The sequence below is a fragment of the Bubalus bubalis genome, chromosome 6 (assembly GCF_019923935.1).
Source record: "Bubalus bubalis isolate 160015118507 breed Murrah chromosome 6, NDDB_SH_1, whole genome shotgun sequence".
Taxonomy (NCBI): Eukaryota; Metazoa; Chordata; class Mammalia; order Artiodactyla; family Bovidae; genus Bubalus; species Bubalus bubalis.
The window spans coordinates 31,873,387-32,002,044 of NC_059162.1; the positions used below are offsets into that span (position 1 = coordinate 31,873,387).

The window sequence follows — 128,658 nt, forward strand, 5'->3', positions numbered from 1 at the left end:
CATACTCTTTTAAGAGAATAATACAGTTTAGAGAAAGATGTAAGTAAACAAAGTTATCTAATTTAAAGAAGTGCTTTTTTTTTCATATTTCTTTCACTGTTATCATTACTTAGTTTACCTACAATTTTCCCTCTGTCTCGAGTGTAAAACAGCTTTTTTTTTAAATTGAAATATAGTTGATTTGTAATAATCTGTTAATTTCTGCTACACAGCAAAGTAATTCAGTTACACATACATATAAACTTTCTTTTAAAAATATTCTTTTCCATTATGATTTATTATAAAATACTGAGGATAGTTCCCTTTGGTATACAGAGGGACCTTGTTATTTATCCATTCCGTACACAGTAGTTTGCATCTGCGGACCCCAAACTTCCACTCCATCCCTCTCCCGTATCCCCTGCCCCTTCACAACCCCAAGTCTCTTCTGTATGTCTGAGTCTGTTTCTGTTTCATAAAAGTTCATTTGTGTCATATTTTAGATTCCACATATAAGTAATATATGGTATTTGTCTTTCTCTTTCTGACTTACTTCACTTGGCATGATCCTCTCTAGGTCCATCGATGTTGCTGCAAATGGAATTATTTTGTTCTTTTTTATGGCTAAAGAGTATTCCATTGTCTATACGTATATCATCTTCTTTATCCATTCATCCGTCAGTGGACGTACAGCTTGTCTCTATGTTTTGGCTGTTGTGTGTGGCGCTACTGTGAACATAGGGCTGCATGTGTCTTTCTGAATTACAGTTGTGTTTGGGTATGTGCCCGGGAGAGAGATTGTTGGATCATATGGTCACTATTTTTAATTTTTTGAGGAACCTCTATATCGTAAAACAACTTTTCATTCACTTATTTTTAGACTTGAAGGCTCAGTCTTCAAGTGAACAAAGAAATGAGCCGATTTGTTCATTCATTCATTCTACTAATATATATAACAGCCTAAGCCAAATAATACATGGTCCTTACTTTCTTGGAGCATACATTCTAGGACAAGACATATATATATAGACATATATATATATATAAACCAGCAATGAAATAGAGGTGATAGAGGTGTGCATAGGATCTCTTGTAGAATAGAGGAGCAGCAGCTAATCAGGGAGTTAAGGAAGGCTTAGAAGAGGAAGAGATGCTCAAGAAGGATGTGCAGCAGTTAGCTGGACCAAAGAGGAGAGGCTAGGAGAGCACTGAGGAGGAGACTGGGGGTATAAATCATCCTGCGTGTAAGTGTGATCAGAAAAAGAAAGTAGTAGAGTACATGGCTGAATAAGAGTCAGAGGCACACCATGAGGGATTAGGAGTTAAAGTGGTTTTGCTTTTATTTTGGTTTGCCACACCTCACAGCATGCAAGATCTTAGTGCCCTGACCAGGGATGGAACCTGTGCCCCTTCAGTGAAAGCATGGAGTCTTAACCACTAGACTTCCAGGGAAGTACCAGGGTGTTTTAATTTTATCTTGAAAGCTACTGGGGAACCATCTAATTAATTTAAGCAGGGAAATAACATGATCTGATTTGTATTTTGGGAAGATTATTCTAGCAGACTGAAGAAGAAGCAATTAGCAGACCACTATAGTGAAGCAAGTGACAGATGACAAAAGTGTCATTAAAGTAGATGCATTGGAAATGGATCAACAAATGGTAGGAGGCAGACTCTAGAAGCCTAAGTAACTGATCAGATGTGCAGCTGAGGGAGGGATGAGTCCAAGGCCATGGCCTCACTTCTGGCTTGACAACTCTGGGGCTGGTGATGCTTGTCACTGAGGCAGGAGGAAAAAGAAGTTTATGGGAGAAAATGATGCGTTTAACTGAAATCTTTTATCACCAATGTGGGGAGAAGTTTGAGTTGAATGCATTTAGCACAGATGTGGGACTGAGGGTCCTACGTGGAAGCTGAATCAGTGTATTTGATGGAAGACCACCCAAGAAATGTCATAAGTAGACCAGGAGAGCAAAAGGCTGAAGACAGAGCCTCCTTCTGTCTGATCAAAGAATAAAGCAGAGTAAGACTAAAGTATGAAAAAGGAGGAGAAAATGGTGTCATGAAAACCAAAAGAGAAGAAATGTCAAGGAGGGAGGTTCTGTGCTAATAAGGACTAATGAGAGGTAAGGTCAGATACTGTTGGCCACATGGCAGTCACTGGTGACCCTAAAGAACAATTTTATTGGTATAAGAAGGATGATTTCCAGATTTCAGATTACAGTAGCCTTTCAAATGAATAGGAGATGAAAGTGGAGACAATAATAAGTAGACTGTACAAATTTGGCTTTGAAGGGAAGAGAAAGGGCTAGCATTAGGAGAGAGGAGCAGTGTGTGGATGAGTAAAAGTTGTTTTTAAAGAGAAGAGATGAAAATATTTACACGCTGTCAGGAAAGATCAAGTGAAAGGGAAGCTTAGAGTAAGGGAGATAGAGGGGATGATTAATAGAGTAAGAGTTTCCTGAGGAGGAGGCAGAGATCAGATGAAGGGATTAGCCTTGAACTGGAGAAAGAGTCATTCTGAAACAGGAGGAACAGATAGAATTAGAATTTTTAGCTTTTAGGTGCTGGGGAGGGAGCTCAGGGAGTTCCAACCTGATGGCTTTTGATTTTCTGGTAGGGTGGAAATGAAGATGATTTGCTGAAATCCTGAGGGTTTGGGAGAAAGTAAGGAAAGGGTGAAAGAGAAGAGTGGCAGATTAAATAGGTAGAATGTTAGAGAATGGCTGATATTCACGGACCAAGAAGCAGAGATCTGGGAGGAGAATGCTGGAGAAGATAAGGCAAGGCCACTGGTACTGAGGAGTCAAGGGCATGTAAGATCATGTGACAGAAGTATTCCACATGAAAATCAGAGTTTCACAGTTTTATGGCATAAGAGGTGGTGGAGAGAAAATAAGAATGTGAACCAGATTCCAAGTCCTAGGTGAAGCTTCAATACTTTGGTCACCTGATGCAAAGAGCTGACTCATTGGAGAAGACCCCGATGCTGGGAAAGATTGAAGCCAAAAGGAGAAGGGGGCAGCAGAGGATGAGAAGGTGTCATAGCATCACCAACTCATTGGACATGAATTTGAGTAAACTCTGCGAGATAGTGAAGGACAGGCAAGCTTGGCATGCCGCAGTCCATGGGTCGCAAAGAGTCTGACACGACTTAGCAACTGAAAAGCAACAACAGGCGAAGGTTGGGAGATTCATGATTCCAGCCAGTGTGATTCAGAGAAACATTATTATAAATTATCATATTTGCTTTGATCTTAAAGTTTTTGTTGATTTAACACAGTAACAAGGTTTCAGCTTCTTAAATACAATATATAACTTTTAATGACAGATTTCAAGCAAACATATTTTAAGTACAAAGAATAATATATTTGGTAGTAATTTGCCAGCACATAAAAAACAATCTCAAAGGAGGCAGGGAGTGAGGTGCCTTTTCGGCATTCCCAATTAGCTACTGTCTGTTCACTCCTTTTCCTTCAACAACCAAACAATATTTATTGAACATTTACTATGTTTCAGATCCCCATCACTGAGATGTACAGGATATATCTCAAATCATCAGTTCCAAAACACACATCTCCTGCCCTCCTCCCAGTTTTTTAATATCTCTGAAATCCACTGGGATGCTTCTTACACTGATGTCAGCCAGGCTTCAGTCATGATGGAGTCGTCATGGTCTGCCCAGGCTTAAATTTACTCATAGCTGTCCATGTGGTCATTTTTTCAATTGAGTTAAGTACATTGTTGGTAATAACATGTTGAGCTTGGTTGCCATTTAAATGACCAAAATTACACTTTTGTTTATTGTTGAAATGAAAAGTGATTTAAAAAAAAAGAAAGAAAAGTGATTGCATTTGCAGAAGGCATGAAAATAGCAGGGCACGAAACTGACATTATCAAAGCAGATATTTATCGCTGGAGAAATTACCACAATTCCATGCGTTATTGCAAAAAATAAGAACCAAGTGTTTTATGGGACCCATGAAAGAAAAAATACCTATAAACAAATAAAACTGTGCTATGTTTTGTTATTGGTATAGACACAAAATAATTGCCTAGGATAAGCCAAGCAATACAGTTGAAGGCAGGGAGAATTGTTCCATATTGCAAAGTCATGAGAGGCTGGTGTGACAGATTCCTGGTCAAAGAGTTGTGGTTAAGGCATCATGTCACAGTTTAGTTGGCAGGATTTTTTTTTTTTCTTAGTGAAACATAAAATGATGATGTGTCTTAAATGTGGTTTTAGAATGGATGTCCTAGAGCTAAGTATTTTGTTTTAGAGAAACAGAATGTCAGATCTGGAAGAACAAATTCCTTTCTTTCCAAATTGAGGAAACTGAGTCCCAGGATGTAAGAGGCTGGCCCAGGATTGCACCACACAGCTTGTCAGAGGCAGAGGAAATTTATTTACTGTAGAGATATTATTGAGCCTTCTGGCAAAGAAGCAAGAAAAGATAAAATTTACATAAAGGCTTAATGGCCCAGACCTCTGTTAAAAACCCTGTGTTTTTTTTTTTCCTATTGGAAAGGTGATAAACAGGTTTAGTAACTACTAATCAATAACCTCAGATATGCAGATGACACCACCCTTATGGCGGAAAGTGAAGAGGAACTATAAAGCCTCTTGATGAAAGTGAAAGAGGAGAGTGAAAAAGTTGGCTTAAAGCTCAACATTCAGAAAACGAAGATCATGGCATCTGGTCCCATTACTTCATGGGAAATAGATGGGGAACCAGTGGAAACAGTGTCCGATTTTATTTTTTTGTGCTCCAAAATCACTGTAGATGGTGATTGCAGCCATGAAATTAAAAGACGCTTGCTCCTTGGAAGGAAAGTTATGACCAACCTAGATAGCATATTCAAAAGCAGAGATATTACTTTGCCAACAAAGGTCCGTCTAGTCAAGGCTATGGTTTTTCCAGTAGTCATGTAAGGATGTGAGAGTTGGACTGTGAAGAAAGCTGAGCGCCGAAGAATTGACACTTTTGAACTGTGGTGCTGGAAAAGACTCCTGAGAGTCCCTTGGACTGCAAGGAGATCCAACCAGTCCATCCTAAAGGAGATCAGTCCTGGATATTCTTTGGAAGAACTGATGCTAAAGTTAAAACTCCAATACTTTGGCCACCTCATGCGAAGGGTTGACTCATTGGAAAAGAGTCTGATGCTGGGAGGGATTGGGGGCAGGAGGAGAAGGGGACGACAGAGGATGAGATGGCTGGATGGCATCACCGACTCGATGGACATGGGTTTGGGTGAACTCCGGGAGTTGGTGATGGACACGGAGGCCTGGCGTGCTGCAATTCATGGGGTCGCAAAGAGTCGGACACGACTGAGCGACTGAACTGAACTGAACTGAATCTTTGACAACATGCTTCTGATTTATGCCATCATCTATATCAATTTGACCCCCTTAACCACTGTCTTCCCTGGCTTTATGGCTTAACTATTTCATAGAGTACTTTTTCTCAAGAAAATTTCAAGGTATATAAGGCAATTTTAAAATCGATTTAGATAGCAAGCTATTATTTGCTGTGACATATTTTTTGAATACTTAAGAAAACTAAGTTTCTTACTGTCAGTCTTCCCCTGGAACTGGGATAGTTAAGGACAGCAGGTGTACAAACTCGAGAGGCACAATTAAACCAAGGACAGTGGTGGTATCCTGTCCTGTCCAACTGATGAAAGCATCATGGAGTAATTAGAGAATTATCACTTCCTTCCCCTTCCTTTGGCTCCATGCTGTCAAAGAAGCCAGCTCTTTGTTTACCATCCACAGCTCCTAATATTGGTAAGGAAATACAGCACAGAGTGTGAAAATAAAGATAAGAGGTACTTAATTTTCTAGTCGTGCAGTGGAAGGCTCCCGACACTTGTGGTAAGAATTTCATGGCCAGCAGTTGGAATACTTTAACCAAATACGATTCTCAAAAAAAATTTATGCCTGTTTTGGTTTTAATAGCTGCTATTGTTTTATTTTTACTAAATAATGGTATTCTGGTCATCAGTCATACCAGGCAGTTATAAATTATTACTATTTATAAATGAATTGCTCTAAGGGCCTTAGGAGGATTCAGAGACCCTATTTTTCTCTTCTCCCCTCTTTGAGGCTCCTATTATGTCTAAGTGTTTCCAGTGCAGAAGAGGTTTGCCCTTTTTTTCATAGTAAAACTGATCCCTAGTGTATCTTCTTATTCATCCTTCTGATCTTTCTTTTTTGTAAATAAAAACCTTACAAGTTGTAAGCAACTAATAGCCAGTCACATTTTTTAGAAAACTAGATTAGATTAATTCATTAATGGTGGCTTCCAGTTTTTCCTCATTAGCTCCAGAAAATTCACCCGCCTTTGGTCCCTTTTAAACAGCTGGGAGATTGGCATGTATTTGACTTTATACTCTGAAGCAACATCCTGGCAGTCACCCACAGCTATGTCAAGTTCAAAGGACATTGCATTGGAGTACTTCTTACAGAGGAAATAAAGGGCAGGCTTGATCAGTTTGCAAGGCCCACACCACGTGGCTAACTCATCTTCTTTGAGTTTATCTCCTGCATGTGGAAGACTTCCTGAAAATCATACTTTCTCTTCATCTGCTTTCCCACTTTGACTGTGGGGTCTGACAAGGAACTATAAGAAATAATGGAGGTGGATTCAAAACATTGGACCAAGCTTCCCAATCCTTTCTCTATGCATATTTTTCTCAGTTAAAACATCAGTTGAAATCAGCTGTGCAGAAACTCCCTGGTAGTCCAGTCGTCGTGACTCTGTGCTTTCACTGCTGAGGGCTGGCGTTCAATCGCTGGTTGGGGAGATAGGATCACACGAGGAGTAGTGCAACCAAAACATATATATATATATAGTGTGTATGGTTGTGTATTCATTATTAGGTAGCATTTTATTATGTTACTAATACTCTTAAGAACAATTATTAATAGCTGCATAATATTTCACTGGGAATATAACATACCTTTTTTCAAAAACCTATTCTGTGATTTAGATTTAAGGTGTTTTCAGGATTTTGCAATTGTAAATAATGCGGCAATGAACATCTTTATGTATTCATCTTTTTCTGTGAGAAATAAGATTAACTTCTTTCAGGCTAGCTGGGTATTTTTTTTTAATATACTGGATTGGTAATTAGTGAATGAATTAGCAGCCTAAAAGTAATAAATGTGTTTAAATTGACTATATTTAAAGAGGAACTTTTTTTCTCTTTGGGAGTATGTACATTTACTTATCATCATCAAGGCTGGACTCCTTGTCCCAGAGAATAATTGAGTATGTGTTCAGCAGCCTGGGATGAACACTGCCCTTTTTCCCTTTTCCAGAGTGGGGAAAGACATGGGGGGTGAGTGAGAGAGGGGGAGTTTAGAGGGCTAGCAGTGATTCTGTGCCTCAAAACTTCTGCTCTGTGACCAGAAAATAGTCGAATACTGAAAAATATTTTGCTAGTATCACTTTTTCCTGCATTTCCAATTAAATGGTACATCCCATGAAAACTGAGTGAACCCCAGACCTCTATGCACCCTTTATCCCCTTGCAGTCATTACAGGACTATACAATCGTAGGATCCAGAAACCCAACACCATCAGGATCTGGGCCAGGAGACTGGGTTCTGGCCTGGGTGGGAGTAATCCCCTAGCTTGGCACCTAGTAGCTTCAAAGGATGATTTGATCCGAAAGCCCTTAGGTCGCACTTTTTAACACAGCTGCTAGAACACACACCCTATAAACAGGAAATGCCTTAGGAAGTACGACTGAAGATTTATTTTTATTTTTTAAGAAACTGCTAAAAAGCCTGAGCTGAGGATGACATTTATCTGACATTACAGTTAACAAGCTAGAAATGCTTCCCCGAAAGCCTTGGTTTTATGTTTTGGGCAATTGTGTGCCCACTGCTGTTCAGTAGGTACTAAAATTCTTCCGATTAATCTCTCACTCATTTTGCCTTGTAAAATGAGTATGTCTAGTCAGGGGATTTGTAAGTTGCATAGTTCATTTTTCCTGTCATAGAAAACAAAAAGATTTACTAAACCCTAAACCAATATTTAGATACCACTGTGCTTGGAGTAAGGACAATTTAGCACCAAAAAAAAGGAAAGCCCTATAAAACCGAGAATGAGGAGGCTGTAGCTGGTTGAATAGCATCAGGAAAGATTAAAATTAAGAACTGCCTACTTCTAGAAATGAATTGCCTGTGTGGTGACATCACTTCTCATCACCCCTGCGCCAGCTTCCTCTCCTGCGCTGGCTGTGTTCCGTTTGTTTCAGTCAAACAGCCTCATCATCTAGGCTGTTTCACACCACAGGGCCTTTACACATGCTTCACAGCACCTGGAGTGCCACTGTTCCTCTCTTCTCCTCTCTTTATTGAAGTCCTGCTCATCCTTTTTCTTTAAAAAAAAATTTATTGGAGTACAGTTACTTTAAAAAGTTGAATTAGTTTCTGTTATGCAGCAAAGTGAGTCAGATATACATATACATATGTCCCCTCCTTTTTGGATTTCCTTCCCATTTAGGTCACCATAGATTACTGAGTAATGTTCCCAGTGCTATACAATGGGTTCTCATTAGTTATCTATTTTGTATATAGAATAAATAGTGTATATATTTTAATCCCAATCTCCTGATTCATCCCACTCACCCCCACCTTTCCTCCTTGGTATCCACACATTTGTTCTCTACATCTGTGCCTGTAATTTCTGCTTTGTAAATAAGATTGTCTATACCAGTTTTTTCAGATTTCACATATATTTGTTAATTACAGTATTTGTTTTTCTCTCTCTGACTTACTTCACTCTGTATGACAGTCTCTAGGTCCATCCATGACTCTACAAATGAGCCAATTCCATTCCTTTCCACCATGGGCTTCTCAAGTGGTAAGGTGGTAAAAAATCTGCCTGCCAATGCAGGAGACACAAGAGATGCAGGTTCAATCCCTGGGTCGGGAAGATCCCCTGGAGTAGGAAATGCCAACCCACTCCAATATTCTTGCCTAGAAAATTCCATGGACAGAGGACTCTGGAGGGCTACAGTCCATAGTGTTGCAAAGAGCTGAACATGACTGAACTTAGAATGCACACAATATTCTGTCATATATTAATATTCATACACATATTCTTTATCCATTCCTCTGTTGATGGATATTTAGGTTGTTACCATGTAAACACAATCAAAATATGGGTGGAAAACCTAGATAGACATTTCTCCAAAGAAGACATACAGATGGCCAAAAAGCACACGAAAAGATGCTCAACATCACAAGTTACTAGAGAAATGCAAATAAAAGTACAATGAGATATCACCTCACACCGGTCAGAATGGCGATTATCACAAACTCTACAAACAAGAAATTCTGGAGAGTGTGTGGAGAAAAGAGAACCCTCTTGCACTGCTGGAGAGAATGTAAATTGATACAGCCACTATGGAAAACAGTATGGAGGTTCCTTTAAAAGCTAAAAACAGGACTACCATGTGACCTAGCATCCCCACTACTGGGCATATACCCAGAGAAAACCATAATTAAATAGATACATCTACTTCAATGTTCATTGCAGTCCTGCTCATCCTCAAAGGCTAAGATGTCAGTTGATTTTGTTATAGCATAAAGACAGCATAGAACGAGAGATGCATGTATGCATGCTAAGTCGCTTCAATTGTGTCTAACTCTTTGAAACCCTGTGAATTGTAGCCTACCAGGCTCCTGTATCCGTGGGATTCTCAAGGCAAGAATACTGGAGTGGGTTGCCATGCCCTCCTCCAGGGGATCTTCCCCACCCAGGGGTTGAAACTGCGTCTCTTGTAGCTCCTGCACTGTAGCCAGATTCTTTACTGCTGAGCCACTGGGGAAGCCCTAGAGTGAGACATAACTGGATTTAAATCTTGGTACTCTTTTTAACTAGATGGATGATCTTAGGCAAGTTAACTTGAGTCTGTTTCCTCCTTAGTTAATAGACTTAATAACTTGCTCACTGAAGTGTAGTAAATATTAAGTCATAATATATACAGTGCTTGGCATACAGTAGAGACTCAGTAAACGTCAGTGTCCTTTTGCCATGCCTATCTTCCAAGCCTTCCTTGATTCTCTAGGCAGCATCATTTTATTCAAAGCTTAGAGTATGAGCTTGTGTCTTATCTCTGAGTTTCCAGAGATACACTGTATTCAAATTCTTCATGACCCATTTAAGTCATAGGTCTTCCAGGTGGAATTTTTAATTCATTTATTTATTCAATAAATATTTGTTTGAGGATATCAGATGGCAGTTCCTACCACTGTGCTCTTAATATGTTTTTTCTTCCTTTAGACTAGGGCTTCTCAACTTTGATGCTATTGAGACTTGGGCCAGATAATTCTTAGTTGTGGGGGGCTATCCCATGCAATGTGGGATGTTGAGAAGCCTCTGTGGCCTCTATCAGCTAGAAGCTGGTACCAACTCCCCAACCCAGGTATGACAACCCCAAACATCTCCAGACATTGACTGCTCTTGGTTGAGAAAAACTGTTCTGGAAAGTTGCTCCCCTGGCTATTCTCTCTCTCTCTCTCTCAGTTCAGTTCCGTTCAGTTCAGCTCAGTTGCTCAGTCGTGTCTGACTCTTTGTGACCCCATGGATTACAGCACGCCAGGCCTCCCTGTCCGTCGTCAACTTCCAGAGCTTGCTCAAACTCATGTCCATTGAGTCAATGATGCCATCCAACCATCTCATCCTCTGTCGTGTCCCTTCTCCTCCTGCCTCCAATCTTTCCCAGCATCAGGGTCTTTTCAAATGAGTCAGTTCTTTGCATCAGGTGGCCAAAGTATTGGAGCTTCAACTTCAGCATCAGTCATTCCAGTGAATATTTGGGACTGATTTCCTTTAAGATGGACTGGCTGGATCTCCTTGCTGTCCAAGGGACTCTCAAGAGTCTTCTCTAACACCACAGTTCAAAAGCATCAATTCTTCAGTGTTCAGCTTTCTTTTTGGTCCAACTCTCACATCCATACATGACTACTGGAAAAACCATAGCTTTGACTATATAGACCTTTGTCGATCAAGTAGTGTCCCCACTTTTTAATATTCTGTGTAGGTTGCTCATAGCTTTTCTTTCAGGGAGCAAGCGTCTTTTAATTTCATGGCTGCGGTCACCATCTATAGTAATTTTGGAGCCCAAGAAAATAAAGTCTGTCACTGTTTCCATTGTTTTTCCATCTATTTGCCATGAAGTGATGGGACTGGATGCCATGATCTTAGTTTTTTGAATGTTGAGTTTTAAGCCAGCTTTTTCACTCTCTTCTTTCACTTTCATCAAGAGGCTCTTTAGTTCCTCTTCACTTTCTGCCATTAAGAGTGGTGTCATCTGCTTATCTGAGGTTATTGATATTTCTCCCTGAATCTTGATTCCAGCTTATACTTCATCCAGCCTAGCATTTTGCATGATGTACTCTGCATATAAGTTAAATAAACAGGGTGACAATATACAGCCTTAACGTACTCCTTTCTCAATTTTGAACCAGCTCATTGTTCCATGCCCGGTTCTAACTGTTGCTTCCTGACCTGCATAAAGATTTTTCAGGAGGCAGGTAAGGTGGTCTGGTATTCCCATCTGTTTAATAATTTTCCACAGTTTGTTGTGATCCACATAGTCAAAGGCTTTAGAATAGTCATGAAGCAGGGTAGATGTTTTTCTGGAATTCTCTTGCTTTTTCCTCCCTTGTGGGCTTCCCTTGTGGCTCAGCTGGTAAAGAATCTGCCTGTGATGCTCATTGGAAAGATCCCCTGCAGAAGGGAAAGGCTACCCACTCCAGTATTCTGGCCTGAAGAATTCCATAGACTGTATAGTGCATGGGGTCCCAAAGAGCTGGACATGACTGAGACTTTCATTTTCACTTGCTTTTTCTATGATCCAATGGATGTTGGCAATTTGATCTCTGGTTCCTCTGCCTTCTCTGAATTCAGCTTGAACATCTGGAATTTCTCAGTTCATGTACTGTTGAAGCCTAAATTGGAGAATTTTGAGCATTACTTTGCTAGTGTATGAAATGAATGCAATTTTGTGGTAGTTTGAACATTTTTTAACATTGCCTTTCTTTGGGATTGGAATGAAAACTGACCTTTTCCAGTCCCATGGCCACTGCTGAGTTTTCCAAATTTCCTGCTATATGGAGTATAGCACTTTAATAGCATCATCTTCAGCCTCTTGGCACCTTTCTTTCATGAAAATATACTATATTTTCTAGTCTTTCAAAACAAAACTAGTCAATCAAACCAGAAGCCCTCTCCCTTCACTGTCAAGCTCTTCAAAAGCATAGCCTGAACTTGTGGTCCCTTTCCACCCATTCTTCCACCTGCTGCCATCAGGCTCCTCCAACCCCTTCGTGAGATGCTCCTACTGAAGTTCCTACTGATAAATGGCTAAATTCTGTCTCCTCTTTCCACTGCTCACCTTACTTAACTTCCCTGACATTTGATGCTTCAGAAATTCCAGGATGTCTTTCTTTCCTGTTCTTTGACTCTGTTTCACAAACCCAAGCGGGGTCTCCTTTGTGCTATCTTTTAAATTCTGTCATTCCCCAGGCCTCTATTCTTCATCTTCTCTCTTCTCTCTCCCTGGCACATGTTCACTCATTTTCAAGGCTTTAATTCTCAATGAAGCATCAATAGCACAATGCTTAGTTCCAGCCCCGTTTCTCTGCTGTGGAACTCACAGACTTCTTAAAGAGAACTTTTTTTCTCATCTCCTCATCCTAAAGTTGTCTCTCCTCCCATCTTCCCATGCCCCATCTCTTCTGCCCAATGGATTACAGTATGCCTTTCTGGCCCTGGTGATGCAGACCCTAGATGGGCACTTCAGCAAAGACATTCATCTTAGGTAACTCAGTCATGCAAGACTGAATTGGTTCCTTGGTGGCCCTCCTCACAACCCTCTGGCTGTAGCCAGTATGGAGCAGTGAACCTTAGTATTATATTAAATGATTTCCAGAAAGCCCTTGGAACACAGTGGATACTGAGTACATGTTAATTTCCTTTCCTGTTATTTTCTTCTGGAAGACACACTCCAGAACATTAAGAGTTGCATATGGGTAGTTAGATTATATGGGGTGTTTTTTTTATGTTCTCTAATACTTTTCCCATTGAAAAGAAATTATTTTTGCAACTAAAGAAAAATGTTTTGTTAAAATGCTCTTAGACAACTGATCATGCTACTTGCCTTTATTGGCTGTTCATTGTCCCTTGGTGAAGTCCAAAGCTCTAAGAATGTCTTACAAGATGACTTGTGATTTGGCCTTGATCTAGTTATGTAAACTTATTTCATGCTCTACCACTGCCCCACCACTCATCACACACTCTGGCAACTCCAAACCTCTTCCAGATCCCTGAGCTGTCACCTATTTCTGCAGAAGGTTCTTCCTCTGCCTGATGACTGACCCATGTCCTCCAACCCTTCCCTTCCATTCCACATCACAAGTCCACACTTAGAATACTCTCAGACACCTGACCTACTCTCTTTTCTTAAAACTCAGTTCAAACACATCCTTGTTGGACCCTTTTTCTTTTTCATTCTGTCTTTTTCTCTCTCTCTTTTTTTTTTTTCTTTTTAAGCATATATCCTTCTCAGCTTTATTATATCTGGGTTCAGGAGTGATTTTGCCTGCTAAACAAAATTAGTTCTATTTCTTAATTTTCAATAGTGGTTCAGGGCCTTCCTGCCTATGATGGTAGATCACATTGATGTCTGTTGAGTTCCACACAGTCAACCTCTCTAGGATTTCTGATGTGGCCAGTTGGACACTCCAATCCCTTCCTTTATTTTCATTTAAGAGAGGAGATTGGACTTAGACCCTCTTTTCCACGGGGCTACAACAGATGCTGGTGCACAAGCTTGTCCCTGAAGGTCTGGGCCAGCTTGATTTAGTTCTTGATCTGCATAGGTTGTTAACAAAAAGTGTAATGGGTCCACAAACACAGTTTTTGTGGTAGTGGTGTGTGCAGTGAGCATAAATCATTAGTTTGTCCTGGATCACTGGGACTGTCTGTGGCTTCTGGCGGAGTCCAGGCATAGGCACAGCCAAGACTCTAGGGCTGATCAGATGCTTATAAAGGAGAAAGAGTCAGTCGTCTAAGTTACTGGTTTATTAACATCCAGGTGGAAGAGATTCATACAGCAAAGTGTGGGGGACCCTCTCTCCAGGAGTGCTCCTCTCCCCAAATCTCCACTCATTCACCACCCAGAAGCTTCTGAACCCTGTTCCTATCTCCTAAGTCTCTAAGCTGAAAGTAAACATGCTCTGCTTTGTTGCTCTTTGTCCATTTAGAAATTTGTCAGGGCACCTAGGGTACTTGATTATATTTATTTGTCCTCTGTCTCCCTCTAAGAGACAGTATTACTCCTTAAGGGCAAGGACTGTGTCTCTTGTTTGGCAAACAGAAGATGTTTATTTAGATTTTATCTCACTGAGAAGCACTGGGGTAGATTTTAGGGTTGGAAGAGAGAAAGAAAATAAGCCACAGCCCCTACTGCCTTTATGGGGCTTGCAATGGGATCATGGAAATGAATGTGATTAACTGGGGTAAAGAAAGAAGAAATCATATAAAAAGCTAACACTTTAGGACTTTACTGGTGGCTCAGTGGTAAAGAATCTGCCTGTCAATGCAGAAGGCACGGGTTAGACCCTTGATCTGGGAAGATCCAACATGCTGTGGAACAATAGCTCAGCCTGCACCACAATTAGTGAGACTGTGTTCTAGAGACTGGGAGCTGCAACTGCTGAAGCCAGTGCGCCCTAGAGCCCATGCTCTGTAACAAAGAAGCCACCCCCATGAGAAGCATGCCCACCGTAACTAGAGTAGCCCCCTCACTGCAATAGAGAAAAGCCCGCACAGCAATGAAGACCCCATACAGCCAAAAATAAATAAATACATACAAATTAAAAAGTTAACATTTTATATTTTTTATCTCTCAGTTAACTCATGATCTACTTGGTAATAAGTACTATTATTCCAGGATGTCTGGCTCTTGAGAGTCCCTTGGACGGCAAGGAGATCTGACCAGTCAATCCTAAAGGAAATCAGTCCTGAATATTCATTGGAAGTTCTGATACTGAAGCTGAAACTGCAATACTTTGGCCACCTGATGCGAAGAACTGACTCATTTGAAAAGACCCTGATGCTGGGAAAGATTGAAGGCAGGAGGAGAAGGGGACGACAGAGGAGGAGATGGTTGGATGGCATCACCGACTCAATGGACATGAGTTTGAGTGAGCTCCGGGAGTTGGTGATGGACAGGGAGGCCTGCTGTGCCACAGTTAGTGGGGTCACAAAGAGTTGGACACGACTGAGCGACTGAACTGAGCTGAAGTACTATTATTTTGTAAATACGAAGAATTGAGAGTTTAATGAATCAAGTGACTTGACCAAGTAGCTGGTAAACGTCCAAAATCCAATGTCTTAATCTAAATACAATAGTGTATTTGATTTTCAGTTTGAAGTCCTCAAAAATCTATTTGGGGAAAATTACCATCAGGGGTCATTTTGATCACTTACTCTGCAAGAAACCTGGATTCCAGCAAAAGAATACCCAGACTGATAAACAATTAATCAGTTGATTAACCAGAGTTTCCAGGGGCTGAGATCTCTACTGCTCCACTCTGCCATCTCCAACTCTAGAAAATCATTAAAAACAGAAGTTTCCCCCCAAGTTGCTGGATCCACCTCTGCTTGCCCTACGGAAACTCTTGGGTCTCAGGGGCCCTCAGAAGACAAGGAAAATCTGACCTGCGTATGGTCAGGCAACTGGAAGCGATTACTTCTTGGGGGACAGTTAGAGCACTAAGCCATGGTGATACAGATCTGGGGGCTCTACTAAAGATGTTCATCTTAGGTTACTGAGTAACCCAAGGCTGAGTCTGTCCTTCCTCCTCCCCAGGCCCTCTTCCTAAAGCTCTTGCTGTGGGCTCACGTGGAGACTTACCTTCTGATAGCTTTGCTAATGACTTTAAAGTCTGATTGAGATCAGGTAGCCTCCAAGCTGGCACCAACACCCATTATACTCTCCAAAGATAAGGAAACCAAACATTAGCTAGCTGGTGGCAAACAGTGCCATAAAAGCGTCCACGCCTTCCTCCCCTCAAGGGAGCAGCAAAATGCCACTCCTGGCCTTATTTGGATAGGGAAACACAGAACTGGATATGACCTCAAGTAGATGGTTTAAGGTGACTTTAGTCCCGAGAGGTTCTCCTACAGGGATAGCTTTCATTTACCCTGGAATCAAGTGCCTTTCTTCTTTCCTTCCTTCAAGAATTCTCCAGATAACTTCACCTGCTCGAGCAGCTTCACTCTCCAACCCTGGATTATACATTCACTTACATAGCACTGAGAACTCTAATCATTATACATAGATATAGGATGCAGCTTAGAGAGTATTTCTTAGTATTTCCTTGATGTGTTTTGTTTTGTGTCTTGGGTATCCAAATAGTTTATATCCCCTTGTGGCCTTGGCTTGCAGTTACTGGAAGCAGGATTTTGGTTCCCCACCAGAGATTGAAGTCAGGTCGTGGCAGTGAGACTGCTGAATTCTAGCCACTAGACCACCAGGGAGAGCTACCCTGGTGGCTCAGATAGTAAAGAATCTGCCTGCAACGCAGGAGACCTGGGTTTGATCCCTGGGTCAGGAAGATCCCCTGGAGAAGGGAATGGCAACCCACTCCAGTATTCTTGCCTGGAAAATCCCAGAGACAGAGGAGCCAGGCAGGCTACAGTCTATGGGACTGCAAAGAGTTGGACACTTCTGAGCTACTAACACACACAGACCACCCGTAGTCAGTGACAAGGCCCTGGCGCATTGGCTTTGTACAAATGAATTCCCACAAAGACAGAAAGTAGTGAAACAAGTAAAATGTTTATTAGGCGGAAAAAGGGTTCGTGTGAATAGACTCACATGGGCGGGCTTAGAGAGAGAGTTTCGCTCTTGTTGTGGTTTGAATGATTTATTCCGGACATCTCTTCCAGGTTTCCTCCGGCCGATAATCTTGGTTTGCCTGGTTGTGAGTCTGTATTTGGTTTATCTCGGGTCCTCCCCCGTGTGTGCCTGTCTCTTGGCCAAGATGAAGTCTAGCAAAGAGGCCTATGGTTAGGCTGAAATCATTTGCTATGGGGTGACGCTCCCTTCCCTTTTGACTTTCGAGGAAACATTCTTGGCATGTGTAGTCAGGAATGTCTCCCTGACCTTGAGAATGAGAAATATGTTGTCTCTTTATCTCATATCTGGGCAGGGCTAAGCTCCTCTCTTGTGCCTGTCCCTCACTTCTGACCCACCTCCCCAGGGGACAAACTCCAGCTGCTCAGCCTGGGGCCCATCTAGCTCTTACCTCACTTGGGATCAAACAACCAGCTTCTTCAGTGTTGCCTGGTATGGTCCTCTGACTGGAAGCCTGAGAATCACTCCACCCTTATTAGAAATGCAGACTTGCTGGCCCCACACCCATCCCACTAAATCAGAATAAGATCCTCATTTTAACAAGATCCTCAGGTGATCCTCAGGTGCACCTTAACGCCTGAGAGGCTCTGGGCTAGAGTGTTGTTTACTGACACATAGACTCTTCTGTGAGGCCAGCATGGTGGTCAGTATGCAGGGCAAGGGCAGTTTTCTACGTCCACCGCTCCAAGATTCACCAGTGTGGACAACAATTCCACCGATCCTTTCTGTATGGTTTTGTACATACTAAATAATTTTCAGTGCCCTGTGCAGATATTTTTATTAATGGTAAATACTGATAATCATAAGAACAAGAAATGTTACTGAGCATTCGTATGCTAGGTGATTTATGTGTGTTATTCTTTTAATCATTATCGTATTAGTTTGCTGGGGTTGCTGTAACAAAGGACCACAGACTGAGTGGCTTAAACAACAGAAGTTAACTTTCCCACAGTTCTGGAGACTAGAAGTCCAAGACTGAGGTGCCGGCAGGTTTGGTTTCTACTAAGACTTCTGTCCTTGGCTGTCTCTTTGCTGTGTCCTCACATGATCTTTCCCCTGCATGCGCCTGTCTGGTGTCTCTCTCAGTGTGTTCAAACTTCCTCTTCTTGTAAATCAGATTGGATTAGGGCCTCTGCTAAAGGCTTCCTTTTAACTTAATTACCTCTTTAAAGACCTTGTCTCCAAATAAAGTTATCTTCTGAGGTACTGGAAGTTAGGACTTTAACATATGAATTTTGAAGGGGTATAATTGAACCCATAAAACTGTAAAGTGGCTGATAATTATAATCCCCATTTTACAGATGAAAAAACAGAGGCTTTAAAAAGTTGATTAACTTGATTAATGCCACATGTCTAGTAATGATAGAGCCAGAACTGGACCTTTTCTGTTTACACATTTATTTACCAAACATTTATTGGATATCTGCTATGTGTATGCATTGGGTTAAGAGATAGGGATACAGAAGTCATAGTGCCTGCTCTCATAAACCTTATATTTTTGTGGATTATTTTTTATTCTGGAGTCCCTGTGCTTGCCCTCTCAAATGCTATAGAGATTCATTTTGTATAACTCCATAAAATATTTATTGCCAAATCCAAGAAAACAGTATAACAATCTTAAATACGAGACCCTGAATCTAGCCTCATAAACGTCTATCTGAGACTGAGACTATATTTGTTTCAGATCAGTCCTGGCCATTTCCTCCAGTGACCAACTCATCATAGTTTGCCTGGAACTGTGGTCTTGGACTTCCTTGTTTTTTTTCCCCTGGCTTTAGAACTTGGACTTCCATGGTTTTAGCACTGAAAGTCCTGTGTCCCAGGAACTTCAGCTCCAGGCAAAACATCAGAGTCGGTTTCCCTAATATTTCCTGATTTGTGCCTTGCTAGGATAGGAAGCAGCAGGAAACAGGAGACATCACATAAATAAAGAGCCAGATTTCAGATGCGAAATGGATTAACAGGACAACAAAACTTCAGCCTCACCCAGGCCTTTCTCTACTGCTGAGCCAGAAATTGTATGTCAGCCTTTTGCCCCCACAGATTGGAACTGAATCAGGGGTAATGGACTGTCTCCAGCTTCCACTATTCTTGATGTAAATATGAATACTGCGAGTGAACAAGGTATCATCTCTTGAGGTTCCTTAGCTGAAGGTTCAGGAATTCCTGAGTAACAAATATCCAACTGCCCTTCCTTAGATAATCCCCATTTCAGGTAACAACAGGTGATGGACTCTAACCGGCCACCATGGTGGCCCAGGCAAGCGTCTCGGACCAGCTATCTTGGGGAGTGTGAGCACACTATACTTTGTGACACGAGAGCCCTCGGAATGTGCAGAAAGGAGCTCCTGAACAGCAGCCAAATCCTCCTGCGTAATGGATGACCATGGCTGGGCCCTGCTGACCTGCTCTGGTACTTTCCTAGTGCTGATGCATTTCCACTGCCCACTGCCTCTGAGATGCAGCTACTCACTAGCCTATGGAAACGACAGGCTTCTCAGCAGCAGAGGTGCCAAGTGCACTGCATTCCAGCCTCTGCTTTTTGTTATCCTATTAGAGCTCAAGGCTTCAACGAATGGGTCAGAGAATAAGGAATAGTCAGGGAGCCTCAAAATGAATTAAATCTCTGCATGCATGGGTGCTAAGTCACTTCAGTCCTGTCTGACTCTTTCCAACCCTATGGACTGTAGTCCGCCAGGCTCCTCTGTCCATAGGATTCTCCTATGGACAGCCAGAATACTGGAGTGGGTTGCCATGCCCCCCTCCAGGATATCTTCCCGACCCAGGGATCAAAACCAAGTCTTCTGTGGCTCCTGCACAGAGCCACAGAATTCTTTACTGCTAAGCCACCAGGGAAACCCCAGTTAAATCTATGGAAACTCCTAAATAAGGGATTTAGTTTTTTAACAACAGCAGAAAAAAAATAGCCAAAATGTATGTTGTTTTATCTGTTCTCTCACCAAATTCAAGTGGATGTAAGGCAGCGTACATTCTCCTGGCAGAATGGCCTGTCACAAACACAAGGGCCCTTTGAATGTTCTGACTTCAGGGAAAGGGGGTTTCTTAGCCGTATTTACTTCCTTATTTCCATTTATTATGCTTTTTCTATTTCAAGTTAGTCAAGAAGTTAACTGACACTTGTTTCACTAAGAACATGTATGTAATTGTGGTCTAATAAAAAATATATGTTTAGTCTCTGTCTCAGATTCTTGGCATAGAGCTCCTAAAGCCCTTGAAATTTCCTAATATGAGCATCTTCTGTTATTTATAAAGAGCCTCTTTTGATCACAACCTGAGTTTTTGCTAATGACCTGACCCAGGGTGGGACCTCTAGACAGCTTCAAGATGGAGGTTGGTCACTATAAAGATCAAACTTTCAGCCTCACTCTCTGACGCCAGGGAGAGGAGGGGTCTGGAGATGGGTTACAGAAACAGGGGGACCCAGGGAGTTTCCAGGCTGGTGAACACAGTAATGTGCTGGAAGGGTGTGTACCCAGAAAGGACGTAAAGACTCCATGTACTCCCCCACCCCCACCTCACACTTGCCTTATGTATTTCTTCCACGTGGCTGTTCCTGAATGTCTCTTATAATAAACTGGTAAACAGAGTGTTTTCCTGAATTCTATGAGTCATTCTGGCCAATTATGGAACCTGAGGGGGGTGGTTGTGGAAACCCTCAAATTTGCAGTTAGCCAAGCAGCGTAGCTTGGCACCTCATTTGTGTCTTGTGTCTGAAGTGGAGGCAGGCGTGTGGGACATGAACTTCAGGAGTTAGTTTCAGAACTGAACTAAACCAAATTGTTGGTGTTGGAGAACTGGAGCATTGATGTAAAAAACTCCCAAACCACTGATGTCAGAGGCAGAGTTAAAAAACGTAATTTGCAATGAACATACTAAATATCAAGGAAGAGACATAAAAATAATAGGTGGTCATTCAGAGCTTACAATCATTTGGGAATTTGGATGCATATGAAAAAATTCGTAATTCAAAGTCATTTTGGTAAGTGCCCAACAAGTGAATGGCTGTAACTTGTCCTTGAATTCTCTTTCAACTTCAGTATAATTTCAATTTGTATATATTCTAAGGTGGGGACTTCACTGGTGGCTCAGTGGTAAAGAATCCACCTGCAATGCAGGAGCCACAGGAGACTCAAGTTTGATCCCTGGGTTAGGAAGATCCCCCGGAGGAGGGCATGGCAACCTACTCCAATATTCTTGCTGGAGGATCCTATGGACTGAGGAGCCTGGCGGGCTGCAGTCCATAGGGTATCAGAATTGAACATGACTGAAGTGACTTAGCATGCATGCATATTCTAAGGTGAACAGATTGTGATTTATAAGAAGAGATGTTTCCTGCCTCCACATGACCTCAGAGACCCTGGGTTTCAGACCCTGCCACTTTGACTAGCTGCAACTCTGGCACATTGGCTCATACAGTGTTTGAATATCCAAGCCGAAATGAAGGTTAGATTGGCAAACTTTTGCACGTCCTTTGGGAAATTAAGACACTTCCTTGCACCACACGCTCAGGGCACTGCACTCAGCAATTTCTTCCCTGACATTTTATGCTTTGTTTTTTTTTTCTTCAAGTGGAAGTTACACTGCAGAGACTCCTCCTATATCTGGGCAAAGACTTTTTCTATTTCTTGCTAATCAGAACCTTCCAGGGAAACCTCTGAACTCCCACATCCCACAAATACATTGTGACTTCAAAAGTGCTGAAAAGCAGGAGACTCTGAGACTTCTGAGTAGATAGCAGAATTGCCTGTGCACCCAAGGGTGATTTGATGACCGCTGGGAAGTTCTCCTGGCCAGAAGTGGGCTTCCCTGTTGGCTCAGACGGTAAAGAATCCGCCTGCAGTGCAGGAGACCTGGGTTCAATCCCTGGGTTCGGAAGATCCCCTGGAGAAGGGCATGGCAACCCACTCCAGCATTATTGCCTGGGAAATCCCATAGACAGAGTAACCTGGTGGGCTACAGTCCAAGGGGTTGCAAAGAGTTGGACATGCCTGTGCAACTAAGCACACACGCATGGGGAGTTCTTCTGGCCAGAAGGATTCCTTCCTGTGGGACCTGGAGGCATTTCCATACTCAGAGGCCCTTGAAAGTGACCATAGCTTACGGTCCTAGAATCACTGAGGCAGAAGGGAGCTTAGGGATGACTTAGCCCACCTCCTCATTTCACAGTTCAGACAGGACTTGATTTGTCTGGGGTCTTATACCCAGGACAGTGGCAAAGCCAGGCTCTTTCTAAATATTACCAGGACTATAAGATAAAAATAAAATAAAATTAAAAATAATGGTAACTTCCCTCACAGTCCAGTTAAAACCAGTTAAGACTTCATGCTTCCACTGCAGGGGGTATGGGTTTGCCCATTGGTAAGGAAACTAAATCCCACATACTGCTCAGTGCAGCCAAAATAAAATAAAATAAAAAGAAATAAACACTACCAGGACTCATTCAGCAATATTAGTCTACCTTCTTAATCTGCAAGAATCATTTGCTAACTATGAACTTGACCCTTGGGACGATGACTCTACCCCCTGGAGGGACTAAGTTGTCAGGAAGAAGGAGGAGGCCCCAAGCAGATGAGGGGACACCAGCCACGGTTCCTGCAACTCCCCTGGAAAGACAGAGGGAGGCGAGCACTGCCCCACTGCTCCTGGCTCTTCTGCTTCGGGGCAGGTGTAGTGAGAAAATGACCGAGTTGCTCTGGAGGTTTGTCTTGTCTGCTCAGTTACCACTGCCTGGGAGGCTTAAGTCACAGAAACTTATTTTCTCCCAGTTCTGGAGGTTATGAGTCCAAGAACAAGGTGTCACAAAACTTGGTTTCTGGTGAGGCCTCTCTTCCTGGTTTGCTGGGGACAGAGGGAGGGAGAGAGGAAGGGGGAGAGAGAGAGATAGACATCTATCTACTTATCTCCAGTGTCTCTTCCTCTTCTTATAAGGCTTCCCAGGCAGCACTAATGGTAAAGAACCCGCCTGCCAATAGAGGAGACATAGGAGATGCGAGTTCGAACCCTGGGTGGGGAAGATTCTCTGAAGGAGGGTATGGCAACCCACTCCAGTATTCTTGCCTGGATAATCCCATGGACAGAGAAACCTGGTGGGCTACAGTCCATAGGGTCACAAAGAGTTGGACACAACTGAAGCAACTTAGTACTCACCTCATCTTACAAGGATACCAGTCCTATTGTGTCAGGGCCCCACCCTTTTGACCTCATTTAACTTAATTACCTCCTTAAAGGCCCTACCTATCTCCAAAGACAGTCAAAAGGAGGCGTAGGGCTTCAAGATAGGAATTTTGACAGGACACAGTTCAGTTTCCAGCAGGGCTGTCATTTTACCCTGGGGAGGATCTCAGTCTTAGTAAGACATTTATCTTGACCATGATGAGACTGCCAGAACTAGGTTTGCCATTCTAGGCTCTTCTGCTTTCAGTGGACAGATTTTGCAGCTTCATGGTACACAAAATGTTACGCACCCCGCTCAGGGGGCCTCCCCAGCCACCCTGCCCACAGGTGAGCCAGGCGCTCCTCTTTCTGCCCCCACAACACCCGAGGAGAGAGCTCTTAGCTTTGCATTCCTGACGTAGCTCTATGGTGGCCTGTTTTCTATCTCCTTCACTTAATGGTGGACTTCTTGAGGGCAGGGCCTCTGTCTCATCCCGTTCATGTGTCTATCAGTGTCTTTAACCTTTAGATATTTGATAAATATTTCAGGGATGAATGAAATACCTCCTAAAACTATTGGAACAGAGCTAGACATATGGTGAAACTAATAAAGCTTAAGGATCAGGGCCCCTCATTTACATGAAGACTGATCTAGCAATTTCAAAGTCACAATTTGGTATTCTTTTCCTTAAAGAGATTGCCAATTCCCATCCCCTCCAAAATAAACAAACAAACAAAACACTACATAAATTCTGGCTCAATAAAACCTGGGTATGCCCCTGCATTGTTAATGTTGGGTGTGGCTCTCTGCTGTCTTTAATATCTCTTCCTTACACAGCTTGCTCGTGGAGGGGAGGGAAATACCTCAAATACATTTTTCTTTCCTCAGGCTATTTTTGATAGGCTAATCTTGTTGCTAAGCCATCTATCTTATTAGTATTTTAATTTTTACTGGAGTGTGTTTGATTTACAATGTGTGTTAGTTTCAGGTGTACAGCAAAGTGAATCAGTTATCAGATCAGATCAGATCAGTCACTCAGTCGTGTCCGACTCTTTGCGACCCCATGAATCGCAGCACGCCAGGCCTCCCTGTCCAACACCAACTCCCGGAGTTCACTCAGACTCATGTCCATCGAGTCAGCAATGCCATCCAGCCATCGCATCCTCTGTTGTCCCCTTCTCCTCCTGCCCCCAATCCCTCCCAGCATCACAGTCTTTTCCAATGAGTCAACTCTTCGCATGAGGTGGCCAACGTACTGGAGTTTCAGCTTTAGCATCATTCCTTCCAAAGAAATCCCAGGACTGATCTCCTTCAGAATGGACTGGTTGGATCTCCTTAAAGTCCAAGGGACTCTCAAGAGTCTTCTCCAACACCACAGTTCAAAAGCATCAATTCTTCAGCTCTCAGCTTTCTTCACAGTCCAACTCTCACATCCATACATGACCACAGGAAAAACCATAGCCTTGACTAGACGAACCTTTGTTGGCAAAGTAATGTCTCTGCTTTTGAATATGCTATCTAGGTTGGTCATAACTTTCCTTCCAAGGAGTAAGCGTCTTTTAATTTCAATATCCATAATTTTATTTTCTATTCCCATATAGGCCATTATGTAGTATTGAATAGAGTTCCCTGTGCTAGTCAGTAGGTTCTTATTAGTTATATCTATAGTAGTTACAGTAGTGTGTATATGTCAATCCAATCTCCCAGTTTATCCGCTCCCCCCCCCCCCCCCCATGGAGAGAGTACATCATGAGAAACGCTGGACTGGAAGAAGCACAAGCTGGAATCAAGATTGTGGGGAGAAATATCAATAACCTCAGATATGCAGATGACACCACCCTAATGGCAGAAAGTGAAGAGGAACTAAAGAGCCTCTTGATGAAAGTAAAAGAGAAGAGTGAGAAAGTTGGCTTAAAGCTCAACATTCAGAAAACTAAGATCATGGCGTCCAGTCCCACCACTTCATGGGAAATAGATGGGGAAACAGTGTCAGACTTTATTATTGGGGGCTCTAAAATTCCTGCAGATGGTGACTGCAGCCATGAAATTAAAAGACACTTACTCCTTGGAAGGAAAGTTATGACCAACCCAGATAGCATATTGAAAAGCAGAGACATTACTTTGCCAACAAAGGTCCGTTTAGTCAAGGCTATGGTTTTTCCTGTGGTCATGTATGGATGTAAGAGTTGGACTGTGAAGAAGGCTGAGCACCGAAGAATTGATGCCTTTGAACTGTGGTGTTGGAGAAGACTCTTGAGAGTCCCTTGGACTTTAAGGAGATCCAACCAGTCCATTCTGAAGGAGATCAGCCCTGGGATTTCTTTGGAGAGAATGATGCTGAAGCTGAAACTCCAGTACTTTGGCCACCTCATGCGAAGAGTTGACTCATTGGAAAAGATTGTGATGCTGGGAGGGATTGGGGGCAGGAGGAGAAGGGGACGACAGAGGATGAGATGGCTGGATGGCATCGCTGACTCGATGGACATGAGTCTGAGTGAACTCCGGGAGTTGGTGTTGGACAGGGAGGCCTGGCGTGCTGCGATTCATGGGGTCACAAAGAGTCGGACATGACTGAGCGACTGAACTGAACTGAATTGAACTGAACCATAAGTTTGTTTTCTGTGACTCTGCTTCTGTTTTGTAAATAAATTCATTTGTATCCTTTTCTTAGATTCCACATATAAGCAAATCATATGATACTTGCCCTTCTGTGTCTGAATTAGTTCACTCAATATGACAATCTCTAGGTTCATCAATGTTGCTGCTGCTGCTGCTGCTAAGTCGCTTCAGTCATGTCTGACTCTGTGCAACCCCATAGACGGCAGCCCACCAGGCTCCCCCATCCCTGGGATTCTCCAGGCAAGAACCCTGGAGCGGGTTGCCATTTCCTTCTCCAATGCATGAAAGTGAAAAGTGAAAGCAAAGTCGCTCAGTGGTGTCCCACTCTTCGCGACCCCAGGACTGCAGCCCACCAGGCTCCTCCATCCATGGGATTTTCCAGGCAAGAGTACTGGAGTGGGATGCCATTGCCTTCTCCACAATGTTGCTGTAAATAGCATTATTTTGCTCTTTTTATGGCTGAGTAATCTTCCACTATAAATATGTATGACATCTCCTTTACCCATTCTTCTGTTGAAGACTGTTTAGGTTGCTTCCATGTCCTAGCTATTGTAAATAGTGATACAAGGAATACTGGAGTGAATGTATCTTTTCAAATTATGGTTTTCTCTGGGTATATGCCTAGGAGTGGGATTGCTGGGTCATATGGTTCTTCTATTTTTAGTTTTTTAAGGAACCTCCATACTGTTTCTCCACAGTGGCTGTACCAATTTACACCCACAGTGTAGGAGGGTTCCCTTTTCTCCGCATCCTCTCTAGCATTTATTGTTTGTAGATTTTTGATGATGGTCATTCTGACACTTGTGATACCTCAGCGTAGTTTTGACTGTATTTCTCTAATAATTAGTGATATTGAGCATCCTTTCATGTGCTTTTTGACCTTCTGTATGTCTTCTTTGATTGTTTGTTTCTTTGATATTGATCTTCATGAACTGTATATTTTGGAAATTATTTCTTTGTCAGTTTCTTTGTTTGCAAATATTTTGTCCCATTCTGAGGGTTGTCATTTGTTTTGTTTATGGCTTCCTTTACTATGCAAAAGATTTAAAGTATTATTATTATTTAAATTTTTATACATTTTTAAAGGTTACACTCCATTTACAATTATTACAAAAGATTAGCTATATTTCCCATATTCACCCTTGTAGCCTCTCTTACACCCAATAGTTTGTATCTTCCAGTCTCCCACTCCTATATTTCCCCTCCCCTTCCTCTGCCCACTGGTAACCACTAGTCTGTTCTCTGTATCTGTGAGTCTATTAAGCCATCTTTTGATCAAAGGAAATGAAAATACTGGAGCTGTGTGCCTGGCATCATGGAATACACTGACTTCTAAAATATGGTGTGTGTGTTTGCTCAGTCATGTCCGACTCTTTTCGACCCCATGGACTGCAGCCTGCCAGACTCCTCTGTCCATGGAATTCTCCAGGCAAGAATACTGGAGTGGGTTGCCATTTCCTTCTCCAAAGTATTAAGGACTGGATAAAATGCCCAAGTGTAATTCCAGGAGGATTTCCTTCCCACCAACTATTACTCAGTGCCTTTCCAGAAAGGGGAAGCCCAGCATGTGGGGCAGCCCTCACATTCTGAATCCGTTTAGGAGTTTACTCGTCTGCCTGGACATGGCTTCAGAGGGCAGGAATCTTCATACCCACTCAGTCGAAAGTCTAGCCAATCTGAACTCTCATTACTGCTTCGTGTTAGCCCACTTCTCTTTGTCTCCGCTGTCACTGTCTTGCTCCCTTGCCTGGTTATTGCACTAACTTCCCTTCCTCCTTCAGCCCTTGCCGTCTTTAATTCATCCTTCACACAATCGCCAGAGAGACCTTTTCAACAATTCCAAGCTGATCTTGTAGCTCTCCTGCTTGAATCCCTTGGTGACTTTCTATTATGCTCAAGATAAAGCTCAGATTCCGCAGCGTTAGATACAGAGCTCTCAGGTGCTGGGTGCTGTCTGCCTTTCCCTCCTGTCTCCCTGCTGCCTCCCTGGCATTTCAGGGCTCACCTCATGAGTTACGTGTAGTCCCTGGAAGGTGCTGAGCTCACTCCACTATCTGTGCTTTGGCACACAGAGCCTGCTCTGCCTAGAGGCTTCCCGTCTTTGCCCTGACTCGTTTTCGCTTTCAGTTTAGGTTAGTGCTATCTGCAGAAAGATTACAGGAGCCACACAATTTCTAGGAGCCATGTTTTTAGAAGTAAAAAAGCACATGAGCACCACAGCCTAACAATAATATCTTACATGATGCAACGGCAAAGGAATGTAGTCCTACCAAAACAATAAAGTTGTGTTTAATAGAAAAATATTCCACACTGTTTCAACTTTTAAATTTCAACTTATTAAAATTACAAGTCCCGCTCCTATTCTTCATTCATACCAGTCACATTTCAAGTGCTTAATCACCCCACATGGTCACCGTACGGACATCAGAGGTTTAGTCGTCACTCTCTCTGACACACCCAGCCAGCACTGGGTCCCCTCCCAAATATTACTACAGTATTTTGTGGTTAACTCAAGCACAGTGCTTATCACCCTGTGATACAGTGGCATGCTTACTTGTCTCTGTTTTTCATTACAACCTTCTTGACAGTAGGACTTTGTCTTACAAAGTTATCTTGATATTTTCAGCAGCCAACAATCCTGGCTAAGATAGCCGCTCAGTTTGTTGGAATGATGTTGAGTGCCTGAACAGCAGCAATCTCCTCAGAGCCTTTAAGGCACTGCAGAATCTGGTCCCTGACCTGCTGCTCTCCTACCACCCTTCCTTGTTCACTGTGGCAGCCACACTGGCTCCTTATCATTCCTTGAATGGTCTGTGTATGTGCTAACCTCAGGCCTGTAGCACAACGTTCTCTGTCCCCAGAAAGCCCTTTTCCCTCACTGAATATATCTTTTCAACTTTTTTCATTTATTTATTTTGGCTGTGTCGGGTCTTAGTTGTAGCACTCAAGATCTTTGACGCGTTATGTGGGATCTTTTCCTTGTAGTACACAGACTCTCTAATTGTGGTGCACACGCTCCAAAGCACATGGGCTCTGGATTCGGGCTTAGTCCCTGTGGCATGTGAGATCTTAGTTCCCCAACCAGGGTTCAAACCTATGTCCCCTGCATTGGAGGGAAGATTCTTAATCACTGGATCACCAGGGAAGTGCAAATGTCTTTAAAGTGGCCTGTCTGCCAGCCATTTTCTAACCCCTTAACTTTATTTTTCACCACGTTGCCCATCACCACCTGACTCTTCCTACCAGAATTAATTATTTATTTATAGTCGACTCCTTTATATTTACTTGCATTATTTACTTATAATTATTGATCACTGCTAGAACAAGGGATCACTGTCTCCCCTGGTGGCTCAACCGGGAAAGAAACCGCCTGCAATGCAGGAGACCCAGGTTTAATCCCTGGGTTGGGAAGATCCCCTGGAGAAGGGAATGGCAACCCACTCCAGTATTCTTGCCTGGAGAATCCCATGGACAGAGGAGCCTGGCAGGCTACAGTCCATGGGGTCACAAAGAGTTAGACACAAGTGAGTGACTAACACTTTCACTTTTTCACTAGAACACAAGTTTCATGAGAGGAGGCACTTTTCTGTGATGTTCAATGCTGTCTTTCCAGAACCTAGAACTGTTCATGGCACCTAACAGGTGCTTATTAAACATTTATTGATTGCAAGTTTAGACTATCCAACTGAGGGGAGCTTAGGGAAATGGAAAAGGCACTCAGAAGCAGAGTTCCAGAAATTTCAGTATTTCTTCCCTTTAAATTTTAAAAAGTCCAAATGGCTTGAAAGTTATTCAACTTTCTGATTTTCTTTGGCTTATGGTGTAAAAGTTGCTGCAGGAGAAAAAGGATAATTGTGAGTTTTAAGAGGTAAAGTCTTTATGAGTAAGTCCTGTTTTTTGCCCCTAGAACAAGGGAACCCCTGATCCTCTAACGGCAAAAGGGTTGGATGGGTAGAATGTGGCTGTTGGAAGCTTTCACGGCAGTTGGTAAGGGACACCAGCTGGACCGATGCAGGGACTCCAGCAGGTTGCTTGGGAGCGAAAGGGACAAGGTAGGAAAAGCAGTCAGAGCGACACTGGTCCTGAGTGGCAGTAAGACAGAGCAGAAATATGAGCTAGAGGCAAAGATCTCTGTCTGTGTCAGCACACTGATCACTTTGAAACACGACTCGGTGATGTGAGGTAAACTACTCAATCAATGCTTCGTCCTCACTTGTGAATAGAGATAATTTGTATTTCACAGGGTTGTTGTGAAGATGACATCACATGATATATATGAAAGTGCTCTGTAAGCAGAGAAATACAAGTTTTTAGCACTGTAGGCATTTTCCCATGAGTTCTCTTGTCTGCCTGGACGACACATTCAATCATTGAATTTCTTTATTGTTTATAACTCAGGGTTCTTATAAACTTTTATTTTGTTATAAAACTCAGCCCTTTCCTCTTGAATGTCCCTCAGGGTTCAGAGAAATATCAGTCTGGCTTGGAGAACCATCATAATTTGTGACTTAATGGACTACACTTTGGCATTTCACTGGATACTGTTTTTCATTGATTTCATATGTGAATTTCTTCTACCCCCAGATAGACCATAGCTGTTTGGTGCTGAGGACCCAGACTTACTGAGGACATTTACTCCTGGGTTTAAATTTTGGTTTTGCTACTTACTTGCTCTGTAGGACTCTGGTGGGATTACTTAATCTCTTAAATCATTATTCTTTTCATCCACAATATTGATATTATAATAATATCATTTGTACTGTGAAGTGTTGTTGTGAGAATTCAGAGACAGAATGCATCTAAAGTTGTTAACCCAATACCTAGTATGTGGTAAGAGCCCAGTCAACATTCTGCACAGGAGTTGCCAGCAAAACCCTTGGCTCATACTAGTGCTGGGTTTTCCCAAAATACTAAACTGAGAACTGGAAGTGAAGAAAAGAAAGCAAACAATAATTCAAAGCAAGTTTTGGTTTTAATCTTCCAGCCTATCAATAGAAACTGAAAGCATTATGGCTTCCTGACACAGGTAGAGACTTAAACAATAATATTAAGGCAATTTATTTTCTTGGGTTGACAACTGATAAATCTCACTTGAAATACAGCAGTAGGTTTGGGCAGAAGGGGATATTGGCTATATTAGTACTGAGATGTTGATGGATATACATAGTAGGTAGCATATTTTCAAGGTATTTTCCTATTACAAATCTTTCTGCCCCATTTCCAGACCATGCATATTGATTCTTGTTCAGAAATTTTGATGGATACAAATGTAGATATTATTGTACATCACCAAAAGTATGATTAGCATTTTGTTTGTTTGTCTGGCTATTTGTTTAATTTATCCACACAATAAACAGTTTTTGAACTACTGAGCTCCATAGTAGGTTTTAGCTGTCAAAGACAAGGCACAGATTTTGACCTTGTATTCTGATGCACGGAGAAGGCAATGGCACCCCACTCCAGTACTCTTGCCTGGAAAATTCCATGGATGGAGGAGCCTGGTAGGCTGTAGTCCATGGGGTCACTAAGAGTCGGACACAACTGAGCGACTTCCCTTTCAGTTTTCACTTTCATGCATTGGAGAAGGAAATGGCAACCCACTCCAGTGTTCTTGCCTGGAGAATCCCAGGGACAGGGGAGCCTGGTGGGCTTCCGTCTATGGGGTCGCACAGAGTCGGACACGACTGAAGCGACTTAGCAGCAGCAGCAGCATTCTGATGCAGGAGACAGACACATAACCAATGGAATTAAAATACTGCACAAAATTACATGGGGTATATTTTCTACTTATTTCTGTAAATTATAAAAAATTAGTACATTTCTTTGTTGTTTAGTCACTAAGTTGTGTCCTACTCTTTGTGACCCCATGCACTGCAGCATGCCAGGCTTCCCTGTCCTGGACTATCTCCCAGAGTTTGCTCAAACTCCTGTCCCTTGAGTCAGTGATATCATCCAACCATCTTATCCTCTGTTACCCTCTTCTCCTTCTGCCCTCAATCTTCGCCATCATCAGGGTCTTTTCCAATGAATCAGTTCTTTTGAATCAGGTGGCCAGATTATTGGAACTTCAGCTTCAGCATCAGTCCTTCCAATGAATATTCAGGGTTGATTTCCTTTAGGATTGACTGGTTTGATCTCCTTGCAGTCTGAGGGACTCTAAAGAGTCTTCTCCAGCACGACAGTTCAAAAGCATCAATTCTTCGGCGTTCAGTCTTCTTTATGTCCAACTCTCACATCTGTACATGACTACTGGAAAAAACATAGCTTTGATGGTATGGATGTTTGTCAGCAAAGTGATGTCTCTGCTTTTTAATATGCTGTCTAGGTTTATCATAACTTTTCTTCCAAGGAGCAAGCATCTTTTAATTTCATGGCTGCAGTCACCATCTGAACTGATTTTTAGGTAGAGTTATTTTTCATCTCAGATTTTGGAAAATTTTATACTTCTCCATTATGGCTTCCATAGTGGTGTTGAGAAATCAGTTGTCAATCTTAATATCATTCCTCTGTGCTGCTGCTGCTGCTAAGTCACTTCAGCTGTGTCCGACTCTGTGTGACCCCATAGACGGCAGCCCACCAAGCTACCCCATCCCTGGGATTCTCCAGGCAAGAACACTGGAGTGGGTTGCCATTTCCTTCTCAAATGCATGAAAGTGAAAAGTGAAAGTGAAGTCGCTCAGTCCTGTCTGACTCTTAGCGACCCCATGGACTACAGCCTACCAGCCTCCTCCATCCATGGGGTTTTCCAGGCAAGAGTACTGGAGTGGGGTGCCATATCTTTTTGCTTTGACAGGTCTTAACATGGTCTCTTTGTTAGTCTGTGGTTTCACTCCAACATACCTAGACATGTATTTATTTTTGGATCAGATCAGATCAGTCGCTCAGTCGTGTCGGACTCTTTGCAACCCCATGAATCACAGCACACCAGGCCTCCCTGTCCATCACCAACTCCCGGAGTTCACCCAGACTCACGTCCATCGAGTCAGTGATGCCATCCAGCCATCTCATCCTCTGTTGTCCCCTTCTCCTACTGCCCCCAATCCCTCCCAGCATCACAGTCTTTTCCAATGAGTCAACTCTTCTCATGAGACAGCCAAAGTACTGGAGTTTCAGCTTTAGCATCATTCCTTCCAAAGAAATCCCAGGGCTGATCTCCTTCAGAATGGACTGGTTGGATCTCCTTGCAGTCCAAGGGACTCTCAAGAGTCTTTTCCAACACCACAGTTCAAAAGCATCAATTCTTCAGCGCTCAGCCTTCTTCACAGTCCAACTCTCACATCCATACATGACCACAGGAAAAACCATAGCCTTGACTAGACAAAACTTTGTTGGCAAAGTAATGTCTCTGCTTTTGAATATGCTATCTAGGTTGGTCATAACTTCCCTTCCAAGGAGTAAGCATCTTTTAATTTCATGGCTACAGTCACCATCTGCAGTGATTTTGGAGCCCAGAAAAATAAAGTCTGACACTGTTTCCACTGTTTCCCCACCTATTTCCCAGGAAGTGGTGGGACTGGATGCCATGATCTTCGTTTTCTGAATGTTGAGCTTTAAGCCAACTTTTTCACTCTCCACTTTCACTTTCATCAAGATGCTCTTGAGTTCCTCTTCACTTTCTGCCATAAGGGTGGTGTCATCTGCATATCTGAGGTTATTGATATTTCTCCCTGCAATCTTGATTCCAGCTTGTGTTTCTTCCAGTCCAGCCTTTCTCATGATGGACTCTGCATAGAAGTTAAATAAACAGGGTGACAATATACAGCCTTGACGTACTCCTTTTCCTATGTGGAACCAGTCTGTTGTTCCATGTCCAGTTCTAACTGTTGCTTCCTGACCTGCATACAAATTTCTCAAGAGGCAGATCAGGTGGTCTGGTATTCCCATCTCTTTCAGAATTTTCCACAGTTTATTGTGATCCACACAGTCAAAGGCTTTGGCATAGTCAATAAAGCAGAAATAGATGTTTTTCTGGAACTCTCTTGCTTTTTCCATGATCCAGCGGATGTTGGTAATTTGATCTCTGGTTCCTCTGCCTTTTCGAAAACCAGCTTGAACATCAGGAAGTTCACAGTTCACATATTGCTGAAGCCTGGCTTGGAGAATTTTGAGCATTACTTTACTAGCGTGTGAGATGAGTGCAATTGTACGGTAGTTGGAGCATTCTTTGGCATTGCCTTTCTTTGGGATTGGAATGAAAACTGACCTTTTCCAGTCCTGTGGCCACTGCTGAGTTTTCCAAATTTGCTGGCATATTGAGTGCAGCACTTTCACAGCATCATCTTTCAGGATTTGGAATAGCTCAACTGGAATTCCATCACCTCCACTAGCTTTGTTCGTAGTGATGCTTTCTAAGGCCCGCTTGACTTCACATTCCAGGATGTCTGGCTCTAGGTCAGTGATCACACCATTGTGATTATATGGGTCGTGAAGATCTTTTTTGTAAAGTTCTTCTGTGTATTCTTGCCATCTCTTCTTAATATGTTCTGCTTCTGTTAGGTCCATACCATTTCTGTTCTTTATCGAGCTCATCTTTGCATGAAATGTTCCTTTGGTATTTATTTTACTAGGGATTAATTGTGATTTCTTAAGTTTAACATCCCTGTCTTTTTATTGGTTCTGAAAAATTATCAGCCATTATCCTTCTTTAAGTTGAAAAAAATTGTGGTAATCTATACAGAACAAAATTTACTGTTTTAACCATTTCTAAGTGTACAATTCAGCAGCATTAAGTACATTCATTGTTGTACAACCATTACCACCATCTGTCTCTGGAACATTTTTTCGTCTTCTAAAACTTTAATTCTGTACTCATTAAACACTAACCCTCTCTTAGCCCAACCCCTGACAGTCACCATTCTACTTCTTGTCTCTGTGAATTTGACTACAGTATTCTAGGGCTCTTATGTAACTGGAATCAAACAGTATTTTTCCTTTCATAACTGTGTTATTTCACTCAAGATAATTTCCTCTATGTTCATTAGTATTATCGTGTGTGCCTTTCCTTTCTAAGACTGATTTTATTGTATTTCATTTCATTGTATGAATCTACCACATTTTGTTTATTTATTCACCCAGGTTAGACTGTATTTCCATCTTTGGGCCATTGTGAAGAATGCTGCTATGGGTAAACCAATATCTGAGTCCCTACTTTCAATTCTTTTGGCTGTATAACCAGAAGTATCACATAATAATCCCATTTTTAATCTTTTCGAACCACCATACTATTTTCCACAGTGACTGTACTGTATTACATTTCTCTGAGCAGTGTACAAAGTTTCCCATTTCTCCCCATCATCTATACTTGTTATTTTCCGCCTGATGTGGTTCCGTTTTTGTTTTCTTTTTTGATAATAGTCATCCTAATGGGTGTGAAGTGGTTTCTTATTGTGGTTTTGATTTGCATTTCCCTAATGATTAATGATATTGAGCATCTTCTCATGTGCTTATTGATCATTTGTGTATTTTCTTTGGAGAAATATCTGTTCAAGCCCTTTGCCCATTTTTTTTTTTTTTGGTGTTGTTGAATTGTTAAGAGTTCCTTATCTAGTCTAGATATTAGTTCCTTATTAGATATATGACTTGCAAATATTTTCCCCCATTCTATGAGTTGCCTTTTTACTTTGCTAATAGTATCTTTTGATACTCAAAAATTTAAAGTTCTGATATGGTCCAATTTTTTTTTCTTTTGTTACCTACGTCTTTTTTAATTATTTTGGCCAGACCTTGTGGGATCTTTGTTCCCCAACCAGAGATCAAACCTGTGTCCCCTGCAATGGAAGACTAACCCTGGAGTCCTAACCACTGGACTGCTAGAGAATTTTCTGTTACTGACATTTTTGCTGTCATACCTAAGAAATCATTGCCCAATCCAATGACTGAAAATCTTGCTCTATGTTTTCTTCTAAGAGTTTTATAATTTTAGTGCTTCCATTTAGATTTTTATCTGTTTTAAGTTAATTTTGATATACAGTATAAAACTTCATTTTTTTTTTTGCATATGAATATCCAGTTTTCCCAACACTATTTGTTGAGAAGACCATTGTCTCTTTAAATATTGCCTCTCCATTTTTCATTTCTAGTCCCTCCTCTGGAAAGCTACATAGACACAGATTCACTTCATCTTCCTTGTTTCTTATTACTTAATCTCAATTTCCTTTATTTTTGTAATACTAATTCTGTTTAACTTCTTCTACTTTGTTTTTCAATTTTAATAATTCTTCGGGTTAGTCTACTATTTAACCTGTCCACTCAGTTTTAAATTCAATTATTTCATTTTTTAAAAAATTTCTAGAAGTTCTATTTAGTTCTTTCCCAAATATGTCTTGTCATTTTTGACAGTCTCTTATCCTTTGCTCATATTTTTAATTAATTCTCATACTTTTAAAACATATTATACATATTTATTAAATATTCTGTAACCATTAATACTCATACTTAAAATTCATGCACAGAATTTTGCATACTCATCTATTTTGTGATTTTTCATTGTGAGCTAACATCCTTTGGAGCTTTGTGGGAACTCTGAGAGAACTGAGTGGAGAGAACTTGTGTCTGCTTTTACTAGAAGCTAGGGTACTACCACCGAGAAGGCAATGGCACCCCACTCCAGTACTCTTGCCTGGAAAATCCCATGGATGGCGGAGCCTGGTGGGCTACAGTCCATGGGGTTGCTAAGAGTCGGACGCGACTGAGCGACTTCACTTTCACTTTTCACTTTCATGCATTGGAGAAGGAAATGGCAACCCACTCCAGTGTTCTTGCCTGGAGAATCCCAGGGACGGGGGAGCCTGGTGGGCTGCCATCTATGGGGTCACACAGAGTTGGACACGACTGAAGCGACTTAGCAGCAGCAGCAGCAGGGTACTACCAATCTGGGACTGCTTTGAACTAAATTTTTTATTTGGTGTTTTTTTTTTTTTTTTTGGAACATGAAGGAAATCTGAATTCAGGCCCCAATCTTATTTGAGATTTCACATGTGCTTAAAACTTTGCAAAGTTGGCTTTAGACCTTATACCAAATGCCACAATTTATATATATATATATATATATATATATACATACACACACACACACACACACACACACACAGAGAAGGCAATGGCACCCCACTCCAGTACTCTTGCCTGGAAAAACCCCATGGATGGAGGAGCCTGGAAGGCTGCAGTCCATGGGGTCTCAAAGAGTCAGACACGACTGAGTGACTTCACTTTCACCTTTCACTTTCATGCATTGGAGAAGGAAATGGCAACCCACTCCAGTGTTCTTGCCTAGAGAATCCCAGGGACGGGGTAGCCTGGTGGGCTGCTGTCTATGGGGTCGCACAGAGTTGGACCCGCCTGAAGTGACTTAGCAGCAGCAGCACACACACACACACACATATTAAACTGTATTCCTTTGACTGGTATGTGTGTGTTTCTCTTAATTATTTACTTTGCGAACAGATAGTCCTTTTCAACTCTTAGATAATGTTTGGGTCTCTTCTGTTACTCTAGAAATTATGTGGACTTGAGACTTACTGTGCTGCCTCCAAGTGGCCTTTAAAAACAAATGCTCTAGATTATCATGAATCAGCGAACGCTCTAGAACAGCCCCCCAGCTTTAGCATTCACCCTCCTACGGTTTCATTTTTGACTTTTGAATATTTTTAAAATTTTCTTTCTAAACAGATGTTTACATTTTGTCTGGTGGTTATGAGAAACTTATAGTAGAAAAGCTTTTCAAATGTGAAAATCCTCATTTATAGGTTCTCATAGCTCTGAATCCTGGGTTTTTAACTTGATCTTTGGTGTGCTTTAACTATGTTCTTATTACCTTTGGTGTATGGTGTATTATTTTAATTCTTAAAACAGGTTTGTGAGGTAGGTGTTATTATTGTCATCGTTCTCATTTTTAAAATGATGAAACTGAGACATAGGAATATATGTTCAAACACCCAGGCTCATGAAGCAGAAACTCTTCTTAAAGAAGAAATGAGCAATTCAGTTAGACAGGTATAAGGAGCCTGAAAGTCAGATTAAAAAAAAAAAAAATTGGATATAAGAGGTAGAACTTAGGTTTAAGGAGAGCACCCTGATAATAGCATACTAGATGGAAGTTATAAAAAAAACATGTGGGTCTGACATTTTACTCTAGTTGTAAGCCAAAAAAGTTAGCCTGCTGCATGGATGCGGGCAGAAGACACAAGGCTCCTGAGTCAGAGACAAAGGATTAAATTATTTGTGGCACAGTAAGAAGCATGAGTTTCAGTTTCACATTCTTTCTCCTTGTTCCCAGAGTTTCACAGAAGTGATATATTGATAGACTTAATGCTCTATATGCCAGTGGTTTGTACCACAGCTGAGGAACCTCAGGCCTAATGAACCCAAATCTTTTATAATGGGCTACAAGAAGACCTGCCTGATTTCTTCCTGGAGAGAGACATAATTTTTGTTATATTAGACAACGAACAAACCTGTTCTCTGTGCTAAAGAGAGACAGTCTAAAAGTAAGGCCATCTGTGCCTCTGCTTGCAAGATGGAAGCAACACGAGAAGCCCATGAAAAATTGTATCCCAGCAGAAGGAATCTGAAAAATAGCAATATGACCATGAATTATTTGCAACATTGTATGTCAGCTCTGTGAGACCAGGGATTTTACCTGTTGCTGTAGACTGAACGTCTGTGTCCCCACCAAATTCGTATTTTGTAGTTCTAGTGCCCAGCGTGATGATACCTGGGAGGCAGGGCCTTTGGGAGGTAATTAGGTCATAATCATGCATGGACTAGAGCCCTTATAAGAAAAGACAACAGAAAGATATCTCCCTCTCTGTCTGCCATGTGAGGACACAGCAAGAAGGAAGCCATCTGAAAACCAAGAAAAGGGCCCTCCACAGACACTGTATCTGCTAACACCTTGATCTTGGGCTTCCCAGCCTCCAGAATTGTGAGAAATAAATGGTTATTATTTAAGTCACCCAATCTATGGTAGTTTGTTATAGCAACCCAGGCTGAGACATCTGTTGTCAGACTCATTCACTGTAATAGTCTTAGAGACCAGTATATACCAGCCCATCAATAAATATTTGCTGAATACATTTAGTGTGTACCAATTTTTTAATGTTTATCATTTGCTAGACCCAGCACTAATCACTTGACAAGTGTTAACTCATTTAATCCTCATAACAATAGGTACCCCATTTAACAGAGGGTAGAGTTGAAGCATACAAAGTTTTTTTTAACACTATATGTTTAAATTAATTAATTTTATTTGGCTGCATCAGGTCTTAATTGTGGCATGCAGGATCTTCATTGCATCATGTGGGATCTTTTGTTGTGGTGCAAGGGCTCCAGAGCTTGTGGGCTCAGTAGTTGCTCTGTGGCATTCAGTTCAGTTGCTCAGTCATGTCTGACTCTTGGTGACCCCATGGACTGCAGCATGTCAGGCCTCCCTGTCCATCACCAACTCCCAGAGCTTTCTCAAACTCACTCCATTGAGTCAGTGATGCCATCCAACCATCTCATCCTCTGTCATCTCTTTCTCCTCCTGTCTTCAATCTTTCCAGCATCAGGGTCTTTTCCAATGAGTCAGTTCTTCGCATCAGGTGGCCAAAGTATTGGAGTTTCAGCTTTAGCATCAGTCCTTCCAAAGAATATTCAGGACTGATTTCCTTTGGGTTCTGTGGCATATGGGATCTTAATTCCTTGACCAGGGGTCAAACCCATGTCCTTTGCACTTGGATTCTAAACCACTGGACCACCAGGGAAGTCCTGAGGCATAGAAAGTTTTAATTAACTTACTCCAGATCATGTATGTACAAAGTGGTAGAGCTGAGATTCAAACACCAACATGTGATTCCAGAATCTGCTTTTAGTTACTATGGTAAACTACCTTTCAGTGCCTGTCTGGTGGTGGTGCTGACTGGGAAAAACAGATAAAAAAGGAGTTTTAAAGGAAGAGTAGACTGGTTTCAGCGATTTCTTGGATTAGGGGATAAATAAAAAGGGATGAGTTTTGATTGTAGTGACAAGGGTGAAGTGGGATACTTCAAAAGTCCACCCCTCCATAAAAGCTACTAAAAATCTGCCCCAAACTGTCAGAATAAACTGTTTTCAGAACTCTGGAAAACAGATGCTTGCAGGAATTCAAGGAGCACATGTTCCAGGGGAAAAAAAGCTGGATTTTTGGGAAGAACAACTAATTTTGTGGCATTTTAACTTGCCCTAGTCCCATCTGCAGGTCCCCAGCTTAGTGGTGGCCTTGAAAATAGCAGCCTGCATTCTGGTGGTAACACCAGATGGAGTACTCTGTGTATATGCTCAGTCATGTCTGGCTCTTTGGGATCCCACAGATGGTAGCCCCCCAGGCTCCTTTGTCCATGGAACTTTCCAGCCAAGAACACTGGAGTGGGTTGCCATTTCCTACTCCAAAGGGTCTTCCTGAGCCAAGGATCCAACCCACATCTCTTGTGTCTTCTTCATTGGCAGGTGGATTTTTTTACCATTGTGGTGCAGTGGTAAAGAATCCACCTGCCAATGCAGGAGACCCAGTATCCATCCCTGGTCATGAAGATCTCCTGGAGAAGGAAATGGCAACCTACTCCAATATTCTTGCCTGGGAAATCCCATGGACAGAAGAGCCTAGAGGACTATAGTCCTTGGAGTCACAAAAGAGTTGGACACGACTGAGTGACTAAACAACAACAAATTATAGTAGAAATACTGGAAGGAGTAGAATAAATATCATTTGGAAATATTTGCCTTTGGTTAGTCTGTCTGGTGAAGACCAGCTCAAAAGGCATGTTTTATCTCACTTAAAGCAGAACTTGCTCAGCCTTGAAGCCACTGCCTGGGATCATTTATTGAATACAGAGGCAAACATTTTAGCCTTTGCTACTAAGGCAAGGGATAACGGTTGGGCAAACAATAGATTAATCAAATACCTGGAAAGGAAAGGCTAGGGAATGAAATGCATTTAGAGAATAAGGGCTTTGAAAAGTTCTAACACATTTCTGGAAATTTACAAAGCTGTTCTCATGCTCAAGAAAGACCAAAGAAGTTCTTGAGGTCTGACCTCTGGTTGGTCTGAACAAGCAGAAAGTGAAGGCCAAGGCGCAGTTGTTATTGCCTTGCTGAATATGGAAGGCATGCCCCAATAAGCACACAGAATCTCTGTGCAAAGACCAGGAGTACTTTTGGTGCTGGTGTTCCAGGTGTTTAAGAAAATTTCTGTACAATCATTAACTGTCTACTAAATGAACAGATCAGAAATTGCAGTGGCTGCTCATGATGAAGAATACGGCCTTCACAAAACTGGCTCAGAGAAGCCAATTAAGAAACAATGGCTACAGCAACAAAGCCTGTGGAGGGAGTAGACTCTGTTTTTAGAGTTGCCAAACTGTAACAACCAAAATTTCCAGTTTTCAATAAAAAATTATAAGGCATGCCCTGAAACAAAAGGTTATGGCCCATTCATAGGAAAAAAAACAATCGATAGAAAGTGTTCCTGAGGAAGCCCCAGGTATTAGACTTCCTAGTCAAAAACTTGACATTAGCCATTTTAATATGCTCAAAGATCTAAAGGAAACCATATCTAAAGCATTAAACATGAGTATGAAAACAATGCCTCATCAAATATCAATAAAGAGGGAGACACAAAGATAAACCAAACAGAAATTCTGAAGTTGAAGAGTACAATAACTTAAGTGAAAAGTCACTAACAGGGCTCAGCAAACAGGTCTGAGGAAGCAGAAGAAAGAATCAACAACCTGAAGACAGGTCACTGAAATTATACAGAATCAGGAACAGAAAGAAGAAAGAATGAAGAAAAATGGCAGCACCTAAGAAATTTGTGTGACACCATTCAGTGACCTAACACATGTATAATGGGAAATTCCAGGAGGAAAGGAGGGAGAAAAGAGCGGGAAAAATGACTGAAGAAATAATGTCCACAATTTCTCAGATTTTCTGAAAAAATATGAATGTATACTTCCACAGAGCTCAATGAACTTCATGAAGGATGAACGCAAAGAGATTCACACTGAGATAAATCACAATCTTTTTGTCTTGAGCTTTCAAGACAAAAGGATACTCTTGGAAGCAACAAGAAGAAATTTGCCACATTAAACTAATTTCTCATCAGAAAACATGGAGGCCAGAAGCTGGCAGGGAGATATATTTAAGCACTGAGGAAAAAATTTGTCAACCCCAAATTCCACATTCAGCAGAAATATCCTTCAGAAATGGAGGAGAAATCAAGATATTCTCAGATAAACAAAAACTGAGGGAGTTTTTTCCTAGCAAAGCTGCCCAACAAGAGATGCTAAAGGCAATCATTTAGACAAAAATGAAAGGATACTAGACTGTAATTCAAACTCATTGGTAATGGTAACACATGGATGAATACAAAAGACAGTATTAACAGATTTTTACTCTTTTTTCCTATCTGATTTAAAAGATGATGAAAACAATAATTATAAATCCATATTGATGGCCAAGCAATGTATAAGGATGTAATTTGTGACAATGATAGAAGAAAGTGAGGGAGAGACTGAGATATATGAAGCAAAATTCTGTACAATATTGAAATTGATTGATGCATTAAACTCTCAATTAGAAGAGAGATTGGCAGAATGGCAATTCCACACAAACAATAATCATAAGAGAGCTGGAGTAGCTGTTCTAATATCAAACAAGATATCAGACTTTAGGACAAAAATTGTCTCCAGAGACAAAGGATATTTTATAATGATAAAGGGATCAACCCTTCAATCAGATACAAGAGTTATAAACACATATGCATTTAACAACAGAACTGATATAAGCTCACAGTATTGATGGGAGAAATAGACAATTATATAGTAATAGCTGGAAACTTTAATATCCCACTTTCAATAATGTATAAAACAAAAAGACTAAAGTCCCTCAAAGATGTAAAAGACTTTACAACACTATAAACCAACTATACCTAACAGATACCTATAGAACTCTACCTAATAACAGCAGAATCAACATTCTTCTCAAGCGCACAAGGAACATTCTCTATATTAGACTATATGCTAGGCCACAAGCAAATTCCAATAGATTTTAAAAGATTGCAATCATACAAAATATGCTCTCTTACCACAATAAAGAGAAATTAGAAATCAAAAACAGAAGCAAATCTAGATAATTGATGAAAATTTAAAAATGTACTCAATCAATGGGTGAAAGAATAAAACACAAGGGAAATTAGAAAATACTTTGAGATAAATGAAAATAAAAAGACAACATAGTAAAACTTATGGAATATAGAGAATGTTAGAGAAATGCTCAGAGGGAAATTCATGTTGTAAACACCTTACCTTCAGTAAGAAAGAAGAAAGACCTCAAGTTAATAACAATCTTCCATCTTAGGAAATTAGAGAAGAGCAAACTACACCTAAATCAAGAAGAAGGAAGGAAATAATAAAGACCAGAGTGGAAATAAATGAAATAGAGAATAGAAAAAAATAATAGAGGAAATCATCAAAACCAAAAGTTTGTACTTTAAAAAGAGCAAGAAAATTGCAAACCTTTATCTAGGCTAACCAGATAAATAGGGACAAGGCTCAAATTACTAAAATCAGGAATAAAAGTAAGCACCTTATCACTGACCTTAGAGATATGAGAATTATAAGAGAATTCTACGAACAACTGTATGCCAACAAAGTAGACAACCTAGGTGAAATGGAGAGATTTATAGAAGCATGTCAACTACCAAAACTGACTGAAGAAGAAATGGAAAATCTGTAAAAAGTAAGGAGATTGAGTTAGTAATCAAAAAACTTCCAATAAAGAAAAACCCAGTATCAGATGGCTTCACTAGTTACTTCTATCAAGTGCTCAAAGAATTAGCACCAATCCAACACAGATACTTTGAAAAAAGTAAATAAAGTGCAGCAATACTTCCTAACTTGTTTAACAGGACAATATTACCATGATACCAAAACCAGATAAAAACATCAGAAGAAAAAACTACATATCAATATTCCTCTCAAACATAGATGTAAAAATTCTCAGTAGAATACTAGAAAACTGAACTCAACAGCATATGACAATATCATAAAATGTGACCAAGTAGGATTTATCCCAGAAATGAAAAATTGGTTTAATATATAGAAATCAATGCAGTAAAAACAAGATAATTTTTTTATGAAACATAGAAAAAATATTTGACAAAATCCAATATTCTTTCACCATAAAAACACTTAACAAAATCAGAAATAGAAGGGAAATTCCTCAGTCTGATAAAGCTAACATCAAACTTAAACGGTGAAAGGCTGAAATCTTTCCCCTTAAAATAGGGAAAAAAGACAAAAATGATCACCCTCAACACTCTATTGGAAGTTCTAGACAGGGCATTTTGGAACCAAAAGAAATAGAAGGCATTGAATTTGGAAAGAAAGAAATATTACTAAAACTATATTTATTCACAGCTGATATGATCTGGGTACAAATTAAACATAAAAAACCTTTTAGGTTTTCTTTAAAATGTGCACATGTGCACACACGCACACACACATGCACACACACAATTAGAGCTGGTAGACGAGCAGCAAAGTTGAAAGATATAAAATTAACATAGAAAAGTTGTGTTTCTATACACTAACAGTAAACAATCCAAAAATCAGATTAAGAAAACAATTTCATTTATAATGCCATCAGAATAAAATAATCAGGAATAAATCATTGTTAAGGTGGCATTATTCCACTTCAAACCCCTCATTAGTGTGACTACTAGCAAAAAAGATAACTAAAACAAAAACATGGAAAATAAGTGTTAGTGGAGATATAGAAAAACTGGATCTCTTGTGCACTGCTGGTGGGAATGTAAAATTGTTCAACCGCTATGGAAAATGACACAGTGGTTCCCCCCAAAATTAAAAAGTAGAATTATCATATGATCTAGCTTCTGGATATACAGCCAAAGGAATTGAAAGTAGGAACTCAGATAGGGATTTGTATACCCACATTCATAGCATTATTCACAATAGCCCAAAGGTAAAAGCAACTCAAGTGCCCATTGACAGATAAACAGATTAATAATGTATGGTATATGCACACAATGAAATATTGTATGTATACATGTCTTTAAAGGAAGGAAATCCTGATACAACAGGGTGAATTTTAAAGACATTAGGCTGTGTGAAATAAGGCAGTCATGAAAGTGTAAATTCTGTATGGTTTCACTTACTTGAGGTACCTGCTGCTGCTGCTGCTGCTGAGTCACTTCAGTTGTGTCCAACTCTGTGCGACCCCATAGATGGCAGCCCACCAGGCTCCCCCGTCCCTGGGATTCTCCAGGCAAGAACACTGGAGTGGTACCTAGAACAGTCAAATCCATAGAGCCTAAAAGTAGCATGGTGGTTGCCAGAGACTGGGGGGGGAAGAAGAATGGGGAATTATTGTTTAGTGGATATGAAATTTCAGGTTTAGAAGGTGAAAAAAGTTCTGGAGATGGATAGTGGTGATGGTCAGAACAATAGAAATAAAGAAAATGTGGTATATCCACATAATGGAATATTGTTCAGTCATAAAAAAGGAAATGAAGTACTGCTTCAATGTGGATGAACCTTGAAAACAATGCTCAGTGAAATAATTAATATACAGAAGGTCACATATTCTATCATTTCATTTATAGAAATGTTCAGAATTGTCAAATCCATGGAGACAGAATGTAGATTACTAGTTTCCCCATTAGGGAATGGTAGGGGAAGAGGGTATTGAAAAGTATGGGGTTTCTTTTTAGGGAGATGGAAATGTTCTGGAATTAGTGGTAATGGGTATATTCAGTATAGTGAATATACTGAAAATTACTGAGTTATACACTTGAAAACTGGGAAAATGAATTTTATGTCATGTCCATTTGATTGCAATTTTTTAGAAGGAATGAATCAAAGGTGAGTGACTCCCTGAAGTGAAGTGAAAGTGAAACTTCAGGTTTCAAGTCTGGGTAATTAAGAGAATAATATATTTAATAGAGATGAATAAGTTAGAAAAGGAGACTTAGTTTCAAGGACAAATGGCAAATTTGACTTTAAACATGTTGGCTTCAAATTCGAGACTCAACTTGGGTTGGAGACTGTGACCTCTGAGAGATATCTAATGAGAGTTCGGGGCCAAACATTAGATTAAGCAATCTTCAGTGTAGGATGTAGTAGATGTTGAGAGAATGAAGCCCTCTCCAAGAAAAGGGCACTTCCCTTGCAGATCATAGCCTACTTTTTCTGTCTCTGTCTTTCTGTCTGAGAAGGCCAGATGCTTTAAAACAAACACAACCCCAGCAACTCCAAAAATGGCTCACTGTAGGTTAGCAAGATAAATACAGCAATAGGTTAATTCTATTTTAATATGAAGTTTTCCAATTTGTGCTACAACTTTTCCCTTGCTCTTCTTCAAGGTAAGGACTGGTCTTTCAAAGAAGGAAAATTACTTTTAATTTCCTCAAAGCATTGACACATTGAGAAATGATTGTGCTAACATTTTTGGGGAACACTCTCCAGTGTGAGTTTGAAGTAGAAGAGTAATGTTATCCGATTATGTTTCTGAGATCACTTCAGTTGCTGTGAGTTGAATGGATGGGAGACCATAAACAGGGAGACCAAACACAGAATTTTTCCCTCTAAGCAGTGACTCTCCTTAGAAATGAAATTCTTCAGTTTTTCTTTCAAAATCAAGTTCTCTGATTGTAAGTTTAATAATATACATACACCTGAGTTCACACAGAACAACTTTAGTTTGCTCTTTTTTGGTTCATCAGTAAAAATACCCATAAAAACTCCATTTCACAGTTGGGTTACCAAAAAATTCTTAACCCTATGCTGTGTGTGTGTGTGTGTGTGTGTGTGTATTTAGCGAAAAGAATTTCTTTAGAGTTGTTCCAGATATTATAATACAACAGAAGAAATCTGCAAATAGACTTTTGATTTCAGTTTCCCGACACATTCCAAATTATACTTCTTATGTTTTCTTTTATCAGGAGGAAACTGAGTTTGTGAAGGAACAGACATACGCAGTTACTCATCTGGCACTTCAGCAGGGCTGGTTGCAGGTCTCCTAGAACAAGTGAAATAAACAGACATCTGCAAGTAATACTTTGGTAAGATACTGTGGGAGTCAATACTGTTGAATCAATGCAGGTCTGGTTAGTTTTTCTGTGTGAGTGTTCAGAGAATTAGGAATTTCAAATGATGCTTTCAGAGATTTTAGAGACCAGGAAGATTCTCTTTTGTTCTTTCATTATCCATAGTTACTGAAAAAGAAAACCACTCATAATAAATCTTGAATCTAGGAACTGGTCTGGATATGGTCGAACATTCCCAGTATTGTGAAGTCGAGCATAAGAGAAACGCTTCCTTCACACTGTAAACTGCAGACGAAAGGACATTGATATGGCTGTGCTGCGTGAAGTCTGCACTTTTTTAGATTAAATTTGCCCATGCCCAGGGGACTGTTTCCTAACTTTGCTTCTCCCTTCAAACTCTCCACACTTCCTCTCTCAATGACTGTGCCTGGCACTTCATCAAATAAATAGAGGTCACCAGGCAGCTCCCTGGGGCTGCTGCCTCTACCCTGGCACAGTCCTCTCCACTCCTGTGGGAGGAAGGAGCTGCACAGCCACTTCTCCCGTATCTAACTTCTGCATGGTCCCCAGGTTAAACAAGTATTTAAAAAAGGGAATGCTGCAATGTTCACTACAGCACTATTCACAATAGCCAAGACATGGAGGCAACCTAAATGTCCATTGACAGAGGAATGGATAAAAAAGTTGTGTGAGAGAGAGAGAGAGAGAGAGAGAGAGAGAGAGAGATATACACACACACACACAATGTAATAATACTCAGCCATAAAAAGAATGAGATAATGTCATTTGCAGCAACATGGGAGAAACTAGAGGCTGTGAAAACAAAATATCATATGATATCACCTATATGTGAAACCTAAAATATGACACAAATGAAACAGAAACAGACTCAGGTATAGAAAACAAACTTGTGGTTGCAGAGGGAAGGGGAGGGATGGAAGTGGGGAGTTGAAATTAGCATAAGTAAACTATTATATGAGGACTTCCCTGGTGGCTCAGACGGTCAAGTGTCTTTCTACAATGCAGGAGACCTGGGTTCGATCCCTGGGTCGATAAGATCCCCTGGAGAAGGAAATGGCAACCCAATCCAGTACTATTGCCTGGAAAATCCCGTGGACGGAGGAGCCTGGTAGGCTACTATACAATGGATAAACAACAAGGTCCTACTGTATAGCACAGGGAGCTATATTCAATATCCCATGATAAACCATAATGGAAAAGAATATGAAAAAAGTATATATACATACTATACATATGTATATATATATACTATATATGTATATATACATACATATATGTATAATTGAATCATTTTGCTGTACAGCAGAAATTAACATAGCATTATAAATCAACTATACTTCAATAAACTAGATTTAAAAATATAAAGACAGGAATGCTGACAGAATGACCATACTCTGGTGACCACGTGCGTGCATGCTAAGTTGCTTCAGTCATGTCCAACTCTTTGCGACCCTGTGGATTATAGTCCACCAGGCTCCTCTGTCCATGGGATTCTTCAGGCAAGACTACTGAATTGGGTTGCTATGCCCTCCTCCAGGGTATCTTCCCCACCCAGCAAGGAACCTATGTCTCTTTATGTCTCCTGCATTGGCAAGTGGATTCTATACGACTAGCGCTACCTGGGAAGCCCTGCTCTGGGACTAGACTTCATAAAATTTCACATCTTGCTTTTCCTCATTAAGTGTTTCTTTTGAAGGCATTGGCCTTGTTCCTGTCTATTTCAAGTCTGATTTAACCAAATTCTCCAGCTCAGTTGACCCAGGTTTGCTGCAGTCACTCCCAGCATCTTGATAGATCCATTTCCTCAGCCTCTGTGAGACTGTTCTTTTCTTGCAGTCTTACACCTCTTAGGCTCTTTCCTGGGTGCTCATCTCCCCAGCTGAGGCCAGCATCCAGTCCTGCAGTTGCTCCGCCTCCTCCTGGATCTTCCTTCAGCTGTTTTGACTGCTCAGTCAGGTGAATGTTTAGCGCCAGGACAAAGGGTGCCAGCTCCTTCTGAGCTCCCAGATAAGAGCTAATGTGCATGAGCTCCAGCAGTGCCTCCTGCACCAACCCTTTGTGCATCCAAACATTATGGCTCTGCTTCCCCTCCACCTTCCAACGCTTGCACAACATGTGCCCATGGGCTACCCTAACCAGAAACACGCAGGGAAGAGAGTCCTGGGAAATAGTTATTCTAACCAACTTACCAAATTACAAACCACCACAATCACATTCCCAATTATCAAATTTTTCTTTCAAATATTTCAAGTTCTAATTAAATTATATTACATTTTAATTTTTCTAATTAAATTATATTTTCTATTTTTCTGTGTATGCAGTCTTAAATAATGGTGCCCTAGTCAGTAAATTCCTGAAACTGGGTACTTGGATGTCTTCCTCTCCATCCTCGTCACTGGTCATTCATCAGCTCTTGCTCACTCTTCAGGTCCTAAGTATATTTCTAATATGTCTGTTTTTCTTCAGCAGTTAACTAGCACTTCCCTAGTTCAAGCTTTCCTTATCTTTTGCTTTATTTCACTACCTAACCTCTCTCTCTGCCTTTCATTTTGTCCTGCTTAAAGCTATCCTCCTTTCTACCGTTGGAGGAAAGTACCTCAGACTCAAACTGAAACACTTCGTGTATTCTCCCATTCACTACTCAAGTGTTATATTTCGTACTGGAGATAGGGAATATTGTGTAAGGTTATGAGTAACTATTTTTTTAAAAAGAGATATGGCTGATTTTTACATTTTTGTTTATTTATTTTTGGCTGCACTGGGTCTTCACTGAGGCACACAGGCTTTCTCTAGTTGCAGCGAGCAGGGGCTGCTCTTTGTCGTGGTGCATGGGCTTCTCATTGTGGTGGCTTTTCTTGCTGCAGAGCATGGGCTCAGCAGTTTGGGTGCACGGGCTTAGTTGCCCCATGGCATGTGGAATCTTCCCGGACCAAGAATCGAACCCATGTCTCCTGCATTGGCAGGTGGAATCTTAACTATTAGACCGCCACAGAAGTCCATGAGTAGCTTTCTTGCTTTTCTGTGTTTCTAGGGGCTTTTTATGAGGTAAAGGTTAGATAAAATTTACTATATTACCCACTTTTAGTATGAAGTTCAGTAATACACTTACATTGTTGTGAAACTCTAAACACCATCCATGTCCACATTTTTTTCATCTTTCCAAATTGAAACTCCATATCCATTCAACACCAACTCCCTGTTCCTCCCTCTGCCTACCTCCTGGCAACCTCCATTCTACTTTCTGTTTCTATGAATTTGACTATTGATTACTCTTGGTATTTCACATCGGTGAAACTATATAATATTTGTCTTTTTGTGACTGCCTATTTCACTCAGCATAATATCCTCAAGGTTCAGCCAAATTGCAGCATGCATCAGAATCTCCTTTTTAAGGGCTAAATAATATTCCATCATATGCACACCATTTGTTTGTTGAGGGACCTTTGGGTTGCTTCTATCTTTTGGCTAATGTAAGTAATGTTGCTATGAACATGAGTGTACAAATATTTGCCTGAATCTTTGCTTTCAATTCTTTTGGGGGGATATACCCAGAAGTGGAATTTCTGGATGATAATGGTAATTCTATTTTTAATCTTTTGAGGAACCATCATACTTTTTTTCACAATCCTAGCAGCGATGCACAAGGGTTCTAATTTCTCTGTATCCTCACCAACATTTGTTATTTTCTGATTTCTTCATTTGTTTGCTTGTTTTGTTTTGGTAATAGACATCTTACTGGATATGAAGTTTATCTTACTGTGGTTTTAACTTGCATTTCCCTAATGATTAGTGGTGTTAAGCATCTTTGTATGTGCTTATTGGCCATTTGCATATCTTTTTGGAGAAATGTTTTCAATTCAATTTACTCATTTTTTAATTTGGTTGTTTGTTTTTATGTTGCCGAGTTGTAGGAATTCTTTATATATTTATGTATTAACCTCCTATCAGATATATAATTTGCAAAAATTCTCTCCAGTTTCATGGGTTGCCTTTTTACTCTGACAGTGTCCTTTGATGCACAAAAGTTTTAAATTTGATGTAGTACAATTTAGCCATTTTTTACTTTATTGCCTATGCTTTTGTGTCATATTCAAGAAATCATTGCCAAATCCAATGTCACGAAGCTTTTCCCTATGTTTTCTTCTAAGAGTTTCATAGTTTTAGTTTTATGTTTGAATCTTTGATCCATTTTGAATTAGTATTATAGTGTAAGGTAAGTGTGTGTGTGTTCAGTCATTCAGTCATGTCCGACTCTTTGCGGCCCCATGGATTGTAGCCCACCAGGCTCCCCGTCCATGGAATTTTCCAGGCAAGAATACTGGAGTGGGTTGCCATTTCCTACCCCAGGGGATCTTTCTGACCCAGGGATCAAAGCTGGGTCTCTTGCGTCTCCTGCATTGGTAGGCAGATTATTTACTGGTTTTTCCATCACCATTTGCTAACAATACTGTCCTTTGTATTGAATGGTCTCCACAGCCTTTCACTTGACCCTATATGTGAGGGTTTATTGCTAGACTTTCTGTTCCATCCCCTTGACCTATATGTCTGTTTTTATGCCAGTACTTCAATGTTTTGATAACTATAGCTTTGTATTAAGTTTGGAAATCAAGAAATGTGACACCTCCAAAATTTTAATTTTTTTCATGATTACTTTGTCTATTTGGAGTTTTTGTTCCTAGTTTTTTTTTTTAATAATGAATACTAATTTTATTGACAATAAAACATTAAAAGATAAATTTAAAAATACTGTTTAATCAAACAACACCCTATATAAACAAAACAAAACTCACCAATGGGTACCCATTATGTACTGGATAAGTCTGAACTCTTTAACAGGGCATCCAAGGTTCTCCATATCCTCTCTTCTGTAAATTATCCCTCCCTTTTGTCTCATCTCTGTCCCAATCTTCCATTTTGTAGTTATTTTATAACTTCTCAACTAATGCCTAACTATGTGTGTGTCTTATCACAGCCCATTCTCTTTATACTGCTGTCCTCCGCTTATACTCTTTACTCTGCCGAGAACACCCTTTCATGATTGGCACCCCCTAATTCTTCCTTTAAGAATATCAGCTTATATGTCATCTTCTCCAAGAAGTAACTCCCAAAGCCTCATGTCGGGTTAGGATTCTCTCGGAGTTCCAATGCCCTCCACCCACAGTGCTCTGTATTGTTTGGTTAAGACATATATTGTACAGCAATTGTTTATAAGCTCTTCAAGTTCAGAGACCAGATCGTCTTCTTTTGTTTAACTTCCAGTGGCTAAATACAATTTTTGGCACATGGATAACATCTGTTAAAATTAATTTAACAGAACTGAAGGGAATTTTGTGTTTGAAGGGCAAGGGCCTGCTGCTGAGAGCGGGCTTGCACTGTCACTGCCAAAGAGAGCCTCGCGTGGGAGGAACCCTTCACTGGTCTTGAGGATCAGGCCCACTAGGGTGCAGAACATAGGGACTCTTGCAAAGGAATTTGATTATCACATGACTTCTGTACCATAGACTGGGAAAATGCTCCTGTTGCCAGGTCATCGTGCAGGGCATCTATTTGAAAAGAATATAAATTTCAGGTCATTCCAAAGGCAAATAGGCAAAAATCCAATTCCTCTGTGGTGTGGTAGTCCTTTCCTGGAGGAAAGCCAGAGGTCCTGGGAAGTTTTCTTTTTTTAATTCTCCAGTGCATTTGGATGAAAAAAATGTTTAAAAAAAATTTTTTTTTTATTAAGCTTCAGTTCTTTAACTCTTGAGGTTTCTCCAAATGCATTTCAAAGACTGTAGATGCTGCAATTATTTTATAGATTGTTGTTCAGTCACTAAGTTGTGTCCAGCTCTTTGTGACTTCATGGACTGCAGCATGCCAGGCTTCCCTGTCCTTCACTATCTCTGGGAGTTTGCTCAAACTCATGTCCTTTGAGTTGGACCATCTTGTGCTTTGTCGCCACCTTCATCTCCTGCTCTCGATCTTTCCCAGCATCAGAGCCTTTTCAAATGAGATGGCTCTTCACACAGGGTGGCCAAAGTAGTGGAGCTTCAGCTTCAGCATTATTTGTAGATAGTATAGTTCCAATAGAGGAAAACAACAGAATGGGAAAGACTAGGGATCTCTTCAAGAAAATCAGAGATACCAAAGGAACATTTCATGCAAAGATGAGCTCAATAAAGGACAGAAATGGTATGGACCTAACAGAAGCAGAACATATTAAGAAGAGATACACAGAATACACAGAAGAACTGTACAAAAAAGATCTTCACAACCCAGATAATCACAATGGTGTGATCACTGACCTAGAGCCAGACATCCTGGAATGTGAAGTCAAGTGGGCCTTAGAAAGCATCACTACGAACAGGGCTAGTGGAGGTGATGGAATTCCAGTTGAGCTATTTCAAATCCTGAAAGATGATGCTGTGAAAGTGCTGCAATCAATATGCCAGCAAATTTGGAAAACTCAGCAGTGGCCACAGGACTGGAAAAGGTCAGTTTTCATTCCAATCCCAAAGAAAGGCAATGCCAAAGAATGCTCAAACTACCGCACAATTGCACTCATCTCACACGCTAGTAAAGGAATGCTCAAAATTCTCCAAGCCAGTCTTCAGCAATATGTGAACTGTGAACTTCCTGATGTTCAAGCTGGTTTTCGAAAAGGCAGAGGAACCAGAGATCAAATTGCCAACATGCGCTGGATCATGGAAAAAGCAAGAGAGTTCCAGAAAAACATCTATTTCTGCTTTATTGACTATGCCAAAGCCTTTGACTGTGTGGATCACAATAAACTGTGGAAAATTCTGAAAGAGATGGGAATACCAGACCACCTGATCTGCCTCTTGAGAAATTTGTATGCAGGTCAGGAAGCAACAGTTAGAACTGGACATGGACCAGCAGACTGGTTCCACATAGGAAAAGGAGTACGTCAGGGCTGTATATTGTCACCCTGTTTATTTAACTTCTATGCAGAGTACATCATGAGAAATGCTGGACTGGAAGAAACACAAGCTGGAATCAAGATTGCGGGGAGAAATATCAATAACCTCAGATATGCAGATGACATCACCCTTATGGCAGAAAGTGAAGAGGAACTCAAAAGCCTCTCGATGAAAGTGAAAGTGGAGAGTGAAAAAGTTGGCTTAAAGCTCAACATTCAGAAAACGAAGATCATGGCATCCAGTCCCACCACTTCATGGGAAATAGATGGGGAAACAGTGGAAACAGTGTCAGACTTTATTTTTCTGGGCTCCAAAATCACTGCAGATGGTGACTGCAGCCATGAAATTAAAAGACGCTTACTCCTTGGAAGGAAAGTTATGACCAACCTAGATAGCATATTCAAAAGCAGAGACATTACTTTGCCAACAAAGGTTCGTCTAGTCAAGGCTATGGTTTTTCCTGTGGTCATGTATGGATGTGAGAGTTGGACTGTGAAGAAGGCTGAGCGCCAAAGAACTGATGCTTTTGAACTGTGGTGTTGGAGAAGACTCTTGAGAGTCCCTTGGACTGCAAGGAGATCCAACCAGTGCATTCTGAAGGAGATCAGCCCTGGGATTTCTTTGGAAGGAATGATGCTAAAGCTGAAACTCCAGTACTTTGGCCACCTCATGCGAAGAGTTGACTCATTGGAAAAGACTCTGATGCTGGGAGGGATTGGGGGCAGGAGGAGAAGGGGATGACAGAGAATGAGATGGCTGGATGGCATCACTGACTCGATGGACGTGAGTCTGAGTGAGCTCCGGGGGTTGGTGATGGACAGGGAGGCCTGGCGTGCTGCGATTCATGGGGTCGCAAAGAGTTGGACATGACTGAGCAACTGATCTGATCTGATCTGATCTGATAGTTCCAAACCCGAAGGAGACCCAGTGAGCTTGGTTCCTGGGATCAGAAATGAGCCAGGGCATTTAGAACAAATATGAAGTAGCAGTAGGTGCTGCCCTCTAGGCAGGGCTGCCCACTAGGCAGGGCCAGGTGCTGGGAGCAGGCTAATCCAGCAGTCCCAGTGAAAGAAAGACATCCTCACTGAGAACCTCCTTCTCAGCCTTCTCAGAGTCAGTCACACACAGACTTGAGGTGGATCCAAACAATGAGCCTGGTAATGGAAAGACCTTGCCATTTCTGTAGATGCATGAAGGGTGTGAGTAATGAACTTCCCAACTCAAATCCTCCTTCTGAATTTGATCAACCTGACAGCAAGGAGTTGCTCAGGTACTGCTTGGTTTTCTGCACAGCATCTTGTCCATAAATATGTATTTGATCATGTCTGATACAAGAAGTATTAGAGAAGAACAAATTAAATTTTCCAGTGACATTGCTCTAGTCTTCTGCTTATCATGGGAAGTGTATTTTTAATGGCTGGCATCATCCATGGTATCATCCTGATATGCTAAATTTTCTGATTCAATCATTCTCTTAAACACTGTGAAAGGATTTCCTTGGTGGCACAGTGGATAAGAATCTACTTGTAAATGCTGGAGACACCCATTCAATACCTAGTCCGGGAAGATCCCACATACCACAGAGCAACTAAATCGTGTGCCACAACTACAGAGCCTGAGCTCTAGAGCCCCAGAGCCACAACTACCAAGCCCATGCACCGCACCTACAGAAGCCTGTGTGCCTAGAGCCCGTGCTCTGCAACAAGAGAAGCCACCACAAGGAGAAGCCCGTGCATTTAGGACAATGTGAAGCAGAGGTAGACTACCACAATGAAGAGTAGCCCTCGCTCACGACAAGTAGAGAAAGCCCATGCACAGCAATGAAGACCCAGTGCAGCCAAAAATAAACTTTAAAAAATTGTGAAAATGCTGTATGAGCTGACCAACAGCAAACAAGTCATTGATAATTTTAAATGCTTAGGTATTTAAGGAAAGTAAAGAAAATAGCAAGAGGGCCATTCTGGTAGTAAGGGCATGGGGATAACATCTTGAATAATAAACACCCTCTTGAGTAAATATATAGCTATTAAAGGGGTTCAGTGAAAAAGATCACATCTATTCTCATCCAAGTTATCATAGCCCTCATGTTGTCTCATGTTGCTAACTATATTGTTTTACTTTTTCTTAAAATGTAGTAATTTCAAATTAAATATGTCTTTCTTAGACTTGATGAAGAGAGATTGTTTCCTTTGGAAACATAATATTTTTATTCCTTAGCATTAATGAGTGAGTTCAGACTCCCATCTTTTTAACTCTTTAAAATAATACGTCAAAAAGGGAACCTTCCCCTTGAAAGGATAACTCTCCCGTGTCCCAAAACAGCTTGTCCTGGGAACAGTTTTAAAAATGCTGCTTGAACTTTGAGCCTCTTTGGCCCCGGTTACCCCAAAAGGGAAGTTTCCCTTTAAACAACAATGCTGTTACGAACATAGTTTCGATGTCATAATTGCCATTTACATCCCTGCCTGAATCACTGGGTGTTGAGGTCTGACGTCAGGTTACCTTCAAGTGCTCAGCAAGTCTTCACTGAGCACCTGCAGTGAACTCAGTGCTGCTCTAGGAGCTATTCCTTCATTGTATTCACGGCATTTATTGAGCACCTTTGCTCTGCTGGACACTGGAACAGGATATCAAAAGGATGGGCCCTGTGTTCAAAGAGCCCAGCGTCCAGGTAAGGAGATAGCTGAGGAACAAATTACCGTGCGGCAATCTGAGAAGTCTTGTACTAGAGGTGAGTGCCCAGGGAGGTCTAAGAGAGAGTAATTGCTGTGATGCTGGGGAAGAGGAACTTTTCAGAGAGCAGATGATGCTTGACCACAGGTCTGGAACAATGAGTGAAATTTTGCTAAAGAAAACAAGAGTTAGGTGAGAATGAAGGGGAAATAAATTTGGGTAGATAAGGTGATTGTAGGAAGATTTGAAAACCAGTGGGGAGAATTTGGACCTGAATTGATTGACAATAGGAAGCAAGCAACTGTAGGTTGAGGAGCAGAAAGATGACTTAACAAGTGACTGTTTAAGGAAAATTTGGAAAATTCACCAGATTTGATGTTCTGGAGACAGAGGGTGGCCTGGAGGTAGCCGGGTAGTTCTTGCAAATGCCAGTCAATTGGAAGGTGGAAAAACCTGGAATGGGGTGATAACAGAAGGAACAGAGAGAAAAAGAAGGTGTGCCAGTGGAAAGGGACAGTGCTGGGCTCAAGGTAGATGACAAATGTCCACTGAAACAAAGATGGAATATTTAATGAATAACTATGACTCTAAAAATTTGAACCAAAGGGACAAAAAGAGTGATTTATTATTTTATTGACAGGAATGAGATAGAGAGGAAGTGAATTCAAAGAAAAGGAGATTTTAAAAAATTTATTTATTTTTTAATTGAAGGATAATTGCTTTACAGAATTTTTTTGTTTTCTGTAAAACCATTAACTCCTGCAGGGTAGACTTTTGCCTCCTCCTGAACACAGGACTCAGTATGTAACAATTTACCAATAAGTGTTGACGGGAAGTTAGTAATGCAAGTAAATGGGGGGCACGAGGGCGTGGCTTTCAGCATCTCCCGTGTCCTAAGATGGCTTGTCTGGGAGCTACTGCTCCAAGTGCTGCCCGGGTTGTTAACCTCATTGGCCTCAGTTTCCTCCTCTGAAGAACGTGGGACTTGACTGGTAGCTAACACCCTTCCAGTGTTAAGAATCAGTGACTGTTCTTTTTGCTGGTATATTTTTTCTCAGAAAGCAATTCAAAAAATGAACCCCAACTCATCAGATCCACCCCTTCTCTCTGAAGTGAGCAGAGGAAACTGGTGTAAGAGGTACAGAATCGAAAGGGCCAGCGAGCTGAAGGGCTGTTTCTCACTGTTTGAAGGATCCCATTGCCAAAAATGGAAGTGGCGTTTCGAGTGTGTTTTTGCCATGTCCCCTGGACTTAAATGGAACTAAATTCTCTTGCAAAGATGGAAAGGAGAGGGGAGAAAAGGAGGGGGTGCCTGGGCCGGGAGCTGGCTGCTAAGCTATGCACTGGAGGTCCAAGTTCAAAAATGCTTGCAGGAAAGCTCCAGTTCAATTTTTTTTCTCCGTACACAATGACACCGTTGTGTGTCCAGAAGCTGGGAGGAGGCAGCTGGGTTTCTAGAGCTCAGTGGCCAGCATCCTTTTTTATTCTTTTTTGATTCTCCTCTTTTAAAGACACCCCACAGGACACGTTGATCTGGAGAGAAAATGCTAGTCAGTCCCATATCCTAAAGTCTAGAAAACAAGAAACATATCCTGAGCGGGACCTGCCAGCTCTCATTAGCATGAGGCTTCAGTGAATATGTGAATAATGACTTTCAGTAAAACAAGGAACATGAAACACTCTACCTTCACCTGAACATGTGCCCTGCCTCTGATGACCACTTTAGGTGGGTGAGCTCCTGCAGTGCTGGGTCCTTCTGCTGTGTTAGCTTAATTTTGTAAACTACCCTGTACAGGAATGTGTTGAATAAATGCCCATCTGATTTCAAAAGTCCAGAGGTATTTCTGTGCCTACTGCTTTATAGGATCTAATCAGATGTTTCCTGAAATGGGATCTGACCCTTTCTTTGGCGAAAAATTTCTAAAATGATAAATTATTTATTCTGCTAAACCTTTGTAGTTTTTATGTGATTTCTCTTCAAATAGATGAACTTTAAGGAATTCACATTATAGGAAATTGGGGCTTAGAGATGAGGGTAGTAGAATACAATGACACGCAGGATAATAATAGTTGACATTCCATGCTGTGCCAGGCACTGGTGTGGGTCTTTACAAATTTAATTCATTTAATCCTTGAAATGATTCTATAAAATAGATATTATTATCTTTGTCACTTTTAAAAATGAGGAAGCCATGACACAGAAAGGTTAAATCATGAAGCTGATAGGTAACTGAGCCAGGCTCCCAAACGCAGTCCTTAGAGCTGGAAGTGAAAGTGAAAGTCGCTCGGTCGTGTCCGACTCTGTGACCCCATGGACTATATAGTCCATGGGATTTTCCAGGCCGGAATACTGGAGTGGGTAGCCTTTCTCTTCTCCAAGGGGATCTTCCCAACCCAGGGATTTAACCCAGGTCTCCCACATTGCAGGCGGATTCTTTACCAGCTGAGCCACAAGGGAAGCCCCCTTAGAGCTGGACATTACACTGATTTCCTGTGAGCAGTGTGTTTCCCTAATGTACATGCCTCTTGGTTTCCTGACAGCTATGTTGTATTTTTGTTCTAGTTACAGGGCTAGACTACTCATTGTCTTTATACTCTGGTTCCCCAACATAAGATGAACAGAAAATCATGGGAGAGTAAATAGGGGTGGAGAGGAAGGGAAGAAGTCATGGTATCAAGGCTACACATGCTGTTACACACACACACATACTCACAAACACACACATACACACTCGCAATAAAGTTTATTTATTTTATCCTCACATCACTCATGTGCTCTCAAATGCTCCCTTCCTGCCAGGTTTTACATAGCATTTCCCTGAGGGCTCAGTCCTTCCCACTCCAGGTCATGGGGAGGGGTGGGAAGGAGATGACTTCCTTTCTAAGGGTCTGCCACAGACACACTTCTAAGATTTGATCAATAAGAATAGCAACTGTGAAAGCCAAACCTCTCTGAGTGAGAGAGTGCCATCACCAGCTCTCTGATCACAGAAGGAAGCCAGCCCTGCCATTGAGGAACTCAGCATTGACAAAAGCAAACCTCAGTTCTGATATGTCATCCCCACACCCCAAGACTGTCATCTTGGGACATATTCTGTGGAATGTGGTTGTATACTCTATAGGTTTGTTTTTTTTTTTTATTGGAAGAGAATTGCTTTACAATGCTGTGCTGGTTTCTGCCATACATCATCATGAGTCAGCCACAGGTATACATATGTCTCCTCCCTCTTGAAACACCCCTCATCTCCTTCGCCACCCCACCCCTCTAGGTTGTCACAGAACCCAGGGTTGAACTCCCTGTGTCGCACAGCAAACTCCCACTTGCTATCTGTTTTACATATGGAAATATATACGTTTCCATGCTATTCTCTCTTGTACCCTGGATTTAAAAACAACTTCAACTCTTGCAACCATTCTGTGGGACAATATGCTGTCATTACAACAAATGAGATTGTATTAATACTGAAAGTTACTCTTGGTGTGTTCAGTAGGTGAAATAAGCTTGCAGGACAATATGCATGGTATACTCTATGTAACAAAGATAAAAACATACACATAATAACAATAATAAAAATGCTTATTATACACAAGGCATTGTTCAAAGTGCTTTACATTTATTAACTTAATCTTTCAAATATTCCTATAAAATGGATACTAATATTAGCTCAATTTTATATGAAGAAATCTAAGTATGGAGAAGTTAAGTAACTTGTTCAAGGTTGCTCAGCTAAGTGTCAAAGTCAGAATTCAAACCCAGGCATCCTGGCTCCAGAGTGTCTACTGTTAACCAGAATGCAATACTCTAAATGCCTTGGAAACAGAGAACATTTCTAGACAAATACATAGCAAAGTGTTAACAATGGTTAGCAAAGATGTGGAAATCTGGGGTTGGATGAGGGACAGGAGAGGAAATTTTATTTTTATAATACACACAGCTGTACTTTGGGGCATTACTCTTACACTGTCCAATTAATTACAGTTTAAAAAACCTCTAAGAGCTGCAGACAACCACTGAATTTGAAGTAGCCTAGTCAAGAGAAAGCGGGCTTCCCTGGTAGCTCAGTGGTGAAGAATCTGCCTGCAGCGTAGGAGGGGCACGTTTGATTCCTGGGTCTGCAAGATCCCATAGAGAAAGAAATGGCAACCCATTCCAGTGTTTTGGCCTGGGAAATCCCCTAGACAGAGGAGCCTGGTGGGCTACAGTCCATGGAGTTGCAAAGAGTTGGACATGACTTAACAACTAAACAACAACAATATCGAGAGAAGAGATTAAGAAGATTCTGTTTTTAGAGGAGAGAATGGGAACTGCACTGGATTTATAAGTAAAAAGGAAAGAGTATGGATGTGACTTAAAGAGAAGGGGGGATGTGAGATACATGGAGAAGTCAAGTTTGTAGAGACAGAAAGTGTTGTGGTGGTCACCAGGGGCTAAGGGGAGAGGGAATCAGGAGCTGTTGCTTAGCAGGTATAGAGTTTCCATCTTACAAGATGAAAAGTTCTGGAGATGGGTGATGGCATGGTTGCCCAGCAATGTGAATGTATTTAACACTATTGACCTGTGCACTTGAAAACGGTAATGCACTTAAGATGGTAAATTTTATGTTAAGAGTATTTTACTACAGTAAAAAATATTTAAGAGCAGAAAAGAGAAAAAAGGGAGAAAGATGACTGGGGAGCCAGTAGAAGCAACAAAGAAGGCAAGGAGTTGAGATCGGTGCATGGAGGTGTGATGAGAACCCTGTTGACTAATGAGCCACACTTATATATAAGGCCTCAACAGAGGGGAAAACCTGTCATCTCCATGTACAGAAATGAAATATTTTACACATTTTTTAAGTTAACCAGTAATTGTCCTTTTGGTGGATGGCTGGAGAGTCCCGTGGAGAATTCCAACACATAACACAGTTGTTTCTACCCTGAGATCGAGTGTTGTGGTTTAAAGGAAAGATTGCTGTTTTAAAGCAGGAGTGGGCTCTCAGTCTCTGAAAAATTCGAAAACAGACTGATCCAAAAACAGACGGATAAACAGGGCCGCCTGCAACCACGGCAGCCTGAGAGGGATGGGATCAGGTTTCAGCTGCTGGGACACCTTGCTGGCCTGGAGACAAGCCTCTGTGAGGTGGCCGTGTTCCAACAGATCCCAGCAGCTCCTTTGCCAGGCCTGCTATTAGCTCCTCCACGTTTTCTCTTGAGCTCAAGCCAAGGTCTCTGGAGGAAGAAGCATGCAGTTGCCTTTCATATCAGGCCTTCATGATACACAGTGGACAGGTGGTGCTCAGCCCTGAGTGACTCCCAGGGCCGGGTGTTGGGAGCACTTTTGTGTCTGCAAAAGCTACCCTCTAAAGAACTGGGCTTCCCTGGTGGCTCAGAGGTAATGACCTGCCTGCCAATGCAGGAGATGCAGGTTCGATCCTGTGTTGGGAAGATCCCCTGGAGAAGGAAATGGCAAGCCACTCCAATATTCTTGCCTGGAAAATCCCATGGACAGAAGAGCCCGGCAGGCTACAGTCCATGGGGTTGCAAAACACCTGGACACGACTTAGGGACTAAACAACAACAAAGAACTCTTCAGTCAAAGCCAAAATAGCCATTCTCACTTGAGAATTTGAGATGCTGATGTTTCTGACAATTTTGGAGTACAGTACATGAGACTTTGTTTCTTTTTTTCCCCTCCTAAAAAAAGTGTTTAGGACTGGATTGGATGGATTCCATCTTAGAGTATGACATATACTCTTTCATCGTGACAAGTAAGAAGAGGTCCCACCTTTCTATCTTCTTCCTATGATCATTGTTTCATCCTCAGATAGCTAGCATAACTTGAATTATAGCTATATTTACTAAGTGAATATGATGTGCCAGAAATCATACTTGAACATTTCTCACAACAAAATGCTGCAATAGAGAGTATTGCATCATTTTACAAGTGGCTGCAACTGATCTTCAGAGACGTTAGGAGTCTTACTGGGAAGCCACTCAGTTGTGGCAGAGGTGGGATTTGAACCTAGATCTGTTCAACTCCAAAGATGGTAACCTCATATATTAACCATACACGTTATACAATATGCTAGATTGCCCTTTCACATGCAAATAGGAACTATGTGTTTCCTTTTTTTAATAGGAGGATAATTACTTTGCAATGTTTGTTTCTGCTGTACAGCAATGTGAATTGGCTGTTAAGTATATATATATTCCCTCCCTCTTAAGCTTCCCTCCCCGCCCCATCCCACCCCTCTAGGTCATCACAGAGCACTGAGTAGACGTAGAAAACGGACTTGTGCACACAGCAGGGGAAGGAAAGGGTGGGATGAACTGAGAGAGTTCACTAACATATGTATATAACATATATATAACACTAACATATATATACCACCACGTGTAAAATAGCTAGTTTCTGGGAAGCTGCGGTTATACACGGGAACTATATTTTTAATCAAGTAGCTCCTTAATAAATAAGTGGTCAGAGCTGCAGCATAAATGCAGAGTTGTACCTTGCCTGACACCTCAGATTCTCCTCTGCCTTACTATGTGGGAATGGCACTTGCACATGGAAACTTTGGAAGCTATATTTACTCAGCTACTAAATACCCTGAGGCCCTAGAAGAGGATATCCCCGTGTATCCCCGTGCATGCATGCGTGCTCATGCTCATTCGTGTCTGTTTGCGACCCCCATGGACTATAGCCCACTCTGTCCTTGGAATTCTCCAGGCAAGAATACTGAAGTGGGTAGCCCCTTTTCCAGGGGATCTTCCCAACCCAGGGATTGAACTTGGGTCTCCTGCATTGCAGGAAGATTCTTTAAGATCTGAGCCACCAGGGAAGTACATGATCTTAATGATTATTTATGCTACTTGAATTCAGGTTTTCAATCTTTACGCAAGCTACTGAGTGCCTTTACAAAGGCAACTTGGGAGCATTCTGTTAAAGAGGTGATTTTCTAAAGCTGGTTGACCTTTATAAGACCAAACTCTGCAATGGATGGAATTTTTATTATGTATGGAAATATGTTTTCAAAGATAGCATTTTTATACTTCCCCCACCCCACAACCCATATAAAAATACATAATAGACTTTTGATCACAGACAAGATGGAGTGAAAGGAAGCAGATTTAGCTTCCTGCCAGAAATGAGTAATAAATCAAACAAAATATATGAAACAACAATATCTGAACACTGGATATCAAGCTGTGAAGACAGTGGTCCCTGAGAGAAGGAAAATGAATGAAGTTAGCTCCACAGTTACTCCCAGCTTACTTCTGGGAGAGTGTCTAGGTTTCAAAGCAGGGAGGAGAAATCCAGGCAGAGCCTGACAATTGAGGAGACAGAGGTGGAGAGCCTAGGGAGGACAAGGTGGCTAGAATCTGCAGAAGAGAGCCGGGAGGGAACCAGAGAGAGCTTCACAGAGAGAAGCCCCTGCTCACTGCAACTAGAGAAAAGCCTATGCAAAGCAATGAAGACACAGTGAAGCCAAAAATGCTTTTGTTCAATAGTTCAGTCATATCTGACTCTTTGCAAACCCATGGACTGCAGCATGCCAGGCTTCCCTGTCCTTCACCGTCTCCTGGAGCTTGCTCAAACTCATGTCCATCGAGTCGGTGATGCCATCCAACCATCTCATCCTCTGTCATCCCCTTCTCCTCCTGCCCTCAAGCTTCCCCAGCATCAGGATCTTCCAATGAGTCAGCTCTTCACAGCAGGTGGCCAAAGTATTGTAGCTTCAACTTCAGCATCAGTCCTTCCAAAGAATATTCAGGGCTTATTTCCTTTAGGAAAATAAAGCAGACTGGTTTAGTCTCTAGGAGACTTCAAGGAGACTGTTTTGATCTCCTTGGAGTCCAAGGGACTCCCAAGAGTCTTTTCCAACACCACAATTCAAAAGCATCAATTCTCTGGTGCTCATCTTTCTTTATGGTCCAACTCTCACATCCATACATGACTACTGGAAAAACCATAGCTTTGACTAGACAGACCTTTGTCGGCAAAGTGATGTCTCTGCTCTTTATACACTGTTTAGGTTTGTCATAGCTTTTCTTCCAAGGAGCAAGCGTCTTTTAATTTCATGGCTGCAGTCACTGTCCAAAGTGTTTTTGGAGCCCAAGAAAATAAAGTCTGTCACTGCTTCCACTGTTTCCCCATCTATTTGTCATGAAGTTATAGCAAAAAGCCAAAAATAAAGTAAATGAAAAAATATTAAAAACAAAAAAGATAAATACACTGGATGAGATTAACGGATTAGATACCACAGTATAAAAGAGCAATAAACCTGAAGGTCTAGCAATAGAAATGATGCCAAATGAATCAGAGAGAAAGAAATTTAAAAAAATTTAAGAACATCAGTAAGTTGTACAACTTCAAGCAGCCCAATATACATGTAAATAGAGACTGTGAAGGAGAGAAGAGAGATAAACAGCAAAAACATTTAAAAAGTCATGGTTGAAAATTTCCAAACTTGCTGAATACTATAATGCCACAGGACCAAGAAGTTTAATGAACCCCATGCAAAACAATCATAAGTAATTACAGCAAAAAACAAATTGCTCAAAACCAGAGATAAAGATAAAATCTTAAAAGCTGCCAGAAAGGGAAAAAAAGAAGACACATTACATATTGAGCAACAAAGAATGAAAGAAGATGAATGTCAGGAACAATAAGACACAAGACCACGGAGCAAAATCTTTGAAATGCAGGAAAAAAAATCTGTCAAAACCGTGTAAAAATGTTTTTAAAAAATAACTTGCAGATAATTCAAAAATAGCTTTTCCAGACATACAAAAACTGAAGGAATTCACAATCAGCAGACCTGCACAACCAGAAATGTTAAAGGAATTTCCACAGGGAGAAGAATGATACAAGACAGAAATCAAAGGAACAAAGGGTGGTAGAAATGGTAAATATAGATATAAAAAAACTTCTTTATTATTAAAAAGCTCTTTAAAATAATTGACTTTGGAAAGCAAAAATAATAGCAATGTATTGAAAGGTTTATAACATTTGCACAAGTAAAATGTATGGCAATAGCACAAAGGCCAGGGAGGGGAACATGGATATATAGTGTCTCTAGGTCATTATATGATGTGGTAAATGGTATAATATTATTTGAAGGTGGACTGTATTTTGCAAATCTTTTGTTATAAAATAATAAAACAAAGAGTTATGGCTAATAAGCCAACCAAGTATATTAAATGGAATCATTTAAATTATAATTCCAGTAACAGGACAAGGATGCCCCCTCTTATTATCCCTTTTCCACATTGTACTGGAGACGTGAAAACTGAAAGTCGTTCAGTCGTGTCTAACTCTTTGGGACCCCATGAACTATAGAGTCCATGGGATTCTCCAGGCCAGAATACTGGAGTGGGTAGCCTTTCCCTTCTCCAGGGGATCTTCCCAACCGAGGATTCAAATCCAGGCCTCCCACATTGCGGGCAGATTCTTTACCAGCTGAGCCACAAGGGAAGCCCATCCTAGCTAATGCAATAAGACAAAAGGAAATAAAAAGTATTCAGACTGGGAAGGAAGAAATAAAACTGTCAGTTTTTGAAGATAAAATGATAATCTATGTAAAAAATTCCAAAGAATCAACAAAAAGCTCCTGGAATTAAAATACAATTATTGCAAGGTTGCAAGATACAAAGTCAATATACAAAGCTCAGTTGTTTCTCTCTATATTAGTAATAATCTTAATTTGAAAAAGAAAACACAATATTATTTACATTAGCACCCTAAAAAATTAAATTCTTGAGAATAAATCTAACAAAAATATTTATGTGATTTATGTGAGGAAAACGATAAAGCTCTGATGAAAGACATAAAAAAGGAGATAAATTAGTGAAAAAATATTTCATGTTGATGGATAGGGAGACTCAATATTGTCAAGATATCAGTTCTTCTGTCCAGAGTTGTAGACTCAAAATGATCCCAATCAAAATCTCATCAAGTTATTTTGTCAACAACCTAAAGTTTATGTGGAAGTGCAAAAGATCCGGAATAGCCAACATGACATTGAAAGAGAAGAACAAAGTTGGAAGACTGATACTACGTGAAATTGCTATATAGTTACAGTAATTGAGACGGCACAGTATTGGCAAAAGAACAAATGAATAGATCAATGGAACGGGATAGAGAGCCAAGAAAAAGACCTACAAAAATATAGTCAACTGATCTTTGACAAAGGAGCAAAGGCAATACAATGGAGAAAAGACAATCATTTCAGCAAGTGGTGCTAGAACAACTGGACATCCACATGCAAAAAGTATCTAGCACAGACCATGTGCCCTTCACAAAAATTAACTCAAAGTGGATCATAGACCTCAGTGTAAAATGCAAAATTATGAGATTTCCAGAAGATGCCATAGGAGGAAATCTAGATGATGACCTTGGGTATGGTGATGAGTTTTTAGATACAGCAGCAAAGGCACAACTATGAAAGAAAGAATCCGTAAGCTAAGCCTTGTTAAACCGAAAACAGTCTGCTCTGCTGAAGACACTGTCAAGAGAATGAGAAGACAAACCAGAGTGTGGGAGAAACTATTTGCAAAAGATGTATCTGGTAAAGAACTGTTAATCAGAATATACAAACAAACTCAAAATGCAGCAATAAGAAAATGAAAAATCAGATTAAAAAAGGGCAAAAGACAACTCACTGAAGAAAATATGCAGATTTTCAAATAAGGACATGAAAATACGCTCTATGTCATACATCACTGAGGAAATGCCAGTTAAAACAACAGTGAAGCACTACTACACGTATAGTAAATGGCCAAAATCTAGAGCACGGACAACACCAGATGCTGGTGATTGGTGCGGATGCAAAAGTGCACTGTCTCTGAAAGACAGTCTGGCAGGCTCTTGTAAAACTAAACATACTTTTATCATGTGATCTGATATTGTGCTCCTTAGTGTTTACCCAGACGAGTTGGAAAACATGTCTATGCAAAAACCTGCATTTGGATTTTTATGGCCGCATTATTCATATTGCCAAAACATGGAAGCAACCAAGAGGACTTTCAGTAGGTGACTGGACAAATAAACTGTGATACATCCAGACAATGGAGTATTACTTGGCACTAAAAATAAATGAGCTATCAAACCATGAAAAGAAGGAACATGAAAGACATAAAACTAAGTGAAAACAGCCAATCTGAAAAGACCACATACTGCATAATTCTAACTATATCACATCCTGGAAAAGGCAAAACTGTGGAGATGGTAAAAATAATCAGTGGTTGTCAGGGGTTGGCAGGTGGGATTAATAGATGGAACAGTAAGGATTTTTAGAGCAGTGAAACTATTTTGTATAATATTATAAGAGTAGATATATATTGTTATACATTTGTTAAAACCCACTGAATGTACAACACCAAGAGGGAAAAGCAAAATATGACCTTTAGGTGATAATTGTGTGTCAATGTAGGTTCTTAAGTTGTAACAAATTGTAACAAAAAAGCCCCACACTGTGGTGGTTGGTAGTGGTGGAGGCTGTGTGTGCCGTGGGGCAGGGGGTATTTGTGAACTTTGTACTTTGCTCTGTTCTTTCTATGAACTTAATACTGCTCTATAAAGTAGCTTATTTTTAAGAAATCTTCTTTAAAAATAGTCCAAAAGAAGACACAGAAAGAGGAAACAAGGAACAAAGAACAATGGAACAAATAGAAAACATATAACAAGATGGCAGATTTGAATCTAACCACATCAATAATTACATTAAATGTTAATTAAAAGGCACAGATTATCAGTTTATGTACAAAAGCAAGAATGAACTACATATTGCCTCCAAAGAAATCCACTTTAAATATAAAGATAAAAATAGAACAAAATTAACAAGATGGAAAATAATACAACATGGAAACACTAATCAAAGGAAATCTGGATAGACTCTATTAATATCAAACAAAGTAGATTTCAGAGCAAAGAATATAACTAGGGGTAAAGAGAGTTATTTCATAGTGATAAAAGGGTCAATTCATCAAGAGGACACAGTAATCCTAAACATCTACGCATTTAATAATAGAGCTTTAAAATACTTAAACAAAACTGATAGAACTGAGAGAGGAAACAGACAAATCCAAAATTATAGCTGGAATTTTAACACCCCTCACTCAATAATTATTAGAACAAATAGAAAGTCAGCAAGTATACAGAAAAGCTGAATAACAACCATTAATTAACTAAGCCTAATGGGCATTTATAGAACTATCCATGCAACAACAGTAGAATGTATACTCTTTCCAAGTACACATAGAACATTTACCACAGAAACATAAATCCTGAAAAAACTGAAAAGGGCTTAAATCCTACAAACATTTTCCTGACCACATGGAATTAAGTTAGAAATAAATGATAGAAAGATATTAGGAAGATCCCCAAACATTTAGATATTAACACACTTCTAAATAATTTATAAGTCACAGAAGAAATCAGAAGGTAAATTAAAAGGTATATTGAAATGAATGATAAAAATATAATATCAAAATTTGTAGACACAGCTAAAGCAGTGTTTAAAAAGAAATTTATAGAAGTAAGCATCTCTATTACAAAAAAAGAAAGGTCTCAAATCAATGAGACCTGAAGAAACTAGAAAAAGATGAGTAAATTAAACCCAAAGCAAGCAGAAGAAAGAAAATAATAAAGATAACAGCAGAAAGCAATGAAGGAGAAAACAAAAATAATAGAGACAATCAAACAAAAGCTGACTCTTTAAACATATCAATAAAATTGACAGACCTCTAGCTTAACTAATCAAGAAAAAAAGAGAAAACAAAATTACCAATGTGGGGACACATTACCACAGGTCCCACACACATTAAAAGTATTTGTTATTGTTGCTCAGTTGCTGAGTTGTATCCAACTCTTTGCAACTCCATGGACTGCAGCATGCCAGGTTTCCCTGCCCTTCACTATCTCTTGTAGTTGCTCTAATTCATGCCCATTGAGTCTGTGATGCTATCTAACCATCTCTTCCTCTGCCGCCTCCTTCTTTTGCCTTCAGTTTTTCCCAGCATCAGAGTCTTTTCCAATGAGCTGGTTCTTTGCATCAGGTAGCCAAAGTATTGGAGCTTCAGCTTCAGCATCAGTCCTTCCAATGAATATCCAGGGTTGAATTCCTTTAGGACTGACTGGTTTATCTGTGAATATTATTTATAGCCTTACTGATAAATTCAACAATTTAAGTAAAATTGTTTAAAATTTTTGAAAGACAAAGCTAAATAAGTTTAAATTCTAAACAATCTTCCTATAAGGGAAGCTCTGGGGCCAGATAACTTCATGAGCAAATCTTATCAAATATTTAAGGATGAAATATCATCAATTTAACCAAAGCTCTTTCAGCAAAATGAAGAGAATACTTCCCAAACGAGTCTATGAAACTGGTGCTGTTTTGATACTGAAATCAGATTTGCCGTATAGGAAAACTATATACTGATACCCTTCATGAAATTAATGCAAAAATTCTTAAAATTTTAGTAAATTGAATCTAACAGCATAGCATATATGATGCCCAGTGGGATTTATCCTAGAGCCCAATCTATAATTCAAAACCAAATTTTTAATTCCTATATTAACAGACTAAGAAATAAAAAGAAATCATATTATGTCAATAGATGCATAAAAAATATTTGACAAAGGCCTAATATCACTGACATAAATTCTTAGTAAAATAGGGACAGAAGGGAACGTCCTTAATCTGATTAAGCACCTATGAGAAACCTACAAAAATATCACATTGGAAGGCTAAAGTCTTGCTCCTAAGATCAGAAAAAAGGCAAAATGGCCACCGCCACTGTTTCTATCCAACATTGTAAAGGAGGTCCTAGCCAGCAGAATAAGGCAAGGAAAGAAAGAACAGATATTCTGCTTGGAAAATGAGTAAATTATCTTTATTTGCAGATGACATGATTGTCTATATAGAAAATCTTATGTAAGTTCAATATGCAAAAATTAATTGTACTTCTTTACTCTGGTAGTGAACAATTAGAAAATTGAATTTAAAAGCAATACCATTTGTAACAGTAATAGCAACGAACAATACTTAAGGATAAAACTAACAAAAAAATATGCAAAATTTGAATACTGAAAGCCAGATCATTGCTGAAAGAAATTAAAGAAGGCCTAATAAAATGGATACATTGTCTTCAGATACTGTATTTTAAGGCTCTGTGTTGTTGAGAGGGCAGTTCTCTCTCCCAAACTGATCTCTCAAATTCAACACAATCTCAATCAAATTCCCAGAGACTTTTTGGAAGAAACTGAAAAACTAATTTTAAAATGTGTATGAAAATCCAAAAGACTTAGACTACTCAAAACAACTTTGAAAGAGAAGAACTAAGTTGGGGTACTAATACTACTTAATTTCAAGACTGACTATAAAACACAACAATTAAGATGATATCATGCTGCTGCTGCTGCTGCTGCTAAGTCGCTTCAGTTGTGTCCGACTCTGTGCGACTGCATAGATGGCAGCCCACCAGGCTCCCCCATCCCTGGGATTCTCCAGGCAAGAACACTGGAGTGGGTTGCCGTTTCCTTCTCCAATTCATGAAAGTGAAAAGTGAAAGTGAAGTTGCTCAGTCATGTCCAACTCTTAGCAACCCCATGGACTGCATGGTCAATTGATTTTCAAGAAAGATGCCAAGACAACTGAATGGGAGAAAGACCATCTTTTCAGCAAATGGTGCTGGAACAATTGGATAGCCATATGCAATAAATGGTGCTTCCCTGGTGGTTCAGACAGTGAAGAGTCTGCCTGCCTTCCCAACCCAGGGATCAAACCTGTGCCTCCGTTTGATCCCTGGGTTGGGAAGATCCCTTGGAGAAGGAAATGGCAACCCACTCCAGTATTCTTGCCTGGAAAATCCAATGGACAGAGGAGCCTGGTGGGCTACTATGGTCCATGGGGTCACAAAAGAATTGGACATGATTTAGCAACTAAACAACAATAACAAATGCAATAAGTAACCCTCAACCCTTACTTAACATCTTATACAAAAATCAACCTGAAATGGATCATAGACTTGAATATGAGGCTAAAACTATAAAATTTGTAGGAGAAAACACAGAGGAAAGTCTTGGTAGCCTTGGACCTGGCAAAGATTCCTTAAATATGATGCAAAAAGCACAAAAGACACAACCAAAAATAAGGAAACTGGGTATAAAAGTAAAAATAAATAATCAAAATTAAATCTTTTGTTCTTCCAAAGGCACTCTTTTTTTTTTTAAAGTAGAAGGGTTAGCTAAAGACTGAAGAAAGTATATGCAGAATATATGTCTGACAAAGGATTTGAAATTAAAATAAATAACTCTAACAACTCTATAAGAAGATTAGAAATCTAATTAAAAATAGAGACAAATGTCAAATAAGTATACGAAAAGATACTCAATCTCATTAGTCATTGTGTGCTTAGTCGCTCAGTTGTGTCTGACTCTTTGCGACCCCATGTAACCCCATATAACCCCATGTAATCCCTCATGGGGATTCTCCAGGCAAGAATACCAGTGGGTTGCCTTGACCTTAGTTTGACTTAGAGAAGAAGTGAAGTGAAATGAAGTGAAGTGAAGTGAAGCCTCTCAGTCGTGTCGGATTCTTTGTGACCCCATGGACTGTAGACTACCAGGCTCCTTCGTCCATGGGATTCTCCAGGCAGGAGTACTGGAGTGGGCTGCCATCTCCTTCTCCAGGGGATCTTCCCAACCCAGGGATCGAACCCAGGTCTCCCACATTGCAGACAAACTCTCTATCAATTGAGCCACCAGGGAAGTCTTCATTGGTCATTAGGGATAGACAAATCCAAACAATGATATACTACTGTGTAACCACTAGAATGGCCAAATTAAATCAACTGGCCATTCCAAGCACTGGCAAAAATTACTGGCATTCATTATTGGTGGGAGTGTAAAATGGTCAAAAAATAAAATAAAATGCTTTGGAAGTTTCTAAGGAAGCTAAATTTACATCTACTCTATGATTCATTTATTCCATAATCATGTTTTAATCCAAGAAGATATGTGTCCACATAAAAACTTGTGTGTAAATGTTTATGGCACTTTTATTTGTAAGAATCCCAAACTGGGAACAATCCAGATGTCCATCAACAGGCGATGCATAAGCAAATTGTGGTAGATCTATACAGCAGCATCCTACACAGCAATGACAATGAATGAACCATTGATTCTCATAAGCACATTGATAAATCTCAAAGTAATTATGTGAAAAAGTCAGTGAAAAGGAGTGCATACTTACTGTATGACCCCATTTATATAATTTTCTACAAAGTACAAACTATAGTAACAAAGAGCAGGTCAGTAGTTAATGAGTGAAGGAGGGATTATCAAGGGGCATGAGAAAATTTTGGGAGCAATGGATATGCTATCTTGATTATGGTGATGATTTCACATATGTAAAAATTTATCAAATTTTGTACGTTATGTATGTGAAGTTTTTAGCATGTTAATTATCTTCCAGTAAGGGTGTAAAACCAAATAATTCATTTTCGACTGCTATCCACTGCACAGTGGAACATAACTGAAACAAAATTACTCTTGCTATGTGCAGTGTAATCTGATACACACATTTCATTCCATTCAATTTATCGAAAATATACTCTGATCAGATCAACTATAAATTGATTTTGTAGTTCTACAGGGGATTGGGATCTGCAGTTTGAAAAACACTGTTTTAAAATATGTTTGAAAAATGGATGGCGTGAGTCCCAAACAATCTCTTACACTGACAAGTTCCTCTGAGTCCGTTTCTATGTCTTTACCACTGAATTTCATCTCCCCTTCTGTTAACATGGTTAAGAAACTATAACACTTTATAAAGTAAAAGTCCCAGTCTTTCCAATTCTTGCACTGGAAACTGAGACTTACTCTCATCCTTTTGCCACCATCTGCCCACTGTCTTGTTCTGGAGACTGCTGATCTTATGATCTCATAATGAAAATTCTTCTGTGATGACTCCAGGCGAGAGGAACACTATAGGGGGCTTTTGAGGAAACGTGAGATGGCAGCTACTGGCCACGCAGTTACTGTGGCTGCCAGGGCTTGTGGGCTTTATGAACATGGGTTGCAGCTGCTGTTACCATTTCCCTCATCAAAGTAAGCAAGCGGGCTCTGGCAGTGAACCTATTCTTTGTGATGACTTAGTTTTCAGCAGAATTTACTTTTAGTAGTTATTTTTGCATAAAGAAGGCCATATGAAAAGGGGTTCTTTGTTTTCTAGCTTCCACCATGTTAACAGTGATAGCTATCTGTGCATGACCGAGTTCAGCAAAGAAGAGAAAAAACCGGGGGAGGGAAGCAAAGAACGACAAATGATGAAAGAAATCTAGGCTTGAAGTTCTGCTATGAAGGATGTTTCCATACGCAACTGTATCTTCATGTGCCTGGCAGTCTCTGTTCAATTAGGCATCATTCTGTGTCACAGGAATTGGTATAATGTGCAAATTCAGTCCATTTAATGTCTATGGAGATTTTATTTTATTGTTTTTTAATTTTTATTGGAGTGTAGTCGATTTACAGTGGTGTGTTAGTTTCAGGAGTACCATTAAGTTATACACTAAGTTCTACTTATACAGTTAAGTTCTACTCTTTTTTTATTAGATATTTCCCCCCATATTGGCCATTACAGAGTATTGAGTAGAGTTCTCTGTGCTATATAGTAGGTTCTTATTAGTTATCTTTTTCATATATAGTAGTGTGTATATGTCAATCCCAAACTCCCGGTTTATCCCTCTTCCCCTTTTCCCCCTGATAACTATAAATTTGTTCTCTACATCCATGGTTCTATTTCTGTTTTGTAAATAAGTTCATTTGTACCACATTTTATAGATTCCACATATAAGCAATACCGTATGATGCTTGTCTTTCTCTGTCTGACTTACTTCACTCAGTATGACAGTATGCCCATGAAGGTTTTAATCAATGAACTCAGAGCCAAAGGAGATAGAACTCAGGCAGAAGTTTGGGTTGGGATTCCAGCCTCAGCATTTTTCTAGAAAGTGGCTGTGGACAAGCTGCTGGAAGAGCTGCCATGATTTTCCAAAGAATGTAGCCTTCCCACGGTTCCAGAAGAACCAGTGTGGTGGATGTCAAACTAAGCTCTTGGCACATGTTGGGGAGATGGGATTGTAAAGAAGAGCTTAAATCCCCAGCCTTGGCAGAATGGCCTAAATCTCAGTTGATTTAACTCCCAAAGTCTAAGATCTAGATTTTGCTCGGATAAGCAGTAGCCAGAAATTGTTGTAAGTTCAGAATTTGAACAGTCTTAGGGGTTGGGGAACTGGTTTATTGATGCTATTGCCTCTGGGCCAATAGATTTCAGTATTGAGTTCACACCTTCCTTTTATAGACCTGGGGCTTCCCTGGTGGCTCAGATGGTAAAGAATCTGATTGCAATGCAGGAGACCTGGGTTTGATCCCTAGGTTGGGAAGATCCTCTGGAGAAGGGAATGACTAACCATTCTAGTATTCTTGTCTGAAGAATTCCATGGACAGAGGAGCTTGGCGGGCTACAGTCCACAAGGTGGTCAAGAGTGGGATATGACAGAATGACTAACATTTTAACTTTAACTTTATTTAGAACTAGTAGAGAGCATGTTGTTGTTCAGTTGCCCAGTCGTGTCCGACTCTGCGACCCCACAGACTGCAGCAAGCCAGGCCTCCCTGTCCCTCACCATCTCCTGGAGTTTGCCCAAATTCATGATCATTGCATCAGTGATCCCGTCCAGCCATCTCCTCCTCTGACACCCTCTTATCCTTCTGCCTTCAATCTTTCCCAGCATCAGGGACTTTCCCAATGAGTCAGCTGTTAGCATCAGATGACCAAAACATTGGAGCTTCAGCTTCAGCATCAGTCCTTCCAGTGAATATTCAAGGTTGATCTCCCTTAAGACTGACTGATTTGATCTCCTTGCTGTCCAAGGGACTTTCAGGAATCTTCTCCAGCATTCGAAGGCATCAGTTCTTTGGTATTCTGCCTTCTTTACTGAGACAGCATGACAGACTGGCAAACACCTGAACTTTGGTTCAGATTCTATCTCTGCTGCCTGCCAGCCTTATGACCTTGGGAAAACTGCTTAACCTCTGAAGGTCAGACTTCTCATTTAGTGCTGCTGCTGCTAAGTCACTTCAGTCGTGTCTGACTCTGTGCGACCCCATAGACGGCAGCCCATCAGGCTCCCCCACCCCTGGGATTCTCCAGGCAAGAACACTGGAGTGGGTTGCCATTTCCTTCTCCAATGCATGAAAGTGAAAAGTCAAAGTGTAGTTGCTCAGTCGTGTCCGACTCTTAGTGACCCATTGACTGCAGCCTACCAGGCTCCTCCGTCCATGGGATTCTCCAGGCAAGAGTACTGGAGTGGGGTGCCATTGCCTTCTCATTTAGTGCAGTAGTTCTCAATTGGGAGTGATTTTGCACCCCCATCCCCACGCTGCCCAGGGAACATTTTATAACATCTAGATACATCCTTGATCATCTTGACTTGGGGGAGGAAGTGTTATTAGCATTTAGCAGGTAGAGGCCATGGTTGTTTCTAGACATTCTACAATGCACAGACTGCTTCTCACAGCAAAGAATTAAGTCAATAGAGCTGAGGCTTGGAAATCCTGGTTGAGAGATAATGTATACAAGTGTCTGGCATAAAATATGAAGGTGCTAGATCAATGGTACTATCATCACCCAACAATCAATTCAGTGGGGCTAACTGAAAACCAGATTCTGGGGAAGAAAGGACTGTGCAAGTCTGTCTTAGGTTCTGGAAAAGTCCCCAACAGAGCTACCTGAAGTGCACTCAGTAGTTAATGCAGGGGTAGCAAAGAGGTTTTAAGTAGTGACTCTGGAGCCAGCCTGCCTGAATCCAAATCCTGGCTTAACCATTTACTACCTGTATATTCTTGGTCAAGTCATTTAACCTTAGTCTACTTATCTATAAAATGAGGACAACAATGATACCTGCTTCACAGAGATGTGTTAACATGCACAAAGGACGTATTTGCATAGTTTAGCAACTGCTCAACTGATATTTTCTGTTATTACAAGGGGAGTAGTTATGGAGACAGTGCTGAGAGGGGCACTGATTTTAATCAGAAGCTCTGAACTTTTTTACATGAACCATGAAGGGGAACACAAACCAAACAGAAACGGACAATTTGCACAGCAATATCAAGTTCATCAACCCTCGAAGGACCCACTATGAGTTGCTGGGCAAGTTGCCAGGTGTTTATAAATATCACCTCATTGAATCCCCTTGACAGCCTTTGATATGGCTCTCATTAGCCGATTTCAGTCTTATTTTACACATATGGAAAGATGCTCCAAACAAAGCAACTTGCTCAAACCCACACAGTCCTAAGAAGTAGAGCTGGGGTTCTGAATTCAGGTAGGACTCTGTTGTTAGAAGCTCAGTCATGTCCAACTCTTTTGTGACTCCCATGGACTGCAGCCCACCAGGGTCCTCTGTCCATGGGATCCTCCAGGCAAGAATACTGGAGTGGATTTCCATTCCCTTCTCCAGGGGATCTTCCCAACCCAAGGATTGAACCCAGGTCTCCTGCATTTCAGGCAGACTCTTTACCACTGAGCCATCAAGGAAGTCCCAGTTAGGACTCTAGCCTGTGCTTTGAGGGGTTGAAATTCAGAAATGCTCACCTCAGGGCGGATTCCAGGATATAAAATATCCTACTTTATATTCAGTTAGTTGGCGCGTTCTGCATTTAAGGATGGAAAGAACAATGTAAAGGCAAGTCTCTATCTCTAGTGCCAGCTGGGACAAACAGCCTGGGGTACGTGAGGACAAGGGAAGGGGAGCAGGACGCAAGTGACAGGAGCAGTTCTTGCTCTTGTACAATGACAGCTAGTAAGTCCAGGAAAGATAGGAGCAGTTCTTGCTCTTGTACAATGACAGCTAGTAAGTCCAGCAAAGTCTCCTTGCCTTGCTGAGCAGCATCAAGCCACTCATAGAGAACATTTCTTGGTAATGGCCCAGGCCAGGCATCCTAAGAGAGATGTAGACCATTACTCAGCACTAGTACTTTCTGCCATGTGAGGATATTTTCTAGAGGATTCCTAAAACGCTCCTCCTTTCATTAAATGTTTCATGAGGCTAGTACTGTGTGTGTGTGTGTGTGTGTGTCTAGTGGGATGAGACCACAGTAGCCTGGGCCCAGGGAGCCAGCAGAACCAGGAAAAGGTCCCTGGTAAAGATGTGTCTTCCTCTAAACAAACAGCTCTGTTTAGATAAGGGTGGAAATGGCAGCTAAAAATAGCCAAGAGAATGCATGCATGCTAAGTCACTTCCGTAATGTCCAACTCTTTACGACCCCATAGACTGTAGCCCGCCAGGCTCCTCTGTCCATGGGGTTCTCCAGGCAAGAATACTGGAGTGAATTGCCATTCCCTTCTCCAGAGGATCTTCCTGACCCAGGGCTTGAACCCGGGTCAGGTCTCTTACATATCTTGCATTGGCAGGCAGGTTCTTTACCACTAGCGCCACCTGGGAAGCCCCCCAAAATAGCCAAGAGGCCTGACTATATCCAAAGACTCGTTGAGGGGTTGCACTCCCTGGTGCTCAGGGCTGGGGCTGTGAAATAGGCGTTGTTTCATGGATCTCTGGCTTTCTTGGGGGTCCCCTTCATCCTACTCAGTGTTGGAAGGTATCCCACACTGCTCACACCCAGAAAATCATCTGGGCACACCCTCCCGCCCGGTCTCCTGCCTCACTGCCGGGACTATGGGGCTGGAGGCCTTCCCTGGAACTCTGGGCCCCACTCACCCAGCAGAAGCCGGGGAGGAGCCCAGCACAGGCCACAGGCCCTCAGGGTCATCCTGTGCCCTATGTGTTCCATGGGAAACTGTGTTCTTCCTGGGGCGGGCAGCAGTGCTCTCTCCAGTTCACTAACCTGGTTGTTTAAATATAGGGGAGGAAACAGCTGCTGGTTGGGCGGAAGTTTCTGAGAAGACAGGGTTTCGGCAGGGGCTTGCTAAGGCTGATAAGGACACAGCGTGTGCTCCCAGATGGGTGTCTGCTGATTCACTTTGGGCCTTTCAGACCCCGCCTCGAGCCACCTCTGTCAGAACTTGGCTCCACGCGCACGTCTGACATGGAGAGGAGAGTTATTTTTAAGCTGATCTTTGTGACTTCCTCTGGGCCCTCCTCCTTGCTCTCCTTTCTCAGAGGCCCTGAGAGCAGTTTCCTGCTTAGGCCACTGGACCACAGGTGATGTGTGCAGGGTCGTGGAAGGCAAGGGCGGGCCGTGTGGCGAGGCAGCTGCCCAGGGCACTGTCCTGACAGGCAGAGGCCAAGCCTGGCTCCTCTTACAAGAGGACTGTGGGAGGATCCCCGGCTCTGGGGATGGGAGCGGGGAAAGGAGACACAGCCTCCAAATCAGTCCCCCATCCCGGTGACTGCAGACCGTGGGCATTGCGAAACTGCAGTTCCAGGATTCTTGGGGCCGCCCGCAGAGCATGAGCACCCGGCTGGACCTGATCCTGACGGGGGGTGCCGCTCTCTGGGCCAGGCTATACGGACAGGACTAACTCACGCCCGCGGTCTGCGGGGAACACCCCTCCGGTTTCCAGCTCTCTCAGAGTTCCGGAGGAGCACTTGAGGCCGGGTGAACCACCCGCATCCTCAGTGTGTGGCGAATGGATCAGCCCCACAGCCCCACCCCTCCTCACCGCGTTAGAGCCAGGGAGCTGAGCTGATGGTACTGTGATTCCTGGGGGGTGCCCGGGGCACGAATCCCACCCTCGCACCCTGACACTACCCCCCACCCCCACCGCCCCCCCTACACACACACTAAAGACTCCGTGAGCTTCATTCACCTCCTTGTTCCTGCCTCCCTCCAGTTCTCAGGCCCACGGCTGAGCTCAGCTGCCTGTGAGGACGGGTCCCTCGACCTCGGCGCAAGGGATCGTTGGATCTTTGCAGGGACCTCCTTCCTTGTCATCTGCTGGGGGAGACGGACATGAGTTAGCATGCAGCCCCTTCTTCGCCCCTCTCCTAGCTGACCCAACATCCAGGGCCTGCAAACTCTCAGCTGGTGTTTCCTTCATCAAATAAGCCAGGCTGAGGACCAGCAGGGGGCAGTTTAGGAAACTGGTGCCTCCTCTCCCAGACCCAGGGACTGAGTCTCAATCTTATCTGGTGGGAGTCCTAGCTGGGCAGCTCCTGTGACCTAGTCTATGTCGTGTCGTGTCGTGTGGTCCCCCCACCTGCCCCGGGGACAGTAACCAGTCCACAGGATGCTCAGAAAGGCCTTTCCAGGTGAGAGTCTAGGTCAAGAACACGCCCTTTCCTCTAGAGGTTCCCTCTCTAGGAGAAGAGCAGCCCCTGGGGCTGATTTACTGTCCAATTCAGGATTTGAGCTGCTCATCTCTGTCTCTCATCCACAGAGACTGGCAACACCCAGCTCTCAAGTTTGCAGTGGGACTGAAGGAGCAGCCCAGGGCAGGTGGTACAGGGGTTCTTGAATCTCCCTCCCCCACCCCTCCTCTGCCTCTCCAAGTCCCACCCCAGCCAGTGGCTGCCCTCGCCTCCCTGAAGATGTTTTCAGTTCACAGATTGCATGGAGTTCACGTTGGTCATTTGTTCCGTTTGCTCAGAAACAACAGCCACCATTATTGGCAGGAAAGGGAGAGGGTGCCAACTCCTAAATCACACAAAAAGCCCTAGTCATGGGCACTAGGCACGGGATGGGAGTGGTGGGAGGGGGGAGTACGGGTTGGGCCATCTTGCAGTGACCTAGAGTTCTGTTGCCCCAGCTGAAGTCATGGTCATTAAAGCAAGGTCTAGCCTTCCCCTGGGAATGGCCAGAGCAAATTGACTCATCTTGGAGGGACAGGGACAGAATGAGATGTTATCTTGGAAGAACGGAGTGATTGGAACTGGCTCCACAGCCTGGCTCTGAGCCTAAACCCGTGACCTAAAAGAAATTTATTTCTTTGTTCCTTTGAAATTAAGAAATATTCCAGGGGTAATGAAAGAGTGGATGATGTTTGGTGTTTAGGGTCAAGAACAAATACAAATAAATGTAATTCAAGTTAAATGACGGACCTCATGTGCCCCCTGTGTCGTGCAGCTGTTTTGACAGAAGGTGGCTGTAACATTCAGCAACCTTCACAGCCTGCGCGGGAGGGGCCCTTCATAGTGGTGAACAGCGTCGAGTGATGTGCATGGTCCTCCAGAATGAATGACACATGAGAAATGGAAACTGTGATTAGTGCCTGGGGTAATCTGAGACCGGCACTGGGAGAGCATCACCTGTGGCAAGTGAGGGGCCTGAGTGGCTCTTAGGTACTAGTGACCAGCAGGCTGCATGTCTGGAACTGAGCATTTTTAGATCTGAGGCACTCCGAAAAATCATGGGTGGGACTGCTGTGAGCCCAGCAAGGTTCCTTGCTTCTGCTTCCCTGGGTGGGTGGGCACCATTCCCAGTGCTGACACACCACTTGGAACAGGGTAAGCAAGGCTACCCTGGCAAACACGGAGAAGGGAGAAAAAGAGGGCACTGCCTCCTGCAAATCTCCCTTGGGAGCTTCCTGTTTCAGAAGCCAGGAGCACCGACAGGGGAGCTGGGTGGGAGTAGAGCCGCTCCCGTGAGACTAGGAGAGTCAACCCTGAAGAGACCAGTGTCTGGGGACTGTGTCCTCAGTCGTTCCCAGCAGGCCTGTATCTCACAGTTTGGGGAGGGTGGTAGGTATGGAATGATTTTCCTTCTATTCAATATTCATCAAGCACCTCCTAAGGGGAGCACTGGGCTGGGTCTGGAGTAGCCTTAATGGGGCAACACAGACACTCCCCAGTAGTGCTCACACACTGGCACAGGGGGTGGTGAGCCAGGCTGTGGGCCCAGTTCTGTGCCAACTGCCATGCCCACAGTGCTTCCCTCCGCCCTTGTTCAGGTTATCAAGGGGGAAAGGCAGACTCAGAATGAAGAATTTGTCCACCATCATCCATTTAGAAACAGAGTTCAAAAAAGACAGATGGGCGTGTTTCACAGCACAGGGATGGACCCGCCAGTGATTTCTCTCCGGGAGCAGAGTGGGGACAGGCCTGGCACCGGGATGAAGAGGCACAGGTGTGCAGTGCTGTTAAGCGTCTCCACACAACTGAGCATCCATTAAGCACATCTGGGGTGCTCTAGGTGTGACTCATTAGCATCCACTGTGGCACCCACTGCATGGGCTGATTGGCAGAGTGAGTGGTCAACGATCAAGTGCAGCCATGAAAGAAGAAAAAAAACATCAAATACAGGCTTGATTGGAAGGTCGAAGGCTGTTTGGAGATTCAGAGAGATGGGGACCAGAGTGACAAAGGAGCCAGTAAAGCAGAACACTGATAGAGCCCTTCCAGCGAGAGACTGAATCAACCCTAAGAAAACACAGGACCTGGGGACGTAACATCCTTATGGATGCCCAACCATGTGGATTATCAACATTTCTTCTAGTGAAGAACCTGGAGTGCTTGTTCCAGGTTTGACCTTGAACATCAGACTGTGGGCATCAGACTCCTCTGGTGCTTCCTCCTACCCCAAGTCCTCACATCCTGGAAACCTCACACCAAACACAATGATCCAGGGTTTCATGAGCCCCTTACATCATGTGTCACATTAAATGGGCCAGTCAGGGCCAGAGGTGGTTCTGGGTCCTGCAGGTAGAGGCAGTGACCTGACAAGTGAAAAAAGAAATAAACTTTGATGAAGAATTTTGGTTGTGAAAGGAGTAATACAGGAAACACGTTAGCGAGTGCATGTGTGAGAGAGAGAGTGTGTGTGTTTGTGTGTGTGTGTTTGTAGAGGGCACCATTTTAGACATATCACAGAGATGAGAGAATGAAACAGACAATTGCATGTTTAAATGCTGAAACCACAAACTCTAATGTAAATATCAGACAGTTTGTCTGAGGGTCCCTTTGACCAGACCCAAACTTTGACCAGAGAACTGCTGCTGTCTATCTGTATTGGTGTGCAATTGAAGTTAGATGCAAAATGCTATTTTTGTTGAGGAAGCGGTCTCCTAGATCCGTTCTGACGCCTCACTGGCCGTAGAGAGGTATGGTCAGCGTTCTTGCAATGTAAGGAGCAGAAAGACCTGAGAATAATAATACATCACACATTCAGTGAGAATTTATTGTAGGTTTCCTATGTCCCAGGTACTGTTTCAGCCTCTTGGTACTTTTGCGATAAGGGGATTGGGAGGGAGACAAAAACATGAATAGACATAACTTCTTATGGAGTGTATTTAAGGAGTTTACTATGTACTGGGGGTTTACCAGCTAGTGAGAGGAGCAGTCATGTAAATAAATAACTACAGAGCGGTGTAATAAATGCTCCAACAGAGGAATGTGTGAGCTGACGTGGGAGGACACAAGAGGAAGCTATTGACTCAGCCTGGTAGTAACTTCAATCCTTTGGGGAAGTGGGAGGGGTTACATAAATAAAAACAAGTTCTACCTGGGGAATCATCATATTATGCTCTATAAGCATCATTCCTAAGGGAGCATTTACTAGATCCTGCTAGATACTGAGGCTTCAAGCATTGTATTGAAAGCTTTTCCCAAAGTGCTCACTTAATCCCAGAGGGCATTTCCAGTTTCAATAGTTTTTTTTTTTTTTTTTTCTCTTTTGTCCAAACTGATAATGTAAAATATGATTATGGCCCACTTTTCAAATAAAATCCTTACCCCAAAATCATGGAGGGGGGCAGGCAGGGAATGACAAGAATCTTATATAACAGCGTGAGATAATCAAGCTTCAGGCCTGCCTTTGAAATAAACACTAACAGACCTTGTAATGTTGTTGTTGTTCAGTCGCTAAGTCATGAACCCACTCTTTTGCGGCCCCCTGGACTGTAGCCTGCCAGGCTCCTCTGTCTATGGGATTTCCCAGGCAAGAATACTGGAGTGGGTTGCCATTTTCTTCTCCAAGGCGTCTTCCTGACCCAAGGATCAAACCTGTGTCTCCTGCACTGCAGGCAAATTCTTTACCGCTGAGCTACCAGGGAGGCCCCTCCTTATAACGCTAGTTCTGTGAAATTATCATTTGCACCTTGCTGCTGCTACTGCTACTGCTAAGTTGCTTCAGTTGTATCCGACTCTGTGCGACCCCATAGACGGCAGCCCACCTTACACCTTGCCTACTTATAAAACAGAGAAGGCAATGGCATCTCACTCCAGTACTCTTACCTGGAAAATCCCATGGACGGAGGAGTCTGGTGGGCTGTAGTCCATGGGGTCGCTAAGAGTCGGACACAACTGAGCAACTTCACTTTCACTTTTCACTTTCATGCATTGGAGAAGGAGATGGCAGCCCACTCCAGTGTTCTTGCCTGGAGAATCCCAGGGACGGCGGAGCCTGGTGGGCTGCCGTCTATGGGGTCACACAGAGTCAGACACGACTGAAGTGACTTAGTAGCAGCAGTAGCTACTTATAAAAAGATTGGGAACCGTTGATAGTAAAAGGAGGGGCATGAAGAGTTCCAGTACACCAGGTACCAAGGGCTGATATGGGGCATGTAGGTGTCATGGGAGACGTAAGCAGAGAGTGATTACTGAGACAGGACCCCAGTGCTGAGCTTCTTGGCTGCCCATGGAAAACCAAATTATGCAAAACTCTCCCACTCAGCAGTTCAACAAAGCAGGCTAGTTTATTAAGGAAAGCAGCTTTTTTTTTCCCCCTAGCACTAAACTGCTTGACGAAATGTATCCTTAGGAACTTTCTGCAGGGAACATAGCAGTAGATAGTATCTCGGGTCATGATGAAATGCAAGACATACTTCCACTGACAGCTTTCTATATTTACCTTTAATAAAAAGCAGAGAGGATAAGATTGTCTGGGAATACGTTTCAGCAGGGAACTAAAGTGACATGGTTCTAGGACAGCATTGTCTAATATGCTCCCTGCAGGAGCAGCACGTAGAGCGTGGAGGGAGAGGGGGCTGGCTTCCCTCCACCACTGGCCCAGGGTAACCTCCTGCTGAGCTGAGCTTTGGCAGGAGATGGAGCACAGACAGTTGACCCAGTGACACGCTGCCCCTAGCAGCTGGCTTGACCTATGAAGCAAGTCTTATCCATTAGGACACTGAAGAATGTCTGCCCAAAATGACAAGTGGGGTTTTGGCATAATTGATGTGTACTGTCCTCATGTGGTTCACTGAGACAAGCCAGGGCACTGAAGCCAAGACGGACTTGGGTTTGGGCCCAGTTCTGTCATTTGCTGGCTGTGTTGCCCAGAGCAAGTCATTCAGTGGCCACCATGCCTTAGTTTCCTCATCTGTGAAATGGATCTAATAAGTCACTTGCAGGGTCGCTGCATAATGATGTGTGTATAATCCCTGGCAGGGTGCCTGGCACAGGTTGGTTGGCACCATCTCATGCAGCTCTCATGAGCATAAATATGAGAGGCCTTGTGGAGTAGGAGGGGGAGACACATATGTCATCAACACGGGGGAGCTCTCACCCAGTTACTGCAGGAGCGGCATCACATTTGTCAGGCAGACGGTAAAAAGAAGGGACCAGGGCATGGCCTTGCTGGAAACATTTAGGATAGAAGGGACAGGATAGGTGAGAGACTGGCAGGCAGTGAGGGAGTGTCTGGTGACACAAGTATAAGGAGGGAAACATCCTGATGGGACCTCCCCTGGGGGTTTCTGTCTCCCTCTGAGTGAGATGGCTCCATTCTCACACTGCCTCTGACCAGATGGACAACCTTGAGTAGATTCCTCTGTCTATCTGCCTTAGTTTCTTCTGCTGGGAGGTGAGACGAATGATACCTGCCCGGTGAGATTGTTACATTAATTTAGTGAGGTGGGACATGTGAGGTGCTTTGCACACGATGATGAACAACAAATATTGCTTTTATTGGAACACACACAGATTTGAAAGGAGAACCTGCTTATTAGTCTCCTTGAGTCAAGAGAATGAAATTTTGTACTGCCCAGGAATATTCTTTGAGATTGTATTGAATGCAGGCAGATGGCAAATGAATGTCAACTCAAGTTGATTTAAGAGTATATATATATATATATATATATATATTAGATAGGTAGATATAGATATAGACACACACACACACACACACCCCCCCATGGGAAACTTTGCTTATATTTTTACATCTTACTTGTAAGCAATTAAAACTATTCTAGATGAGAATAAACATTTTTTAATAAAAAAAGCTATGATAGTCTTTTCAAAGTCAATTAAAAGTCTCCTTCAGAGTCTGATAAAGCACGCTAACTTTCATGAGTTGTTTAATAATATATTAGCAAATTTTTTTCAGAATTTCATTTAAAATAATTCAAAAGCTTAGTTGTCTAATTTCAATGTTTATGTAATTAACTCAGTGTATTAATTGACTACTTGCTATATGTCCAACTTTCTGTTTAGATCTTGGATAATAGCTTAATCAAAGAACAGGCTATTTAACTCATTGATTTTATACTCAATGACAGACATATTAGTAACAGGAATTCACACATTTCTGTGATCTATTAATAAAAATGCATATATTCTGTCTAAAATGAAAGAATGTAAACAGACGGCAACCTCTCCATGTCTCTCTTTAAAAAAAAAATTTTATATATTTATTTTTGGCTGTGCTGGGTCTTCATTGCTTCTTGGGCTTTTCTCTATTGCGGAGAGCCGGGCCTGTTCTTTAGTTGCAGTGAGCGAGCTTCTCATTGCAGTGCCTTCTCTTGTTGCAGAGCTCAAGCTCTAGAACACGGGTATGCGGGCTTATTTACCCTGAGGCATGAGGGATTTTCCTGGACCAGGGATCAAACCCATGTCCCCTGCATTGGCAGGCAGATTTTCAACCACTGGACTCCAGGGAAGTCTTCTCCGTGTCTCCCTTGCCCTTAGTCTTCTCTTTCATTTTCTGAACAATCTGAGGGGGCTGGCTAGACATTGCGGAAGTGGAACCCCCAAGTTCTTGCTTTACTTTCTTGCTTAGCCAGCATCCTGAGTGGCAGTGGAAATGTGCTGCCACCTGCTGGTCATTGCTGCACATAGCGTCCCAACAGGGACACAAGAATAAAAAGCCTCTATCCACTGAGACTCCTGCAGTTGGAACACCTCATCATTTCCTAAGTGCCTAGAACCTGGAACAAACAGTTAGCTGAACCCTTCTCAGATTCTCCACTAGATCCCAGAGAACTTCTGACACACTCAGAAAGGGTGGGTGGGGCGTAGGCGCCAGGAACAGTTCTCCTTGGCTGGGCAGGATTTCCTGTTGCTCAGAGTGAAGGAACCTTGACCTCTCTCCTCCCCTCTCAGACTGGCTCTATGTGAGCCTCCTGAACTCAGACTCCAGGGAGTCCCTGGCTCCTTGGTTATAACTGAAGCCCTAGTAGGAAGCACCCAGGGGATGGTGGCTTCAAATAAGCCCAGTCTCCACCCTCTGGCTTAACTGAGAGGCAGAGAAGCAAGGGGGGCCTGGGAGAGGGGGGTAGTAAGAGCTGGCCACCGTCCTGGGGTGACTCTGAGCACTCGTTCTTTCTAAGCCTCGGCTGTTGGCTCGCAAGCATCAAGCTCTGTAAAAATATAGGGCTTTGGGGAAGTGGCAATGGGGCCAGGAGGAAGTGAGCAAGGTGGTTTTGTGCAGCTCCGCAGGCAGCAGTGGAGTCAGTGAGAGCAGGCCCGGGCAGAAGCCGCCACCTTCTGCCAATGATGTCCTGTGTCAGCGCCACTGTACTAGCCCTGCAGCTCCAGAGCGCTGTCTCTGGTGCCTCCTAACACTGCACCTTGTGGTTACTGCAGGCTGGTTGCTGGGGTTTCTCAGGCTTTTCTGAGAAGCTGCAGAGGATCCGATGAATCATCTCTGGCCAGGCTCTTAGGATTTTAAGCAGAACTCCAGCATCGTGGCTGACCTAAGTCCAGCTGCATCAGCCCAAGGTGGCACTGGGGCAGGCTTTGGGACACCCGAGGCCTTTCCTAGAAGTCTGTTGCTGTTTCCCCCATTCAGGCTCATGGTTCCTCCCAGAGTCTTCTCTCCTCCAGAGTTTTCAGGTTTCTTTCAGTAGATCTGAAACAGACATGGGCCTTCTTTTAGATGGGAAAATGACCTGAGCCACGTTTCATTTACAATTTATCTTATTAAATTTTTTGTGTATGGGACCTTGGTCCAACAAAAGGTTTTCTTCCTGGCACAGAGCTCCCCTGGGAACCCAGGCTGCTCTAGCGGTCTCTGCTTCCTCCATCTCTTTCTCACTCAGATTTGCTGCTTGGCCTGTGTTATTCTTGTTCTGTGTTTCGGTGGTCTTGGTCGCCACTTTCTTTTCCAGATGTGAGCGTAGAACCTCTAGTTGACAATATGGCAACAGTAAATCCAGGGACAGCTTATACTTGTGAAAGCTTGTTCACTCGCTTATTGATTTACTGAAGCCAGGAGCCTGGGTTTGCCACCAGCTCTGCCACTTTCTAGCTCAGTATCCTGGGGCAAGTTACTTCACACTTCTGATCCTCAACGGTAATGACAGCATATATTTCATCAGATAACACTGCAAGAGATTAGGTGTATAAAAACATCAACACACACACACACACACACACACACAATCAACACAGCAGCTGTAGAATAGAAAGTGCTTCACAGGTCCTAGCTGGCTTCCTGGTATTCTATACCTAGTGCCGAGTTTATTATGCCCCTGGTTCACTGAGGTGCTTTCCTATCCATTTGTCAGTATCCTGAGCATCTAGTAGTTGCCAGGCGCTGTGGTACTTGGTTGAAAGAAATGAAAAGGGGAGATTCCTGCCCTCCAAGAGCTCACAAGGATTGTATAGCCCCAGCCATGGGAGGAGGGGTGGTGTCTGCAAAGTGTTCTTCAAAGTTCTGTTTGAGAAGAGGCTGGAAGGAGAGGGGCTTGTTTTCTGGGTAGATGCAAGGGAGAAGGGCCTTCCTAGACAGAAAGGAGCAGTGCGCACAGGGCAGAGGAAGTGAAAGAGCACGCCCCGAGCCCCCAAGGCGCTTAGGTTTCCCCGGGAACCAGGCAACAGGAGGCTGAAGGGGCTGGGAGAGCCCGCAGCAGAGTCTGTACGCCATTAGGAGGAGTCTGCGCTTGATCCCGCGGGCAACACGGAGGCTGTGGAGCCACTGGAATCGGGGGCTGGGTTAGGCAGCTCAGCGGTGATGAGGCCGGTTCCCTGACTAAGAATGGCTGTGGGCAGGGGTGGGGAATGCGGGAAGGTGACCATTCCTCCTGGTTTCTCTGTCCTCTCCCTGGCTGCTCTTCGATATTTAATCTAGAATGAAAAGGACACTCAGTGTCCCTTCCTGGGGGGCTAAGTCACTGTGAAAGCCTTTCCCCACCACCCCTCAGCTCAGCCCCCCTGAACAGAGATGAGCTCTATCAACTCAGAAAATACAAAGGAAGGGCTTCTGTTATTCACAGAGAGGGAATTCCCCAGGTCTGTGCAGAGGGTTCAAGGAACAGTTCCTAAGGGGTGAGGTGGCTGAGTTGGTGGCTGCAAGTTTGTTCCCTGCCTCCCCTTTTTCCTGGGGGTTATTCTCCTACAGGCCACCCTGCCCCACCACACTGCCCTTGCAACTGGTCCTTGGGCAAACCCTCCTGTCCTTGGTTTCTCAAACCCAGAAGGACTCACCTGGGTCTTAAAGGAGAGGAAATGGGCTGGAACCTGAAAACACACACCAGTCCGGGTTTCCAGCTGTCACATCCATCCCTCAGGGCTCAGCCCACTTCTCTTGTGATGGATCCATGGTTCAGGGATTTTCCCTGGCCTCTACTACCTTTCCCTACTGAAGCTTCTGGCCCACAACCATACAAGGGCCACAACCTTTTTCTTTCTAAATGCAGAAGCTGGCCACTCTCTGACCAGTCACAAGACGGAGCAGAGGTCTGTGCTCCGTTCTGCCATGAGCCAACTCCCTCTGTCCTTGGCCACCCTAGGTAACCCTAGGGGTTACCAAGTCCTCCAGGAAAAGTGCTCCTTAGCTATCCCATCACCACAACCAGTTAGCGTCTCATCCCTTCCCCAGAGGGTTTCTCTTATATAAGGTTATTTGGTGCTACTGGGTGGCCAAGGGCCAAGAGCCGGGGTATCTTTTATTGCAGTGAGTTACCAAGATGCAGCAGACTTCCCTCATGGCTCAGTGGTAAAGAATCCACCTGCTAAGGCAGGAGACACAGGAGACGTGGGTTCGATCCCTAGAGAAGGAAAAGGCAACCCACTCCAGTATTCTTGCCTGGTGGGCAAAGAGTCGGACACCACTAAGTGACTAAACAACAACAAACCCAGATTCAACAACTGCTTTATAGTGGACTTACAGAAAGGCTTGTTTTGGGAGCATGCAGCCTCCTAGAAATTGCTCTCTATGAATTCCTTCTCCTGAGCACAGAGATAAAGAGAGCAGCCACAGTAGAGACATTCACCATGTTGGAGGTTAGGGCTTCCTTGATAGCTCAGTTGGTAAAGAATCCACCTGCAAGGCAGGAGACCCCAGTTCGATTCCTGGGTCGGTAAGATCCACTGAAGAAGGGATAGGCTACCCACTGCAGTATCCTTGGGCTTCCCTGGTGGCTCAGGTGGTGAAGATTCTGCCTGCAATGCAGGAGACCTGGGTTCGATCCCCAGGATTGGAAGATCCCCTGGAGAAGGGGAAGGCTACCCACCCCAGTATTGTGGCCTGGAGAATTCCTTGGACTGTATAGTCCATGGGGTGGCAAAGAATCAGACACGACCGAGTGGCTTACTTACTTACTTATGTTGGAGGCTGGTGACACCGTTCGCATTCCCAAAGTGCAGGGGTGGAGGCACAGCTAATGCTGGAAAATGCTGGGGCGACAGAAATGCAGTTGAAGAGGGCTACCCCTTATTACCTGGGGTGTCCGCTCAGGGATATGTGGCAAGTCTAGCAGGAATGAGCAAGGCATGCCAGACAGACTTGGTAGGGTATCAATGGATGATACAGAAACAGAACAACTTAAGAAGACCCTGGCAGGCCCCATGCCGAGGCATCTCGCCCATGCCCCAGTGAGAGGTGTTTGTTAGTAAACACCAGAACAGCATTCCTGTGATGGTCGAATTTTATTTGTGGCTCTCCATAGATTGGTGCTTAGAGGTAAATGTTATAAATCCTTCAATCCACAGTGTGGACCTAGGTTCAACTGTTCCTTTTGCTAGCTCTCTAAATAACCCTTTTGGGCAGCATGGAGAAATCCCTGAACCAGTAAGTGTTAGTTGCTCAGTCGTGTCTGACTCTGTGTGACCCCATGTACTGGAGCCCGCCAGGCTCCTCTGTGCATGGAATTCTCAAGGCAAGAATACTGGAGTGGGTTGCCGTTTCTTTCTCCAGGGGATCTTCCCAACCCAGGGATCAAACCCAGGTCTCCCACATTGCAGGAAGACTCTTTACAGTTTGAGCCATCAGGGTGGACTCCAAATCACAATTGCATTTCAAGTGTCTGATTCCCAGGAGTTGAAACCAGGTGAGCAACTTCAGCTTTCGTATTTGGCATATCAGCCCAAATTACTAAGACAGTGCACAACATAGATACAGAGAATTCGTAGCTATTTCTGCAGGGTGGGGGCAGGGCTTGGGGCAGGAGGTCCGCCATGTAATTATGTGCACATGCTGCTCTTTCCCTCTTTTCTGCATCGCTGATCATCCCTGTTGTCCTTCAAATAGATTTGATACAGGCTGGTTGCTAGAGTGAGCGAGCCCACAGTATGGGCTAAGAAGGGGAGTTGAGGGTCAGCAGATGTGATGCTTTAGGGGCTTATGGGAGTTGCTGAAGTTTTGTTCATCTGAACAGAGAATCTTAGTTTGTCCCTTTGGCAAAAGATCTTCAATACAAAGGCTTGCCATGTATTGCCATGTTCAGCCATGCCCAACAGGGTCAACTCATGTGACTGAATTCTCCATATTAACTGTTATACACTGTCTTAGTCAGTTGGGTTGATATACCAAATACTAAAGTCTAAGGGACTTAGAAACAAGAGAAATTTATTTCTCACAGTTCTGGAGGGCTCTTAAGTCCTAGGTCAGCATGTCGACCTGTGTCTGATGAGAGCCTTCTTCCTGATACATAGATGGTGGAAGGGGCAAGAGAGCTCTGTGGGGTCTCTGTCATAAGGACCCTAATCCTATTAATGAAACCTCCACCCTCATGACCTAATAACCTCCCAAAGCCTCCCCCTCCAAATGCCTTGACTTTGAAGGTCAGAATTCAACCTGTGAGTTTGGGGTGACACAGTCAGTCAGTCTATGGCATGTACTCAGATGGAGTAAATTCTGTCTAAGTTTAAGAACCTGCCACCAGAGATCAAATTGCCAACATCTGTTGGATCATAGAAAAAGTAAGAGAATTCCAGGAAAACATCTGCTTCATTGACTATGCTAAAGCCTTTGACTATGTGGATCACAACAAACTGCAGAAAATTCTTAAAGAGATGGGAATACCAGACCACCTTACCTGTCTCCTGAGAAACCTGTATGCAGGTCAAGAAGTAGCAATTAGAACCAGACATGGAACAACAGACTGGTTCAAAATTGGGAAAGGAGTACATCTGGCTGTATATTGTAACCCTGACTAACTTCTATGCAGAGTACATCATGCAAATGTGGGGCTGGATGAATCACAAGCCGGAATCAAGATTGCCAGGAGAAATATCAATAACCTCAGATATGCAGATGACACTGCCTTAATGGTAGAAAGTGAAGAGGAACTAAAGAGCCTCTTGATGAAAGTGAAAGAGGAGAGTGAAAAAGTTGGCTCAAAGCTCAACATTCAGAAAACTAAGACCATGGCATCCAGTCCCATTACTTCATGGCAAATAGATAGGAAAAAATGGCAACAATGACAGATTTTATTTTCTTGGGCTCCAAAATCATTGTGGATGGTGACTGCAACCACGAAATTAAAAGGCATTTGCTCCTTGGAAGAAAAATTATGACAAACCTGGGTATTAAAAAGCAGAGAAATCACTTTGCCTATAAAGGTCCGTCTAGTCAAACCCATGGTTTTTCCAGTAGTCATGTACAGATGTGAGTGTTGGACCATAAACAAGGCTGAGCACCAAAAAAATTGATGATTTGAACTGTGGTGTTGGGGAAAACTCTTGAGAGTCCCTTAGACAGCAAGGAGATCAAACAGGTCAATCCTAAAGGAAATCAACCTTGAATATTCACTGGAAGTATTGATGCTGAAGCTGAAGCTCCAGTACTTTGATCACCTGATGTGAAGAGCTGACTCACTGGAAAAGACCCTGATTCTGGGAAAGATTGAGGGCAGGAGGAGGAGAAGGGGACAGCCAAGGATGAGATGGTTGGATGGCATCATTGACTCAGTGGACATGAGTTTGAGCAAACTCTGGGAGATAGTGAAGGACAGGAAAGACTGGTGTGTTGCAGTCCATGGGATTGCAAAGAGTCAGATACAACGTAGTGACTGAACAACAACAAAACCAGAATCTACTTCTTTTCTTCTGTGTGTTCTTTTTGCCTCTGCTAAGTCAGCAGAAAGCCAGAATATTATTACATAGTCAGTGCTCCCAGTTCCTTTTCCACCCAGTGTGACATTCTTATCTAGTCCCTGAGTAAATAAATGCTGAAGCTTCTCCATGCTGCAAACATCCCTCAACCCCTTCTTTCCATTTTCTTGCTGAGTGTTCCTAGCTCTGTGCTTCCTCTTGGCCCATCTCACTTCCTGAAACACTACTAAAGAGCGTTGCTTATCTCGATGGAGTGTGGGTAGCCCTCCAGGGGCAGGGGAACTAAGAGCAGCTGCACTTTCACATTCCGTCACAGAGAACTGTCCTCCCCAGACTTCTGCAAGCTTGGAGATGTGTGGCCTGTGTCAGGGCTGGAAATGATGGCCATGTGATGGAATCTCTCTAAGGAGACAGGGTGCCACCAGAGAAGAGAAGGAATGGGTGAGTTGTGAGTTCTGGACTGTGGCTGCTACACCTGGACCTCTGGCAGGATGTGTGGCAAGAGCTAGGTGGACTGGCCCACACGGATCTTGTTGGGACACTACTCACCTGGGAGTCTCCTCTTGGAAAACGAGATGCCTGTCAACAGCACTGCCGTGTCCTTGGCCAGCATTACCTACATCTCTGTGGAGATTCTCATCGGGCTCTGCGCCATAGTGGGCAACGTTCTGGTCATTTGGGTGGTCAAACTGAACCCCAGCCTGCAGACCACCACCTTCTATTTCATTGTCTCCCTAGCTCTGGCTGACATTGCTGTTGGGGTGCTGGTTATGCCTTTGGCCATTGTCATCAGCCTGGGTGTCACAATCCACTTTTATAGCTGCCTTCTCATGACCTGCTTGCTGATGATCTTCACCCACGCATCCATCATGTCCTTGCTAGCCATTGCCGTGGACCGATACCTGCGGGTCAAGCTCACAGTCAGGTAACTTGCCTAAAGAGGAGTGGTGTCGGTGGTGATATATATAAGTGTCTGGGAAATGGAGCTACAAGTCCAGATCCAAGACTTTAAGTGGAAACAAATCCAAATTGGCCTCTGAGCTTGAAAGTGGTTCTTTTCACCATTTGATGTGTGAAGGGTTTAGCAATGATAAGCAGAGACTTGGGAACAAGGAATGAGGAATCCTCCAGTCCCCCCTACCCCACTGATAGGGAGTACCTGCTCGATATCCCCTGGGGCAGGGGCTAAAGATGATAAAATCTTGATCCATCTTTAATTAGTGAAAAATGCTCTTGATTATTAGAAATTATAGAAACATGCTAGATGATAAGCTGAGAGAAAAAAAGAGATAAACTGATGGTTCTGTTGTTTACAAATGTAGGCTATTTTAAAGTTACTGTAATTTTGCTTCCTCTTCCATGATGTGAAGGGGACCAAAAAAGTTCTCCATTGCAGAAAGTAGTAACAACTTTTCGTGTGACCATGTGGACAGAACAGACTGCCAAATGAATAATTCCCCAGGTGTCCTGAATCACACTGGTCCCTCGTTGCTCCTCTCTTCTCTTGGGGAAAGAGCATGGCGAGGGAGCTACAGACGACTTCGGATACAAACAAGCATTAGTTCAAATCTCAGATCTTGAGGTCTGATCTTGGGCAAGTTATTTAACTTTCTGTGTCTTAGTTCTTCAGCATGGTGTTGCAAAGCTCTGAACTCAGACTGTCCTCCATTCAATTTTAGTTCCATCACTTTTAGCTTCTACAAGTTGCTTGTCTGTTTCATTTTTTTTTTGCCCATAGAATGGGGATCATAATTGCACCTTCCTGGTAAGGTCAAGTGAGTTAGCACATGTAAAGCTCTTAGAAAAATGTCAACAAAGAGTCTGTGCTCAGTAAATCGTAGCTGTCAGTACTCTGATCTGCAGCATAACCGACAATGAAATGGAGATTGTCATAAGAATATCCCGGGTTTGTCATGAGATTTCGTTGAGAGAAAGTCTACTGAGTACATAGCCAGTACTTAATAAAATCCACTTTCTTCTTGTAGTCTGTGTAGAATGTTACCAGGATGAATAGTTTAAGGAGAAATGGTGACTTCTGATTGGGTGAGTCTTTTAAGGTCCTGGAAGAACTTCAACACAACTTTTGCAGCTCCATAGACTCTAACTCCGGAGAAGGCAATGGCACCCCACTCCAGTACTCTTGCCTGGAAAATCCCATGGACGGAGGAGCCTGGCAGGCTGCAGTCCATGGGGTCGCTAAGAGTCGGACACGACTGAGCAACTTCACTTTCACTTTTCACTTTCATGCACTGGAGAAGGAAATGGCAACCCACTCCAATGTTCTTGCCTGGAGAATCCCAGGGACGGGGGAGCCTGGTGGGCTGCCGTCTATGGGGTCGCACAGAGTCGGACATGATTGAAGTGACGCTGCAGCAGCAGCAGCAGACTCTAATTCAAACATCAAGGGTTTGAAAAACATAGAGAAGCAGGGACAGACCCAGGTAGAGAGGAAGTATGGGAGAGGCCGAGTCTGAATGATGGATGTCAGCACGACAGCCAAAAAAAAATAGTGCAGAACGCAGCAGGAAAACATGCTTTGAGCAGATTACTTCTTCTCAGGTAGGTGATCCTAGGAGACTTCAAGAACTCTTACCTCCCAGGAATTGAAGAATTCTTGGACTGGAAATGGCGCTGTGAGAGGGGCATGCAAGCCCCAATTGCCGGCAACATGTTGTTGCTGTTCTTTAGTCACTAAGTCGTGTCTGACTCTTTTGCAACCCTATAGGTTGTAGCCCACCAGGCTTCTCTGTCCATGGGATCCCCCAGGCAAGAATACTGGAATGGGTTGCTATTTCCTCCTCCAGGGGATCTTCCCAACCCAGGGATCGAACCTGCATTTTCTACATGGCAGGTGAATTCTTTACCACTGAGCCAGTAGGGAAGCCCTTGGCAACATACTCCTGATGTATTGTAGATTGTACTTCTTTAGAAAAGTCCCCAGAAAACTTTGCTGGATTTTTCTCTTCTCATCTCGTCTTCATATCCAGTAGAGTTTAGTTGAAATCACCATAGAATCCCAACAGTCCAGCTCTATCTCCCCCCACTCGTTAGCAATTTCTGCTGTGAACTCACTGACTCTCTTCCATGCAAACAGATACAGGAGAGTCACCACGCAAAGAAGAATATGGTTGGCTCTGGGCCTTTGCTGGCTGGTGTCATTCCTGGTGGGATCGACCCCCATGTTTGGCTGGAACATGAAACTGAGCTCAGTAGACAAAAATCTTACCTTCCTACCCTGCCAATTCCGTTCGGTCATGAGGATGGATTACATGGTCTACTTCAGTTTCTTCACGTGGATTCTCATTCCCCTGGTCGTCATGTGTGCCATCTACTTTGATATCTTCTATGTCATCCGGAACCGACTCAGTCAGAACTTTTCTGGCTCCAAAGAGACAGGTGCATTCTATGGACGGGAGTTCAAGACAGCCAAGTCTCTGTCACTGGTTCTTTTCTTGTTTGCTTTGTCCTGGCTGCCTTTGTCCATCATCAACTGTATCATCTACTTTAACGGTGAAGTGCCGCAAATTGTGCTGTACTTGGGCATCCTGCTCTCCCACGCCAACTCCATGATGAACCCTATCGTCTATGCTTATAAAATAAAGAAGTTTAAGGAAACCTATCTCTTGATCCTCAAAGCCTGTGTGATCTGCCAGCCCTCTAAGTCCATGGACCCAAGCATTGAGCAGGCTTCTGAGTAGCTATCCATGAATGATGGCTGTCCATCTCATTGACCTTCAGATTCGGCATCGACACTTGAGGGCCTTTCCACCTGGGATGTCTTCCGCTCATGTCTTTGATTCCTCCTACTGATGCGGAAAGCATTTGGCTGGCTGCCTCTATGTCCTTCCCAGTGTCCTCTTTCTCTAATTCATTTTTTTCTTTTTTTCATGTCCTTCTTTTCTGGGTATCTGACTTGAGGACAATGCTCCATTGTTACTGCTACGTGTCTTCTCCTCTAACAGAAGTTATGGAATCTGAAGGATGCTTCATTGACTTACTGACAAAAGGGGACTGATCAGGCTTGATATGTACATGATGGTGACTCAGTTCCGCTTCACTGTGGAACTATGCAGAGAACCCTGCTCTCAGCAGTTGCCTGGAAGATGATGGAATGCAAGGACTGAATTGCGTTTAAGGGGAATTTAACTTTCTGGATTCAGCTGTAAATGTATTGAATGAATAAAAGATGATAACTAACTTTTTTATAACTCTCTGCTGAGGGTCAGGGTCACTTGGGGCTGGAAGACCCAGCTGGCTGCTCCTGGCACTCAGCCTGCTTGCTATGTGATGCCATGTGACACCTTCTCCTATAAATTCTGTGTAAATTCTGAGACCCTCACCCCTGGCCCCAGCACACTCTGCACCTTTTTCCTGGGCTGATCAGAGTATTTGTCAGCTTTCTGAACCATTCATCAAGGGATAGAGAAGAAACAATTCTCTCTTAGACATGAGTCTTAAATTATTTCCTCTGGTATTTTATTTTAATAGGAATAGTGGGAGAGGGGCAAAAAGAGACACCAGACAGCTATTAATATTATTTGTTGAGCATGTTGTATACACTTTCCTAGTGGCTCAGATAGTAAAGAGTCTGCTTGCAAAGTGGGAGATTTGGGTTCGATTCCTCGGTCAGGAAGATCCCCTGGAGAAGGAAATAGCAACCCGCTCCAGTATTCTTGTCTGGAAAATCCCATGGACAGAGGAACCTGGTGGGCTACAGTCTAAGGGGTCACAAAAAATCGGACACGACTAAGCGACTAACACTTTCACTTGCTATGTACTATTTTACATGTGTTCTCTCTTTTGGTCCTGATAGTCTTTGAGGTCCCATCCTCACTACCATCTCTATTTTGCAGAAGAAAAAACTGAAGTACAGAGAGTTTAAGTAACTTGTCCACAATCACATAATTAATCAGTATGAGCACCAGGATTTCAAGGCAGCCCTGCTTTATGGGAGAACCCAACATTCTTGCTACCTATCCTTAGACATGCAGCGGGACTTGCAACTTCTACAAAGCCCAAACTCTTAAGTTCACCTTATGTACAATTATCAGAATCATGAGTACAAGCTATGGTTTGTATACTTGAGTACTGCTGGGTTTTTTTTTTGTTTGTTTGTTTTTGTTTTTGCCTTAGTTGCTATTTCCTGTTGGGACACCAGACAGGAATAGAATGCTAGTCATGTCATTTGGGCATTGTGTGTGGCCCTGGAATTTGGAGGTAGCATCTCTTATTAGGCAGTCTAAATTTGCAGCCGTGGATGCTCAGTCCCAAGTCAATACAGTACGTATGTTAACGTGATGAGAACAGCAAGCTGGGGATTTCAGTTAAACCACATCAGAGAGGACACGTGTACTGAAAATGTGCTTCTTATTAATTCTCAACTAGTCCTGAGAGATTATCCTGACCCTAATCTTAGGCCAGAGCCTGATAACCATATTTATCTTGTTAACATTTCACTTCAGGGAAATGTTCTTGCGTCTCCTTTTGTCAGCCCAGGCAGAATCAGCACTATCTGGGATGTTTAAAGTTTGCATGTTTTTTTCTACTAATGCCAAACCCACTTGGTCACCCCACCCACCCACTTCCTGGTACCATTCACGCTCCTGCGTTAGAGGAAGAAGACTGGAATGCCCACCCCCATTCCTGAGGGTCCCTGGATGTAGAAGGGGACTTTGTTCCCGACAAGCTCCCCATCAAATGTTTTGGGGGATCTTTTTTGTTTCAAAAAAGCAAGTCTCTGCCACCTCCAATTTTTTCTTAATTGTATCCCTTTGTTTGATTTCAGCCTTTTCCCCCTGAATTAATTTTTATGGTTTAGTGAAAATGCTCCTCCAGGATGAAGCCCTGGGTTTACTTGGGGGTGATGGGTATTCTTGGCACACTGGTCTGCCAACAACTCACCTGAGTCTCACTCAATTTGAGACTTGAGGGACATGCTGGTTAGATCTCAGCCTCTAACCCAGTTGCTGTAGCAACATTTGACCTATGCCTTTTTTGGAAGACTTAATTTAAAGGAACTGTTTCTCTCAAAATAAGGCAGCAGTCTGTCCTGAGTCATTTGGTGTCATCAGAAAAGCTGCAGCTCCTGAGTTTCAGAAAAACTTTTATTTCCCTTTTTCCTCCTCCCCTCCTTCTCTCTCTTTTCCTTTCTGATATTCACTGCTTAGCAAACCCACTGAAGGCTTGTAGGAAGTCATATCTTGGGAGTCAGTGAGAATCTCTTGAGCTCAGGGGCTCTCCCAGCCCAGAAGAAGCCTTTCAGTGAAGTATCTTTGGGCATGAACTCAAAAAAGATGAAGCAAGACTCACTGGTGAGGAGTTGGCCTAGAGGTAGTGAGACCCACCCTGGTTTCAGGTTTAAAGATTAGTGTCACAGGAGTTTCCCTGTGTCTGTCTCCTGGCTCCTCCCTTCAGCTGCTGCTAAGTCGCTTCAGTCGTGTCCGACTCTGTGCGACCCCATAGATGGCAGCCCACCAGGCTCCCCCGTCCCTGAGATTCTCCAGACAAGAACACTGGAGTGGGTTGCCATTTCCTTCTCCAATGCATGAGAGTGAAAAGTGAAAGTGAAGTCGCTCAGTCGTGTCCGACTCTTTGAGACCCCATGGACTACAGCCTACCAGGCTCCTCTGTCCATGGGATTTTCTAGGCAAGAGTACTGGAGTGGGTTGCCATATTGTCAAAGGTGTCTGTTGGGCTTTCATTTTAAAGGAATAAGGTAAAGAGACCACCCAGACAAAATCATGGTTTGCCTCCTCCTCCTCTTCCACACAGATTCACTGGACCAAAGGTAGATGTTGAGTAGCTGGCTTATTTACCCGATTTTTTTCTTTTTATTAACAATAGAAAATAGTGAAGGCCAACAAAACGAGAACAAATGAAGGCTATTTATTCTGAGCTTTCTAGAGAGGAGTCAGCCACTAAGATTTAGTGACTAAGCCGTGTCTGACTCTTTGTGACCCCATAAACAAGAATACTAGAGTGGGTAGCTATTCCCTTTTCCAGGGAATCTTCCCAATCCAGGGATTGAACCCAGGTCCCCTGTGTTGCAGGCAGATCCCTTAGCCTCTGAGCCACCAGGAAACCACTGCCCGTTGCTCTCTGACAGAGTCTCAAAGGCAGGAGAAGAGTGGGATGGTTTTATGGTGGAAGAAAGAAGGCTTCAGATGCACCCTGACTGGAGACCATTGGTCTGGGGAGACCGCAGTGGGCTGACTAAAAGTGGGGCATCCTGCGTGGTGAGTTAGGGCTGGTCTTTAGTTGGAAGCAGGACAAAAATTAGGGATGGTGTCAGTTATTCATCTAGCCCTGGCCATGCGGGGCCAATTGTTACAGGGATTATTGTTTGGCTTTCTGGATTGTTACTAGAAATAATGGTCTGACTTCCGATCCGTCTGGTTTATATCAGGCTGGCTTCCTGGGCCAGTTACTATAGATAAGGGGCTGGTTTCCTGGGCTGGTTGTGGGCCAGACTTCTATTTTTATATATGGTTTGGCCATGGTCCACTTGTACCTTCTGTTTCTTAGAACTAAATGCACATTTTCTACAGAAACTCTTCCCTTAGTTACTATAATGGGTAAGATGGGAATGAGAAAAGTCGGGTTGCATCTTGCCCCGGCCACTCGGTGGGCGTGGCATATGTAAAGTCTCTCTGTAATCTCTGAAGTGCTCTACAGTTTTGCAGTCTTGTTACTACTGGGGAAGCACAATCAAGTGATGGACAGCAGTTTTTTCTTTCAGATTTAGCATTAGCTCATGGTGGCTATAGTAGCTGTATGAATTTAAACTTAGCCTTATTTAAACTAAGCCTCAATTTTTCTTATTTTTAAAGTGAGACTAATAATATCTGTGTCAATGTTTTGCTTGTCTTCTTGCTTTTTACTTTTTATTATGAAAAATTCCAAACACGCAACATTGGAGAGACTAGAATAACAAAGGCTCGTGTAACTATTATCTTGCTTTAATAATGATCAGCTCACAGCCAACCTTGTTTCATAAATGGCCCCTCCCCACTTGACCTGGTTATTTTGAAATTTTGGACATCAAATTATTTCATCTGTAAGCATTTTGGTTTGTATTTTTAAAAGGTATTTTTAAAATGTAGCTTATTCTTATTACCTGTTTACTTTCTTATTTACATATCAAATAGAGTGAAAATTAACTCTCCCCCTAAGAGGGAGCAATAGAACTAATTATACCAAATAATAGAATGCTAATAAATGCATCTGTTTATTCTCTGCACTCTGAGCCTGGCATTTGCTTTAGAATGTTACTTTTTCATGTCTTAGGTATTTTCCTGATACTGTGCACAATCTTCTTTGGTTAGCACTTTCTTTGGTTTCACGGTACAAGCTCTGAGCAATTCTGAATGTTTTACATGTGGGTTTTCTCAGAGATAAGGGCCTACTTAAAAAAAAACACCCCACAATATCAATTACTGATTGTGATTTAATGAAATACCCCCAAACTTAGAGGCTTAACATGATGATTCTTTATTATCTCTCGTGGTTTTGATGGGTCAAGAATTCAGGAGCATCTTGGTTGGGCAGGTCATGCTTGAGGTCTCTCACAAAGTTGCTGGGTCTGCATTCATCTGGAGGTTTGATGGTGCTGGAGGATTTACTTTCAAGGCGGGTCATCCATGTCTAGCAAGCTGGTTCCTCTCCTCATGGCCTTTCCACAGTTCCACTTGAGAGTCCCCACAATGTGGCAGCTGACTTCTGAAAGAAAGAAAGAAAGCAGTACAACCTCTGAGGTGGAAGTTGCACATCTTTTATGATTAGCTTTGGAAGCCGTATGCCATCACTTCTGCTGTATTTTACTGATCACCTGGGCCAGCCCTGATTCAAGTCTGGAGGGAATTACACAGTGGCACGTATATCAGGAGCCATCTTAGAGGCTGGCTATGACAATGTCATTATCACAGCTGGAAAAAGAGTAACAGTGTTTCCTTTTCTTTTATTCTCACTTAAAAAAAATTCTTTAATTGGAGGAAAATTGCTTTACAATGCTGTGTTGGTTTCTGCCATACAGCAGTGAAAATCAGCCATAATTATACATATATCACCTTCCTCTTGAGCTGCGTGTCCCTCTCCCCATCCCACCTCTCTAGGTCATCACAGAGTGCAGGCTGGGCCCCCTGTGTTATACAGCTATCTATTTTACACATGGTAGTGAGCATATGTCAATGCTACTTTCTCCATTTGTCCCACTCTTTCCTTCCCCCAGTGTCCACAACAATAATTTCTTAATATCATCATCTATCTAGTCACTGTCCAAATTTTCTCAATTGTTTGTTTCTGCCAGGATCCAAAATCCAGAATTTTCTCCTATTACTAAGTTCCATATATTACAATTTGTTAGTATGTTTCTCTTGCATGTGTGCTCAGTTGCTTCAGTCTTGTCTGACTCTGCCATCCTATGGACTGTAGCTCACCAGGCTCCTCTGTCCATGGGATTCTCCAGGCAAGAACACTGGAGTAGGCTGCTGTGCCCTCCTCCAGGGAGTATGCCTCTCAAGCCCCTTTGAATCTACAGAGTGCTGCTTCATTTTGTCCCCCTGGCAGTTTAATTGTTGACCTCACAAAGGTTTCTTGAGGAATAAATGAAGCAATATAAGCAAAACCCCTCCCTTGATGCAGGCCTGCTGCTGGCCCAGTGCTGACTTGGTGTGAATAGAGAAAGGCTCTCCTTGCTCAGGAGCGGACATTATTGAAAACCTGGACAATCACCACGTCCAACCCTTGAGGAGAAGTGCTAGCTCTGGGTGTGATACATAAGCATTCAGCTTAAATTCACCTGACCATGGTTCCATAATTCAAACTTTAAAAATCAGTAGCCAGACCATATGGGTCCCATGTGGGACCCATATGGGTCCCATCAGGGGAAGCATCTATCGCACGGACAGCCTTGATGTGTCCCAAGAAGGCTTTCAGGATGTCTGTAGGCTGCAGCGTGGCTATTGATGCCCCAGAACCCACACTTTCACCTGCTCACATGCTCCGGTCGCCAGCATGTCTGCTTCAGGCTCTACCCTCTAGCCACACTCCCTGGATGAGGCTGAAGTGTTCTCCTGGAAGCAGGATAGTTATGAATCTCCTTATTGGTCTTCCTCTCAGCTAAATAGGAATTGGGCCTCCAAGAGTGGTGAACAAGACAAGAGGCTGAGCTTGGATGGTACCTGGACCACTGTGCAGGACAGTGCACAGCTGCATAGACGAAGGCGTGCCGGTGATGGTTTGGATTCAGGAGTGTGCCTGGTGTGCCAGAGCAGACGTGTCCAGGAGGGAGAGCTCTTCTCTGTTTTGGGCTCTACCAGGAAGCCCAGAATTTTATCATTTTACTCTGTAAGTAAGTTTATGTCTGCAAATGGCTTCCCTCTGCTGAAGCGCCCTTGTGCAGTGCACAACGGGGATACCTGTACGTAGCAGCACTTCCTGGATTAACTGGTTGGTCCTTCTTTTCCCGAGTCTCTCCAAACAGGATAAAGATTCTTCAACTCAAAGATATGTGTTTCCTTTAAACAGATCCAGGATTCCTAAGGCCCCTGGGTCCATCTGGTCATCCCAGTTGAAGATTCACTTCTTTCCAGTCATGAGGCTCTTCATTCTGCTCTCTTTGACTGTCTTTTCAGGTAAGAGATGGGGAAGGATCATCTCCAGGCCTCCAAACTTCCCAGAGGCTGTGCATCCTAACCCTAAACTTAGTGCTTTTCCTTTCCTACCTGGAGTTCCTGCTTATTAATAAGTGCAAGCCACCAAAGGAGCCGGATGAGAAAATAAAAGGTGGTGAAATAATAAATCTTGTCCAAATTAGTCCTTGTTCTTCAATCTGATAAAAGGGTTGTGGGGAATTTGAAACCCTCAGCTAAAATGAGGGCCTTGTATTCTCAGTGTAAGTTCCCCTTCCCTTGCCCCTTCTTCCTTTAAAAACATTTGTGCTGATATATGAGGACGGGACTTCCCTCTTTCTGTACATACCTGCCCCCAAAGATGAGAAGGTCAGAGGACCAGGCTGACCCCAGCTCTGCCCTTCTCCAGCCTTGTGATCTCTGAAGTTACTGCACCTCTCTCTGGGTCAGCATCCAGGCTGGTAAACTGATTATCACATGATCTTTCTCACAGGGTCCATATGAGAACAAAATACCATAGCCTGTCAAGTGACATCAAGACACGAGTCTGCTTTGTGGGCTGGTCACACCTGCCGCAGGCTACTCTGGAGGCAGCACTAAGGCCCCCAGTGCACATCTGGAAGGCTAAGGGAGGGCTGGGCTCTCTCAGCTATCTCATCTCCTTGGTCGAACACTTCCCCAGCCACCGTCAAGCTGGATGGGGTCCTCATGACTTCCTTTTTATGCAACATCTTGAGATGACAGAGGTGTCCACACCAGTCTGGCACAGAGGAAACATGAAGTTCTTAGCCCCTGAAGATAGAGCAGAACCAGACACCTCTGTCTTCAGTCCTGAACAGCCAGCAGAAGCCTCAAAACTGCCTTACTTTAGTTGATTTGGGGCCTCCCTGGTGGCTCAGCAGTAAAGAATCTGCATGCAATTCAGGAGCTGCAGGTTTGATCCCTGGGTTGGGAAGATCGCCTGGAAGAAGGCATGGCAACCCACTCCAGTATTCTTGCCTGGAGAATCCCATGGACAGAGAAGCCTGGCAGGCTACAGTCCATGGGATCACAAAGAGTTGGACACAACTGAGCAACTAAGTGAACACACACACATACACACATATATATTTTTTTTCAGATTCTTTTTCATTATAGGTTATTACAAGACACTGAATATAATTCCTTGTACCATGCAATAGGTCTTTGTTGTTTAGCTGTTTATATATAGTAGTGTGTATCTGTTAGTTCCAAACTCCTAATTTTTTTCTCCCCCTGTCCTTTCCCCTATGGTAACTGTAGTGTTTCCTATGTCTGTGGGTTTGTTTCTGTCTCAAACCTCCTTACTTTCCTTTCAAGGGTGCCAAGGTGAAGCGGGGCAGGGAGCGGGAGCTAGGGGCAGAGAATCTACTAACAGTAGGCCTCAGGCTCTTCCACCTTCCCCCCAAACAACAGGAGTGGCCTCCTGAATTCTTTCAGAGGGGCATACGTGTTCTACCTGCTCTTAGAGCAGGGAAAATTCTTCTCCAGGTTTGCTGTGTTAGTTTGCTAGGCCTCCTGTAACAAACTCAAGAGTGTATGGCTGCAACAACAGACGTTTGTTTCCTTACGGTGATGGAGGCTGGAAGTCCAAGATCAAGCTGTCAGCAGGTTTGGTTCCTCCTGAGATCTCTCTCCTTGGCCTGCAGGGGACCACCTTCTCACTGTCCTCATAGTCATCCCTCTGTTGTCTGTGTCCTTATCTCCTTTTCTATTAGGACACCAGTCAGATTGGATTGGGGCCTATTCTAATGACCCTACTTTAACTTCATTACCTCTTTAAAGGTTCTAAGTCCAAATTCAGTCACATTCTAAAGTACCGAGTGGGGCTTCCATGGTGGCTCAGTGGTCAAGAATCCACCCGTGAATGCAAGAGACATGGGTTCTATCCCCCATCTGGGAAGGTCCCAAATGCTGAGAAGCAATGAAGCCCGTGGGCCACAGCTATTGAGCCTGTGCTCTAGAGCCTGGGAGCTGAAACTACTGAAGCCTGCACGCCCTAGAGCCCGTGCTCCATGACAAAAGAAGCCGCTACAGTGAGAAGCCCGAGTACCGCAGCTAGAGAGTAGTCCCCGCTCACTGCAGCTAGAGAAAGTCCACATGCCACAGTGAAGACCCAGCACAGCCAAAAATAAATAAATAAGATTATTTGAAAAAAGCACTGGGTGGTTACCACTTCAACATATAAATTTTAGGGGAACACTGTTCAACCTCTAATAGTTAGTTGCCAACCCCAAAACAGGCAAAAATCTGCCTCCAATGCTTTCATTAATTTTCCTCCAGGGTACAGGGGCTGAGATGTGTTTAAAAGAACGATGGTGTTTGTCCGTGTGTTTTCACAGATGCCATGGTCATGGACGAGAAGGTCAAGGAAAGCTTTGTGCTGGACACAGCTTCCGCCATCTGCAACTACGACACCCACTATAAGGACCACCCCAAGTACTGGTGCCGAGGCTATTTCCGGGACTATTGCAACATCATTGCCTTCACACCCAACAGCACCGACCGCGTGGCTCTGAGGGACACAGGAAACCAACTCATTGTCACTGTGTCCTGCCTGACCAAGGAGGATACGGGCTGGTACTGGTGTGGCATCCAGCGTGACTTTGCCAGAGATGACATGGACTTTACAGAGCTGGTTGTGACCGATGACAGAAGAGCCATCACCAACAATTTCTGGTCTGGGCAAGGTAAGGAAGCTGTTGTGGGTCTAGCTGGGGGTGACCCATGGCGGTGGGTGGCAGCTGGTGAGGTAAATACTCATTGTGCACCAACTCTGTTCTCTGGGTTAACCTGGTCCCTCCCTCCCTCCAGAGTTGGGTGGCTGCTGATGGTGCTGACGATTAACTGGGAATTTGGGGGAAGAGGAGGGTGCCTGGGCCCCAGCGTGCTCTTAAGGACCTCTCTCCCCTCACAGCCATCTGATTTGGGCGGCTCACCAGTGTGAGAGCTTTGCCTTGTGGACTAGAATCTTGAATATTCACTTCTTGAGAGGTGGCTGAGGCTGTAAAAAGTGGTCTAGGCACCTGGCCGGGCTTCCCAGGTGGCACTAGCAGTAAAGAACCCACCTGCCAATGCAGGAGACATAACACCCGCAGGCTCAATCCCTGGGTCTGGAGGATCCCCTGGAGAAGAGAATGGCAACCCACTTCAGTATTCTTGCCTGGAGGATCCCATGGACAGAGGAGCCTGGTAGGCTATAGTCCATAGGGTCGCAAAGAGTTGGACATGACTGAAGCGACTTAGCAAGCACACAGGCACCCGGGCAAGCACCCTCAAAAATTGTGCACTTAAATAATTTTATAATATACAGAGAAATATTGTCCAAGAGGTCAATGGTTTCTTTTAAGGGGTACACTTTGCTCCTGAAGGCAGCTGGAAGGGCATGGGTGGAGCAGCCTGGAGGGGCAAGTCTGTCTAAGCTAGTATGTTGCTCCTTTGGGCCAGGCAGAAGGGATAGGGGCTCCATTTGTTCCCCAAAGTCCTTCTGTCCAATGTTGAAAACCTCCCTTTACACCAGAAAACCTCTCTCAGGTGCATTACTCTACCTTTTTTTCCTTCCTTTCCTCCCTCTCCGCCCCTGCCCTCCACCCCCCCAACCCCGTGGCTTCTCCTTATTTCCATTTCTAGAAGGGATGACTTGGGCTCTCTGGTGGCTCAGTGAATAAGAATCTGCCTGCCAATGCAGGAGACACGGGTTCAATCCCTGGTCTAGGAAGATCCCACAAACCGTGGACCTGGAATTGCAGCTACTTAAGCCCACAGGCCCTGAAACCAGTGCTCTGCAACAAGAGAAGCCACTGCCATGAGAGGCCCATGCACCTCAAATAAGAGTAGCCCTCCTTGCTCCAATTAGAGAAAAGCCCTCACAGCAATGAAGACCCAGCACAGCCAAAAATAAATAAATAAATAAAAATTAGAAGGGAGATCTTTTTCTAGCTTCATCAGAGGACAATGCCAGTAGGAAAACATAGCAAAGGGCCTAAGAGAGGCTCAGGGAAGCCTCCTCCTGATACTGGAGAGCCCTGCTCACATTTGACCAGTTGGTAATTTCTTCAGCACACACCTTACCGCAAGTGTGACATCCTTCACACCTACCATGTTTCTACTTTGTGTGGTTCTGCTTTTACTTAATTAAATAAATTATTTAATTAATTAAATATTTAATTATTAAATGTTATTATTAAATGTGCAGTCTGTCCTGAGTTTTAGACTCAGGATGAGAGAAGTCCCACCTAAATGAGCTCCTCAGTTTAAATGAAACACACACACACCCCATCCTCTGATCTTCTCATAGGGGGTAAGGAGGGTGACTGTGGTGGGCCTTCTCTTGCTGGGTTTTGATAGGTGTCAGAAACACAACGTGGCAATTACGTTACGTACTGAGCAGTTCCTTAAGGACAAGACTGGCACTCTGGTGCCTCTGACAGTCCCCTCTCATAGCTGTCACCCTCTCTAACCAAGGGCCATATTTAGTCAACATAGAACCTTTGTGCAAATCTGGAAAAGGTGCCCTTCCTCCCAGTGCATGGAACTCAATGGCAGGGTATATGGTTTGGCAAACAGTGTATGGGCTGTGTTTCAGCCCTTGGCTTGTTCCATCTGCCTTCTGCCTTGTGCGGGCTTTCCTGATAGCTCAGTTGGTAAAGAATCTGCCCGCAATGCAAGAGACCCCGGTTTGATTCCTGGGTCAGAAAGATCCTCTGGAGGAGGGATAGGCTACCCACTCCAGTATTCTTGGGCTTCCCTGGTGGCTCAGCTGTAAAAGAATCCACCTGCAATGTGGGAGACTTGGGTTCGATCCCTGGGTTGGGAAGATCTCCTGGAGAAGGATCAGCTACCCACTCCAGTATTCTGGCCTGGAGGACTGTATAGTCCACGGGGTTGCAAAGAGTCGGACATGACTGAGTGCCTGTCACTCACTCTGCCCTGTGCAGGTGATCGTGACCCAGGACTCCCCAAGGGCACTCACTCTCTGGAGACTGAGAGAAGGGTGGGCAGAGGTGCAGAGATGCAGAAGGCAAAAGAAGGGCCTGAGGTTGGGCCTTATTTGACTCTCAACAAATCCTTTCTGACACAGACCTGTCGGGCAACAAGAACAGAAGCTGCAGGGCTTCCAAGGTTGTCCACAAGGCAGATCACTCCAGGTGAGCAACTTTAGGGGACAAGTGGGCTTTGGGTGGGCAGTAACAATGCAACACGGCCCTGGGTTTGCACCCTCTACTTTCCAGCTGTGATTGTTTCTCCTCTTGAGCTATCCGTCTTCAGTGTGCTGTTTGCTTTCTTTCAAAAGAATACAGTTTAGGACTCTTGGTTGCAAGCAGCAAAAATGCCCTTTGGCGACTTTGATCAAAGTGGAGATTTCATCATAAGGAGAAAGCAGTGTCTGAGGAAATGCAGGGGCAGAGATGTGGCCGCGCTCAGAAATGGGGAGCATCATCAGGATTTATCTCTGTCTTCAATCTGCTTCACTTTTGCATGTTTGCTTCTTCCCTCTCCCCACTGCCCTCTTACATATTTTTTTTCCTGCCCTGGGAGAAGATAGACCACTTGTAGCTGCTGAGTTTCTTTTCCCCCTGCTCCCCCAGCCTAAGACCGCATCCTCACATTCCCATGTTAGTCTCCGAGGAGGGGGCTGGGGGCCTGGCTTGGTGTCAGACAGCCACCCCAGGTCCAGTCATGTGTGATCATGTGTGATCTGGAGGAGATGGGTGCTCTAAAAGAATCTGGTTTCTAGGGGCTGCTGGAACTGAGTGGGAGCAGGGCCTGGGAGAGGGGATAGGTCCCAGGAAAGGGGATCCTGAGCAGAGAACCTAAACGTGGTTTCTTCCAAGAGATATGGATACTGTCTGTGATTTCTTCCAGGATGTCCATTCTCATCATTTGCATACTGATCACGGGCTTAGGGATCATCTCCATATTCAGTCGTTTGTCCCGAAGGAGGAGAAACCAAAGAAACAGAAGGGGTAGGTAGAAGTTTGGAGCAGGGGTGGTGGAAATTGGGTAAAATGAAAGCGGTCAAGGAACAGTTCTCAAATGGGTGAATGTGACCCTCCTCCTATTGCCTGGACGCCCGGATTCCCATGCAGCCTGTCCACGGGCTGAGGGCAATTCTGTTTCATGGTCACAAAGGCACCCTGAGAGGTCACCGAGAGCACTGTGGAGGCATGTGCAGACCAGGGAGGAGGGGGACTAAGCCACTGGGGAGCTTCTGTGGCACTCGGGCAAGCAGGTGTAGAGAGGTCTCCCTGAGAAGGGCTGGGAGTGGTTGGCAGTGGAAAAGGACAAGCCCAAGGGCCTCAGGCCTGGCCTTGCACCACGGGAGGGGTGGCCCTTAAGCTTTGTGCCTCCTTCTTCCCTTGGGCGATTGCAGGTAAAGGCCTAACGAGAAACCAGAAAACCAGCCAAGCTTCTGCGAGCCCCATGCCACTGGTAAGTTCCCTCCTCGACTATTCTATCCTGGCTTCCGTACCCACTGCTCCCTGACCTGTAGGGCTCCCTGTTCCTAAACATAGGAACTGTGTTCAGCAGAGGGTGTGTAGATATGCCCATCTTTACTGTGGGGCTGCTTCAGAGAAGCCAGAATCCCCAAGGCCACCATGTGGGGAATCGGCTAACCTCTCAAGTGGACGCAGGGTAGAGACAGCATCAGACCCAAGCGCCACTAGTTGGCTAATAGGTTTTTGTTTGTTTTTATGCTCAGAAGCCACAGAAATATCTTGGGCAATGGAGAGACTGTGTGCATAACTATAAAACAGACTCCACTCTCCTCTGGGTATGGAAATGTAGAAAACAGCATTTTAGAGAATGAGAGAACACGAACAAACCAGAAACATCTGTTAATGAAACACAAGGGTCTACAGCCAGATGAATCTGAAACCCAAAGCTCGGTGATAATTTGGCTCTGGGGCCAGAGCAGGAGCTCTAAGAACTCAAAGCAGTGGCTCCCATGGCATTCCTGGCTTTTTGCCATCTAAGAGCTGTGGAGATATGGGATATAGACAAAACAACATCTTGCTTGGTTTTGCCCAAGATCACACCCTTTCGGGGGCTTCTCAGGGGTCTCAGACAGTAAAGAATTCGCCTGCAATGCAAGAGACCTGGGTTTTAATCCCTGGGTTGGGAAGATCCCCTGGAGAAGGAAATGGCCACCCACTCCAGTATTCTTCCTGGAGAATCCCATGGGCGGAGGAGCCTGGTGGGCTACAGTCCAGTTCAGTTCAGTTGCTCTGTCGTGTCTGACTCTTTGCGTCTCCATGGACCGCAGCACACCAGGCCTCCCTGTCCATCACCAACTCCCAGAATTTACTCAAACTCGTGTCCATTGAGTCGGTGATGCCATCCAACCATCTTATCCTCTGTCATCCCCTTCTCCTCCCACCTTCAATCTTTCCCAGCATCAGGATCTTTTCCAATGAGTCAGTTCTTCACATCAGGTGGCCAAAGTATTGGAGTTAGGCTACAGTCCATGGGGTCAAAAAGAGTTGGACATAATCGAGTGACTAAGCACACACACACTCTCTTTGGGACACAAATGGAGTCTAGGTTTTTGCAAAAACCATTTTCACTTCTTTAAGGCATGACCTAGGGCAACTTATTACTTGTCTGTTTACTTCTGTATAAGTTGAGGACCCCATACTCCCCAGGATTTTTTATTCATTCACTCATTCATTCATTCTATAAACAATGACCATACCAGATTCTGGAATACACAGCTGAATCAAAGAAATAGCATCTGTCTTCATGAAGCTTATAATGTAGAGTCGGAGGCAGGCAAACCATCTCAGACACACGCTCACACACACACACGTGAAACTGTCAACTCTAAGTACTCTAAAGGAGAGATGCATGGTGCTATGAACGTTGAGGCAACGGAACCCAACCCTCATTCTTATCTATCAGGGCATTGTGCAATCTGGTTTAGCCACGGCCAGCTTCCTCACGCTCAGGCAATGGGAACGTGCAGCCTGAATCAGGGTCCCTTCTGGCCTCTGAAGGAGTCAGCTGCATTCATGTCACCAGAGCTCAGTGAGAGTTGAACGCAGGCCCCATGCACCAAGCTTTGCTGCTAACTAGCTGATGACCTTTAAATCATAACATCTGATTTTCACTCTGAAAACAAACTTTGGTGTTGGGTCCCAGTGAAGCCCCTATGACAGAGTTTGTCATTTTTGCTGCAGAAACACCCAGCAGAGGTAGGCAATAAATCTCAATTCAATTCTCCTTTTCTATTTCCAACAAAGTAGACAATTTGAAGTCCCTTCCACGTGTCCTGACTCCAAAGGCAATGGCTCATACTGAACAGATGGGGCTGAAGATTTCTTTTATTAAGTTCATAAATAAAATGATGCTACAATAGAATCACCATGACAACTGGCCCATAAGTTGCGACTGATTCTGATCTCAGGTGTTCTGGAGGTCCCTTTAACCTCGCCAATGATCATTTGCAGATAGGTAAGAACAGAGGCAGTCAAGGGGTTGTGCTCGGCCACTCCTGAGCAATGCCACAGTCAGATAACATTTCAAGATCTTAGTTCTCATGCAACCAGCTAGTCAAAAGTGAAGAAGAGGGCCAGATCTCGATTAGGGGGCCAGGAGATCACTTCTGCTGTATTCCTTAGCCAATAAATCTCTGACCCAGTGTTGAATGAACTCCAAGGTATGACTAACTTCTCTCAGGATACCACTGGGAAAGTATTTGTAGAAAAGTTTAAAGTATAATATTCCAGTTTACTTCTGAATTAGTATTCCATGCTGTTCTACCCAAAGAAAGGGAGAGAGGCTAAAACAGAGGTTCTCAGAGTCTCTTGGCTCAAAGATTTGGAAACTGCCACCTGTTTGGGAAACTGTATGGGAAACTGCCACCAGACTGAATGGACACTGCTTCTGATCAGTAAGAAACCAAAGCGTGATAAGTTAAGAGACATATTCATTCACATCAGGAAACAAATCGAGATGAGGGCATCAGCAGCTGTGGGTGCAAGTGAGGTGGCGCTGTCACGAATGCCAGGATTACCTACACTCTTAGCTTCCACCTGCACGTCTACACCTCTCTCCCCCTAGAGTGTGTCTCCTGCATTTCAGACCCTGGAATCTCCCCACTGCTTCTGCTGCCCTCATAAAAACCCTGCTCTTCCAGTCCCTCCTGAGAGGGTTTTGGCCAGTCTCCATGCTCAGGACACTCAGTGGCGTCCGGTCTGGGCAGGCCTGGGACAGGGTTCTATATATACCTGCACGTTTAGGTCCAGGCTCTCACAGAGTCTTTTAAGAACACAGTTCCTTCAGCCCTAAGCCCTCTCTGCATAGGTAGGGAACCCAAAGCTACTCAGCAAGCAGGCTGATGGGAAGAGCAGGGAGGGGGACCCCATTCATGCCATCCTCTGTATGCCCACTCAGCTGGTCCCTTCCCTCCCCAGTCCCAGATCAAACAACATCAAAAGTGCTGTGTTTTCCCTCAGCCACCAAACAATCCTAATCCTTCTCCTGTGGCCATGTGTTGAATTTGCACAAAGAAGCCACTAGTCCACTGGTTTTGCAAACAGCAATCCATCCTTGGGACTTTCCTGGTGGCTCAGATGGTAAAGAGTCTGTCTACAATGCGGGAGACCTGGGTTCGATCCCTGGGTCGGGAAGACTCCCTGTAGAAGGAAATGGCAACCCACTCCAGTACTCTTGCCTAGAAAATCCCATGGACGGAGGAGCCTGGTGCAAGTTACTGTCCATTGGGTCGCGAAGAGTCGGACACGACTGAGTGACTTCACTTTCACTCTCACTTGAATCCATCCTTGGCTGGGTGGGTTAGGATATCCTACTACACAAGTCAAGAGAGCAGACATCAATTTTCCATGACAGATGAAGACATCCATAGACATCTTGGAAGATGCACACTTACCTATCTGGAAAACTGTTTCCTTTGGGAATCCTGTACCAAAGACTTGCTGAATCTGTGTTCATTTTGTCTTTCAGCAAGGCTAGTTGTGTGCCACTTTTCATGATAGGGAGACAAAAAAATCAAGACTTTGTAAATGCAGGGTTGTGCTGTTAAAATTAGGAAGTTTCAATAAAACAGGGAAGGGGAATTAACCTGATGTTTCATGTATTGGGTGGCCATAGGACGATGGTTATACATCTTCTTGCAAGCTGTTCATAAAGTACTGGCCCTAAACTGGAAAGCTGATGTGGCTTCTAACTTCAGAGTTTGTAGAATTGTTTGAAGTCTGCTCGTCGCACAGAGTCGGACACGACTGAAGCGACTTAGCAGCAGCAGCAGCAGCAGCAGCAGCAGAGTTTGAGCTAAAACTGAGTCCTCCTCTACCAACACATCCCACAGCCAGCACGGGGGAGGGCATTCCTGGCGCTCTGCTGCCCTCGTGCGGCCGACCGCGCTGTGGCACTGCCATCTCTTCCCAAGACTATTTCCCCAAACCGGGTCTCCACAGAGGGAGCCCTTCCTTTATCAACTCTCACTTCCTCTGTCTTCCCCTCAAAATCCAGCTGTCAAGAGCAGCTGCTCCATCTCAGAGCGAACACACTCCCTCGAATAGATCATCTAACTTGACCTTTCTAGTTTCTCTGCCACTGTAATGGGCTCTGGGACAGCTTGCGGTGGAGGCCAGATGCAAGGAATTTGAAGTCAGAGGACTTAAATTTTGTTCTGCCGCTTACTAGCTGGGAGACACTGGGTAAATTATTTCATCTCTTTGAACCTTAATTTTCGTACCTCGATTCTCAAAAACATTACTTAATGTATTTTTAAGAGAGATTTGTAAAAAAAGCTTTCCTTTCCGTGGACTGAGCTCCGTTGGTGGGCACTCCTTAGTGAGGGACGCCCCGGCAGAGATGGAGTGATTTGTCTAATGAGTGAGTCTGGGGGTAGGAACCAGAAGTGACTGCTCTGCCCTTCCCCTTCCTTTTTTTAATCCTTGGGTGCAGATTTCAAGAGCACACGGTGTCTTTCGCAACCCTAAGGGCAGCTGAGCTGCCGTTTGGGGTGTGGGGAGGGGCAGGGACTTGCCTTAGTGCACGGAATTCAGGGTTCTGCAGCTATGGGTTTATGCTTATATTTTCCTATGTTTGTAATAAAGATGCTGCTTTGCTTTCTATCTGCAGAGTCCTCTTATTTCTCACTTGGTCTGGAATTCAGGTGGGGAATGGGAACACTAGGTATCAGGCTCCTTGAAAATCCTCAACAAGGTAAATGAAGGACTTCAAAAGTTATATAAAAAAAAGGTTTTTAAAGGAAAACATACTTCCTCCCATCTCTGCCCCTCAGTCCCTCAGTTATCAGGTTCCCCTCCCCAGAAAATAGCAATTACTAAAACCATTAATGATGTTTCTTCCAGAGAGAGACTAAACATATGTAAATACAGGTATGAATTCAGTATTCGTGTGTGACTGTGAGCTCAGGCAAGTTGTGCCTCCATTTCTGTACCAAAAATGAGAATAATAACTGCTGCAACCTCCTGGTGGTTTGTGGGGGTTCCATGAACACATGCCAAGCACTCAGAATAGTGTTTAGAGTATAACAAGCCTCAATTTAGTTTTAGTCTATTTGATGAATGGTGCAATTCAAATGACATAGGTGACTTCCACATGTTTAAGTAGGATACATTCTTTGAAATAGAATTTAAAATGTTAGCTGTTGCCAAAATGCCTTTCGTAGTAGTTGTATCAACTCACTCTCCCACCAGTAGTATATATGTGTTTTAGTTCCCCACAATCTTGTCCAGTTTGTTAGCAAACTTTTTGAATTTTGCAGATCTTACTGATGGAACTTATTATCTAATTATAGTTCTAATTATGATTTATCTTAAAGAGTGAAGTTGAGTATCTCTTCGTATGTTTGAAGTCATTTATATTTCCTTTTCTGCTAATAGCCTAACCTTATCCATTCTTTTACTTTTCTATTGAGTTGTTGATTTTTTCCTTATTGATTTATAGGAACTTATATATGTTGAGAAAATCAGCCCTTTGTCTATGAGATGCTCTGCAAGTATTTTTCCAGCTTGCCATTTGTCTTTTGAACGGTACTTTGTAAGTCAAGTTAATCAGTCCTTTCTGTTTTATTGACCATGCGTCATGTATTCAAAGGCATACTTCACTCTGTTGTTTTCCAAAGTTCTCCCATATTTACTTCTAGTACTTTTATGATTTTTTTAGTAAAATTTTTGACATATCTGGAATTTTGAAAAAAGGAGTAAGATATAGATCTGATCTTATTTTCACCTTCATGACTACCTAATTTTCTCAACACCATTTATGAATAAACTAATTTTCCCCAAATGATTTGATATACCAACTTCATCATACTCTAAATTTCCTCTTGTGGAATTTTTGGTCTATTTCTGGTCTTTATATTTTATCCCTTTATTTTTTCATTCATAAACCATTAATATGTTTTAATTAGCCATTCTTAATAAAACAGTACTCTCAGCTGTTCAGGTCAGCCTTCCCATCTTTTATTTGCTTACTTTTATGAATGATCTTTCTTGTTTATGGCTTACAAAGGAAATTTAGAATAATCTTACCTAGTAAAAAGTAATCTTATTGATATTTTTACTAGGACCATCTATGGGGTTATCCATTGGAATTTGGCAGGGGAGAGGGCTAACATTTAGATCAATTTTTAGTTCCCCTATACTGTTGTTATGCATATCTCTTATGCTGTAGCAAGGAGATGGACATCCTCATTTGAATAGTGCTTTATCCAACAGGGACCTTATTTTGTGTAGTGCTCTGGGATGTACAGAGTACTTAATGATATCTCATTGGTTTTTACACTAGGAGATGTGTTATTAGTTCTGTTTTCAAGATGAGGAAGTTGAAGCTTCAAAAGTTTAGCATACTTGCCCCAATGAATGAAGGATGTTAGTTAGTGGTAGAGTTTGGGACTTGTACCCCAATTGATCCTGAGTTAGTTCCAGAGTACCACCACTTTCATTCGGCTTTTCTGGCTGTGGATGAGCTCTGCACCTCTAGAGGTGATGGGGAAAGACACATCAATGATGGAGAAGGAGTCAGCATTGCAGAGTTTGCTTTTATTTGTAATCCAACCTGGAATGTTCATTTGGTTGACTCTTCCCAAGTAGATCAATGATGCCAAGGGAACACTCTTGGTGCTGTGAGCTCTGTATCACACTTTTCAGAAGGTGACAGGGGAGATAGTCTCAGCTCTCAACAGTCTAACAGGCTGTTGGTCCAAGTGGGAGGGCCATAGATCTTTTCTCAGGTCAGGAAAAGATTGACCCTTGGTCTTTAAACTGGTGACTAGCATTGTCCGAGCACGCCCAGACAGCTCCAGCTGTGGTTTCATCTGGTTGTAGTCCGAAATTTGTTAAAATGGAAAGTGATGGATGAAGATGGAGGTGAGACAAAAGGAACTGGACTCAAGCCTCACTGGAGAGGCAAGGTGAGTTTGTCATTTTAACCTGAGCATAGACAACAGGATCCGAGTGTACAGCATTCTGTACACTCTTGGTCAGGTGATCGCTGTTTTCTTCAGGGGCTTTGAAAATCATGCTGGCATAGGTAAGTACCTCCTCTGAGGATGAAAGCTGCAGAGGAGGAAGGAAGAGGAGGAATGAGTCAGTTCGATTTGGAGGAAGGTGTCTCTTATTAGCAAGTGACATTTAAAAGCAACTTGAAAGCTTGGGTCAGAGAAGACCCAAAGAGATCAGAAGACCCTTCGAAGAATCAGGTGCCCAGTGGCATCAGGCCTCCATATCCAGGAAACAGAGTGGCTGTCTTACCTTGGCTGGATGCTCTAAAGGAGGATCCAGGGTCTGGGGACTGGAATGACCTGCTGCAAGTGCCAGGAAGAAGAGGAACAAATCTCACCCATGGGGCCTGGAGGAATTAGAAGCTTCTTTCTTTAATCTTGGATGAAGGGACAGGGTAGGGGGGGAGGTGCTGGAGGTGGGAAGGGTGGAGGATGAAGAGGGCCGGGAGAGAAGTGAAGGGGTTCAAGTCCTTGATCTGTGGATAGCGTGGGCTCTGTCTGATTTACTCCCCTCAAAGCTATTCTCTATTACTATTCTCGATGGCAGAGAAAGAAGGGCTGTCACACTCTTGGAGACTTACATTTTCTGCAGCTCTTTATGATGAAGACAAAGGCCATCAGCAGCAGTGTCAATATAACCCCAGCAAAAAAGGCTAAGACCAAATGTTCTTTGCTGTTGTGGAGAAGAAAGGGAACAGATGACCCAAGGGACTTTTTGAAGGCCTTATGACAAGAAGGTGACCCTTTCCGCCTAGGGGTAAACCCCTGGAATAGCTTTCACACTGGTTATCTTGCAATCTCTCCCCCCAGTTTTCAACTTTTGGCTTTCAGGTTCTAGATCCATTTGAGGTGTCAGTAAAAGCTGCGGGCTCTGTTCCCCCTTAAAAATGTTCATAGGACTGCACATAGCAAATTTTATAAGTTCAGGGGCTTCATGAGTCTCTTGAGGCATGGGGGACCCTAGATTAAGAGCCACACTCTGAAGGTAAAATACTGACTTACTACTACTGCTGTTTCTGGTCCCTTCTCCCCAGACCTCCCTCTCCAAGTCCATAAGGCAAAGTGGTCAACACAGAATCAAATGCCATGTGGTATGAGATGAAATGGGAGGCATTTCTTGCTTACCTGGGGTGGCCAGAGAGGCAAGGTGCAGAGGTCACTGCCGAGGCTGCGGTGGGGTGGGTGCCTGGTCCCTCTGTGAAAGAATACAAAGGGGATTAGTGCATCCGCCACATCTTCTCCAGCCCAAGGGTCCCCACCTGCTCCCCCTTATCCAAGTAACCAGTGGAGTCTAACCATGGGGGCTACAGCTCTGTAAGAGAAGGGAACATTGTTTCTTAGAGCCTGTATTTTTTAACATGAAAACTAGATCAGGAGCTTAAACAATAATCAGATACACAAGTGAAAGGAGAGCCTAGTGTTTCTGCAGTCCCATATGTCCCTGTAATAACATTTCAGGGCTCTCTCTCAAAGATTTTAATGAGACCTAGAGACATATGCTCCCTGGGACTTAAGCAGAGAATCTCAAGGCCAGGGGTTAAAGACCAAAAGTGATACCTAGAACTAGCATTTCCCGAAGTCCCGGGGCATATGACCTTAGAAATCGCTGCCTTTTTTTGGTTCATTTGTTTTTTAGGGCAGCTATTAACAGTGACTAGAAGAAGGAAATGGCAACCCACTCCAGTGTTCTTGCCTGGAGAATCCCAGGGATGGGGGAGCCTGGTGGGCTGCTGTCTATGGGGTCGCATAGAGTCGGACATGACTGAAGCGACTTAGCAGCAGCCAAAGGCAGCCTTGGTGAAGGGACTTCTCTGGTGGCTCAATGCTAAAGAATTTTACTGCCAAAGCAGGAGACACTGCTTCAGTCCCTGGGTCAGGAAGATTCCCCTGGAGGAAGAAATGGCAACCCACTCCAGTATTCTTGCCTGGAGAATCCCATGGACAGAGGAGCCTGGTAGGCTATAGTCCATGGGGTTGCAAAGAGTCAGACATTACTGAATGACTGAGCATGCTCACACTCAAGGGAAGTGAGCCAGGCTCTCAAACTACCAAGATGGTCTAATGTTGAGCACAGAGACTCCCTTTACTAGTATTTGGAGGATCAGACAGTTCTCCCTGGTTCCCATTTCCACTCTTCTTGGCATTAGATCCTGCATCTGATTCTTCCAACTTCAGAAATACCATCCCCTGACAACCCTTCAGCACAGTGTCCGTGATTCCAGTCCATCTGAACTCAGCATCGAGGCAAGTAATGGGTTCTGTTGCAGACTTACTATCGTTTGGTTCAGGTTTGGACATGTGAGTTCCCATGTTGCCTTCCCCTGAGAATTAAAAAAAAAGGTAGGTCTTAGAAAGCTTGGAAAAGAAAGGAAGCAGAGGGGCCAATTCTGAGATTGTGATCTTAATATCGGAGCTGATATGAAGGAGAGAGGCAAATGGTGGGAGGGTGTTCTTGTGAGGTCAGTGATCCCAAACTTTACAGCGTGAGGACCGCAGTTCAGCAGGCAGGCCTCAGCTCTGTAGGTCCATACATTTGATCTCATCAGGGCATCAAGAATTGACTGAATGTTCCAGAACAGACTCATACCAACCAGCTCATAGGAGACTAATGTATGAACTAGAATAACATAAGAAACGTTTGTATAGCTAGTGCATTTCATCAAAATGTATGAGAAAGCCAATTAAAACCATAATTTTTATCGATAAACATCAAATTGAAGTATGAAAGAAGCAGAATCGATGATTTTAATGTTGAGTGTCACGTAGGTCTGATGCATTGGCTTCGGTCTTCCCTAGCAGTGCTGGGCAAACTAACTTGCTCTTGGAGGTCCTGCATCAGACACTTCTATTTTGTTCATATATTATCTTTTCAAGCGTGACAACGTCTTTATATAAGCTATAGTTCTTTCATGTTAAACTTTCTGTATTTCCCCTCTTTCATTTATTTATACAAAAAAGTATAGAGTACCTAAAAGCAGAAAAGTAAAATCACTCAAACTCCCACTATCCATTGTTAATATTTTAGTGTATTTCCTTTTTGTTGTACTTCCATGCATCTTTTAAAAGCTAGTTGAGATACTTCTTCATATCTCTTTTTCTTTTCTTACTAAGTGTTTCATCATAAACATTTTCCTATTTCACGGAAAATTTCTATAAGCTTCTGAGTGGTGATATGTCTTTCTGTTGTAACTATGTACTATAGCTTGCTTTTCTAGTTTCCTGCCTGTTGATAAAAGTTATTTCTACTTTAAACAAAATAAAATAACAATTTTAGGAGGCCACAATTTTACTACATACTTAGACAAACCCATGAGAAGAATTTTTAATTCTGCTATAACTACTGTATTTTAAGGTTATTTATTTAGATAATAAATGACATCAATTATTTGTACTTAATTATTCAGCTGTCAAAAGTGAATTAATTTCTGAGTCCTTGGATATAGGGGAAGACTGGGAGAAGGGACACCTCACTGCCATGTACCAGTTACAACAGCAAAATTATCAAATGCCTTATAATCAAACAAACTTTTAAAGATCATGTAATCTAGGATAACAAGAAAGATGCCATAGGGAAATTTGGTGAGAATTCTGAGCCATAGGGATAGAAAGACCATCATCCACAGCAGAATCCATAGGGGTAAAAAATTTTCCAGCACTTTTTGCTCCTTTTCTAATTTAAAAGTCAGTTATCAAGAAGGAGGGGATGTATGTGTACATGTTGCCGATTCACCATGTTGCACAGCAGAAACCATCACAATATTGTAAAGCAATTATATTCCAATAAAAAATAAAAGGCAACATAATTAAACATAGTGATAATAAACAAAAAGTCAACAGTATTCTTTGTAGAGTACTGTAAAATTTCTGTAGTGTTTTTTAAATATTGAAATATGTGTTTGCACTAATCATAGTATGAATTTATCCTATGAATTTGGGGAGGTGGGGGAGGGGAGAACCATAGGTTTCCATAAAATCTTAACCTTCCCATGACTGGTTCTGAATTTACAACCACCTCAAAGAAATGTTAGCACAGTCACCTAAAACAAAAGCTGGGTCCCCCCATCCTGAAAGACAAACCTTCACACGTTGCCACAGGAAAATAGTTAACGAATCCACGCTAGTTATGAATTCATGCTGAGAAAAACAGGAAGCATATACCCTTTGAAAACAACACTCCAAACATTTGACAGAAACATAAATTAAAATAGAAACAGTACTCTATATACATACTTTTTCACATTTTGTCCAGCATTGGAGAATCTCACTGATTGCCATAAAATCCACCGACTAAATGCAGCCATTCACATACAACATTTCCCCGACCAGATAAGGTTAAAAAAAGTAACTGAAACCACTAAAAATTAGATTAACATTTTGTTTTGGTGATTATTTCATCTATATTAAAAGATGGGGTAAATGCGTTTACCTTTTAAGACAAAGTCCAGTTGTAAGATGTCAATGTCCAAGACGGAGCTTTTCCCTTGCTGCTTCTGTTATCATTCCTATTTCTCAGAATGATGAAACAGTGATTACTGCCACTGCCACCATCAAGCTGTGTGTCGCAAAGATCTTGTCTACACTCAAGGGCCAACTTCCTGTTTGTGGCAAACTGTATTTTTTTTCATTCCGCAAGCAGAGAACTTTTATATCTTTTGACACATGAATGCCAGAGCATTGGGGGGATAAGACAAGTTTATTTCTAGTTGAGTATTAATTGAATATGGGACTACCATGTCAGATGTTGTGGGGATCACAGTGGTGTGACATTACAATTATCATCAAGCATGTCATAATCTCGTTTATTCCAGCCAAGGAAGTAAGGTTGATAGAGAAAAATGAAAAGCAAATGGTGTTAAGTTCAGACTAGACAGACTTTTAAGTGTTTTGAGACCATGGAAATCGCCAGCTTCCCCAGTGGCTTAGTGACAAAGAATCTGCCAGCCAATACAGGAGACATGGGTTCAGTCCTTGGGTTGGGAAAATCCCACATGCTTCGTGGCAACTAAGCTTGTGGATCGAAACTCCTGAGCCTGCACTCTAGAGCCTGGGAACTGCAACTACTGAGCCCAGGTGCTACAATTACTGAAGTTCACACACACTAGAGCCTCACGCTCTGTAACAAGAGAAGCCACCACAACGAGAAGTACACACACCACAAGGAAGTGTAGCCCCTGCTCAACACAACTAGAAACAGCCTGTGTGCAACAGTGAAAATCCAGTACAGGCCAAAACAAATAAATAAGTAAAATTTATGTATATATTTATATGGCATGGAGATTGCTTCAAAGGGAAGGTGGATCATTTACTTGTAAACATTTACCCATAAAATAATAAGTATACACATTAAATAGACACAATGGGCCATGTGCTCTGGGTGTTTTAGAGAGAAGGCAGGAAAGCTCATGAGGCCTACTGTCTGAGAAGAGTAACAATAGAAAAGGTAATAACAGATTGATTACGGATTGTGTTCAGGGACATGAAGGAAACAAACAGAGGGCCATGCTGGGGAGTCAATGATGGGAGGATGTCTTTGGATAAAATGGATGACCCAGGAATTCCTGTCCAAGGAGTGATATTTACCCTGAGAACCAGAGGATGGGAACAAGCTGGTTGGGCAGAGAGCCTGGGGAAGACAGTTCCAGGAGAGGGCTGAGTAACTCGCAGGTGTGGGAGAAGGGAAGAGCTGGCAGGGCAGGCGGGATCAGGCAAGGCTGCAAGCAGGGAAACCTGGAACATGATTGGGGGAGAAGAAATGGACTGTGTGAGGAAGTTCCCAACCCAAGGACTGCTTGCTGGGCTTTGAGCGATGAATTTCTGGGCCATCAGCAAGGTTCAAGAGAGAGGCGAGACAGAAAATAGTTGTGTAGATAGACTTGAGATATACTGTGGAGGCCTTTAAATCCAAGCAAAAAGTATATTTTAAGTATTAATAAAGAATAACTAAAGATTTTGGAATTCTTGTGTGAATTCCAAACATGACGTGTAAGGAAGATTGTATCACATCAAATAAAATAAACTGTGGGTAAAGAAAGAGACAATGAAATAAGCTGTGTCAGACATACAGGATGGAATGGGACTCAAGAGAAAAGGCTCAGGTCACACTATAAGGAGGGGAAGTGGGTGTCAAGAAAAGCATCATAGAGATAATGTTTGAGTTGCTTCTTGAAAGATGAATCACATTTTCTAGGCAGACAGAGGAAGGAAGCGTGTTCCAGGCAGAGGGACCATGTGAGCAAAGACATGCTTTGTCATGTTTGTGATGTTCAGCGAAATGCAAGTATTTCATCATTGCTGATGTTACAGAGATTAAGAGTGGGTGGAATCTTTTTCCAGTGGAGGAATGTTATAAGAAAGACTGTAGAGGAAGCGCAAGGCCCCATGAAAGAGGACCTTAAACAGATTTTCCTTGGAGACAATGGAGAGACTGCTGAAGGATGAAACATGATCACATTCTGGTTTAGGCAATAGTGTAGGAGGGACTTGTGTGGGCCAGACAGGGGGCAGGGAGTCCTTTAGTATGGCAGAGTTCCAGGTGAGAAACAAGGATGATCTAATCGGAGACACTGGCCTTGGGGAAGAGGAGGCAGGGCAGAAAAGTGATGAATCTAATCTTTTTCTAGTTGTGAGAGAAAGGTAAGGGGGAGAGAGCTCAAGGTAACTTCCAGGTTTCTGTCTTGAATCACCAATTAATGGTGAGAATATAGAAGAAGGTGAGTGTAGGACTGGACATATACAATGAGCTTACCTTTGAACACATTGAGCTAGGGTGCTTGTGGATTGTACTACCGAGCCATGTCAAGAGGGTAGTTGGATACACAGGTCAGGGGCTCATGAAAGATCCAGAGCTGTGTGGTAGAGAGTACTAGTTTTCACCCTGAACCAGACCTCCTCTCCTGGCACAGACCCTCTTACGGTTTAGTAGTGCCATGTGATAAGCTCTGGTCACACAATAAGGAGGGGAAGTGGGTGTCAAGAAAAGTATCATAGAGGAGATGACGTTTGAGTTGCTTCTTGAAAGATGAATCACATTTTCTAGGCAGACGGAGGAAGGAAGCATATTCTAGGCAGAGGGACCATGTGAGCAAAGACATGTTTTGTCATGTTTGTAATGTTCAGCGAAATTCAAGTATTTCGCTTGCATTTGGACCAATGAAACTGCAATGCAATTGCCATTGCAATGGACCAATGAAAGTGATGTAGTTCCCTTTTAGTTGAAGCATTTAATTACTGAAGGAAGACCTCTCTGATCCCTTCCCCTTCAGGGTGATCACAGAGATTTTGTGATGAGAAGATAAGGTTGAAAGCTCTAAAGTGGATAACTGAGTCACTACAGGGAGGATAGTTTCTCTGGTGGGTCACCTGGACCTAGAGTGGATTCTGTGTGAGCAAGAAATAAACTTTTCCACATTACACTACTGAGCTTTTGGGGCAGTTTCTTACCTCAGTTGACTTATCCTGGCTAATACAACTTGGGATATAGATTAGGAAGCCATCAGCATACACGTGACAGTAGAAGCTACGGGGATGGATAAGATTATCCAGGAACAGTTTGTAGAATGAGAATAAAACATTCCAAGAACTCTGAGGACCACCACCACTTAAGAGGGAGTCAGAAAAAGTGGAGGGGCTTCCTTAGTGACTTGCTGGTAAAGAGTATACCTGCCAATGCAGGAGACACAGGTTCAATCCCTGATCTGGGAGGATCCCACGTGTTGTGGAGCAACTAAGCCCGTATGCCACTATTATTAAGTCTGTGCACTAGAGCCCACGTGCTGCAACTGCTGAAGCCCACACTCGTGAGCGCCCCTGCTCCACAACAGAAGCCACCGAAATGAGAAACCCGAGCACAACTACAGAGTAGCCCCCACTCTCCGAAACTAGAGAAAAGCCAGCACAGCAACAAAGACCCAGCATAGCCAAAAATTTAAAAGTAAATTAACAAAAAAAATCTTTTAAGAAAAAAAATCTGGAGTCAGTTACAGAAATTGAGAGGACACAGTGACAGCAGTAATAGCAAATGTAGGGACCAGGGAGGAAAAGAAGGAAAAGCTGTGAGCACCGAAGAACTGATGCTTTTGAACTGTGGTGTTGGAGGAGACTCTTGAGAGTCCCTTGGACTGCAAGGAGATCCAACCAGTCCATCTAAAGGAAATCAGTACTGAATATTCACTGGAAGGACTGACACTGAAACTCCAATACTTTGGCCACCTAATGCTAAGAACTGACTCATTTAAAAAGAACTTGATGCTGGGAATGACTGAAAGCAGGAGGAGAAGGGGATGACAGAGGATGAGATGGTTGTATGGCACCACCGACTCTATTGATATGAGTTTCAGTAAGCTCCTGGAGTTGGTGATGGACAGGGAGGCCTGGCGTGCTACAGTCCATGGGGTTGCAAAGAGTCGGACACTACTGAGACTGAACTCAACTGAACAGTGCCAGATGCTGCAGAGAGAGAGGTTGATTAAGATGAGGACTGGAAAGAGTTGATTGGATTTAGAAATGAAGAGATCCTGATCTCTTTGCTAAAGCAGCTTGGGGTATGATAGTGGTGGAGAGTAAGACTTCAGTGAGTTAAAGAGTGAATGGAAATCCCTAGAAGTACAGCAGATTAGATCTTTAAAGAGATCCTCTTGTTAAAGAAAACCAACAAAGGCTGGATAAAACATTTGAAACACCGTAGTTTAAGGTGGTGCTAGTGATAAAGAGGGCTCCTCTGGTAGCTCAGCTGGTAAAGAACCCGCCTGCCAATACAGGAGACATAAGAGTTCAATCTCTGGGTTGGGAAGATGCTCTGGAGGAGGGCATGGCAACCCACCCAAGTATTCTTGCCTGGAGAATCTCATAGACATAGGAAGCTGGCAGGCTACAGTCCAGAGGGTTGCACAGGGTTGGACAATATTGAAGTGACTTAAAGCACACAATTTAAAAATGCATGACTGGTAAGTAAAATAGATAGCCAGTGGGAATTTACTGTGTGACACAGGGAGCTCAATCCAGTGCTCTGTGACAATCTAGAGGGATGGGAAGGGGTGGAACATGGTAGTGAGGTTCAAGAAGGAAGGAACATATGTACACATGTGGCTGATTCATGTTGACATATGGCAGAAACCAGTCAATATTATAAAGCAGTTATCCTCCAATTAAAAAAAATATATATATATATATTTTTAAATGCATGGCTGAACTAGATGTTGGAAATCCTCAAAAATCAGAGAGTTGAGACCTGGAGCTGCTGTTTACAGGTAGAGCCAACTTTTGGTGACCTGAAGATTGGGTCTACAGGCCTTGTATGAGGTCAGGAAACCGAAAGCCTGCATCAAGGTGGGAAATTGGATGAGGCCCCCTGAAAGGGAACCCACAGTGAGTGAAATCAGAAAAAAGCAAACCAGATGGAAGTGGTAGGGATCCTTAATATATCAGTTTTCTATTGCAGTATAACAAATATCACAAATATAGAAGCTTAAAACAGTACACATTTCTTCTTTCAGTTTCTGTGGGTTAGAGGCTGCGGTGGTTCAGTCGCTCAGTCATGTCTGACTCTTTGTGACCAGATGGATTGCAGCACACCAGGCTTCCCTGTCCTTCACCATCTCCCGGAGTTTGCTCAAACTCATGTCCATTGAGTCAGTAATGCCATCCAACTATCTTATCCTCTGTTGTCCCCTTCTTCTCCTGCCTTCAATCCTTCCCAGCATCAGGGTCTTTTCCAATGAGTTGGATTTTTGCATCAGGTGGCCAAAATATTGGAGCTTCAGTTTTAGCATCAGCCCTTCCAGTGAACATTCAGGATTGACTTTCTTTAGGGTTGACTGGTTTGATCTCCTTGCAGTCCAAGGGACTCTTGTTCATCTTGTTCCTCTACCTCCTGCATTTCCTGGAAACTAGAATTTACATCTTAAGTCTTGATAGACTCGGGTGAAATATTTCTGGATAGATTATACCACAAGTGATATTGTCTACTTCATATTTCAGCAAATCAGGAAACTTATCTGGTTATCCCACCAGAGTGATACTAAGAATAACCAGTGAACCAGGTCACTGGCCATTTGATTAGAAAGATCTTGATTTGTATTATCATTGATTATAAATTATTCTTATGGTCATTATAAAACTTACAACAAAAGAATCTAACATTTCCCTTTTTTCACTGACATGCAATCTTTTGCTAACACAAACATATTTCAAATCAATTTGACCTTTTCATATCAAATATTTAAAAAATAATTGGTTTTCCAATGTTTAATTTGAAGTTGCACAACCAATTACCATACAACCGATTTGTATGTACCAAACCACAACCATCACAAAGAAATAAAAAAAAAATTAACTGGAGGATAAGTGCTTTACAATATTGTGTTGGTTTCTGCCGTACAACATGAATCAGCCGTAAGTATACATATACCCCCGTCTCTGGAACTACCCTCCCGACCCCTCCCCACCCCTCTATGTTGTCACAGAGCACGGGGCTGAGCTCCCTGTTATACAGCAACTTCCCATTATACACATGGCAGGGTACATATGGTGGTGGTGGTGTAGTCGCTAAGTTGTGTTTGACTCTTGCGACCCCATGGGACTGTAGCCCCCCAGGCTCCTCCGTCCATGGGATTCTCTAGGCAAGAGTACTGGAGTGGGTTGCCATTTCCTTCTCCAGGGGATCTTCCCGACCCAGGAATCGAACCTGGGTCTCCTGCATTGCAGGCAGATTCTTTACTGACTGAGCTATGCACAGTGTATATATAAACTGATATTCTGAAGGTAGAGATTTGGTACTGTACTTTGGAGTTTTGCTCTAAAATCCCTGCTCAGCTTATTACCTCCATCTCACTCCTGACTGGCTTCATTTTGGGTTGTGACACCCCAGTCCTTGCACATAGGTAAACAAACTCCTCTAGCACATTCTTGTCCAAAAGGAGCAGCATGTGCTCTACAGCTGGCCACTATAGTAATGTCCAGGTGGCAGACCATCATGTTGCTTACCCACAGCACGTTGCAGTGCTGTGTGAATACAGGATGCCACTGCCTGGTTCTGGAAACTACGGGGCACACTGCCAGTCTCTGCTCGGATCCAGTGGCCTTACAAGGAGTCCCAGGTGAAGCTCTTGTCTGAAGTGACTGGCTTGAGGGCTGACTGCCTCATGCCTGGCTGCCTTTGCAGGTGCCAAGCAGGAACTACTTTGTGGCTTATCCATGTTGCTGCTGATCTGTTGATCCAGCAGTATTAGCAGGCAGGGCTGTAACTTACCAACTTCTCTCCTTGGGTCATCCTTAAGCTTCTCTAACCTTTGAACCAGGATTAGGAAGGGCCTCGGGTTTTGCAGGACCATCATACCATGAAGATCAGAGGTAATAAAAATGGACAAGGGTTTCAGTCTGTGCTTGTAGTTTCCACTTGTTCCTACCCTCTCCCACTTCACATCTATCTTCCCTTCTTAAATGCCCGCTCCATGCATGTCAAGCTCCTTCATTAGAAACAAAGATTAAGAGCTCACAGAGACTGCTTAACCAGCTCCCACGAGAGCATAAAGTCAAACCTCTTACATATAAACACATATCCTAGCTGTGCTTCTGACTAATAGTTATACACAAGTGAAGCGATGAGGCTACTTAGACTACCTGAAATGGGACTCTCAAAACACCTTGTACTAAAATCTGTATTGTATCATA

The 128,658-nt window shown here is 42.9% G+C and overlaps 2 protein-coding genes across 14 annotated transcripts; one reads left to right on the forward strand and one right to left on the reverse strand.

Moving 5' to 3' along the window:
* Nucleotides 1-56,238: 56,238 nt before the first annotated feature.
* Nucleotides 56,239-114,595, forward strand: ADORA3 (adenosine A3 receptor). Of its 12 annotated transcripts, XM_044944556.1 has the most exons (8): nucleotides 92,819-93,288; nucleotides 93,586-93,772; nucleotides 103,372-103,478; nucleotides 105,836-106,183; nucleotides 108,574-108,640; nucleotides 109,359-109,459; nucleotides 109,867-109,925; nucleotides 113,006-113,166. In XM_044944556.1, exons 1-8 carry the CDS (start codon nucleotides 93,285-93,287, stop codon nucleotides 113,135-113,137), a joined length of 1,005 nt encoding a protein of 334 aa, XP_044800491.1. In that variant the 5' UTR covers nucleotides 92,819-93,284; the 3' UTR covers nucleotides 113,138-113,166. The 12 variants fall into 12 exon arrangements, with proteins under 12 accessions (XP_044800493.1, XP_044800491.1, XP_044800487.1 ...); XM_044944558.1 differs by lacking the exons at nucleotides 92,819-93,288; nucleotides 93,586-93,772 and adding an exon at nucleotides 56,239-56,410; XM_044944552.1 differs by having other exon boundaries at nucleotides 92,827-93,772.
* A 1,916-nt stretch (nucleotides 114,596-116,511) lies between these two features.
* C6H1orf162 (chromosome 6 C1orf162 homolog) lies at nucleotides 116,512-121,576 on the reverse strand. Of its 2 annotated transcripts, none has more exons than XM_006069473.4 (6): nucleotides 121,418-121,576; nucleotides 119,265-119,312; nucleotides 118,117-118,186; nucleotides 117,573-117,664; nucleotides 117,242-117,294; nucleotides 116,512-117,046 (listed from the first exon to the last, which is right to left on the reverse strand). In XM_006069473.4, the coding sequence occupies exons 2-6, from the start codon at nucleotides 119,299-119,301 to the stop codon at nucleotides 116,879-116,881; spliced, it is 420 nt and encodes a 139-aa protein (XP_006069535.2). In that variant the 5' UTR covers nucleotides 119,302-119,312; nucleotides 121,418-121,576; the 3' UTR covers nucleotides 116,512-116,878. The 2 variants fall into 2 exon arrangements, with proteins under 2 accessions (XP_006069535.2, XP_025143890.2); XM_025288105.3 differs by lacking the exon at nucleotides 121,418-121,576 and adding an exon at nucleotides 121,222-121,374.
* Between the last annotated feature and the right edge of the window lie 7,082 nt (nucleotides 121,577-128,658).

Bases quoted from the DNA above. Each gene is read 5' to 3' on its own strand.
- ADORA3 (XM_044944552.1), top strand. From the start codon at position 93,423: ATGCCTGTCAACAGCACTGCCGTGTCCTTGGCCAGCATTACCTACATC. The intron at 93,773-103,371 runs GTAACTTGCCTA...TCCTTTAAACAG, and splicing joins CGGGTCAAGCTCACAGTCAG to ATCCAGGATTCCTAAGGCCC. The intron at 108,641-109,358 runs GTGAGCAACTTT...GATTTCTTCCAG, and splicing joins CACAAGGCAGATCACTCCAG to GATGTCCATTCTCATCATTT.
- C6H1orf162 (XM_006069473.4), bottom strand. From the start codon at position 119,301: ATGGGAACTCACATGTCCAAACCTGAACCAAACGATA. The intron at 117,665-118,116 runs GTAAGCAAGAAA...TCTCCACAACAG, and splicing joins TGCCTCTCTGGCCACCCCAG to CAAAGAACATTTGGTCTTAG. The intron at 117,295-117,572 runs GTAAGTCTCCAA...TGGCACTTGCAG, and splicing joins CATAAAGAGCTGCAGAAAAT to CAGGTCATTCCAGTCCCCAG.